Below are 108,696 nucleotides of genomic sequence, written 5' to 3'. Positions count from 1 at the left end.
TTGCTTAATGATTGTGGCTGCATGTGGATGTGCTGCAATACATCCTAACATCTGAACCACCAATACGATCATGTACGACAATGTTCCTGGGTGCTTTACGTGTTCCTACCTCTCACCAAGTGAGGATACGTCCAACTTTGTCGAAAATGATCTTTTTTGTGGTCCAGGTGTTATGGTGCGGGGAGGCATAATGTCACATGGGAATAATCTTTGTACACGGATACTCACCGGTCAACGGTACTGTGAGCCTGTACTCCTTTCCCACATGCTTCTTTCACGGGTACATTCTGCCCTGACTTCAGTTTTATGAATGGCATCAAACTTATAACACTACAACTAATATTATAATTTAGTAAGCTTTTACTCAAATAACAGAAAACCCTGTCTCTATGTTGCCGCGTATAATTGGAAGGAACACATAGCAAATGTGGGGAGGTCTAACCAAAGACTGCGTTTTCTTGGCAGGACACTTAGAAAATGTAACAGATCTACTAAGGAGACTGCCTACACTACGCTTGTCCGTCCTCTTTTAGAATACTGCTGCGGGAGGATAGTCCTGCTAAGAGGAATCAATCAATAGAGTTACTATTTTTACACGATTGGACCGTGTGTTGTGTCTAATGGATAAGTAAATCAAACTATTCAATTCTTTTGCTAAGATATTACTCAGCGGTTGGAAAGAATCGCAGTATGTATAGTTTTATATTGAAGCTAGGACAACTCAGTTCCAAGTTCATGTAGTGGCTTAAAATATGTACTAACGATCGCCAGTCTATTCAGGCAACGAAACAGCGAAGTATTGGAAAAGCAGTTGTATGAATTTTGCCTCCTTTCTTGGTACTGTTTAAGTCGCTTTTTCGAGTGAATATTACTCCACGTAAACACTATTGGTGCAGACACTGAATTATTTGACTAAAAAAAAAAAAAAAGAAAAAAAGCCAGGCGGGACCATTAGAAACGCGCTTTCCATAACCAACCAACTTAAATACTAAAATACTTAGCTACTAAAGCACACACGTTTTATACTGAACATTTCACTTCAAGGAAACCTCTTTCTTACTGGAATATACTTTCAAAAGCTATTACTCCTTGAACTAACTCTGTACAGTCATTTAACAGATTGTAGTAACTTTGCTTCACTCTGACTGAATTTTACGTAAGAAAACTTTTACTATAATACTTTGCAATAGTTAAGAAAACTTTTAAAACAAGAATAGTTTGAATTTATTTTCGTGTGATGTTCTACAGCATGGACGTGTTATTACTCTTACTAAAATATTCGTTACACCTTTTAGTAAAACAAATAAGACAACTTTTCTTTAACTATTGCTCAGGATGAAAATATTTATTAACTCTTTAACTTAATGATGCAAAATTACATTTATATTAACTCTATTCATTTTACACTCGACCATTACTGAGACGTAATTTCATTACTACAGGATTTAATCCCTCACACGTATATCTCATTATTTACACAAAATCAATATAAATGGTGCCTTTTTGCATTAACTTTTCTCTTCATAAGACTGTAAAACAGGATACTCGGATTAATCAAACACCAGGAAGGGCCCCTACATAGGCCGGCCGCGGTGGCCGTGCGGTTCTGGCGCTGCAGTTGGGAACCGCGGGACTGCTACGGTCGCAGGTTCGAATCCTGCCTCGGGCATGGGTGTGTGTGATGTCCTTAGGTTAGTTAGGTTAAGTAGTTCTAAGTTCTAGGGGACTTATGACCTAAGATGTTGAGTCCCATAGTGCTCAGAGCCATTTGAACCATTTTTTGACCCCTACATAGGTGTATGATTAGCATGAAATAACAGGATGGAACAGTTTCTTTTAAGTTCAAGAATGATTATTCACTAATAAAACACAGTTTAAATTAATGGTTCACGCTGTACAAAAGTAAAACATTAAAACAAAAATCCTTGTCTGGTATCTATAGGCTCGAGTGTGGCAAACAGTTATAGCGGCTACTCTGTCCACAGTACGGCCTGCAAGTCGTCGTTCAGTTTTACCTACAGTACCCCAACAACTCGCAGCTATGCCGTGAGCCATTTGCAGTCTTCAACCGGGCCATTTATGTGTAAGTTCGCAGGCAAAGCTTCTCTTGTCCCACAAGAGTGTTGCCTCAATCACTACTGCCTACAGACTGTGTGACTTACTTCTGGTCCCCGCTCTAGGTAGTGCGCCAATTCGCCCTTGTCATCTTTTCCACTCCCCAGAGCCACTTTCGTTTCAAACAAAACCACACTGCCCTTTACATAACGCCTATTTCTTACATTGTTCCTAAGCGTGACCATTTCTTACAATTGTCAAATTTACATCAACAGTGTATATAGACATATTTTTAAATACAAAATGTCGTCGGAAAATTATTTAACATAATAAACAATGTACATAGTATTTTACATACATTACTCACATAGAATACAAAGAACTTCATCCTCCAGTATAACACACTTTAGTTTACATATACAGAAAATATAGCACCAATATGCGAAAATTTTAAAGCAAAAAATTATAAAAAATTTAGATCAACCATAAACAAATAGTGTTTTATACTAAATAGTCGGAGGCTCTCTTGGAACGAGAGGATATTCGGTGAATGGACTTACCTGCCAGTTCTCCCAGTTTAAATCCCTCGATCAAGTGTGGGTTGCGTTGAGGAGACCTACTGCAGCATGTCCGCATGCACCAAGCAGAACCTAGTAGTTGTCCAACATACTAGTGAACTAATGGAACGCCCTGCTCCCAAGATCTCCTTAACAATGTTATGGTCAGCATGGGAGCACGTTGTAGGGCACGCACTGCCGTTTTTAGTGATGACACACCCTAGTAAGTACCATGTCCCGCCTTTTGTAATGTCGAGGGGGCTGCTATGAATCGCAATGACTTTAGCGTAACTACTGTCCTCCAATAAAAGTGTCATTTCTATTCGTCTCATTGTGTATTTATTTCAGTTTCCTTCTACACCATACTGCAGAAGTTCTCTCTATCTATGGTCCAAATTTAATTGAGCCTTGTTACTTGGTAATGAGACATAATGTGGAAGCTGTTTTCGTTCTTATGATTTGCGCTCCAGCGTATGACAGTGATCTGCCACTTAACATGTCGGATGAGTCAAAAACTTTGTTTTCAGAGATGACACAAATGTTATTGTGTAAGACGTGGAACGTAATACAAATGAAGAGTGTAAAATGCGTAACGGAGCACATTACTCCGAGTCTTTATTCTTCACAGTGACGTAAAAGATCTGAGAGTGGGTGTTGCCGAGTAGCCGCGAGAGAGAGTAGTTCTTTTGTCCTACATTCGAGCAGCTGATGTTGAGCGTTGGAGCAGTGGACTGGCTTGGTGTGCGATCCGTACGTTACCCTCACTCCCTATGAAACTAAATAAATAGTATTAAAATTTTATTCGATCTTTTCTAACTCCATATACAGACATTTACTGTTATTACAACAATACTGTTAAAACCTCAGTTCATTACCTTCAGTACTTTCGGAGATATAAAATTGTTACCTAAAACTCATAATAACTTTTCTGTTACTATAAAACAGAGCTAGAGATTGTGATGCACTCACTTATAACCTCATTTAAAACTGTAACCAAAAAGATGCGGCTCATATAAATTGTTTTCTAGAATTTTGTTTGCTCGCGTTACAATAATTGGATGATGTAAAAGTAATCACTTTAAAATAATTATTCAGTTATGGTTTGATGTGTGAGTGTTGTGAAGAGGCTAAGAGAGTGTATGGACCTAAAGTGTGGATATTTTATTTTATCAAAAACTGTGTGAAAGTATTGAAAGTTATCTTGATAAAAATAATGATTGTTATTCAAAAGAATGTTGCTTCCTGTCAATGTAAGCTGTATGTTCAAACATTCGTAATGGCAAGAATTCTGTTTGAATTCAATGCAGCGAATCATTGAACTTTTTAAGTGATAAACTGGCCCTGGAAAAACTCATTGCTCCCTGTTTTATTATTTAATTTTTGCTGTCTGTTGCGCAATGGAAACACTGTAAACCTGCCTTTGTCTCGAAAGCGCTTCGCATTTGCTGACTACAACTAACTATTGAGATGCACTTAGTGCAGTGCGCCCTCTTCGAAAAAAAAAAAAAAGGAAGAAGCATACTTAGGTCGTAGCAAATATTAATACGTAAGAACGATAACACATATTCTGACATGGACTTTGGATGTGGACAGTGAGTTTCGATGCAGCAAAATGTGAATTAAAATTAATAACTGCGACAGTAGTGAAAGTTAACTACAACAGGTCAGGTGGATATGGATTAACATGTAATGGCTACAGCCCTAAATTTAGAAGGTTGATGAAGAAATTTTAATGAACTCCAAAGAACGTGTGGTGGCACTAAAGAGTGAATTGGTCCACTCCACATACACAGAACATCTAATAAAAGAATATCACCCCACACTGGAATAAAAAGAGAAATAGCACTCTTGTACCTTAACAGCAAAGGAAAAAAGTATACTCACTCTACAAGAAGAACTGAAGACATGTGGGGAAAAAAGGGCTAACTCTCAAATATAGAAGCTTAGTGAGATAAGTGATGCCATCTATTGCTGGGAATGGGAACTGTCAAAATTGACATTGGTCTCACCCCTAAGTAATATTGAAGAGTGAGACCAATGTCAATTTTGATAGTTCCCTTTCCCAACAACAGATGGCAACACTTATCTCTAAATATTTACATTTGAAGATTACCTCATTTTTCCGCGCATGTTTTCAATTTTTCATACAGAAGGCAATAAATAAAAATAAAAGTATGTTAAATCATAAAAAAACAATAACTAAAGACAATAACCTCAGTAATTCACAATCTATCTATACATACATAAATTAAAGCCCCTCTTTGCGGTTTCTGTCTGTTCATTAGGGCTTATCTCAGGCACTACTCTGGGGTTTAGATACTATTTTCATTCACAAATATGGTGATCCATGACGAGTGTTTCTGCGTGAAAGTTACTAACGCTGCACCATCCAAGCAGTCTAGCGTTTGATACTTAGTGTTATCTGTGCGAAGCTGGGTAGGATCATATCAATGAAGAGTACTTGTCAGAAAGGCAGTTGCAAAGGCAGTCTGACAAGCAGCGATCTAAATCGATTTGCAGTAAAAATAAAGATTTCTATTTCAGTTACCAATGCTGACTCTCCTTTTGTTATTAATATTAGTGTGGTGGTCGTCATGGTGCACACAGCTCCTCGTGGAGCCCCCATTCAGTAAGTATTTCGTTTGTTCCTCGGTGATTCTAACTTATTTACAGGCTTTGTTATTTCTACACAACTCTGTAACTCTCCAAAAAATTAATAAATTTGGAAAGATATGATAGCTTGTTGTACATTAGCAGCAGGAAGCGATAGTAATCCCACTTTAGCGTCTGTATCATTTGCCATTTGCCTAATTTAAAGCAATAAGCTTAAGACTGAAATTCATCCATTCAATTATTATGTATTCGGTAGATATTTTTCAGTTTTCTGCAGAAAATTTTATGTGGTCTTGAAAGGAATATACTGGGGCGCACTTGTATGTGACACCTATAACAATACCTCCACCAATAGTTAATTAGTTCAAAAATTATCACATTGTGCACTCAAAGTATGATCTTTTTGTTGTGCAACTAAAACGTCTTTAATGTGGCAGGTATTGCTACATCAGTTGATTACTGTCACTGAAGAAAATTAACAATAATATCACTTATCATGTATTTGTAATTCAACGACGATATCGCTCTGGCTTTGGCTCGTAATTAAAAATGTTGTCCATGTAGCATGACTATCGCTGTTGGTGCGAAAGGCACTCAGATGTTAATTACGCCAACTTGAAGAACTTACGAAGACAATCTTTCAGGATTAATTTGATGATTTATGTTTCAAAAGTTCACATTTATTAAATTTTTTATACTTTTGCATGTTCAAAACATTACTTCATCATACAATTTCACAGCCGTTACTGCTCTTAATAAAACTCACTACATTTTTCATTGTCCATAACTCCAACACAAAATCAAGACTGTTCATATTCAACACAAAAACTTGACTACTCAACTTGACTCACAAACCAGCATCAAAGATAACAATACGTACAAAGATATTCACACTAGATATTATATCGATTTTAGCATCTCAAAATATCGACGTACATACATATAAAAATGAAACCAAATTTGAATAGAGTGAAAAATATGAGACATTACGTAGAAAAATATTCATTACTCTACAGTATCGAAAAATAGGGTTAGCAGGTGGTAATGGTTTCGCAAATACAGAACCATTACAGACCGGAGCAAGATAAGAATATAAATAAAATGAAACTAATATACTATAAACGATGAATGTCTCTGATAGGCTCGATAATGTGAATTGCTGACTGCGCGCCATCACAGAGCCAAAGATACTGTACTGCTTTTTTGGAGTAAGGGAGCGCTGGGTGCACAGTTGTAGGTAGCTGTCTCTGAGGGAAAGACGATGTAGTAGGCAATTTTTGTGGTTTACTGTGAGAAGCCATCAAGAGTTAGATTAATTTAGGTATGTCAATACTGTTCAAGTTGGAAGCGGGAGTCTTCAGGCAAATAAGTTAAAGATTTAAATAATTATGATTTTGCCATCACGTTAGTATAGATGAGTTGGTTGATATTTTGTAATTGTTGAGTAACCTCAGAATGTACGTAAACGATTTCGAGAAAAAGACTAGTTAGATATTTCATTTTTGTAAGGCCAGAGAAAATAATTCCATAGAGCCCATTACAGACGTTGCCACATTGCAAACCTCACATACGATTAAAAAACCCATCGTCAATACTGAGCAAAATTTTGCTGAGGAATAATCTATTACCCATATTAAGCACCATAAAAAAAAATAGAGACCACGGACAAACAAGGTGTGATATCTGCAACAGGTAAGTCCCATGCCGTCATTGAAACCAGCAAACAAGGTGTGATATCTGCAACAGGCAAGTCCCATGCCGTCATTGAAACCAGCGATACCGTCGCACCGCACAGCGGCACGCCACAGCTTACTTCAAAGCAATGTAGCGCTACGCCGACCAAAACAAAACTCTGCTCCTCATGCCCACTGCCGTCAAACCTACTTCCTTTTACTCGCAAAGCCAAGCGGATTTAACAGCAGTGCACAGATCCTACGAAATTACTCGCCAAGTTATCAGCAGCAAATCAGCAGACAAACATCCAGAGCTGAATACCACGAGCGCCAAATTGTCAAACAGATTTATTTGAATACATCGATTTCCAAAACTAATCATCTCAAAAATATTTTGCCAAGCCAAACACAGAGCTGGATCACTTATATTGCGCTATGTAAATACGACATAGCAGATTCTGCCATCACATAAATAACTTTTTGTACAATTTTGCTGTGGGCAGCTCGTGGTCTCGCGGTAGCGTTCTCGCTTCCAGAGCACGGGGTCCCGGTTTCGATTCCCGGTGGAGTCAGGGAGTTTCATCTGCCTCGAGATGACTGTGTGTTGTTGTGTCGTCTTCATTATCATCAACATTCTCCCTCGTTACGGTCGAAGGAAGGCAATGGCAAATCACCTCCACTAGGATCTTGCCTAGAACAGTGGTGCGGGTTTCCCACATAGTTCCCCTACGCTCATTCAAGGAGTATGGGACTTCATCATCAAGATTTTGCTTTCCCGGACTGCGACGTTACACACGATTTTGATACTACTAGACTGGATTTGTCTATTTTTTACGTCTTTTGTAGCTATGCAACACCTGAATATATACTGGATATGTACTGAATTTCCATTTCCATCGGATAGCAATAGTCAGAAGTACTGAAATACCAATAAGGTAAGTTCTAGCGCCAAGAATATGGATGCGATTATGAACGAAATTATACCCACGCTTATTTCAACACCAAGAATTTCAGAAGACACTTTTATGGCATTTATTCTACGAACTTGGTATGTAACCAGCCACGTTATTCACGCTATTGACATGCACCAATTTTGATGACATAAATTATTATTTCAGTTCGACATCTTGTATTCTGAAGACATTACACTACTGCTATTAACATATCTTTTCGCCTTTCAGTTTAATATAATATTTATTCGTATTTTTCAGGAACTATGCTAATTGCCAAATTTGTTTTACAGAACTGCGTGTTTATATTGTCAGCTTTTACATATGCTTTCCATTTGAGGGTACATAATAATACGACACAACACAAATTTTTTACCTGATGCATTTCCCATCCTTACATAATTCTCTTGCTTATACAATTCCATTGGTACCTTATTTTTACTTTTCCTTGATCATTCAGCATTTCATTAGGTGGCGACGTGCCCGGTAGGGAGAATCTTGCAGGTCAGTTCTCTTACTGTTAGCCTAGGCCTTGCACATATTCTGTTTTCATACGCATGTGCGTGAAAACAACAACTGAAAGAGACACCATATATTTTGACATGTATCCAGCTGCAAACTGTGACTCAAACATTTTTTTATGTAATAAGTATTTGTGTCCTTTTTGTATATATCATCTATATATCTTATTTTCATTTATTTCTGATGCTATGTTGTCTTTACTGCTACCATGAAATGTGCCTTTTTATGATGCTGTGCTACTTCACTTTTCCATTATTACACACCCTAGACAAGACAGTCTTACTACTGACATTTACGTAATTGTCTAATGTATTACCTTAATTTTTTTGTTAGGTTAGTCACTCTTTGCATTTTATGATGTTGCCATGTATCATTTATCCGCAGTCTTATACTCTAATTTGCTATGTCTCTTGTACTTGATGATGTTACTAATTTACCTGCTTTCACCTATGTAGATTTAAGAAATCAATGTGCCCTGTAACTCATGTCCATTACACATACTCATCCATTTTATATATTTTGCAGAACCTATGTACCAAAGGCTTATTGTATTCAAACAAGACATTACGCTCATAATTAGAAGCACATGAAAGTGCAGGAAATGCACTACATAGAAAGCACGACATGAGAAGCTTATAGGCAATCAAACACCACTGACACTTTTCTCACTGTTTCCTGGCAGGCCTTTTATAAACATTTTCCTCTTAGTGTACTAGATCAATTAGGCAGATTGCCTATAAAGATTGATTAAGAATATTTTTCTCTGCATTGTGTGTTCGGATATTTAATGAGCTGCACCATTTTTTTAAAAATAATGACGGAATATTGATGTTCAATAAGAGTTCATACCATGAGCTGCACTCCAATAATGAGGATTATATTGATATACTGATGTTTTTCTTTATGATATTCTATCATGTTAATATGTATTTTGTATGTGTTGTGTTCATTCTAGGAAAATCTGTCTTACCTTGCGCCAAGTAATTGGAGATGTTTGTGGAAGACTGGCACCGAGACGTTACACCTAAAGAAATTTTTTTTCACCAGTCCTTTAACATTGTTTATGATATTGCCTTCTTATATTGGCATGCATGACTACCTTTTTTCCAGGTTAATAATCACATTTCCAAGTTCCACTATTTCTGCTGTTCATCCTCATGTTTGTATATTTATCTCTTGACTTCTTGTAATATGTTAAATTTATCTAGTCATTAAGCTATATTGCACTTAGTACTCTTGTCTTTATGCTTACATATACTAAAATCGCATTTTTTTCTTTACTTTGGCCATAGCAGTTTTTGACTCAAGACAAATGACGATTGACCTTCAATTATTTTCTTTACAGATAAAGTGCTGCTCTTGTCAATAATTCCCATATCCATTCCTGTAGACATGCGCATTGTTAGAGATATAGGTCATTTAATAGATAGTTTTATGAAGCCCCAACGGTGCTATACAACCTGTAAATATTGTGTCCTTACCCATATGGTACCCCACCATACTTTGAATCTATGATTCTATTTATCTAATTTTATTCACCCCCCCCCCCCCCCCCCCCCCATGAACCATGGACCTTGCCGTTGGTGGGGAGGCTTGCGTGCCTCAGCGATACAGATAGCCGTACCGTAGGTACAACCACAACGGAGGGGTATCTGTTGAGAGGCCAGACAAACGTGTGGTTCCTAAAGAGGGGCAGCAGCCTTTTCAGTAGTTGCAAGGGCAACAGTCTGGATGATTGACTGATCTGGCCTTGTAACAATAACCAAAACGGCCTTGCTGTGCTGGTACTGCGAACGGCTGAAAGCAAGGGGAAACTACGGCCGTAATTTTTCCCGAGGGCATGCAGCTTTACTGTATGATTAAATGATGATGGCGTCCTCTTGGGTAAAATATTCCGGAGGTAAAATAGTCCCCCATTCGGATCTCCGGGCGGGGACTACTCAAGAGGATGTCGTTATCAGGAGAAAGAAAACTGGCGTTCTATGGATCGGAGCGTGGAATGTCAGGTCCCTTAATCGGGCAGGTAGGTTAGAAAATTTGAAAAGGGAAATGGATAGGTTAAAGTTAGATATAGTGGGAATTAGTGAAGTTCGGTGGCAGGAGGGACAAGACTTCTGGTCAGGTGACTACAGGGTTATAAACACAAAGTCAAATAGGGGTAATGCAGGAGTAGGTTTAATAATGAATAGGAAAATAGGAACGCGGGTAAGCTACTACAAACAGCTTAGTGAACGCATTATTGTGGCCAAGATAGATACGAAGCCCACACCTACTACAGTAGTACAAGTTTATATGCCAACTAGCTGTGCAGATGACGAAGAAATTGAAGAAATGTATGATGAAATAAAAGAAATTATTCAGATAGTGAAGGGAGACGAAAATTTAATAGTCATGGGTGACTGGAATTCGAGTGTAGGAAAAGGGAGAGAAGGAAACGTAGTAGGTGAATATGGATTGGGGCTAAGAAATGAAAGAGGAAGCCGCCTGGTAGAATTTTGCACAGAGCACAACTTAATCATAGCTAACACTTGGTTTAAGAATCATGATAGAAGGTTGTATACATGGAAGAAGCCTGGAGATACTAAAAGGTATCAGATAGATTATATAATGGTAAGACAGAGATTTAGGAACCAGGTTTTAAACTGTAAGACATTTCCAGGGGCAGATGTGGACTCTGACCACAATCTATTGGTTATGACCTGTAGATTAAAACTGAAGAAACTGCAAAAAGGTGGGAATTTAAAGAGATGGGACCTGGATAAACTGAAAGAACCAGAGGTTGTACAGAGTTTCAGGGAGAGCATAAGGGAACAATTGACAGGAATGGGGGAAAGAAATACAGTAGAAGAAGAATGGGGAACTTTGAGGGATGAAGTAGTGAAGGCAGCAGAGGATCAAGTACGTAAAAAGACGAGGGCTAGTAGAAATCCTTGGGTAACAGAAGAAATATTGAATTTAATTGATGAAAGGAGAAAATATAAAAATGCAGTAAATGAAGCAGGCAAAAAGGAATACAAACGTCTCAAAAATGAGATCGACAGGAAGTGCGAAATGGCTAAGCAGGGATGGCTAGAGGACAAATGTAAGGATGTAGAGGCTTATCTCACTAGGGGTAAGATAGATACTGCCTACAGGAAAATTAAAGAGACCTTTGGAGATAAGAGAACCACTTGTATGAACATCAAGAGCTCAGATGGAAACCCAGTTCTAAGCAAAGAAGGGAAAGCAGAAAGGTGGAAGGAGTATATAGAGGGTCTATACAAGGGCGATGTACTTGAGGACAATATTATGGAAATGGAAGAGGATGTAGATGAAGATGAAATGGGAGATACGATACTGCGTGAAGAGTTTGACAGAGCACTGAAAGACCTGAGTCGAAACAAGGCCCCCGGAGTAGACAACATTCCATTGGAACTACTGACGGCCTTGGGAGAGCCAGTCCTGACAAAACTCTACCATCTGGTGAGCAAGATGTATGAAACAGGCGAAATACCCTCAGACTTCAAGAAGAATATAATAATTCCAATCCCAAAGAAAGCAGGTGTTGACAGATGTGAGAATTACCGAACAATCAGTTTAATAAGCCACAGCTGCAAAATACTAACACGAATTCTTTACAGACGAATGGAAAAACTAGTAGAAGCCGACCTCGGGGAAGATCAGTTTGGATTCCGTAGAAATACTGGAACACGTGAGGCAATACTGACCTTACGACTTATCTTAGAAGAAAGATTAAGGAAAGGCAAACCTACGTTTCTAGCATTTGTAGACATAGAGAAAGCTTTTGACAATGTTGACTGGAATACTCTCTTTCAAATTCTAAAGGTGGCAGGGGTAAAATACAGGGAGTGAAAGGCTATTTACAATTTGTATAGAAACCAGATGGCAGTTATAAGAGTCGAGGGACATGAAAGGGAAGCAGTGGTTGGGAAGGGAGTAAGACAGGGTTGTAGCCTCTCCCCGATGTTATTCAATCTGTATATTGAGCAAGCAGTAAAGGAAACAAAAGAAAAAATCAGAGTAGTATTAAAATCCATGGAGAAGAAATAAAAACTTTGAGGTTCGCCGATGACATTGTAATTCTGTCAGAGACAGCAAAGGACTTGGAAGAGCAGTTGAACGGAATGGATGGTGTCTTGAAGGGAGGATATAAGATGAACATCAACAAAAGCAAAACGAGGATAATGGAATGTAGTCGAATTAAGTCGGGTGATGTTGAGGGTATTAGATTAGGAAATGAGACTCTTAAAGTAGTAAAGGAGTTTTGCTATTTGAGGAGCAAAATAACTGATGATGGTCGAAGTAGAGAGGATATAAAATGTAGACTGGCAATGGCAAGGAAAGCGTTTCTGAAGAAGAGAAATTTGTTAACATCGAGTATAGATTTAAGTGTCAGGAAGTCTTTTCTGAAAGTATTTGTATGGAGTGTAGCCATGTATGGAAATGAAACATGGACGATAAATAGTTTGGACAAGAAGAGAATAGAAGCTTTCGAAATGTGGTGCTACAGAAGAATGCTGAAGATTAGATGGGTAGATCACATAACTAATGAGGAGGTACTGAATAGGATTGGGGAGAAGAGGAGTTTGTGGCACAACTTGACCAGAAGAAGGGATCGGTTGGTAGGACATGTTCTGAGGCATCAAGGGATCACCAATTTAGTATTGGAGGGCAGCGTGGAGGATAAAAATCGTAGGGGGAGACCAAGAGATGCATACACTAAGCAGATTCAAAAGGATGTAGGTTGCAGTAGGTACTGGGATATGAAGAAGCTTGCACAGGATAGAGTAGCATGGAGAGCTGCATCAAACCAGTCTCAGGACTGAAGACCACAACAACAACAACAATTTTATTCATGCAGGCCATACAGAGCCATACTTTTATGTAATACTTCTATTTATGCACTTCGTTCCTGTAAAAAACCATGTCGATTTAAGTATTCTCTTTATTAATTATTCATAGTCCTCAGAGGGCCATATAAAGTTATAGGTAAAGGGTATTTTATTGTACTCTCTAAGCTTTGATATTTATGCTATGTAAAACTAGGCCACCTTGAGCCAGAAACATGTTTTCTCTCACTTTTGCTATTAAGATAAGCATTTATCTCGTGTAAAACCAGGCCACTGTGAACCTCAAAGAACATTTTGACACTTTTTAGTTATTAAGGCTGAAATTATGTCTTTGTAAAACTGGGCCACTTTGAGCTACAAATATGATGTCTATAACATTTTATAGCTACTAAGATCAGCATTTATGTATGTAGAAAGACCTCATGGCGCCTCTGATTGACTCTTTTTCCATTCTATTTAGTCATTAAGATTTACATGTATTCTAAGTACAAGGTCATCTGGAACCATTCAATTTTTCATTGTCTTGTTACGTTTCTTATGTAATTACAGCACAATATTGCATATACAAGGTCACTGAGAGCCAAAGTATAGTGTTATGAACCAGTGAGGTTCTGCTCATGTTAGGTTGTTCTATGTCTAATTCGCAGCCTGGTGCCACACTTTTTGATGTTGTGTTATTCATAGTTCACTTTCACTTCTGCCTATTCACTCTGATGTAAAGTATTGTTGCTTCATCCAGTCTGCCGGCCGAAGTGGCCGTGTGGTTAAAGGCGCTGCAGTCTGGAACCGCAAGACCGCTACGGTCGCAGGTTCGAATCCTGCCTCGGGCATGGATGTTTGTGATGTCCTTAGGTTAGTTAGGTTTAACTAGTTCTAAGTTCTAGGGGACTAATAACCTCAGCAGTTGAGTCCCATAGTGCTCAGAGCCATTTGAACCATTTTCATCCAGTCTGTAATTTCATTAGGATACTGTTATTATTCCGATCAGATAGATTACTCGAAGTTGACATAGGTAGAAATGGTCATGTTACACTACATTACCTTTGCTACCTTTTGTACCTTCCATTATCCAGTCTCCTATCTCAGTTCATGGCATTGGAGCAATTTACTACTGATATTCATACTTCAACATAGAAACTATATATATTATTTGATCTCAGAAGAATCTCATGAAGCACAGTGATGATGATGGTCATCACTTTACTGATATTATGGTAGTCATCGACTACAGTTGTCAGCAATCTGTTGCTGAGTACCTCTTGTGCCTCTGCACATGTCTTGAATACGATCCATATGGGTCACTATTAGTTGTTGAACCTGCACAAATAAAAGATATGGACTTTATGATAGAGTCACTTCAACATGCCCATAGGCTTCAGCCATGACTCTTCCATTCCCTTGCCCAATCCTGTACCATTATGTTGGTGATTAGGATTGCATACTGATTCTGCTTTACATGATTTATTTACCAGCAACCTTCTTTATGAGACAATTTACTCAGATTATAACCAGATTATTATTTATACTTGTGCATCTAAGTGTTATCAATTTTTTCGAGTTTAATGATGGTATAGAGTTAAATAAATTTACCACACATTTTTGTACAAGGTACTTCCAAATATGCACCAAATTTGTTAAACCCCTCTGGAGGGTTGTCAAAGGAGTATGTGGCCCCATAATAAGATAAGAAAGCCGGCCGAAGTGGCCGTGCGGTTAAAGGCGCTGCAGTCTGGAACCGCAAGACCGCTACGGTCGCAGGTTCGAATCCTGCCTCGGGCATGGATGTTTGTGATGTCCTTAGGTTAGTTAGGTTTAACTAGTTCTAAGTTCTAGGGGACTAATGACCTCAGCAGTTGGGTCCCATGGTGCTCAGAGCCATTTGAACCATTTTTTTAAGATAAGAATATTAATAAATTAAATGAAACTTGTATACTATAAACGATGAATTTCTGTGATAGGCTCGATAATGTGGATCGCTGACCGTGCGCGATCATAGAGCCAAAGATACTGTACTGCTTTGTTGGAGTAAGAGAGCACTGGGCGCACAGTTGTAGGTAGCTGTCTGTGAGGGAAAGACAATGGACTAGGCAATTTTTGTGGTGTGCTGTGTGAAGCAGCCAAGAGATTGATTAATTTAGGTATGTCAATATTGTTGAACGTAGAAGCATAAATCTTCAGGCAAATAAGTTAAAGATTTAAATAATTATGACTTTTTGTTTTGGCAGCGCATTAGTATAGATGAGTTGGCTGATAATTTGTAATTGTTGAGTAACCCAGAATGTACGTAAATGGTTTGGACTAGTTACATATTTCATTTTTGTAATGCTTTTAAGATTTGTTAACAGAGGTTTACATTTATGTTGGATTAATGAAGTTAGATAATACCTGCTGTTTAAATCTCATTGTTTGTGAACCAGTTGTGAGTATTGCAGCTTCAATTGTCAGATGTTTTTGAAAAAACAAACGTAACTTGCAATATACTTTTGCTAAAAAAACTGAGTGTTAGTAAATCACCATAATCAATACTGCCTCCCAGTCCAGGCCATATGTTCTAGTTTATCAGCCAAATGAATTTCATGTGCATTTCACGCTTTATGGACAGTATTACACACTGCTGAGCCCGTAATTAGCATATTCATATTTTTTGTATGTGATATCAAAATATATCGCTTTACTCTGTTGCTGCTCTGGAGGTAAGATAGTTTAATTTATTTGTTAGGTGCACAGGGACCAAAGTTATCAGTTTTGAACAGGGCCAGATGATTCACCGCATAAGGGGATGAATGTATTTTGAACTGACTGTATTTCGTTATTGGTATTGGGAGTTGCATTGCCAAGTCGATTCGTGTATAGTTTTGCTAACAATAACGTAGAGTAAGCACAACACTTGCAGTTGAAAAACGCAACATGACAAGTCGAGTTCGGTATCCATACCACAGATCAGACCTCATTCAACGTAATCGTAAAGTTTATTATATTCACCCTTTCTTTAAAAGAAAGTTACAATTTTTAAAGTCGAAGTGACTTCATCAGCAGCACCGCCATCGTTGTATTTATAGTCATTCAGTCAAACTCAGTATCTGCACACATCAACGAAGAGTACTTGTCATTAAGGCAGGTACAAAGGCAGACTGACAAGCAGCGATCAAAATCGATTTGCAGTAAAAATAAAGATTTCTACTTCAGTTACCAATGCTGACCCTTCTTTTGTTATTAATACAAGTGTGGTGGTCGTGGTGCACGCAACTCCTGGAGCAGTCCCAATTCAGTAAGTATTTCGTTGGCTCCTCTGTGATTCTAACTTATTTACAGGATTTATTATTTCTACACAACTCTATAACTCTCCAACAAATTAATAAATTTGGAAAGATATGATAGCTTATTATACATTAGCAGAATGAAGCGATAGTAAGTCCACTTTAACATTTCTACCTTTTGCTATTATGTCTAATTTGAAGCAAGAAGCTTATGTTTGAAATTCATCCATTCAATTATTATGTATTCGGTATATTTTTTTCAGTTTTCCGCGGAAAATTTTATGTAATCTTTAAAGTGGAAGCGACTTCATCAGCAGCACCGTCATCGTTGTATTCACAGTCATTATTTTATTATATCAAATACTCTGACTGGCAGTGAGCAAATCGAGGACTTTTGAAAAATGTTTCTTCGATGAGAATAGAAGCTAGGATTTTTAGGCAGAGAGTCGGTGTCGTCGAAAGGACGCTTGTCTCTAATGCCTAATGTTTTCCTAATAAAACATTTTAAGAGATCTTTCGATGCCTGTACAAATTTTCCTCTGTGCCATCTGCCATGTTTCAGTGTTTTCAATGGTTTCTGTATTACAAAATTTTCACTGTGTCCTCGCAAATCCTTTCCAAGACATTATCAAATAGTTTTGTTTAAATAAGCATATTCTGTCATGTTTCTAATTCAGTGTGATCGGAATTCCCATCTTCTGTTTAATAACTGCCATGTACTATTTGATTTTTTAGTTTTGCATTCTTCATACCTACATTACGTTTTTCTGTTTGCAATCTTTACGAAATGAGTCCTACTTTTGTCTATGCCGACGTATTTGACAATTACAAGATGCTGTTGTTGTTGCTTAATTTAATCATGTATTGCCAGCCTATTCTTAAAACAAGTTCTCATTTCTAATGAACTTGTTTCTTAGTGCATTTACCTTCACAGCTCAGCCTCTTACTAGTTTAAAGTCATCTGAAATTCTGAAGATGGTGAGGATTGTCACGTCCTGTACAATATCTTGACCGTTGATGACTTTCAGTCAATTTCGTTTCGAGTTATTTTTCGTCCTTGGCAGTCTCATATACTGTTTGTATTTTCTTTGGTCTCCTGGAAGAATGTGTTAAGAACAAACACGTTACTCTTGTCTCAAAATGACACTAATGCATGATTTCTGTCTTTTCTGGTACCATACAATTCTTCTCACTGAAGGATCATTCCTTATTTGTTTCCTACTCACATTAAAATCCCCAGTGTCATCATGTAGAAGGAGGGACAGTTATCATATATTAATGTCAATAAACCTTTGTGCATACCCTGAGAATGTAAGTAGGTTAGTGTGCAAACCTGAATAATCTCTAGGGAATATTTCTTGTTTATTTATAAAGAAGTCTTTTGCAGCCTGTCTAGTATATCCTTGATATCTGTAGTACTGTTTTCAGTTTTCCTGTTTACCACAGAAAGCTACACCACATTTTTCTTTCATCTTTCTTCTGTAATAAAACGTGTATCCTGATTTTAATTCAGCCTGATTTTTGTTTAAGATTGAAATTTTGTTGAACATGCTATATCACATCTGGTCTTGTTTACCCATTCTTCCAACTACATTAACATCTGTCTTCAGAACGTAAAGTTCAGTAGTTTATTATCACCAGATAAAATGTGATAGGTTAAAGTAATCAAGTCTGATCCCAATAATCATCATCAAATGAGATCAATGGTAATGCTGGATTCCTTCTGATTATTAGCTATCAATTTTTTTATTTTATATTTGGAGATAGATTTCTCCTAGGAAGCATACTACCACTTTTTTTACTTAAGATATTTTATTATAAGAATTAAATATTAGTTTATTGTGCACATAATAGATTATATATATAACAATGTGTTATGATCTGGAATGTGGCAGTAAGTTCAGAATATTATTTATGTTCTTAGTAAAATATGGACAGGTGTTGGTTATTTACTTTTTTTTAGTTTACCTTAATCTATGATACAACATTAATAAATGTCACACAAGTACACGCAGATATTACCTTTTCAGAAGTTCTTTTATGGAACATTAGGCGTTATCAATCGATTATATCTGACTGACTGTTCTTGTAATTCATATGAAAGTTGGTCAAGCATTTGTATTACCTGATATCTTTATCCTTTCTGTGAAAGGGTAATATTAAGTTGTAAACAGCTGGTGAAATTTTTGACATTTATGCTATGTTCAAATTGTATCTGTTTTCTTCACATCAAACTCATAAGGAAGTAAACGAACTGTGGGGCTTTTTGTAACCATGCCTAATTTTTTAAATTGTTGCTTACATCAGGTTTGTCAATGGGCACCTCTCATTGCCCTTAAAATGTATTTCTGCACAAAGGAGTGTGTGTGACAGTGGAATTACCTCCTAAAATTATGCCACATTACATTAACATACAGAAGTGTAGAACATATGCCTATTTTTTCATGTGTTTATCACCGAAAGCAACAACAATACATAAAACCAATTTTTTCCTGAATTTAGGCTTTAGGAAGATCTTTATTAACTGAAACAATTCAAGTTCTGATCAGTATGTATTCCCATGAATTTGGTAAATCAGCTTTTCAAATTTCCCTTCCCTGTGTACTGTTGATGTTGATGGTGAAAAGTTCTGCCTTGTTCTGACTTTTCTTCTGTTTTTAATGATAGGACATTTACTGAAAACTAACCTGCAACTTCTCTCAACATTTAATTTATTAGTCAATCTTCTTTGGGCTTGATTATGATGATTAATTCATTAGAAAATATCACTGTTTCTGCTTTTTCAGTGGAAGAGGGAAGGTTATTTATACACACCAAGCACGTAAGTGTTCACATTATTGAACCAATAGTCATTTGGCCCAACTCAGAAGAAGATTATTCATGAAAACTAGTTAATATGGCCTTTTTTTGTAGTATTGAAAACTAAAGTGAACCACTTACTCATTGTACCATGGAGAACTATAAAATTTACATTTCTCTAAAACAATATTGTGATTTATACAGTCGATTGCTTTAGAAAAATAAAAAAAATCAGATTAAATTTTGTTATTCAGATATTTTAATGACGAAGTATTTGGAGGCGTACTTAGCAGAGAGACCCTGCTTAATACAAGTTGTTACCAATTATTAGTCTCATATTTGCAGTTGTGCTTATACATTACGTTCACCAAATGTCTTGAATGGGAATTGGCATATATCCTAATACCCTTCTTAAAGAAAGACCTACTTAAGTTGTCTGGAAAGATTACATTTGAGACAGGTACATTATACATATGAGTGACTCCATCTGTTATGAAAGAGAATAAGCTTTTAATATGTTGCTTCAAATGCAATAAACCTGAAGAGAATTTCTTATTTTAAAAGAGTTAATGCATTTTTCTGTTTTTTTTTTTTTTTTTTGGAAGAAGTTGTAGTAACGCCAAACTGAATGAAAGCTTGTCGCAATTATTCTCATATACAATGACACGTTTTTTCTTTTGAGTTAAATAGGTAACAGGTAAAGTGGTTGCCATATGTGTTATCCTGTAACAGTTGATTATTGTCTTTATTTACTAAACCAATTTGTTTCCCATTTTCTCTCATAACTGTTATCCACATTTTCCTGATTTTGTTTTAAGAAATATTAATTTCCGAAAATTGCAAAAATTTAGAATTTTTTAACCTTTTGGTACTATGGAACGTTATTTCCTGTAGCGTGAAAGCAGTAGCTCATCTGTGTTTATAGTGACCACTTGTACAATATCTTCTTCCTCATACAAGACACTTTAATGCCTTTTTTAATCCAAAACTGCTGATATAGATACAAAGAAATTTACTTATTACAAATTATTAAATTTAGAATGTATATCCACTGCTGTCTGCAGCTCGTGGTCTCGCGGTAGCGTTCTCGCTTCCCGAGAGCGGGGTTTCGGGTTCGATTTCCGGCGGGGATCCGAGGTGACTGGGTGTTGTGTCGCCTTCATCATCATCATTCACCCCCATTACGGTCGGAGGAAGGCAACGGCAAACCACCTCCATTAGGACCTAGTACGGCAGTGCAAGTCCCCTGCGCTCTGTCATGGAGCATGGGACTTCATTTCATTTCATTCATATCCACTACTGTGCATACTTCAGTCCCGCTGAAAATTTGCAGTTTCCTTCCAAAAGTGTCTTTCGTGAAATCATTAAATATTCTATTTTCCTAACGAACGCTTGTATTTTGAGCTTTTGTGTTGTTTGTTGTAGATAACTGTCAATGGTAGTCGTCCAGTAACCCATTTGAAACTAGACAACATTGACTACATATTACTTGCAATAATGTTATCTATATGGGTGCTACAGCTCTGCACAGTTCTTGTTGGGAATTTTAGAACTGACGTTGAATTGTAATTGTTGAGTAATATACCAGGAATTTACTCAGATTACTTCAAAAAGATAATACTGAAAACACCACAAATTATTATTTGCCTCATTTTTTTCCCCATTACGTTATATAAAGTGTAATGACCAGTAGTGAGGTGTTCAGTAACTCCATATGACATGTGTTGTTCTGTGCAAAAACTACCTGTGTCGATATTTTTTAATATATGATTATTTTTCACATATATGACGACTTCTTCTGCCTCCGTATTGGAAAGGATGGAAGATTACTGTTTGACGTGCTGTCGACATCGAGGTTATTAGAGACAAAACATAAGCCCGAATTGTTTCAACGATGTTAAAGGAAATCAGCCGCGCCCTTTACAAAGAGCCGGAATTTGCCTGAACAGATTTAGGGAAATCATGAAAAACCTAAATTAGGATGGCCGCACACTGATCTGAACTATCGTCCTCCCAAATGCGAGTCCAGTGTGATGACCACTGCGCCACCTCGCTCGGGTTCTCCGTATTGCCCCTGCTAGAGAAAGCTACTCATTATAATCCTCAGTCTTTAACATTTCTATTCCTGTGTTTAAATACTACTCAGACAAGCACAAAATATCAGCTAGCAATCATTTTCATACTTCATTCAAGCAAGAATTTAGTGATACATATACTCTACTGGCCATTAAAATTGCTACACCAAGAAGAAATGCAGATAATAAACGGATATTCATTGGACAAATAGATTATACTAGAACTGACATGTGATTAAATTTTCACGCAATTTGGGTGAATAGATCCTGAGAAATCAGTACCCAGAACAAACACCTCTGGCATTGATACGCCTGGACATTGAGTCAAACAGAGCTTGGATGGCGTGTACAGGTACAGCTGCCCGTGCAGCTTCAACACGATACCAGAGTTCATCAAGAGTAGTGACTGGTGTATTGTGACGAGCCAGTTGCTCGGCCACCATTGACCAGACGTTTTCAGAGATCTGGAGAATGTGCTGTCCACGGCATCAGTCGAACATTTTCTGTATCCAGAAAGGCCCGTACAGTACCTGCAAAATGCGGTCATGCATTATCCTGCTGAAATGTAGGGTTTCGCAGGAATCGAAGGAGGGGTGGAGCCACGGGTCGTAACACATCTGAAATGTAACGTCCACTGTTCAAAGTGCCGTCAGTGCGAACAAGAGGTGACCGAGACGTGTAACCAGTGGCACCCCATAGCAATTTTAATGGCCAGTAGTGTAGAAGTGAACAAGGATAGGATTACAGAAGAAATTTATTGGCAGAACTTCTTTATTCTTAGTCTTCACATCATTTCATTGATTTACAGTTTTCCAGGAACGTTCTGAGATACTGTTTTTGTTTCTGGAGGCTATGCGTGCCTCTCGACGACCGTACGAAGTCACAGATACTGGTTCATGAGTGAGACGACCTTGTCGTAGACGAGCTCCTTGGCGTGAATCGCCCACATGTAGTCCAGGTGGCTGAATGAGTCCTCGGCCACGAGGAAGCGGCCTATACAATTGGGCAGCTCCTCGTACAGTCTGTCCACGTCCTGAAAACAGCCACACAGGTCTCATCAGCTGCACACACTTCGTATTTGACCAAAATTTCTATGTTTTCTTACGTTTCTATGACTTACATTGTTAACATATTCTAAGATTATGCGTGCTGTGTACCGTATGTATCATTTTCTTGTCTTCTGACAAAGCTGACATCAGTTCTTTCATTATTTTATCTCATAAATTTCGTATTTAAAAAAATTAAATAAGTTAGCTTAGAATATTATGTACTGGAACTAAAAATTGATTTCTTTCCTGTAGTGAGCTAACCAACCTATTGTTATGGAGGAATACACTTTAACGTAGAATCAGAAATACTATGCGCGCCACTTTCACATCTACATTGCGTCGTCATAACTCAAAATTACGACATGTGTAAGAGGCAAAGGATTCCTGAACCAAACCATGAACATCTGTCCTTTGATGTTATGACATCATTTTAATTTAAATGTTTTCACTTTCGTTACTTAAATTACACAGGTAATAAGTCGTTTGTTTTACAAATTTGTTTGTGTGGCCAGTGTCTGCAGTAGCCATCTAAATATTCGTTTTATAACTTGAGAAGCATTTTTCATGCTGCCTATTTGTTTACGTTCCAGACACGTTCGCTTTTCACATTAGGGTATCTTCAGTGAATTTAATCTGAAATAATATAGTCTTGTTTTCATGTGCGATATTTATATGAGCGGCAAATGAAAACCAAACACCCACCACAACAGCACCATGGAATGGATCCATTCAAACCTAATCACCAAACGAGTTAAGAGATTTATCCCACTGGGAGACAATCAGTTCCTGTTTCATAGAATATATTTGGCCGCTAACGGATCTACAACCACACTCGCTCTTGCGCTTTCGGGTACGACTAAAACCGACGTCCACACATGTGTTTGTTTAGGTCGCCAAAGATGTGAAAACCACACGGTGAAAGATCCAGGCTGTACAGAGGATGCTGCTGTGTTTCCCAACCAAATCGCTCTCGCATTGCTTTCCTGTCAGAAGGAACCCTCCTGTTGGACTATAGCTCCCGCCTGCACACTGCCAATCAAATGAATACTACGCTTCAGCGATGTTGTTGGGAAACAATGTAGCGTCCTCCGTACAGCCAGGATGTCTCACCGTGTGATTTTCACATTTTTGGCGACCTGAAGGAAGACATATGTGGACGTAGGTTTCAGTGGTATGAGGCGTGTAAGAGGGGCGCAGTTGTCTATCCGCGTTCTACCAAAAGAGGAATTCATCGTCTCGTGTCCCAGTGGGCTGAATCTCTTAACAAGTGTGGTGATTACATGGTCACGTTGTGGTGCGTATTCGATTTTCATTTTACTGCCCATTATGCAAAAAGTTCACGTCATAATTTTTACGTTAATTTATTACTACGAGGGTAATCTCAAAAGTAAGGTTCAAAAAATGGCTCTGAGCACTATGGGACTTAACTGCTGAGGTCATCAGTCCCGTAGAACTTAGAACTACTTAAACCTAACTAACTTAAGGACATCACACACATCCATGCCCGAGGCAGGAATCGAACCTGGGACCGAAGCGGTCGCGCGGTTCCAGACTGTAGCGCCTAGAACCGCTCGGCCACCCCGGCCGGCCTCAAAAGTAAGGCCTCCTATGTTTTTATAAGTAAAGAACTCTGTTTGTGTGGCAGTTGGTCACGCTGTTATGAAGAGTGCTTCACACGCTGTGTGTAAACATGCGCACGCCGCGCTGTGGCGCTGTCTTGGCTTGGCAGCCGTTGAGAATGAAGCTCCCTTTGGATGTTACCGCCAAGTGCGCATTGCGCTCAGTTATTCGGTTTTTTTAACGTAAAGGGCACTGCACCGATTGAAATCCATCGCCAATTGACGGAAGTGTATGGTGAGTCGTGCCTGTTCGTAAGTGGTGCAGAGAGTATCAGCTGGTCGGACCGAAATTCACGACGAACAAAGGAGCGGGAGACCGTCAATTTCTGAGGAGACAGTGTTGAAGGTTGAGCAAAGCATGCGTGAAGATCTGCGGATCACCCTGGATGATCTCTGCACTTTGGTTCCTGAGGTTTCCCGAAGCACCACTCACAGAATTTTAACGGAAACATTGAACTACCGGAAGGTGCGCAAGATGGGTGCCACGCATGCTGACTGAGGACCACATGCGGCAACGAGTTCATGCTTCCCGCACATTTTTTCACCCCCTTGCAGCCAAACAGGACAGCTTTCTGGACTCAATTGTCACGGGTGACGAAACCTGGGCATACCACTTTACACCTGAGACCAAGCAACAATAACGCCAGTGGCGACATCCTTCTTCGCCAAAGCCGCGGAAATTCAAACGCAGTCTGCCGGTAAAGTCATGACAACCGTTTTTTTTTTTTTTTTGGATCGGAAAGGGGTATTGTTGGTCGACTTCATGCCCATTGGGACCACAATTAACGCTGACAGGTACTGTGAGACTCTGAAAAAACTCAAACGAACGTTTCAGAACCGGAGCAAAGGAATTTTGAACAAGGGCGTACACATTCTCCATGACAACGTTCGCCTACACATCGCTCGGCAAACCGTTGCTCTCCTGCAACAGTTTCACTGGAACAGAATCACCCACCCACCCTATAGTCCTGACTTGGCACCCAGTGACTATCACCTTTTCCCTAGGTTAAAAGAACATTTGGCCGGAAAGCGATTCAGCTCCGACGACGAGGTGAAAGAAGAGGTTCATAATTTTCTGAACAGCATGGCGGCGAGCTGGTATGACATGGGCATACAAAAATTATCTCAGCGTCTACAAAAATGCATCGACAGAAATAGAGATTATGTCGAAAAATGGCTAAATGTTCAAGCTGTAAACTGATGTAAACCATTGTAGAAATCAACAGGTCTATGTTCTCACAAAAAATAGGAGATCTTACTTGGGATTACCCTCGTATTTATAGTTATTCGTTTTTACTGTCGAAATCTCAAACAGTAAGAAGTTTAGATTGGAGCAAGAAAAAGACATTTCAATTTATGAAGGGAATGTAATTTATTTTATTTTCCTGGGTAAAACTCATTAACATTATTATTGATTTCGGTGACTGTAACACTCAAAGCGCTGCGTTAAAGAGCAAACTGTCCTCGTCAAGGACTGAGACAAGTGTTTTTGGCAGAGAAAGCTGCTATCAACTGACATACGTTACAGCAATAAATTTCAATGAATTTAGTTCCTGGTGGCAGGATTTGTGAAGTTGCGAGTATAACTACGCAGTATATATCCAGAAGGAGGTGACAAATGAAAATTTATACGTAGCCTGTGGTAGGAATCTGACTTTCCTGCTCACTAGGATTTGGTGACTTCAGTCTGCATTTATTTATCAGAGATGTTTGTGACTTGAAAGGTCTCTGGAACTATATAATTTCAATTGATTAATGCACCTTTCTCTGCATGGGTGTTAGACGGGATCCTCCATTTCGTTCGATGCTGAGGTGCTATTCCAAAACCGTTTGAGAATCTCTGCAATGCTGTTCGAGTTTACGGGGTGTACCTAGTGAGCTGAGGCTCGAATGGGAATTTGGATTGAGCAGGGAGGCTTGCTATGGTAGTCCGTGCAATTGTGCAAAGCCACTGTGCCAAGTTGGCGTAGTGGTCTGCCTAATGAACAGCAGACCTGAGTTAGAAAGCCGACCATGGTACAAGTTTATATTGGTGCAAATGGCTCTGAGAACTATGGGACTTAACATCTGAGGTCATCAGTCCCCTAGAACTTAGAACTACTTAAACCTAACATGACACACATCCATGCCCGAGGCAGGATTCGAACCTGCGACCGTAGAAGTCGCGCGGTTCCGGATTGAAGCGCCTAGAACCGCTCGGCTACCGCGGCCGGCTCAAATTTTTATTCATCGCTTTAATATGCATACGTACATCATAGGTGTCTGAGACTTCAATACATCTCCGGAACCATACAGTGTCATTTGATAACTGTGAAATTTATTTCATATTCGACCTGTTGCTGGAAGAAAGTCTTATTGCCTTCCTTGCTGCTCTATGAGTCAAGTAGCACCCTGGCATTTGAACTATGGAGAATAAGAAAAAAGTTGCGTAGTTTATTTGCTCTGTTGGCACCGTATCTGACGAGGACCAGTATTTTTATATCACTGGCGCATGCTCGTTCAAAGAAGGAGACCTATAATTAAGTAAACAGTTTTACAGATCGTGTAACTCAAGATGCCTGTACACTGATACCTCAACGTTCCTAGTTGTGGAAAGGCAAGGAGACAGCTCCAGCACAAGACAAACGTAACAAGCCGTCTTTTTAGGAAGGTTATTCACTATTTGACAGAATCGTATTGCAATGTCGTTGCAGCCACTGAAGACTCATGGAACTGATCAAAGCGCCGCGGTCGTATGTCGTTGTTATATCCGTGTTCGTTAAATAGAGAAGAAGGAAGAACATGCATTTAAAATATTTTGTGCTTCAAACTAGCCTCAACTGGCCCAACACACTTCAGACGATCTTATACTGCCGGTAGAAATATAAAAGAGTTGTTAATAAAGGAAACATATTTACGATATGAGCCAGTGATTATTGTGAATATTGTACGAATAAAACCGTCTAGATCGCTAAATAAAATGTCTTTATTTATTACGAAGTTTCGGTATCTTGTCCTAATTGCATTGTGTGTAAATTATTGCTTTACTTTGGTAAAGTAGTGGATGATCTAGTAAGGGCATGTCTAGTTTGTGATGTCATTTTGTGGTGTCTAGGGGGGTTGTTCTTTCTCTACAATATGTTTTATTGGTTTAAATAACGCCTGGTTGCTGATATTTGTCTGGTCATTTAGCATGTGTTTCATTTGTATTGTTTCTATTTGAATTTGAAAGTTCTCTTATAGGTTTAGGAAGTCTTTATTGTTGCTGCATCCAACTAATTTCACACCCTTTTCTATTGCGTAGGGTGGTGGTTTACTTATCGGATGTGTTCTTAAAGGTTTAGCAAGTCTTTATTGTTGCTGCATCTGACTAATTTCACACCCTTTTCCATTGCATAGGGTGGTGGTTTTCTTATCGGATGTGTTCTGTAAATCTAGAGTTGCTGGTGCCATATTAACGTGCTCTTTTGTGTTTTTCCTCATACCTTATTTCATAAATTCTGACTGTAAATACCAAATTTTTAGTACATATCTGTGCGCTATACCTTTTATAGATATTTCTGTATAGGGTTATTGCTTTGGTAAGCTATTTCTATTTCTTGAGGATGTTTCCAATTCTGCGTCAGTTTGTTTCCGTACGTGAGTGTGTACCAGCTCGTCTGCCGAGTTTTTGTGTTGTTCCCTTGCTATTTAGCGGTGATGATGTCGGTGTGTGTGCTTGTGGTGTATGTTATGGGTCTCTAGATTTGTGTGGTGTTTTGTTATTTTATTTTCATGATTTTCTGAATTTTATTATTGAGTTTTGTTGCTAGAAAGTCTTGTCATCCTTTATTTTCTGCTATCTGAATAGTTATGCCGAGCTTCTTATTACAGTTATGTTTGTCAAGAGGTTCTGTATTTAATCTGTGGATCATATATCTGAAGGCAGATTCTTTTTAGGCCTGTAGGTGGTTACGTGATTGAGATAATATTGGGTCTCTTGTGGTGTTTTTCTGTAAATGTTGAGTGAGCGTTGGTTATTTTTCTTTCTCATGGATACAGCTAGGGAATTTATTTGGCCTTCTTGTTCGGTCTCTAAGGTGAAATTTATGTTTTCGTATAATCCATTTGTTTCTGGATATAATTGTTCTATATTATTTTCTGTTTCATCTACCAATTAGAGAATATCCTCCATGTATCTCCACTAATGGAGTATATTTATTTTCCTGGTAGTATTTTCTGGAGAATTCTTTTTTCCATTTTGTTAATGAAGAAAGGAATAATTTTCATGAGGAGATGGTGGAAAATATCTGATTTACCAAATGATGCAGAAAACATTAGCATTAAAAAACTACAGTGTGATTAGTGAAACTGATTCCTTGACGGTAACGTACGTATATATAAAGATTACTTCTAATTTAAAATATAGCTCTGGCATACAATTACTTAGTAGAACGGTAAAGAAAGGGTGCATCTATAGCTCTGACTGCAAGTCATGTAAACAGATAATTTTACTTGATCTCATATCGACAGTCAAACTAACGGACCAAAATTGATAAAGAGAAAATTGCTAACTATTTGCCATTGCCAAACTCATGATAAATTACACGTGAGGAAGCAATGGAGTGGCAACATTACTTGAAAATCTTCTCACATCTGTAAGCAATCTTTACCAAATGATATTACCAAAATTCAAAATCCCCTGCATTTGTAGATTTGTGTTCTGCAAATTGTTTCCAGACCACTCAGTAGCATGACCAACATCCGACTTCCTTTCTCACTTCTCACTGCATGCTACTGGCAACGAAACTGCTAATGACAACGGAAGATCACATTGCTTGCACTCAGAACCTTTGTGGCGTAACATATCGACCACTGAAGACTTCTCTCTGAAAGACATCCAGAGTAGAGACACGAAGAATGACATATAGAATGAAAAGAGAGCTCACATCACTTTCATTGAATATCGAAATTAAGCTAGAAATCTTACACAGTGAAACAAAATAAAGAGGGTACAAAATGTATACTAGCTATAGCGAGAATGTTTCTAAAAATATTTTTTTGGAATATAACAAAAATTTAAGTGTTAGGAAGTCTGGAAATGAAATGGAGCGTGGAAGGTAAATTGTTGAAACAAAATGAGTATAGTCCGTTTTGAATTATCGTGTTGCATATGGGTAGATCGAATAATTAATAAGAAAGTACTGGTTGGAATTAGGGCAAAAAGGAATTTATAGCACAGTTTGAGCAAAATATGGGTAAACTGACAAGGAACATCCAGAGGCATGAAGAAAACGTCAATTTGGTAAAGAGTGAAACAGAGGAAGGGTGGGGTGTGTGAGAGGGAGAGGAGAGTTAAGATAATAGAGAAACATCAAGGCTTGAATACAGTAAGCAGATTTAAATGGATGTAGGTTGCAGCAGTTATCCAAAAATAGAGTCACCTGGACAGGCTGGACTAGCGTGAAGAACTGCATTAAGTCAGTATTCAGACTGAAAATCGCTTCAACACAAATGATTGAGACAACAGTACATCACCTCCGCTCTAACGTTGCATTAGTGACTCTAAGTAAGACAGGGAAACTTGGCGAGTAGGTGGATACCTTTATAGTATTTTTCAGGTTAGTGTTGTTGATCCAATGCAAACAGGCATCTCTTACCTTGACACCGGCGCACCAATCGTTGTTACTATAGTGCAGCACCACCTTGGCGGTGACCTTGCTCAGATCGTAGTCCGGAGGTGACATGCTGCCGTACTCTAGCGTATTGCCGATCATGCCATGATCGTACTGCCGGAAGTGTCCTGCAAGGAATACCATCTCCGGTAAGAACAAGATAAGGCGCAACACTTTGTGAAAATGGAGATGACCATAGTTTATTTTGATAGTATTTGCAAAGGGGGTAAGCTACTTATTAATACATTTCTTGTCACCTTTTGTTCGTTAAAATAAAAATAGCTGAAATCTTAGATAGATCGAGAAATCGTGGAAAACAGGCCTGGTTGAATGAGTAGCATTCTCGTCTTTTCAACATAGGCCAAGAATCTACCTTTTCAAATGACAGCATTTCAAACGACTTACAACAGCCTTACTGCAAGGAAGAACATCGTGGAAACTGTATTGTTATGAAGAAATGAACGTAATTCCAATCCTGGGAATGACAATGAGTGGCTGGAACCGTAAATGAGTAGAAAAAGCATTTCAAAATTTTGTCTAGAAGAATTATATGCGTAACCACATAGCAACTCAAAACATTGAGAACTTTCCACAAATTATCACGTCATTTAATTTGAAATAATTAAAGGACTTTAGTCATGTAATTTAATGTTTGATTTACTAATTATATTAGATTTATCAAAACTTTAGGACCGTATTTTGTATGTTTAATTACGTTGGATTGAGAAAGGAGAGCCTTTAATAACTTTCCCAGGTACAGGAGTCGCTGTCCTAAAGTTTCAGCTTGATAGCATTAGCCGTTAATTATTTTATTAAAATTCACAAGAAGGCAGCTAATGAGAAGCACTCGTTGCCCAGTTTGAAGGCAGCTACTTCGTTAAACGCTCCCCTCCACTATGCATTGTGGGTGCCACATGAATGCCTTTACAAAGGTCGCTCTCGAGTCCAGGGGGTGGCTACACGCATTGGCGACACCGTCGCCAGAGTTTGTTAGTTATTTACATTTTCCATACATTATTTTGCACGATAGACCTTAATGATGTGGAACGAGTCATTTTACGTTCATATCGAATATTAATTTGTAAATACAGCTACACTCTGAATATTTTTGTGCTTTTTACTTTATACTTTATTACAAAATGAAAAAAAGATTGCTGATGTGAGTTAGTAATTCCTACCCACCACCTTTTATACATTACAGTAGTAGAAAATCTTCTGCAGTATAGAAGTTGTCAATGAGAAACCTTCTCAGTGTATTTTAAAATTTAACTTTGCTGTCTGAAAGACATTTTATGTCACTGGGCAAGTGATCAGAACTTTTTGTTGCAGTATTGTACACCCTTTTTTCTGCTAAAGACAACGTTAATGTGGAATAATGAATTTGTTTCCTTCTAGTATTTTGATTGTGTACGTCATTGATCCTTGTGAACTGCAGTGAATTATTTACTACTGCACTTGTTAATCTTGGAGTGTTCACTGTTTCTATTTTGCTTTTTCAGAGTTCAATATACCTTCTTCCTTGCTTGAACTGTGTTCACTTTTCGACAGACTATGCACTGGGGCATCTTACCACTAAACCTGAGGAGGGAGCGCTGGGGAGTTTCCCTTGTAAAGAAGAGATACACATGGCCGACGCCGATCCGTAAGAATACTAGAAAATGTGCAGCTGGTGGGAGCCGCAGTTGAGCAATCGCCGAGACGTTCCGGTCAAAGGCATGTTGTTGCATTGGGGATTTCAGATTGTAGTTCGAGAAGGATTCTGGATTTGGATTTTAATTTGTATCCCTTCAAAATAGTGGTCGTTCAAGAATTGATCTCAGCAGAATACGCCACCCCCGAAATCTGGGGAAATGCTTGCACAGATTCCTCCAGAGGCAGTTTTCTTTATTAGTGACACATCAGTAGAATTGTGAATAAACAAAATTTTCGCTACTGGGTTGAAAATGACCCCCAAATTAAACTAACGGTGCGGTGTGCAGTATCACGGCGTGATAGGTCCGTACTTGTTTGAGAAAGTCGAGTATAGGTGACGATGACCTCGTCTTGAGCGCCCTATACAGAGACAAATATTTCTATGATGTGTGGTCTCTTTGAAGGGTCCTGTGGGGTGGCTTATGCGGTGGCTTGAGCATTTGTGACTTCTTTCTCTGGGATCCTGAAGGATATGTGTTTAATCGTCGTTCTCACGCTCTACCAGAGTCGATCGTTGAATAAGTGGACCCCATAGAATGTGACATGTATGAACGAGCTGTTAAGAACTTAAGAGATCATATCTAAAAGTGTATTGCTGCCCACGACAGCCTTATTGAGGTCATAATTTTGAACACTGAATGAATATAAAACCATATCAACTACTAACTTCGAAAATAAAAACATCTTTTCCCTATATTCCCCAGTTTCTTTTTTATAACACCTCAGAACTGCTTAATTGGATCCGCCGCACTCTGCAGTACAGATTATTTTACAGTAAAGGGCAATCACGATGTCATTTACAAAACCGTGGGTTATTGTTCTTCGTTCATCTAGAGCTCATCAGGGCAAGTGTTAGTATGAACATGGACAGTGACAAGAAGATCTTTGCTCCTCAAGCACAGTACTCACCACTCCGTATCTCCTGTCCGTAGTGGATGAGCTGTTTGCTGGAAGATCCCGCTGGAGTATGAGCCGTGATCACTGGCAGCATTGTCTGCAACAACAATTGATGGTATCAATGTACTGTTTATGAAAACGTCAGAATACCTTCTGACAGTTTTATTTAGAAAGAAATTACAATGAAATGAATACCCTTAGCTGCATACAGGCGTTGATATAAGTCAACGGGGACGACTGAAAATGTGTGCCCCTACCGGGACTCGAACCCGGGATCTCCTGCTTACATGGCATACGCTCTCTATCCATTTTTTTTTTTGATCGTTGTGTTTAGTCGTTGCGGACGTCACATGAAATCCGGTCAAGTTCGTTTGTTGATCCTTCTAATCAGTTTTTTTTAATTACAGGGGCCAACCAGCTCTCTGACCGAACACGCTGAGCTACCGTGCCGGCATCCATATATATATATGGATATATATGAAGATTGTATCTGTTCTTTCGGACATGTCCGAACCATGTCCAAACAGATACCGTCTTCATATATATATATATATATATATATATATATATATATATATATATATATATGACAATCTGCTTCTTTTCTTTTCAAATTTTAAACGGTTTCGTCCTGTTACATACCTACGCTCGTGTGAAATAATTCATATAATATCAAATCCGTTTAATATCTGACACAAAGCGTTACATCGTTGGCGATGCTGCTACATCCGAACTGTATACATTATTGTATTTAGTTGGCCATTTTTAAACTTGCGGCCAGATCCATTCACCAATCTCTAACACTGCATTCGTAATGAATTCACATTTTCGTAATACTTCGTAAGCAACCGTATCTTGCACGATGAAGCGTGGTACATCGTACGTCTTTCCTGAGTCTATTGGCTCACTTGGTTCAAAAATGGTTCAAATGGCTCTGAGCACTATGGGACTTAACTTCTGAGGTCATCAGTCCCCTAGAACTTAGACTAACTGCTTAAACCCAACTAACCTAAGGACATCACACACATCCATGCCCGAGGCAGGATTCGAACCTACGGCCGTAGCGGTCACGCGGTTCCAAACTGAAGCACTTAGAACCGCGCAGCCACACGGCCGGCATAGTTTTTGTTCCTAGTGTCATACAGTGACAGAAAAAAAAATCAACATCAGAAAATAATTAACCTAGAGTAATGAAATTTAGCGAATATATTTGTTTACATAATATGTTTAAGTGATTAACGTTTCGAATTCACTTGTTAACGTAAGTGTCAGTCAAGTCATTGAAAATTTTAAATGCTGGTGCGTTAATAAGTGGTTTTGAATGTTGAATACAAGCATGCAAACGGCATGCATTGTGTTGTACGGGTGCCAGATGTCAGTTTGTGGGATGGAGTTACATGTTTGTTGCACTTGGTCAGTTAATACAGGGACGGTTTATGCTGTTTGTGGATAACGCTGGAGTTGAGGTCCGATGATGTGCTCGATTAGAGACAGATCTGATGAACGAACAGGCCAAGGAAATATGTCGACACTTGTAGATCCTGTTGGGTTACAGCAGTGTTTTGTAGGCGAGCGACACCCTGTTGAAAAACACACCTGGAGTACTGTTCATGAGTGCCAGCACTACATGTCGAATCACCAGACTGACGTACAAATTTGTAGTAGGGGCGCGTGCGATAACATGAGACTGCTTCTGTTGTTATAAGAAATCGCATCCCCGACCGTAACTCCAATGCCGATCCAGTGAGCAGACAAGTCGGTTTTAGGCCCTCAACGGGTCATCTCTTAATAAACACACGGCCATCACTGGCACCAAGGCAGAACCAGCTGCCATCAGGGAACGCAACAGACCTCCACCCTGCCCTCCGATGAGCTCTCGCTTGACACCACTGAAGTCGCAAATGGCGGTGGTCTGGGGTGTGGAATGCATGCTCCAGGGTGTAGGCTCGGAGCTATCTTTCAAGTAACCGATTTCCAACAGTTCGTTATGTGACTGTGGTGCTAACTGCTGCTTAGATTGCTCCCACAGCCATACACTGAAGACGACGGTCTTCCCCTCGGTAGTGCCACGTGGCCGTCTGGAGCCCTGTCCTCTTGTGACCATACATTCTCGCGACCACCGCTGCCAGCAAACATATACAGCGACTACATTCCTGCCAACTCTTTCTGCAGTATCACAGAAAGAACGTCCAGCTTCTCGTAGCCGTGTAACACGACCTCGTTCAGACTCAGCGAGGTGACGATAATGGCGAATAGAACGCATTCTTGGCTAACGCCAACGCACCAGGTCCAGTCTCAAAGGTAACTAACGCTCACGAGCGTTGCGGCGGGTGTTTCAATCAGATCTCATTTGCATCCTCACAATGGCACTACCAGTGCCACTCTACATCTACATCTACATTTATACTCCGCAAGCCACCCAACGGTGTATGGCGGAGGGCACTTTACGTGCCACTGTCATTACCTCCCTCTCCTGTTCCAGTCGCGTATGGTTCGCGGGAAGAACGACTGCCGGAAAGCCTCCGTGCGCGCTCGAATCTCACTGATTTTACATTCGTGATCTCCTCGGGAGGTATAAGTAGGGGGAAGCAATATATTCGATAACTTATCCAGAAACGCACCCTCTCGAATCCTGGACAGCAAGATACACCGCGATGCAGAGGGTCTCTCTTGCAAAGTCTGCCACTTGAGTTTGCTAAACATCTCCGTAACGCTATCACGCTTACCAAATAACCCTGTGACGAAACGCGCCGCTCTTCTTTGATTCTTCTCTATCTCCTCTGTCAACCCGACCTGGTACGGATCCCACACTGGTGAGCAATACTCAAGTATAGGTCGAACGAGTGTTTTGTAAGCCACCTCCTTTGTTGATGCACTACATTTTCCAAGGACTCTCCCAATGAATCTCAATCTGGCACCCGTCTTACCAACAATTAATTTTATATGATCATTCCACTTCAAATCGTTCCGCACGCATACTCCCAGATATTTTACAGAAGTAACTGCTACCAGTGTTTGTTCCGCTATCATATAATAATATAATAAAGGATCCTTCTTTCTATGTATTCGCAATACATTACATTTATCTATGTTAAGGGTCAGTTGCCACTACCTGCACCAAGTGACTATCCGCTGCAGATCTTCCTGCATTTCGCTGCAATTTTCTAATGCTGCAACTTCTCTGTATACTACAGCATCATCCACGAAAAGCCGCATCGAACTTTCGACACTTTCTACTAGGTCATTTATATATATTGTGAAAAGCAGTGGTCCCATAACACTCCCCTGTGGCACGCCAGAGGTTACTTTAACGTCTGTAGACGTCTCTCCATTGAGAACAACATGCTCTGTTCTGTTTGCTAAAAACTCTTCAATCCAGCCACACAGCTGGCCTGATATTCCGTAGGCTCTTACTTTGATGGCTCATTCAAATTAAGGCATCTGTACTGAACTGTCTTTCATTTATCTCTCTCTTGGTAAACCTGAATTAGGCTCATTTCTATCTTTAGGTTACGAAGTATAAGTGTTATTCCCTCTTCTAAAGCTTTGTGAGGCTTCTGTACATATTGACGTGTGTAGAGTTCATTTTGGCGTCATAGTACTAGTTTGTGTATTCCTTGAGGTGAAGGTTAACGGCCACTTACTTTGTCAGTGCCGCTGGAAGCGGTTTTCTTATGTAAATGTTAGTGTTAAAGGCCGCATAATATGGTGGAACTGTTAGGATTAATACCACTACTTGCTATTTTGGCTGTTTAAATAAGCTTTTTGGGGTCTGATTAGTTCCACCATTAACCATACCACAGCTGCAAAAAAAGCTGTGTCGCTGTTTATTTTCAAAGAATAATTTCATCATTTGCTTCTTTTTGCGTATGCAAAACAATTGTGAGCGCAATTGTTTTGTTTCCGATTTGCTTTAAAATTTAATATGGAGGGTTATTAAAAAAATCATTTCATTCTCTTTAAAATTTTATGTGACCAGTTAAAAATGTCTGTTTTTGATGGGTCCCGTCGCCACTATGGTAATCGATTGTCTAAAGATATTCATATGTACCAGTAATTGCCTGAAATTGCCTATTTGTTGGGTAGTTCACAGTTGTAACAACTTCGGAATTAATTCAAACAGTTACGTATGTCTTGTAACGTCTCTATTGTTAAAGTTTTGAATGGTTAAATCATATTTTGTGAAAAGCTACCACAAAATTTTGATATTTATACGCTGCCTAAAATTGCCTTTTGGGTTTCTGTAAATAAAGTTTGTTAAACTTAATCAAGATTTTACTGGCCCAACACCTTAAACACTCTCCACGCACTCCCTGCCGCTGTATATATTCTGGTATATATGGTTAAATGACGTGTTTGAATAAAAATTCTTTCCAAATTCAGTGATTACAGATAGAAGGGGTCATCTTCATAGCATTACTTTTTGCTGTAACCTAAAGGCATACATGTTATACAACTTTTCGACAGGTTCTTGATGAATGATTATCTGTTGTTTGATTTTTAAATATCTAGCTATGCAAAATTAATTTTTGTTGTGCCTGCAATAAGTAAGTGTGTATGCTATGGCTATTTAGTTAAACATTTGTGCTCAGATCGCATTTCCAATTTGTTTTCTGGGGCATAAATATTCTTATGAATTACATACAGCATAGCTTCGTAGTCAAGGCTTTACCTAACAGTGTAATTGCACTGCAGATAGCTATTAAATTCGATCTGCAATAAACTGATGTAATATTTAGGTCTGATGCTGCCGTTCCTCCTATCTTGCAGTTAGGTATGATGTAGCCATTCCCAAGGTGCATACTGCAAAGTTTTCACGCATTAATACATGACTGACCTCGCTGTCAGAGATAATATGGTTGAGGTCAAGGTGTCACATCAGAACTCACCGTGTTCAACTCAGCCTCATTGTAGCCGCCAAGAAGGAAAATTACGTTGCTGCATATGTCCTGCGTGAAGGCTCCATCTTGGCACATTATATCTCCCACCAGCTGCATCAGCTCACTGTTCGGCAGGAACTCGTTCATGCCTATTAAGCCGGCGAGAAACTGCAATCAGAGAAAGTACAGGTAAGTGATGCTTTTATGGTACTGTCTTTTAAATAGTCACTGTTAATAAATATAAATGAAATATCGGTATAATGCAATTCTAGAATACTCTGTAAAAATGATGTTAGCATAATATTTGTACTGGAATATTTGTGCAGATATTGACTCACTGTGCAAGACACAACTGAAATACATGCAAGTGAGGCTTTTATAGTACTACCTTTTAAACAGTCATTTTTAACAGCCATTAATGAAATATCATTTAATGCAAACGTAGAGTATTCCAGAAAAAAATTATTTTAGAGTAATATCGGTGCTGGAATATTTATGCAAATAATGACCCATTCTGCAGGACACAATGGAAGTTGTAGGTGAAATTTTGAGGTGCCATGGTAGTATGGTAAACTGAGTTTCGTAATAGCTATGAACCACTGACTTTAGGATATATTTTTCATGAACAGAATATTTTACAAATATATCCTCAAGTTAGTATTTCGTAGATGTCAAAGTACACACAACTGAGGCTGACAGCTCGAGTGCTCATTCCATTTAGATTAATTTGTTGCCACTCCCTGTCCATATACCCTCCTATGTATATATAAAGCAGCATGCAAGTATGTGTGTCCTGGATCCAGTCCCAAACTGTTGGATCGATTTCACCAAAATTTCGCACGCAAACAACAAACTGCACGAGTATAAGTACAGGGGGGTTTTTATAGCCTCCTAGCGCCAAAAACGTGGTTTTCTATGGGCAAAAATAAGGTTTTTCAGCCACTGCAACATAGTCTATCCTACATGACAAAGGTGAATAGACGCAGGCTGTCTTATCGACTTGCTTTCCAGAACGGCCTAAATGTCAGGAACAAGAAACAGTTTTCCAGCCAACAGTGTCTATGGCTGCTCTGCACAACAGGCATGTTGTGCTGGAGTAGTATTGGCGTGCTTTATCGACCTGCTTCGCAAGGCAGCCTGCACATTAGGGGGGAAAAAAGGTTTTCAAGGCCCAGAAATGCACGTTTCGCTGCTGTATCGATCTGTTTTGCAGAGCTACACATGCAGATGGGCACAGCTGGAAAGGTTAAGATGCACTGAGGAGAGATGAACAGAGAGAGGAGGCAGGTGGGTATAGATAGGGCGAGAGGGGGGGGGGGGGCAGAAAAGGATGAATAGGGAGAGGAGGAGGGGGAGATGCAGGAGGCAGATGGAAGCAGTAGTGGCGTAGTGGAAAGGTGTGAAAGGAAGAGAGGGAGGAGAAGATAAACAGGGGGAGGAGAATGTGGACAGAGGAAGGAGAAGGAAGATATGGTTCGAGAGAGGAGAGAGGAGGCAGAGGAGATGGAGAAACAGAGGGGGGAGGAGAAGACAGAAAGTGCGGAGAAGGAGATAGATATATAGTTGATGAAGTGGACACAAAGGAGGGAGGAAGAGTAGGAGGTGTGTAATATACAAGTCAAATGCATAAGAGGGCAAGCTGTGAGGTAGAGGCTCATATATACATAAACGTTGAAACCATGGTAAAAGCGTTTTAATAAACCTTCCAATTTTCCACTGAATTACTGTTTCTACAAAAATATTTAACGTAAGTCAATTGTTACAGTAGCTGATCTTGGATCATCTGATTTTACAATAACGGGTCACTCTGCCTATATAAGGGTAATGTATTATGTATTATGAGTGTTTGTAGTAAGGGTCAACTGTTAATCCGTTGCACCAAACGCCGATCTCCTGACTTTCACTATAATTTTCTTGTGTTGGAACCTCCTGCATCCAACAACATCATCGGCAAATAGACTTTTGTAGCTTCTCGTGTTACTCGTTAAATTGAAAATACTGTTTTCTTGATGACACACTTATTTATTCATCCATGTTGACATATATCCTGTTGTTGAAAAGACACTACGTTGAATCTACAGCATTCAATAAATGGCTGCTTTAACTTAAAGTTCAGCTGAACTGACGAATGATTTTTTTTGTCAAAAACTTTTGTTTTTATCAGCTGTTAGTAAAAATACGACCCCTTCATAAGGCATTTTCGAGCTCTGTAAGCAATTGTCGCCCATGATACAGGCACTTTTATTTGCTTTGTTCGCTATCAGGGACAATCGTGGAATACAGATCCACCTCTCGTTATGGGTGTAGATGACAACCCCCATACATGGATCTCTGCTGACCGTTCAGATGTGAAACCCAGGAATCGGTTCTGGATGGGGTGAGGGGGAGGGCAGTTTGTTACTGCCCCCCCCCCCTTTCACCAACTCTCTCTCTCTCTCTCTCTCTCTCTCTCTCTCTCTCACACACACACACACACACACACACACACACACACACACATCCCCAAATTAAAACTTACCATCACTCGAACTTATAAAGTACCACAGACGAACTCCAACTAATAAAGTACCACAGATGACTAGATTTTAATATTAATAACAACAAAATATAATAATAATAATATTAACTTGTTTACATCAACGATAAGTACATTCCATACGCTAACTTCCAAGAAACTACAACTCAAAGAAATGAAACATTTGAAGCAAAAAAAACGGTCCAAAAGTTTGAGAAGTAAATGTGGTACGTAATTGCTTTAAGAATTATATTGACAACGTCATAATTCACGCAATTTCAAATAGAAGTATGCACTCAACATTATGAGTATTTCACTTTGCTCTACGATTGTGAACAAAAATTTGCAAACTGTGGCTGTGCAAGCGCGTAAATGAGGGAAATTCTGTATCTTCCAATAGTTTCCACCTATGCTAGGAAAATTCTTCTTCTTCTTCTTCTTTGAATAAATCTATGCTCGTGTAGATAACAACTGGATGTGGGGCCCCCATATATCTCAATCTTGAGCATCCTCCTTCACTTGCTTGCAACTTCTTCCTCCCTTCACATTTGTTACCATTCCAAACCTTCTTCTTGCTCTCCCTCGTTTTCCTTGTATTTTTCCCTCCATGAATCTTTGTAGTAAACACTTCCTACATAATATGTACTTCATCAAAGATGTTTTCCTCTTCTGTATCATCCTCACGAAGCTCCTCTCCTGCCATACCCCATTCAGCGCATCCTCATCTCTGCACTCTGTTGATCCATTTCTCTTTCTCCATTCTCCTCCATAACGACTTTAAAAATTTTCTAAACATTTTTGTTCTTTCTGTCTGACTATCCATGTTTTAGAACAATGAGACACCAAACATTTGGCTAATTTCTTCCTTAGTGTAATGGTATGCTTCTGGCCAATAGCAAATCTTTCAGTCTTCTGAAAGTCCTCTTTTCCATGCAGATTCTACGTCTCACTTCCTCTGTACAGCTCCTGCTGGAAGTTACTAGACTCCCCAAATACTGAAACGACAGTAACTGTGCTAATACCATTTCATTTACTCACATATTAATCGTGTCGTCTTCTTTTGCAGTTCTCATCACTTTGATCTTTCCAATGTTCAGTTTCATTCCGAACTCTTTACCCACACTTACAATATACTCCATCATTACCTGGAGCTCTTCCTCCGTTTCGGATAGCACAGTCATATCACCAGTGTCCTTATTGGTTTTTATTCTTCCTCCTCCCATTACAAATGCTTTTGATGTTTCCAAGGCCTTTATTAATTAGCTTCTCAGCATATAAACAATCCAGGCACATTAATGTGACCAACGCCTATGTTCGATGTCAACATGCAATAACCGTTCACAGACAGGTGGCAGCACTAGCAAGTCTGCAGATGTGGGAAACAGTGCAGTCGTTTTTGTAAAACGAAAATGGAGCGATTTATCTGACGTCCAAATGGGCATGATCATTGGCTTCCGGGACAAGGGTGGAAGCATTTCCGAGACGGCTACGTTTCTAAACTGTTCGCCTGACGCCGTGGTTAAAGTATACTGTGCATCGCAAAAGACAGTGCTATCTAATGCCGACGCCGGGGATACTACGGTGCACTAAGAGCCATAGCTGACAGGGGTGGATGATGGCTACGGAGATGTGTACGGGCTAATAGACGTGCAACTGTTGAGCAACTGACCGCCCAGATGAACCAAGGGGCTACCAACAGTGTCACCTCAACGACTAACCAGTGAACACTGATGTGTATGGGGCTCTGCAACAGGCACGTTGTTCATGCACCCATGCTAACTGATGTTAATCGGCGACGGAGGCTGGAATTTTCACGCAACTTGACGTCTACTGAGTGGAGACAGGTAGTCTTTCGACGTGAATCACGACTTATACTCCCTCAGACAGATGACTGTTGGCGTGTACAGCCCTGTAAGAGTCGCCTGTGGGGGTCACGTCAGAGAGGGAAGCTTTATGGTCTGGGGACTGTTTTCGTGGGATTCAGTGGGTGATCTCGTCATTCTGGAAGCCACAATAGATCAACAAAAGTATCCGTCTATCCTTGGGGACAATGTTCACCCCTACACGCATTTTGTTTTTCCCTTGGCACAACGGCATTTAAACATCAGAACAATGCATCACGCCACACAGCGCGCAGTGTACGTACATGGTTCAAACAGCACCAGAATGAGTTTACCATACTCCCCTGACCGTCAAACTCGCCGCATTTAAACCCAGTCGGGGATCTGTGGGACCACCTCTATCGGGCCGTTCTTGCAATGGATCCTCAGCCAAGAAACCTAGCGCAGCTGGATACGGTAGTCGAGTTGGCATTGCTCCACATCCTTATTGGTACCTTCCAGAACTTCGTTGACTCTCTTCCTGCATGTCTTGCACGTCTCAAGCTACCACTTTCTTTCTCATATAGAGTTCCTTTATAAACCTTCCATCTTTTCAGTCTATACCAGTATCTTTCAGAATATTTAATGGCATATACCAGTCGATTCTAATTAATTTAATTTGTGATAAGATGTTATGGTATCAAATTGCTTAGGTCATCGGTCCCTAAGGTTACACACTACTTAATCTAAATTAAACTAACTTACGCAATCGACGACACACACACCCATGCCCGGAGGAGGACTCGAACCTCCGACGAGGGGAAGCCCTCGCGGACCGTGACAAGACGCCCTAGACCGGGCAGCCCCAGTCGATTCTGTCAGATGTTTTTTCTCATTCGACAAAATAAACATACATATCTCTGTTGATTTCCAAAAATTTTTGTGCTATCATCCACAGACACCCTACTGCATCTCGGGGCCCTCTTCGTTTTCTAAATCCTAAGAAAACTTCTCCGATGTCCTCCTCTATTTTCCTTTCTGTTCTTCTCAGCACTATTGTGGTCACATTTCATGTAAAATTTATTGTCTATAATTTTTACATTGATGGGGTTGTGTTTCTTTGGTAAGGTAACCGGCCGGCCGAAGTGGCCGTGCGGTTAAAGGCGCTGCAGTCTGGAACCGCAAGACCGCTACGGTCGCAGGTTCGAATCCTGCCTCGGGCATGGATGTTTGTGATGTCCTTAGGTTAGTTAGGTTTAACTAGTTCTAAGTTCTAGGGGACTAATGACCTCAGCAGTTGAGTCCCATAGTGCTCAGAGCCATTTTGGTAAGGTAACCATTATGCCTGTGTTATATATTCTGTTGATCAGATTTGTAATTCTAGTTATTGCATCCTTTCCTAAGGCCTCCAGTACCTCAGACATTATTTGATCAGGGCTCATCGTTTTCATTAGCTTTTGATCCTGGATCAGTTTCTCTACCTCCCATTTATCTATTAAAAGGTGAGTGCTTGCCATTGCCTGGTTGTGTACATTACTGCTATCTTCTGTTAGCCCATCGACTCCTTCCCCATCTCTCTGACCAACCCCTCCTTCACCTCCTATCTGTCCATCTCCTTCAATCCCTCCCCCTCTGTCCACCTCCACCATCCCCTACTCTCAATCCATTTCCTCCTCTTGTCTCTCTCTGTGCATCCCCCTCCCCCTCTCCCTGTTCATCTCCGCCCCTTCGCTTTCTGTGTGGATTTCCTCCTCTTCTCTCTGTCTGCCTCCTCCTCCTCCTTTTCTATGTCTATTTATTCCTCACCTCTGTCTGTTCATCTCCTTCTCCTCCCCCTCTCTCGGCATATCTTTTGCTCCTTCGTCTCTGTCTTTTCTCAGTCCATCTCCTTCTCTCCACCCTCTCTGACCATTTCCCTCCCCTATCTCTGTCCTTATCTTCCTCCTCCTATTTGTTCCTATCTCCTTCCCTCTTGCTGTCTGTCCATCTCCTCCTCCCCCCTTCTCTCTCCACATTACGACACTCAACTCATGGTTGTGGTTCTTACCCCTACAGTACCTCTTTCCCTGATTGTAGCTAACATGTGTAACAAATATGACCGTAAACGTTCCATTTTTTTAACTGTGGCTTTGCCAGCATACGCACATGTAAGATATACAGGGTCACACAGAATAACGTGAATGTTTGAAATGAGTAGTAGCAGCCATGGGCAGGTGGCAGTACTGCAGGTTCGTGACAGCGAGTAAATGGTCCGCCATTTCAGTAATCATGGATCAGTGGAACGGACAACAGCGTGCTTTAGACATAAAAATGGTTGGTAGCGGCACAGAGGGAGTTTCAACGTTTTTGTAATTTAGGACGTCATGATGCCGTTCCATCGAAACAAGGGATAAAATGTTGGATTAGTATCTTTGAAGATACTGGATCTGCCCTCAAGAAGAAACCAACAGGTCGACCAATAAGAATGCGTTCTCCAGCGAACATTGATGTTGTACGCCAGTCTGTCTTACGGAACCCACGGCGTTCAATTCGTAAGCAAGCAGCACTGGTTGGAATGTCCCGGGAGAGTGTTCACAGAATTCTTCCTCTTGATTTAAAATTCATCCGTATAAACTACAGATGGTGCAACAATTAAATGACAATTATCGATTACGATTAGGATTCTGTCAACAAACGATAAGAAAAATAAACAATGACGATGAATTTCGAAACAAGTTGTGGATGTCAGATGAGGCACATTTTCATCTCACAGCTTATGTGAATAAACAAGACTACCGTTAGTGGGCAAACACAAATCCTAATGACGTCCATGAGCAGAGCACCCTTTACACGCTGGTAAAGTGATAGTATGGTGTGGTGTTTCATCACATGGGATTATCGGACAGCAGTTTTACGCAAATGAATGGGGAAACACAATAGCTGTAAATGCCGATCGTTACGTGGAGATGTTACGAACTTTCTTTACACCTGCATTGAATAACTTTCCAAATGTCAAGAAGCCGGGTTTCACCGGGACGGAGCGGCATCATACCCTGGACGGCAGTCAGTGGCATATGTGCGAGAATTGTTTGGCAATCGTGTGGTCTCACCATTCGGTAACATTCCCTGGCCCCCTAGATAGCCAGATTTATCCGTTTGTGATTTTTTCTTTTGGAGCTACCTCAAGAGCAAAGTCTACACGACTCGACCAAGAACCCTAGAGGAGTTAAAACAGAGAATTCGGGACGCAGTTCACAGTATCCCAGCTGAGATGCTGCAGCGGTCAGTGAGGAATCTCAGCAACAGATTTCACGAATGTATTAGTACACGAGGACGCCATCTAAAGGATGTAATTGTTTAAAAATGACAAATGCCATCAATGTTTCGTAAATGGCAAAGTTGTAATGTTTCAATTACTATGAATGCAATTTCTTTCCTTCATCACTTCTAGCTTTATTGTATTGTGGAAACGATCCCTTTTTCTGTGTCACCCTGTATTTCGCGTACATGTAACACATTTTACACCTGTTTGTACACCTATTTCCCCTGTATCTCTGGCGAATTTCGCCCTGCAGTTTCATTTTCACGCAGCGCAGTTTTTTATGACGTTCTGTCTCCTGAACTATATGCTGTACAATGACACAATTTTGTGGGTGCATCCAGTGTTATATGTGACTACTGTTTGCGAAAAGTATTGTGAATAGAGTTCGTAGCAAAGACGTAATCAACAATTAATACACTCCTGGAAATTGAAATAAGAACACCGTGAATTCATTGTTCCAGGAAGGGGAAACTTTATTGACACATTCCTGGGGTCAGATACATCACATGATCACACTGACAGAACCACAGGCACAGAGACACAGGCAACAGAGCATGCACAATGTCGGCACTAGTACAGTGTATATCCACCTTTCGCAGCAATGCAGGCTGCTATTCTCCCATGGAGACGATCGTAGAGATGCTGGATGTAGTCCTGTGGAACGGCTTGCCATGCCATTTCCACCTGGCGCCTCAGTTGGACCAGCGTTCGTGCTGGACGTGCAGACCGCGTGAGACGACGCTTCATCCAGTCCCAAACATGCTCAATGGGGGACAGATCCGGAGATCTTGCTGGCCAGGGTAGTTGACTCACACCTTCTAGAGCACGTTGGGTGGCACGGGATACATGCGGACGTGCATTGTCCTGTTGGAACAGCAAGTTCCCTTGCCGGTCTAGGAATGGTAGAACGATGGGTTCGATGACGGTTTGGATGTACCGTGCACTATTCAGTGTCCCCTCGACGATCACCAGTGGTGTACGGCCAGTGTAGGAGATCGCTCCCCACACCATGATGCCGGGTGTTGGCCCTGTGTGCCTCGGTCGTATGCAGTCCTGATTGTGGCGCTCACCTGCACGGCGCCAAACACGCATACGACCATCATTGGCACCAAGGCAGAAGCGACTCTCATCGCTGAAGACGACACGTCTCCATTCGTCCCTCCATTCACGCCTGTCGCGACACCACTGGAGGCGGGCTGCACGATGTTGGGGCGTGAGCGGAAGACGACCTAACGGTGTGCGGGACCGTAGCCCAGCTTCATGGAGACGGTTGCGAATGGTCCTCGCCGATACCCCAGGAGCAACAGTGTCCCTAATTTGCTGGGAAGTGGCGGTGCGGTCCCCTACGGCACTGCGTAGGATCCTACGGTCTTGGCGTGCATCCGTGCGTCGCTGCGGTCCGGTCCCAGGTCGACGGGCACGTGCACCTTCCGCCGACCACTGGCGACAACATCGATGTACTGTGGAGACCTCACGCCCCACGTGTTGAGCAATTCGGCGGTACGTCCACCCGGCCTCCCGCATGCCCACTATACGCCCTCGCTCAAAGTCCGTCAACTGCACATACGGTTCACGTCCACGCTGTCGCGGCATGCTACCAGTGTTAAAGACTGCGATGGAGCTCCGTATGCCACGGCAAACTGGCTGACACTGACGGCGGCGGTGCACAAATGCTGCGCAGCTAGCGCCATTCGACGGCCAACACCGCGGTTCCTGGTGTGTCCGCTGTGCCGTGCGTGTGATCATTGCTTGTACAGCCCTCTCGCAGTGTCCGGAGCAAGTATGGTGGGTCTGACACACCGGTGTCAATGTGTTCTTTTTTCCATTTCCAGGAGTGTACATTAACACCTCATGCATGATGCGGCAGTGTTTCACGCTCTAAGAGTTTATGATGTCATGCAGAAATATGTGATGTAAAATTATATATTTTTCTTGTTCATCCTCTATCACTAATCCTTCACGATCAGCCATAGAATCACTTATTATTCTTTCTGTTATATTTTTCTTACTGGGGGGTCTTTCGCTTCCTGCCTTGCCTTCCTCAACTTTCCGCGTCATGGCGGTTCCATCTGTGGACTAACGACCTTTTTCGGATTTGTTGTACCGTCAGCACGTGAATGCATCTCATTTCCTAGTTGGAACGTTCCCCGCAGGAGGTCATGCCGTAAGACAATCCATGTGGGCATGGGCTCAGACAAGCAACAGGAGAATATCCTATGTTATAGCTAGTAGTTTTTACAACTTCTTCCCGTTCTCGAGGCCCTCAGATTCCGTGCCACTCTATAGGCTGAAAGTTAACTGAGAAATTTGGGAACTGATCTGCTTACAAATATAAAGACTATTACTAAAACGCTTTTTGGTATGTGTATGTGTGTGTATGTTTTATGCTCTCCTGTCGTCCATATGATCTGTGTTTGAGGAGCGCAGGACTACCAGCCTTAGAACACTCATCAATTTCGCTACCATTGGGAATATGTGTTCCACGATCAGAGAACCAGTAGGAATTTGCTGCGTGTTGTTGCTATGTATCGGTGTACCAGTAGTTAAGTGAAGGCTGCTAATGGTTTTCAGAATTCTTACAACAATTTCATGCGCCTGTAGATTATGATGTCTTCAAATTTTATTGTTTATCCTCTTCTCTGCGCCGTATTGTCGCATCGAATCAGTTTAAAACTGTAAATAGGCAATTCATTGAACAAATTTGATGCATTAAGTACCCTCTGCCCCACACCATAAGGTGGCATGCAGTGTATAATTACGGACGTAGATGTAGATGTGGGATGAAACGAGGCGCTGTAAAAGTGTCCGTCTCAGCTGACCATGAGTGTACTATTCATGCACAAAACAATAAACTGTACGAACGGATGTGAAATTTAACGATTTGTTCGAATGTGGCCCTGCTGGCATCAATGCATGTAGCACAACGTTTGTGCACTGGCTGTCTTTCAGTTTTTAAGAGTTCTAGCACAACACTTATCATACGAATTATGACATTTATTCTTACGTCACAGTGCTATGTTTATTCATTGCCATTTCCTGTTTTCTTTATCTTTCTACCTGGTACTAGTGATCAAGGCAGATTATAAGATCCCTGCCAATCGTAAAGATCGGATCTTCCCAGCAATACCCCAGGGAAAGGGGATTGGAACATGGGATCCCAAAATGGAAATACGTGGTAAGGTATTTCCAGTTGCGGCATTTGTCTTCAGGAAAACTTCTCAAAAACCTCAGTTTGGACTGAAGGATTGGAGATGTTTTTCATTCTTATTTGGCGCAATGTATCGAAATATTTAACGTATGGAAGTCCATTGTTCTCATGGACGCGGCAAGCAGCGATGATATAAATAAGGCTAACGCGTCACCACAGCTTCATCAATAAAGAAAGTTATTTGAAACGACTAGTTTTGGCACAACACTTACGCCATCTTCAGGTCCACTATAAACCAAAAGAGTATTTTCATTTTTCGGCCCATGAATCGTAGAACCCATAAAAGTGGTCAAGGAATGAAAGTGTTGCGCCGTTTGAAATAAATTTCTTTGATGATACGACTGTGGTGTGCCTTTTCTCTAAAAATATTTAAGGCTAGTGTATGCATGCGTCTCTTCTAATGTATCGTGCATAACACAGCTGCTTGATGTATGCCTGAGATAGCATGTGGTCTCAGTGATCGATCAATTACTCATACGTGACTGTAGTATGACGCTACACAGCGAGAGTGAAACGGAATGTTTTCTTATTTTTGTGTTGGCATTGTAACTTTTCCCATCATTTGTGTTATGTTATGTTATGTTAACCGAGGACTTAGAAACGACGGAGGGGCTCCCTTCCCGCCGCAGCCGCAGTGGTCCGCAACCCCACGACGACTACCGCAGTCCACTTCACCCCTCCGCCGCCCCACACCGAACCCAGGGTTATTGTGCGGTTCGGCCCCCTGTGGACCCCCCAGGGAACGTCTCACACCAGACGAGTGTAACCCCAATGTTCGCGTGGTAAAGTAATGGTGGTGTACGCGTACGTGGAGAACTTGTTTGCGCAGCAATCGCCGACATAGTGTAGCTGAGGCGGAATAAGGGGAACCAGCCCGCATTCGCCGAGGCAGATGGAAAACGGTCTAAAAACCATTCACAGACTGGCCGGCTCACCGGACCTCGACACAAATCCGCCGGGCGGATTCGTGCCGGGGAACGGCGCTCATTCCCGCCCGGAAAGCCGTGCGTTAGACCGCACGGCCAACAGGGCGGGCTCCCATCACTTAAGTTTCTTTGATTTTCCTTTAGATAGATGTCTGCTTTTCGTCTGTTAGTGCTTGTCCTTAAGGAACTTAAGAATAATAGCTAATAATAACAACTTGAAGGAAAACATCTACCAATAATCAGTAGCATTCTGTTCAGACTGACAGAAGGATGACTCACCTCCAGTTGGTCGACAAACAGCGATATGAACTGCAGCAACGGACTCGTCATGTGGTTCATGTAGGCGACTGGCGCCAGACTGAACATGACGCGGATCTTGTCGTTGTACTCTGGGTGCAGGGAGGCCATCACATAGAAGGAGGTGGTGCCTTGCGAGTGGCCGGCGTAGAATATGTCTGACTGACCCGTCTGGGCGAGGACGTAGTCGATCATCGCCGGCAGATCGTAGTCGCCCATCTCGTGCCAGCTGCGACACAAAGGAGCCAGTGCTGTGTGTATACACGACTAAATAAGAGTGCAACACGTAGCAAGCATTACTTGCCAGTATGACAGCGCCACCACGGAGACGACATGTAACGGCTGCGTGAAACGTTTTCATTCTTTCACAGAGTTGACACCAAAGCTAAAATAATTTTGTTGTTGTTATACCGGCATATGTCGCACAACAATGCAGTTCAGGTGCCAATTTCATCTGGAGAATTACTCGTAGTTATTACTTCTTCATCTATGAGTGTTTGTTAACGCGTAAACTGTGTAGTTCCGTCGTGGCACGGTGCTCATATTAGACGGACTGGGCAAAAATAAGAAAACACCAAATACGATGTAGGAAAACAGTTGGATTTTAAAACCACTTCCACTCTTATCGGAGTGGTAAACACAGGTCCTGCATGGTTTTCAAGGAGATCTTCTAAAATTCTTCCTGCAAAATAGTGGCCAGTTCCGGTAACGAATAAGTAGGTCGATAGCGATTACGCTATAGGACTAGTATCGAATGACGAATTATTGATAAATAGTTGCCAAGAACAAGAAAGCGTATAAAGGATGCAAACTGTGGATAACTGAAGTCCCGACGTACATGGGGTGTTCAAAAATCTGAGGACTTAAAAACCATAACATATTATCAAGCGTAATACGGTGCGGGAAAACCAACGGTATTCAAAACAGCTTATAGTCCTCTCGGAATGGATACACTACTGCCCATTAAAATTGCTACACCACGAAGATGACGTGCAACAGACGCGAAATTTAACCGACACGAAGAAGATGCTGTGATATGCAAATCGTTAGCTTTTCAGAGCATTCACACAAGGTTTGCGCCAGTGGCGACACCTACAGCGTGCTGACATGAGGAAAGTTTCCAACCGATTTCTCATACAGAAACAGCAAAATGGTTCAAATGGCTCTGAGCACTATGGGACTTAACACCTGATGTCATCAGTCCCCTAGAACTTAGAACTACTCAAACCTAACTAACCTAAGCACATCACACACATCCATGCCCGAGGCAGGATTCGAACCTGCGACCGTAGCGGTCGTGCGGTTCCAGACTGTAGCGCCTAGAACCGCTCGGCCACTCCGGCCGGCCACAAACAGCAGTGGACCGGCGTTGCCTGGTGAAACATTGTTGTGATGCCTCGAGTAACGAGGAGAAATGCGTACCATTACGTTTCCGACTTTGGTAAAGGTCGGATTGTAGCCTATCGCGATTGCGGTTTATCGTATCGCGACATTGCTGCTCGCGTTGGTCGAGATCCAATGACTGTTAGCAGAATATGGAATCGGTGGGTTCAGGAGGGTAATACGGAACGCCGTGCTGGATCCCAACGGCCTCGTATCACTAGCAGTCGAAATGACAGGCATCTTATCCGCATGGCTGTAACGGATCGTGCTGCCACGTCTCGATCCCTGAGTCAACAGATGGGGACTTTTGCAAGACAACAACTATCTGCACGAACAGGTCGACGACGTTTTCAAGCAGCATGGGCTATCAGCTCTGAGACGATGGCTGCGGCTACCCTCGACGCTGCATCACAGACAGGAGCGCCTGCGATGGTGTACTCAAAGACGAACCGGGGTGCACGAATGGCAAAACGTCATGTTTTCGGATGAATCCAGGTTCTGTATACAGCATCATGATGGTCGCATCCGTGTTTGGCGACATCGCGGTGAACGCACATAGGAAGCGTGTATTCGTCATCGCCATACTGGCGTATCACCCGGCGTGATGGTATGGGCTGCCATTGGTTACACGTCTCGGTCACCTCTTGTTCGCATTGACGGCACTTTGAACAGTGGACGTTACATTTCAGATGTGTTGCGACCCGTGGCTCTACCCTTCATTCGATCCCTGCGAAACCCTACATTTCAACAGGATAATGCACTATCGCATGTTGCAGGTCCTGTACGGGCCTTTCTGGATACAGAAAATGTTCGACTGCTGTCCTGGCCAGCACATTCTCCAGCTATCTCACCAACTGAAAACGTCTGGTCAATGGTGGTCGAGCAAGTGGCTCGTCACAATACGCCAGTCACTACCCTTGATGAACTGTCGTATCGTGTTGAAGCTGCATGGGCAGTTGTACCTACGCACGCTATCCAAGCCCTGTTCGAATCAATGCCCAGACATATGAAGGCCGTTATTACGGCCAGAAGTGGTTGTTATGGGTACTGATTTCTCAGGATCTATGCACCCAAATTGCGTGAAAATGTAATCACATGTCAGTTCTAGTAAAATATATTTGTCCAATGAATACCCGTTTATCATCTGCATTTCTTCTTGGTGTAGCAATTTTAATGACCAGTAGTGTAAATACAGGTCCTGCAGAGTTTTTAAAGGGATCTTGTATCATTCTTAGTGCAAGATAGCGGCCAGTTCAAGTAACGATGATGCAGATGGATAGTGATCACGGACCCTTCTCTCCGAAGTAGACCACAAAGGCTCAATAATGTTGGGATCTAGTGGCTGTGTAGGCTAGGGCAGATGCGACAGTTCATCCTGGTCCTCACAAAACCAATCCTGGACGATGGAAGCTGTGTGAACAGGGGCTCTGTCGACTTGAAACACAACATGATCTTCGGAGAACAAACACTGTACTATGGGATGGACCTGATCAGCCAAAATGATGACATAATCCTTGGCAGTGATGCAACCTTGCAGAGAGACAATGGAGATCATCGAATACCACGATATGGCTGCCCAAATCATCACCGAATCCCAGTCATGGTCATTCCTGGGACATAGACTCTACCAGAAGTTGGAAACAGTGTGAAACAACATTCGACCAAATGGGGTTCGTCCTTTGCCCTATAGTACTTGTTTCATGGTTTCGGTACCACGTTTTCTTGGTACGGAGGTTTGCATAAGTGATAAGTTGTTTTGGAATTCTATCTCAGTCCGCCTCCACAGCGTAGCGGTAGCGTTTCCACGCACCACGCAAGGGGCTCGGGTTCGATTCCCGGCAGGGGCTGGGTGTTGTGTATCATCATTGACCCGCAAGTCGCCGAAGTGGCGTCAACTAAAAAGGACTTGCAATACGGCGACCGAACTCCCCCGCATGGGACCTCCCGGCCAACAATGCCATACGATCATTTCATTTTTATTATTGTTTTAGAATTCCATCTCTTCCTCTTATTCCCTGCTTATGGACCTCCCTTCGCGTTGTTTTGATTGTTTTGACGCTGACAGGTTTCGTTACTGCGATCTCGAGTTCTGCAGTGACTTTTGCAGTGTTGTGCACTTATTTTTCGTCACAATCCTCTTCAATGACCGTCTGTTACGAATACTCAAGACTCAGTTACTTCCGTGTTGTGACATCACGAATGATGTTTCTCTGCTTTCCTTGTATGCGGTATGTATGCCTCTTGAAACACCATCCTGGTTACGGAAGTACCCACTATATGAACACCAACAATTTTCCCACCTTCGAATTCACTTAGCTTCAACCTAATGCATTCAAAACTACATAAAACACTGTTTCATCAACTGCGACATAGTCGCGTGTACAAACAGTGATCCAATACTGTCAAATGTTTTTATTACAGTCTTTGATCACAATATCAATTCATTAGGCGATGACCGGTTTCAGTCCGTAATGATCATCCTCAGATCTACAATATACAAATGTATACACCCAGTGAGCAGTGTGTTTTTCAACATAATACAGCAATACGTATCACATCATATACTATCATACAACCAGGGGAATATACAGATAAAATATGGTAAAACGTACCTTTTTTACACCATGTCCTAAAGTGACATATAAATATAATCAGCACAGCATCGTCACATAGATCTAAAATAAGGTGTAGAATAGGCCACATCGTTCTAGGCGCTACGGTCTGGAACCGCGAGTCCGCTACGGTACCAGGTTCCAATCCTGCCGAGGCATGGATGTGTGTGATGTCCTTACGTTATTTAGGTTTGAGTAGTTCTAAGCTCTAGGGGACTGATGACCCCAGATGTTAAGTCCCATAGTGCTCAAGCCATTTGAACCATTTTTTAGGCCACATAGCCCACAGAGTCATTATTGCAAATGGTTACTGAAGTACAGTAGCTAACAGAAATCTGTTTGCCTACATCTTCCCTAGATGTAGTCATCATTTATGCAAAAAAAATCTGATAAAAACACATTAGCTAAAATACATGTAGCAGAGTTTTAAAATTGATAACTATCATAGAAACCAATTGTGATACCGTGGGAGACATATCACGTTGTATGTGAAGCCCTCTAGTGGTTAAGTTCTTACGATCGGTGCGAGCCTACATAACATCCTGTCGGCGGACGCAACAGAGGGCCCTGATCACTGATATGTCTTTTTTCAGCTGTCATATAGACATTATATCTTTCACAGGCAATTTATAGGTTGCTACAGGCAATGTATTACGTATATTAAATGTTGACCGTAAATTCACCAAAAAGGGTCGGTCTTATTCTCTTCATATATTTCCTTTTAACAGATAATTTTATATGGGTAACTGTATTCGTCTTTTAATGTATCATAATTGTTTTCTATGATAATTTTAAAAGTCTGCTACATGTATTTCACCTAGTGTGTTTTTATCAAATTATGTTTTTTGCCTAAATGATGACTACATCCAAGCCCACAGTAGCGACATCTAGGGAGGAAGTAGGCAAACAGATTTCTGGTAGCTACTGTACTTCAGTAGCCAGTTGCAATAATGACTACGAGGACGATGTGGCCTATTCTACACCTTATTTTAGATCTATGCGACGATGCTGTGCTGATTGTATTTATATGTTTTGACGATGCCATTATGGCCTTATCACTTTAGGACATGGTGTAAAAAAGGGACGTTTTACCGTATTTTATCTGTACATTTCCCTGGTTGTATGACAGTATATATTGTGATACGTATTGCTGTATTATGTTGAAAGACACACTGCTCATTGGGTGTATATATTTGTATATTGTAGTTCTGAGGATGGTCATTACGGACTGAAACCGGTCATCGTTTAAATAATTGATGTTGTGACCAAAGACTGGAATAAAAATATAAAACACTCTTCTGACGACGACTGTCACTTGCAATGTATTAAGATCATTGCACAGCTGCCGTTCGTGCTTAAATACAACAGGGCGACCTGCAGGGTTGGCTACCACCTGCATTTATGTTCAAGCAAGCATTTCTCGTTATAGTCACATTTTTGTCCAACCCGCTTATTCCCACAACAACTGGATGGGTAACCGAACAAAATGACATACGACCTCCAAGAGTCATGGACAGTGCTGTTTAAACTAACTTTCGGTCAACAAATGATTACCGGAATTCATACTCGACTGAAATAAATAACCAGCTACAATTTGCCAGTAGTTGCTGCATCTCTCGAAGAAAATTCGTTGCTCTGAAATGTATGCAACCAAAATAAATTCTAACTTCAAGAAGATTTACGAGGAGCCGACTCCTAAGTTTTCAACAGCTAAGAAGGCTTATTTAAAACGTGGACATATTTGCCTTGAAGATGATTCATAGAAGACGTCCCAAAATATCGAGAAGTTGCAAAATATTATGTTAGACTTTGGGGGAATGGACGTCTGTAAAACACCTTTCACCATACTCATATCAGATTAAGGTGTGGCTCTGAGCACTATGGGACTTAACATCTATGGTCATCAGTCCCCTAGAACTTAGAACTACTTAAACCTAACTAACCTAAGGACATCACACAACACCCAGTCATCACGAGGCGGAGAAAATCCCTGACCCCTCCGGGAATCGAAACCGGGAACCCGGGCGCGGGAAGCGAGAACGCTACCGCACGACCACGAGATGCGGACTGATTAAGGTGTATGAAGAAAGAATTAAGTTTGAGGAAACCTTGTGAAAGATGAGTAGTGCCTTGTTGATTAAATTCGGAAGTGAATTTCAGAATTTGGTCCGATATAAAAATACGACAACTGATTCTGCGCTCTAATTTGTTCGAGAAACTAACAAGCAATCCAAACATAGGGAGAAGTCCGGTGCGTTTCTACGAACGAGGCGAAGTCGCGGTCGTCTGATGTTAACATTCCCTTCAGTGTTCTCTGAGGAGAAAAAGTAATTATTCCTATTGATTACATAACCAAGAAATTAAAATAAGGCGAACGCGACTGGTGAATACTCAAGAAGTCTTTTAAAACAGTTGGATAATAAAAGAACGTGAGAAATGCCTGGATTTCAAAAGGAAAAAATATCGAGACATCTAATTTTTTTTGGCAATGTGGAAGCGAAGAGGTATGAAGTACGAATTGTTCGGAATATCTGTTCTGTTCGCTACATTTGGCGCCTTCGAACTTCCACGTGCTAAGAAGGTAGGAAGATCAGTGTTCAACATCCCATCAAGGGGGAGGTGATTGGAGGCGGAAGACTAGTCTGCATTGATGAAGGATGCGGGAGGAAATTGGTCCTCAAATGAATTACCCAGGCATTTATCTTAAGCGATATAAAACTGAAATCTGGATGGCCACAGTCCTCAAGAATGCGATTTCAGTGTCTTAGCACTGTACCAACTCGCTCAGTTATTGCCATGTGTTGTCACATCTACAGAAATTTGTGATTGGAAGCCGTTTTGTGATCATTAGCTACAGAATGTCAGATGTAGGTCAATATACTTACTGGAAAATATTTGGATGAAATGTATTGGCAGAAATGGATTTCATCGAAAAAAAAACATATTTTTGACCTCAAAGCAAGGTATATCATTGCAAAACCGAAAATTTTTCAGTTTTGTAGGAAGGCGAGAGTTTTATGAAACTTGCATAGTTACATAAAAATGAAAAATCATGTAGATGCGACAGAAGAATCGAATAAAATAAATTATATTAGTCGTAGTCAGAAAACTATGTCATACTTCCAGAATAAATTTTTGCAGCGGAGTGTGCGCTGATATGAAACTTTCTGGCAGAGTAAAACTGTGTGCGTGACCGAGCCTCGAACTCGGGACCTTTGCCTTTCGCAGACAAGTGATCTGCCAGGAGAGCTTCTTTAAAGTTAGGAAGACAGGAGACGAGGTTCTGGCAGAATTTAAAGCTGTGAGGACGAGTCGCGAGTCGTGCTTAGTAGTTCAGGTGGTTGAGCACTTGATCGCGACAGGCAAATTTCCCGAGTTCGAGTCTCGGTTCGGCATACAGTTTTAATCTGCCAGGAAGTTTCATTTCATACTTCCTTGTCACTGATTCTGACTTACCGTAAACACTTCATTGTGGCAGTAAGAAGTGTGGACGTCTGGAAATCAGTTAGAGTTGCAAGTAAAAATGCAGTGAAAGCAGCATTTGTTGTAGTGTCTAGTGAGAACATCTCCTCCGTGATTACCACTGGAATCGTTCCTGTACACACAGGACGGCAAGAAGTGGGACTACCCAGGAAACGATTTAGAGTTCTTCACCTGACTACGGAACGAGATTTCATCCAACACCTGATTTAGAAGACGAGAAGAAGTAATAGGCTTTTGGAATGAGATTTTGATATGAAACCTATTGCCATAGTAGATGAAGAATGCTAATTTGTGGACTTCTGGAAATACCAGATTGACATAGCTTTCCAGGGAACAGAAATCGTGTGAAGTGAGATTATTTCCTTCAGCAGTTGTTTTGTAGAAACAAGATTGTTTGTCTCCATCAGACTCTTAATTTATCAGTCGAAATTTGTCTGTGGCAACGGTCATTCGCATACGGACGGATAACAAGTAGCTACAATCATGAAAACTGCCAAAGTCTGCCATTGTTGCAATGGAAAGACATTTTCTTGCACTAATTTGTTCATGAAATTTCTACAGTGACTCTCATCTGCAGAACATGTTCATTCACTAACTTAGGTTACATTATGCAACAGGAAACGCATGTATACCCTATTCTGAAGAAAGGAATGGAGCAACAAATGTATTTTGATATCTAAATGCGGGATTAGCTCTAAAATCCACCAAGAAAAATGAAAAGCTATAGTGCCTTTGGTATTTTTTAAGGTTTACCGCCAGATCCTATAAAGAACACAATGTTCAGCAATCCGTTAGTCCGTTATCGTAACATGAGCCAAATTGCTCATCGAGGTTCAACAACATAGGATTATCTCAAGAAGCAGGTCAATTATTGCCTGAAGTAAAAAAACAAAAATGTTTAAAACAGAAACCGGACGCGGTTAATAAAGCTCTTTGTTGAAAAACTAAGGGCTTTTGGAAGCGACAGGTTTTTTTGTTTTCTACTTTTTTTCCTTTTTTGTTTATTTTTTATTTTTTGTTTATTTTTTGCTTTTCCTTTTTTTCTTTTTTGGTTTTTTATTTTTGTTTTCCCTTTTTTTATTTTTTTTATTTGAACCAACACGTTGTATGAGAAAGTGACGAAATCAAATAAGCATGACAACAAGCAAACATTTAACGTTGGCGTGTACAATAAGCATAAGTCGTTGTGTGAGTAAGTCACAAAACTCCCAAGTACACAAAAATGCGACATGGAGAGTAGCGAGAGCTTAAACTACAATTTAACAATGAAGTGCATAATAAGCATAACTTGTGTGAGTAAATCAGAAAAACTCCACGTACACAAATATGCGAAATGGAGAGTAGTGAAAGCTTAAACTTCGTTTCGTTCTTGCCGTAAACCTTAAACAAAGTTTAACAAAATCAAGTATTTCTTTGTTCACGTATCTAGTGCTTATTATTATTATAGTTACTAACTAGGGCAACCATTACATTAATACATTAACAAACATTACTTCAAGGATGCCATTAATTATTAATTTACACTGCTTTTTCTTTTTATAAGATGCAGGACGTATCAGATATTAAGCTGATAAGAACAGATACTACACTTTTTTTTTAAAAAAAATGGGCTTCCTTCCTCCCCTATAGCCCTACCTTTTCCTCACCAAAAATGCCGCCATCCTCTAGTGTCGAAGCAGCACATAAAGCAAGGTGCTGTTAGTAGCAAGACTTATTGCCAGAAACCGAAAATAAAAGCGGAGGCATAGTCTGCTATGCCTCAGGGGGCGACGACGCACTACTCATAAATACACCTCTCTCTGCAGGTGTGAAGAAAGTGATGAGTTTAGAAACTAAAAAGGAAGAAATAAATAAAGACAGAAATGAAGGCAAATTAAAAACAGGGACGGTAGCACACACAAATGAAAACGAAACTGGCGAGATAATCCCATCACCCATAGAATTAACGAAGTAATAATCCTCTAAGATATATTACGTGTTTTCTAATTTCCCAATAATTTTCCATACAAAGTTCACACAATTCCCATGTTACCAATTGTCATATCATTAGTATCATAGAGTAGTCTACTCTAGTGATGCCCAGAAGGCCAATGTCAAATCTAGGGTATAGGCAAGTCAAGGGTAGTTTGAAAGTCTGAGTGACATAGCTCCAGGGGTAAACTCAGGCAATTCCTGGACGAGGTGCCTTAGTCAACCCGGAACACCTTTTGATAACCATGAACCATTGCAACTTTCAGAAATCTTGCAAAGGTAGTGGCATATTTCCGGTCAGATTCCGCCAGGCGATGCTGGCTCCACAGGTAGTCCATGAAAGAGACAGCATCGGTGAGGGAAAGGTCATAGATCGTGAAAATGGTGTGGCCCAAGAGCCACACCATTGCGTTACGTCGCGTTCGGGGGTTGGTCTGAATATCAGGGGTAAGGAACCAGTCGATTGACACATTGTCTGGTGTCGTCCCACCGATCAGCGCTAATAGCACACGTGCAAGGTCCCACACTTCTGTGACGTGAGGGCATAAGAGACGGTGCTCTCTGGTGTCTACGTCACCACATCGGCCGCAAGCAGCCGAGGGCCGTAGGCGGATGGCCGCCAGGCGATGATTAGTGGGTATTAAATTGTTTACGACACGATACCATAGCGCTGAAACTTCCGTGGGAAGGGCTGGGTTGTTGATATTAGCCCAAGCGTGGTGCCAGATGACCGACGGTCGTCTGTCCTCTAATTTATGTGGTGTGGGCTGGCCTCGAAATGCCTGGTAAAGGCGCTTCGACGTGCGTGCCTTGTCAGTGGCCACTGTTAGGACGTAACTTTGATTGAGGTAATAGTCCTTGACTGTCGTCATCCGGAACGGAATATGTGTCAAACATACTGGTGCACGCTCCGATTGTGGGCGATAACGGTCGAAAAGAACCGCTGTTGTCCCACCTGGGTCTGTTTCACGAAAGTGGCGATACGATGAATCAGGAGGGCCGCACATTTGCGGGGAAAGTCAATGAGTCCAAGGCCACCATCGACCTTTGGCAGTGTACAAGTCTGTGCATCAACTGTGAACAGTGCATGCTGCCACAAAAGCCAATATACTGTTTGTGAGATGGCTCTGCCAGTTTGTTTCGGTAGCGTAAGGAGTTGTGCTACATACCATGCCCGTGATAGGATGTAAGTATTAATCAGTTGGATTCGTTGATGGAGGTCGAGTCGTCGATCAGGGTGGCTCATGCAAAGTCCTCTGATGCGCGTGAGAAGCCGCCTCCACGTGAGTGTTAACATGCGCTGCGGGCAGGCAGTCACCTCGAGGCCCAAGATACGTTGTTCCCCCACAACTCGGTACCATGGGCGTTCGATGGTCATTGATCGTGGTCCCAGCGGGATCAGCACCGTTTTGTTGGAATTTAACATGGCCCGGATGCTCGTTCATAAACGTTGAGAACTCGGCGAACTGAATCGATGTCCCTAGCGTTTGCGACGAACACACCGACATCATCCGCGTATGCCGCACTGCGAAAGGTGACGCCTGGGAGAGCGACACCATCGACCATCCGTCCGATGTCACGCAGCATGGGGTCCAGCGCTAAAGCGAACAAATACACTCCTGGAAATGGAAAAAAGAACACATTGACACCGGTGTGTCAGACCCACCATACTTGCTCCGGACACTGCGAGAGGGCTGTACAAGCAATGATCACACGCACGGCACAGCGGACACACCAGGAACCGCGGTGTTGGCCGTCGAATGGCGCTAGCTGCGCAGCATTTGTGCACCGCCGCCGTCAGTGCCAGCCAGTTTGCCGTGGCATACGGAGCTCCATCGCAGTCTTTAACACTGGTAGCATGCCGCGACAGCGTGGACGTGAACCGTATGTGCAGTTGACGGACTTTGAGCGAGGGCGTATAGTGGGCATGCGGGAGGCCGGATGGACGTACCGCCGAATTGCTCAACACGTGGGGCGTGAGGTCTCCACAGTACATCGATGTTGTCGCCAGTGGTCGGCGGAAGGTGCACGTGCCCGTCGACCTGGGACCGGACCGCAGCGACGCACGGATGCACGCCAAGACCGTAGGATCCTACGCAGTGCCGTAGGGGACCGCACCGCCACTTCCCAGCAAATTAGGGACACTGTTGCTCCTGGGGTATCGGCGAGGACCATTCGCAACCGTCTCCATGAAGCTGGGCTACGGTCCCGCACACCGTTAGGCCGTCTTCCGCTCACGCCCCAACATCGTGCAGCCCGCCTCCAGTGGTGTCGCGACAGGCGTGAATGGAGGGACGAATGGAGACGTGTCGTCTTCAGCGATGAGAGTCGCTTCTGCCTTGGTGCCAATGATGGTCGTATGCGTGTTTGGCGCCGTGCAGGTGAGCGCCACAATCAGGACTGCATACGACCGAGGCACACAGGGCCAACACCCGGCATCATGGTGTGGGGAGCGATCTCCTACACTGGCCGTACACCACTGGTGATCGTCGAGGGGACACTGAATAGTGCACGGTACATCCAAACCGTCATCGAACCCATCGTTCTACCATTCCTAGACCGGCAAGGGAACTTGCTGTCCCAACAGGACAATGCACGTCCGCATGTATCCCGTGCCACCCAACGTGCTCTAGAAGGTGTAAGTCAACTACCCTGGCCAGCAAGATCTCCGGATCTGTCCCCCATTGAGCATGTTTGGGACTGGATGAAGCGTCGTCTCACGCGGTCTGCACGTCCAGCACGAACGCTGGTCCAACTGAGGCGCCAGGTGGAAATGGCATGGCAAGCCGTTCCACAGGACTACATCCAGCATCTCTACGATCGTCTCCATGGGAGAATAGCAGCCTGCATTGCTGCGAAAGGTGGATATACACTGTACTAGTGCCGACATTGTGCATGCTCTGTTGCCTGTGTCTATGTGCCTGTGGTTCTGTCAGTGTGATCATGTGATGTATCTGACCCCAGGAATGTGTCAATAAAGTTTCCCCTTCCTGGGACAATGAATTCACGGTGTTCTTATTTCAATTTCCAGGAGTGTACATTGACAAGGGACACCCTTGTCGAACTGATCGTCTGATGGGAATTGGTCGTGATCTGCAGCCGTTCACAACGATTGTGGAATTTGCTCCATCCAAGAAGTGCCGGATGATTCTTATGAAGCGCTCCCCAAAACCCATCCGCGACATAACGGCCAGCAGGTAAGGGTGGGAGACCCTGTCAAAGGCACCGGCGAAATCTAGGGAGAGAATTGCAGCCGGGGTTCGAGTGTCGGTGGTGAGTAAGACAGCATCACGGCATATAGAAGCGGCGGTGAAGATGGTTCGATTCGAAACGCCCATCACAAGGCTGTTTACGTTTATTTTTGTCACTGAATCACGCTGCGCTGAAAAACCTCAGCTCTTACTGGTTGTGGTGAAATTTTTTTGAAGTGTTTGCGACCTACAAAAAGAACAGATATTAGAAAAGCGACAGTTTTACTTGTTATAGAAATCGGACCTGATGATGAGCTAAAACAATAAAAACACCTTTACAAGATAACTACAGAGGACATTTTCTGTTATTTACGCCAGTTTATGATACTGTTGACTGACTTTGAAAACCTTGATATTCTGTGCATTAAATGCAAAACTGAACATTTTCATAAGTATCAATATATCGGTCACGTGCCTAATTGTACACAAAATACAACTACGGCGGGCAAAAAACACTAAATAATTCCTATCAGACGTGTTACACTGTGAGTATAAATATTACGACAGAATAGCCTTAATGTTTCAATATATGAAATATACACTCCTGGAAATTGAAATAAGAACACCGTGAATTCATTGTCCCAGGAAGGGGAAACTTTATTGACACATTCCTGGGGTCAGATACATCACATGATCACACTGACAGAACCACAGGCACATAGACACAGGCAACAGAGCATGCACAATGTCGGCACTAGTACAGTGTATATCCACCTTTCGCAGCAATGCAGGCTGCTATTCTCCCATGGAGACGATCGTAGAGATGCTGGATGTAGTCCTGTGGAACGGCTTGCCATGCCATTTCCACCTGGCGCCTCAGTTGGACCAGCGTTCGTGCTGGACGTGCAGACCGCGTGAGACGACGCTTCATCCAGTCCCAAACATGCTCAATGGGGGACAGATCCGGAGATCTTGCTGGCCAGGGTAGTTGACTTACACCTTCTAGAGCACGTTGGGTGGCACGGGATACATGCGGACGTGCATTGTCCTGTTGGGACAGCAAGTTCCCTTGCCGGTCTAGGAATGGTAGAACGATGGGTTCGATGACGGTTTGGATGTACCGTGCACTATTCAGTGTCCCCTCGACGATCACCAGTGGTGTACGGCCAGTGTAGGAGATCGCTCCCCACACCATGATGCCGGGTGTTGGCCCTGTGTGCCTCGGTCGTATGCAGTCCTGATTGTGGCGCTCACCTGCACGGCGCCAAACACGCATACGACCATCATTGGCACCAAGGCAGAAGCGACTCTCATCGCTGAAGACGACACGTCTCCATTCGTCCCTCCATTCACACCTGTCGCGACACCACTGGAGGCGGGCTGCACGATGTTGGGGCGTGAGCGGAAGACGGCCTAACGGTGTGCGGGACCGTAGCCCAGCTTCATGGAGACGGTTGCGAATGGTCCTCGCCGATACCCCAGGAGCAACAGTGTCCCTAATTTGCTGGGAAGTGGCGGTGCGGTCCCCTACGGCACTGCGTAGGATCTTACGGTCTTGGCGTGCATCCGTGCGTCGCTGCGGTCCGGTCCCAGGTCGACGGGCACGTGCACCTTCCGCCGACCACTGGCGACAACATCGATGTACTGTGGAGACCTCACGCCCCACGTGTTGAGCAATTCGGCGGTACGTCCACCCGGCCTCCCGCATGCCCACTATACGCCCTCGCTCAAAGTCCGTCAACTGCACATACGGTTCACGTCCACGCTGTCGCGGCATGCTACCAGTGTTAAAGACTGCGATGGAGCTCCGTATGTCACGGCAAACTGGCTGACACTGACGGCGGCGGTGCACAAATGCTGCGCAGCGGTTCCTGGTGTGTCCGCTGTGCCGTGCGTGTGATCATTGCTTGTACAGCCCTCTCGCAGTGTCCGGAGCAAGTATGGTGGGTCTGACACACCGGTGTCAATGTGTTCTTTTTTCCATTTCCAGGAGTGTATTTGGGTAACTATTAATTGTAACTAAAATAAACAAACGACGAAAAACTCATAGTCATGGTAGTAGCCACATGGCATCTGTTTTGTGGAAAAGCTGCACGATATTGTATTGTATGAGATTCCCTATAGTAACCAATTTTTCATAATCACGAACTCTATAATGTTGAGAACGAAGAGATTCTGCAAAACCGACAGTAATGCTGATTTACGAGGGCTGTTGGAAAGTAAGGTCCGATTGATCGCGAAATGAAAACCACAGTGAAAATCAAAAACCATTTTTACTGCCCGCATCTCGTGGTCGTGCGGTAGCGTTCTCGCTTCCCACGCTCGGGTTCCCGGGTTCGATTCCCGGCGGGGTCAGGGATTTTTCTCTGCCTCGTGATGACTGGGTGTTGTGTGACGTCCTTAGGTTAGTTAGGTTTAAGTAGTTCTAAGTTCTAGGGGACTCATGACCATAGATGTTAAGTCCCATAGTGCTCAGAGCCATTTGAACCATTTGAATTTGGTCACCGCTCCGACTTAGACATTTGTCGTGACGTTGTACAGACTTTCCAGTACCCTCGTTATAGAAAGCAGCTGCCCGCGCTTTCCGCCAATCCTCTAAACTGGTCTGCCTTTCGTTGTTTGTGCCAAAATGTGGTCTTCGCAGCCAGCGATTCACACGAGGAGAGATGAACAACGGAGGGAACCAATTAAGGGCTGTATTGTGGATGAACAAAGAGTTCCCATCGGAAATGCTACATGAGCGTCTTCATTGCCCCTGCAGAATGCGGCTGAAAATTGTCTTGAAGAAAGAAACGCACAGTGGGCTATATACCTTCAAGCGAAATCTCTCACCAGATCCACTTAGTTGGCGGGAGACGCTGTTGTTTTACGCATTTCTACGTGATCGCTTTGCGCTCTGACCCAAAGCGAGCGACGTAAAACAATCGACAGTTACACTAAAAACACTGCCCAATACATCTGTGCAAAGTTCCATCGGATTTTCGCAGTGGATACCATTTCGCTCCCAATCGGACCTTACTTTCCGAATACGCCTCGTACAAAGAGAAAATCACTAGAGTTAGACTGCTAAATGCAATGTATGGGTCATTTGTTTCAATGGCACTATGCTTTGATCAATAAGATATATAATTCAAATTAATAGTTATTTTTTTCTTCAAGAGCTAAACTTTCGTGGCAAGATAAAATGTGAAACCTCCCAGTGAATCCAATCACTTTTAGTATGGATTACCTACTGATTATGTTGACGAGCTATAGCTAGACGCTGCCACGCTTACTGTCGGTGCTGCTGTTTGGATCGCATAGAAAATAGAGTAAATGCTGCTACGGCTCACCTGAACTGCCAGAAGCTGGCGTCGTCGGGGTTAATAGTCGTGTGGTTCCTGGAGTAGACGTTTCCTCGTGAATTTCCCATCCACACGTCGAAGCCAGCATCAGCCAGCACGTACGCTGCGGGAGTAGACAAATGTGTTCTACACAGTCAGCTTGCTACTACTATATGGCTGTAAGACTGTGATCTGAGAGATGCACATCTGCTTTTGCTCATAGTACTCCGACAGCAAGATTATAAAGCATTTATGAGACAGTCTGTAACATTTTACTTGTGCCGATGTAATGTTAGAGTAGATTACTATAGCTAAATGAGCCTAATGCTTAACATAACGTCCACGACACATACAGGTGAATCCAGAAGGGCGAATATCTCACGAAATTGCTGCACTAAACCAGTGTAATATAGAGAGTAATTAATATTTTATTGATGATGGTTATGGCAGTGATTTTATATCTGGTTTTATTATTGAAGTTTATGTTGGAGTTATGTTAGTGTTGGTGCTAATATGGATATGGTAGTGCAGTTATTAGAGGGAACGTTGGTACTGGTGATGGGATCGGTGCTGGTTGTGATGTTATGGTGGGAATGTTGGTAGTGATTCTGGTGTTGGAGGTGGACGTTTGTTGATACTGATGAAGGGTTGATGGTGGAGGTGGTGCTGTTGATGACGATTGTGCTAATATAGTTGGTATTAGTGGATTTGATGGTGGTGGTGGTACACGTGTGAATGTGTATAGAACAAGCTTCTAGTACAGTTGTTGACCTTCCTGTTCTGCACAAACTAGATAGAACTCATCATTCCACTTTTTTACATGTTATTTGCAGCATAGTTTTTTCATGACCAGGCCTAGTGTTAATTACAGTCTTCTATGCCTGCGTTTCTGATTTTCAGAGCTCGTAACTGAGCCTTAATGGTTTGTGTTGATGCTTATAGAACTAAAGTTGCCCTTATCTGCCTCAACAAAACTGTGTCGAAATCATCTCTTGCAGTTTGATTAGAACACGGCTGTGGCAAAGTAAACTTCTGCACGGGTGCCAGTATGTTCCACTCTTCGAATATTATAGCATTTCTCCGGAAGAGTCGTCCACTTCTCGCTGGTGTTATGGATGCTTGTTGCTCACATTTTTACCAAATGGACCACTGTAACAGTTCTGAGGCTTCGACACACTTTATGTTAATCTGTTATGGAGATATTGTAATAGCCATGGAATACATCGCCACAAAGGTTCTTACGACTAAGGTAAGAGTGCAGCTGCAACGCCAACAATATTAAGTAAAGATCTGACTAGGCTGTGGAGGCTGAGCAAATGTCCCCAGATTCACAGAAAAGCAGACGTAGTAAGACAGTATACGGAAGGTCTCGTTAACAGAATTATAGAGCGGAACCGTAAAAACAAAGTACGATGTAAAAATGTAAGAAAACAGGGGAAAACAATGAAAGATTTGCGTTAAGAATCATTTTTTTCGAAGGAATACAAATTATGACAGTTTCACGTCATTTTTAACGTCTGATAGAAATAGTGTTGTACATACAAATATAAAAATAAATATAAAACGAAAGTTTAGTTGAAGATGTAAGTTAATATTTCGTCCATGGAGGACTGCATCATGAGGACTACACTGTGGATAAATGGAAACAAAACTATTTTCTGCGTCAATCGTTTATTTTTATCACTATGCGTTTCCGTTGTTCACACGATCATATTGAACTGAAGAACTGTTTAATTACATAGCTGGTGTTAGTGGACAGCACACACACCTTTCCGCAGCAGCAGACGAAGGGCAATACAGGTTATGCTGCTTCTACTGCTAACGACAAAAGAGGGTTTTTAGAAAAGCTACCTTTAAACTTAAAACAAGCATGAATTTGTGACGAAATTACTGTTACAGGGGCAGTACGGTCGTAGAAAGTCTGCATACTTGTATGTATTGTATGTCCTCTCCACTCTACATTATGTTTACACTGTCACATTTACAGATATGCTTGTTTACATTGGACACAAAGATAAGCAAGCAGATGTACAACATGTACAACATCTCTGAAGTGACAGTGTGAACATAACGTACAGTGGAGAGAACTTACAAAAAGTATCAGTATGCAGTCTTTTTTATGACTCTGCTGTCCCTGTAACTGCAATTTGCTATCACAAATTCTTGTTTTGAACTTGAAAAAGACCTTCCTAAAAAAATATCTACAGCAAAAGACACAAAATTACTTACATTATCCGTGGTCTTCTGCTGTGTCCAGGCGTTTGTGCTCTTTACTAACACCAGCTAAGCAACTAAGCAATTCTCTTCTTGGATGGTATTGGTGTGAATCATCGAAAAGAGTAATGGTAAGTAAATAAGTGACCGATGCAGAAAAATGTAAGTACCATGCTTCACTTCCAAGGAGAATGTGCACAGCATTAGGCCACTTATAAAGAGTACGTATTGACATTATTTACACAACGGTAAATAAAATTTCCTCTACTTCACTTCAATAAAATAGATTATCCTCTCTCTCTTCAGTACTTAACGTGCTGGGCGACGAATATTTTGTACGATCGGATGATCATGCAGTTTATACCCCAAAATTACACGATATTTTGTTTTCTTGGTTTATTTAATTATGTTGTACAATACACAGTTACATTGTATTGGTTGGAACTTACATCACGTCGTGGCGATTCCTTCTGATCATCAATCGTCCCTTTGTTTGTTACAAACGGCTTTCCTTGAATTGAAGCTCGGTATTCTTCTTGATGTTTTAATCATGCCTTTCCTTTTTCGACATAAAGCACTGGATACAAAAGATTCACGTCGAAAATCATCGAAATGCAGTAGAGTGTACTACTGCTTGCTGATTGTAGGAAAGGAGCAGTTTGTAACGTTTTGCTTTTGTTGATGTTCATCTTATATCATCCTTTCAAGACACTGTCCATTCCGTTCACCTGCTCTTCCAAGTCCTTTTCTGTCTCTGATAGAATTACAATGTCATCGGCGAACCTCAAAGTTTTTATTTCTTCTCCATGGATTTTAATACCTACTCCGAATTTTTCTTTTGTTTCCTTTACTGCTTGCTCAATATACAGATTGAATAACATCGGGGAGAGGCTACAACCCTGTCTCACTCCCTCCCCAACCACTGCTTCCCTTTCATGTCCCTCGACTCTAATAACTGTCATCTGGTTTCTGTACAAATTGTAAATAGCCTTTCGCTCCCTGTATTTTACCCCTGCCACCTTTAGAATTTGAAAGAGAGTATTCCAGTCAACATTGTCAAAAGCTTTCTCTAAGTCTACAAATGCTAGAAACGTAGGTTTGCCTTTTCTTAATCTTTCTTCTAAGATAAGTCGTAAGGTCAGTATTGCCTTACGTGTTCCAATATTTCTACGGAATCCAAACTGATCTTCCCCGAGGTCGGCTTCTACCAGTTTTTCCATTCGTCTGTAAAGAATTCGCGTTAGTATTTTGCAGCTGTGACTTATTAAACTGTTAGTTCGGTAATTTTCACATTTGTCAACACCTTCTTTCTTTGGGATTGGAATTATTATATTCTTCTTGAAGTCTGAGGGAATTTCGCCTGTCTCATACATCTTGCTCATCAGATGGTAGAGTTTTGTCAGGACTGGCTCTCCCAAGACTGTCAGTAGTCCTAATGGAATGTTGTTACTCCTGGGGCCTTGTTTCGACTCAGGTCTTTCAGTGCTCTGTCAAACTCTTCACGCAGTATCGTATCTCCCATTTCATCTTCATGTACATCCTCTTCCATTTCCATAATATTGTCCTCAAGAACATCGCCCCTGTATAGATCCTCTATATACTCCTTGCACCTTTCTGCTTTCCATTCTTTGCTTCGAACTGGGTTTCCATCTGAGCTCTTGATATTCATACAAGTGGTGTACTTTTCTCCAAAGGTCTCTTTAATTTCCCTGTAGGCAGTGTCTATCTTACACCTAGTGAGATATGCCTCTACATCCTTACATTTGTCCCTGCTTAGCCATTTTGCACTTCCTGTCGATCTCATTTTTGAGACGTTTGTATTCCTTTTTGCCTGCTTCACTTACAGCACTTTTGTATTTTCTCCTTTCATCAATTAAATTCAGTACCTCCTCTGTTGCTCAAGGATTTCTACTAGCCCTCTTTACCTACTTGATCCTCTGCTGCCGTCACTATTTCATTCCTCAAAGCTACCCATTCTTCTTCTACTGTATTTATTTCCCCCATTCCTGTCAATTGTTCCCTGATGCTCTCCCTGAAACTCTGTACAACCTCTGGTTCTTTCAGTTTATCCAGGTCCCATCTCCTTAAATTCCCACCTTTTTGCAGTTTCTTCAGTTTTAATCTACAGTTCATAACCAATAGATTGTTGTCAGAATCCACATCTGCCCCTGGAAATGACTTACAATTTAAAACCTGGTTCCTAAATCTCTGTCTTCCCATTATATAATCTATCTGATACCTTTTAGTATCTCCAGGATTCTTCCAGGTATAGCCGGCCGCGGTGGTCTAGCGGTTCTAGGCGCTCAGTCCGGAACCGCGCGACTGCTACGGTCGCAGGTTCGAATCCTGCCTCGGGCATGGATGTGTGTGATGTCCTTAGGTTAGTTAGGTTTAACTAGTTCTAAGTTCTAGGGGACTAATGACCTCAGAAGTTGAGTCCCATAGTGCTCAGAGCCATTTGAACCATTTGAACCATCTTCCAGGTATACAACCTTCTTTTATGATTCTTGAACCAAGTGTTAGCTATGATTAAGTCATCCTCTGTGCAAAATTCTACCAGGCGGCTTCCTCTTTCATTTCTTAGCCCCAATCCATATTCACCTACTACGTTTCCTTCTCTTCCTTTTCCTACTGTCGAATTCCAGTCAACCATGACTATTAAATTTTCGTCTCCCCTCACTACCTGAATAATTTCTTTTATCTCATCATACATTTGATCAATTTCTTCATCATCTGCAGAGCTAGTTGGCATATAAACTTGTACTACTGTTGTAGGCGTGGTCTTCGTGTCTATCTTGGGCACAATCATGCGTTCTCTATGCTGTTTGTAGTAGATTACCCGCACTCCTATTTTTTATTCATTATTGAACCTACTCCTGCATTAGCCCTATTTGATTTTGTGTTTATAACCCTGTATTCACCTGACCAAAAGTCTTGTTCCTCCTGCCACCGAACATCACTAAATCCCACTATATCTAACTTTAACGTATTCATTTCCCTTTTTAAATTTTCTAACCTACCTGCGCGATTAAGGGATTTGACATTCCACGCCTCCTGAGTAGTTCCCGCCCGGAGATCCGAATGGGGGACTATTTGACCTCCGGAATATTTTACCCGAGTGGACGCCATCATCATTTAATCATACAGTAAACTGCATGCCCTCGGGAAAAATTACGGCTGTAGTTTCCCCTTGCTTTCAGCCGTTCGCAGTACCACAACAGCAAGGCGATTTTGGTTAGTGTTACAGGGCCAGATCAGTCAATCATCCAGACTGTTGCCCCTGCAACTACTGAAAAGGCTGCTGCCCCTCTTCAGGAACCACACGTTTGTCTGGCCTCTCAACAGATACCCCTCCGTTGTGGTTGCACCTACGGTACGGCCATCTGTATCGCTGAGGCACGCAAGCCTCCCGCCAACGGCAAGGTCCATGGTTGACGGGCGGGCGTGGGGGGGGGGGGGGGGGGTGGCAGGGGGGGGGGGAAATTTAGGATAAAGCCTTTAGCCTATTTTAGTTGAAGTTAAAAGCTCTTCTCTTTAGGCCTGAAGTCGTAAAATTGTTTTCTGCGTGGTGTGTAACCTTTAGCCGAGTTTTAATCTCTCTTAAGTTAAAAATTGAAAATCCTTGTCTTGCCCTTAAGTCGTAAGTTTGAACTTCTTTAGTACGAGGCCTTCAGCAGAGTTTTATACGAAATATTTTAAGGATAGGGCATTCAGCCTTTTCAGATTGAAAGCTCTTCTTCCTAGGCCTTAAGCCATTACATTGCTTTGTTGATATGCGGTCTTCAGCCGATTTTTCAGCCTACTTAGATTAAAAATTGAAAATCTTTGTCTCGGTCTTAAGTCGTAACACTGTTCTTGATTAGTGTGGGGCCTTCAGCCGAGTTCTATGGGAAAACTTTAAGCTAAGGCTTTCAGTCTATTTGTACTGAAGATAAAAATTTTTTTTCTGACTAAGTGAAACCTCCAGAAGAACTCCTGTACCTCAGTTCCATGCTTAGGCCTTGTGCCTTGGATTTTCGATATGGCCTTCAGCCGATCTAAATTAAATCAAAGGAGGTCTTTAGTTAAAACCTTGAGAGTTTGTGATTCTTGCTTGTGTGATATGTGTTTTAACAAATGAAGTTTATATGTTGAGTGCAACTGACAGTAACTTATTTTGGCCCCTTTCCACAAATGTAATCTCATCCGTTCTGTCCTGCTAGCCCAGGGATTTCAATAACAAATAACTGGCTATAAAGAAGGGGAATTATTCGCTTCAGACTTTTGCGAAACGCAGTTAAACAGTCAGCAATATGTTTTTGATCCGAGAGGATCAGGATATGTTGGACATACTGATAAACCATCACTTTCCCGACGATGAAGAGAGGCTGAAAGCGTATTTCATATTTATTCGTCATCAGTTTACGTCGTTTTTGAACCACATGGAAGAACAGGCTACTAACAAGTAATTTAAGCAAAATGAAATTCTGTTAGCTTAGTCAACCGTTTACACTTAAAAAATCATATTTTGTCCTTCTTTTGTTTATTCCTTATTAATTGTTTTTATTAGCATCATTTATCACTTCTGCTGGTAATATTTTCAAGTATACATTTTTATAACCCATTTTTCTAACATATTATAAGACAGCATTGTCATCAAATTAGAAATATAGTATTATTGTCAATATCTAGGTAAGTTATTACATTTTTACTATCAGCATTACTACAAATGACGACGTCTCAATTGACCAAGTCCCATGTACAGGTATGTACAGACACAACGTCAGTTAACGGTTCATCTTCCTCCGCAATGAAATGTACTTTTAGCTTTTTAGCAAACCTGGTAACTGTTTTGCATACGAACTTTACCTGAATTACAGCAATTACCTTAACAGAACGCAGCGTACAACCTATTAGACTCGACCAGAAACGCACTAGCAGCAAAAAACTCTTGCTGCTGGCAAAATCTGGCTCAAATCTAGTGGAAGTGTCCTGAAGTACGAGGAGTTTTATCTAGTACTTCGAACCAATCTCAAGTTAGTAGCCATGGCACATTCAGCTTTTACAGGACAAATACGAACGTATCCGATTTTGTCGCTCTCAGCGTTTCCCATTTCGCCTACAATTTCTGAAATACGTACCGATCTTGGGAAGTTGAACGATTTCAGTTCCCATCGCTATCCGGTCAGGATACCAAACGTACTTGCTGCAACTTGGCCAACATTATCATTGTTTCTTCAACATTCTGCACATACGCCAGTCAGAGGTGAGCCGATGGTCACCGCCACTTACCGAAGCCCTTGCCAGGACCCATGATGACCCAATCTGCGGAGCTGGCGAGCAGTCCGTGCATGACCAGGATGGGGAAGCCGGAGCCCCCACTCGCCTTGGGGCTGGACGGCACGCGGAACATGCGCAGGATGTAGCCGTCCGCCGTCGTCACGAAGTGCTCTTCCACCGGGTAGCCGTACTTCCTCAGGAGCTGCGCCTGCACACAGGCAAGTTACAGGTAGTTCATACTCGTATGACTTTCTGTGCTATGCCGCTATGCGCCGTTCAGCGTTCTATGCAACGTTGCAGTCAGGCCTATCAGTGAACTGGAACAGTAAGTTTCGTTCTCAAATTTCTGACTGCAGACAACACAATGACATTAAGCATATGCGGAATAATTAAAAACGCGACAGAGAACAAGAAAAAGTTGTAGTTCTTTGAGTAAGTGAACATTAGATAGTCAGGAATATTGTAAGCAAAGTGGTCAGCTGCCATACCTGCTTAAATGTGCGTAATAGCATAACAGTCCAGTGGTTCCAAGCCTGGGGGTAATTACCCCCTGAGGGGTAAGATGAAATTTTCTGAGGGGTTAAAGCTAAACGATTCGAGTCTGTTTCGGGCGCGAAACTAAATCATTTTCACAAAATCATTACTGTTATCAGAATTTTGTAAGACTCTAATACTGATTCTATAAGTTATTAATACTTTTTCTCAGTTAGTAGCATTAATGTGATGGATGTTACAAGTCCCTCACATAGTCCACCCAGTAAACAGATATGTTGTGCAATGCCCCTACATCGCTGAAGATAAAGTGAGACATATACACAACAAATTCTAAGTATCTAACGAAAATGATCTTCTCCAAGTTGTAGGTAGTACAAAGCAGTAACTACGTAAGGGCTACCACACCGCTGTACTCATTATTATTATTATTATTACTATTACTATTACCGGCTGTGGTCAGACGCAAAGCATTAGCATCCTGAAGTATTCCAATTTCTACCAGTTCAGAAGTAAGAAGCGCAGCAATCAAGTGATTCACGAACGGTTATCATAGAGCACATTTAAACTTGGTTGGTTTTAAATGGGATTGCAATGGGCAGGTGAAGCAAGTGCCACAATGGAGAAGAGCTATGCAGGAAAAGTATGTTTTGCGACAACTGTCTACCATCGCTGTCGATAGTTAGCTTTCTTATCTGAGAAGGAGTTGTGAGTAGCACTAGCTATGCACCACGAATTCCTTCGTCATTAGTTCTAACACACACACACACACACACACACACACACACACACACACACACACAATCTAAATGTCATTAATCTTTCATCATTTTAAAAATAAATGTGTTCCAAGAAAAGTATTTCGTTCTACAGTTTAAGTTAGGTGCTTAAGTTGGTGATAATGTATCTGTTTGTGTGTGTGTGTGTGTGTGTGTGTGTGTGTGTGTGTGTGGGAGGGTGGGTGGGTGGGTGGGAAGCGGGGGAAGTCAACAGACGAAGGGGGGGAAGGGGGAAGAGTGAGGGTACTACTAAGGTCTAAGTAAGGTTGGGAGCCACTGCTATAGTCCGATTAAAGGTATTTGTTATTGGACGTCCGTCACTTGCCGCTACAGCGTTGCCACATCGGCGGCTGGCAACCGCTTGGTTATTCTTGTTTTTGGGATGTACGGGCGCTCGACGGCGAGGTTATCAGCACCTTACAAATATTAAAAGGAACATATATGGGTAAAGGGCTGGAAACGTTGGCAAACTCACTCACTCTCTCACTCCTGCTTCACTCGTGTTGATCCGGACAATCGATCCATATCACAAGCCGCAGAAAAAAGGAGATATACTGAAAGGTGCTACAGATGAAAACAGAAGTAAAACAACAGAGTAGCTAAAACAACGGCAGAGGGACGTAGGGGTATGGATTGTCGGACTAAAAAAACATGGGTGAGCCAATTTTCGGAAGCAAGTTGGACGGATCCCAAAACATTAAAACTCTAACCACATTCGTTTCAGTATCAGAATAGAGGGCAGATCTGCCGGCAAATTTGCAGCTACGCGCTGACACTAACACAGTCTAGTAAAATGTGGCGCACAGTGATCGGTACGCCGCAAGCACCACACATTGGAGGGTCCTCTCACCGGTCAGGAAGCTATGCGCTCAGACGACTGTGGCGTATGCGAGGACGAGTTAGGACCTCATCCAGTCTTCGCGGCTGAAAGGAGCTACGCCATGACGGCGTAGTGCGCTTTAATAGACGTAGCTTATTATGTGTCACTTCTAGCCACTCGTCTTCCCATCGACGCATGACTCTGTACCTCAACAGAAAAGTGATAGCATGCGGGGGATGGCACACTGAAATAACTGAGGATCACGACACGCCTCCTTGCTTGCTACGTCCGGCGGTTCATTCCCCGCAACAACAGCTTGGTTATGAGGGACACATAAAAGGGTGATAATTACTGAACGCCGAGCGGTCTAGGGCGTCTTGTCACACTTCGCGCGACTCCACCTGTTGGAGGTTCGAGTCTTCGCTCCGGCATGTGTGTGTGTGTGTGTGTGTGTGTGTTGTCCTTAGCGTAAGTTAAATTAAGTTAGATCAAGTAGTGTGTAAGCTTAGGGACCGGTGACCTCAGTAGTTTGGTCCCATAAGCCCTTACCACAAATTTCCAATTATTGAACTATATGAAATAAAATCGTCATAACTTCTGAACGGTACTCGCAGGGACATTCAAACTGCAATGTTGGCCGCGGGGAGTGGTGGGATTTAGTATGGTTTGGTTTAGCAACGAAGCCCACTTTTATTTGGATGGGTTGCAGTAAGCAAAACTGGAGAATTTGGGGGACTGAGAATCAGCACTTCGCGATCGAGAAGTCTCTTCACCCTCGGCGGATGACTGTGTGGTGTGCAATGTCCAGTCACGGAAAAATAGGTGCGATACTCCTTGATGACGCTGTGACTACCGAACGGTACATGACGGTTTTGGAAGACGATTTCATCGCGATGCTGTGACTACCGAACGGTACATGACGGTTTTGGAAGACGATTTCATCGCCATTATCCAAAGTGACCCTTATTTCGATAATATGTGGTTCATGTAAGACGGAGCTCGATCCCATCGAACGAGGAGAGTGTTTGATGTCTTGAAGGAGCACTTTGGGGACTGCATTCTGACTCTGGAGTACCCTGAGGCCACTGGCTTGGGCCTCGACTGGCCGCCATATTCTGCGGATTTGAACACATGCGACTGCTTTTTGTGGGGCCTTATTAAAGACCAGGTGTACAGCAATAACCCCAAAACCATTGCTGAGGTGAAAACAGCCATTCAGGAGGTCATCGACAGCATCGATGTTCCGACACTTGAGCGCACCGTGCAGAATTTCGTTATTCGTCAGCGCCACATCATCGACAATGATGGCGGGCATATCGAACATGTCATAACCTAAATCCGAATATCTTTAGTGACGTTTACATGTTGAATAAAGTATGTGCACGCCGTAGTTTGTAAATAATTTACGTTTTTTTCATGTAGGTCAATAACTATCACACTGTAAACATGGTAGGTCACTTGACCAATGCTGATACTTAACATGTAATGTGGAGCAATGTTGGAAGCGGCTTCCGAGACGTATGACGGGAACGCGAGGTGCTTTGTCGGCGCTGATTTTACGTGACCAATGAGTGAGCTGCGGCAGGCGACGCGTTTTGTGGCTCTGATTTTAAACTCGTGTCCTAACCTACCCACAGCCTCGTGATGTGCATTGTATCCGAGAAAACTGAGGCCAACAACCTGCGGCAGAACTATTAATCACACTCCCTTTGTTCACGGTGATTAAAGCTATCCTTCACGAGGAAACTCAAGGCGGAAAATTTCAATTTGACTACTAAAAGTAAAATGTAATTTTCGGCTTCCACTGGTTATCTGAAACTATCCTCAACTGGCTACACGAGCTGCCACTTTACCAACCGATATGCTTTCCTGCTGACAGGTTATAGGCGATACGTGCATATTACGAACGAATAAATAATGATAGGAATAAAAAGTAAGAACAAATAAAAAAGTCAATATGATTATGGAAATGACACGACGAACTATGAGAAATAAAAAATGCACTTAAACTATTTTGTTAAATAGAAATGAAAATACAAGTCATTTTGATAAGATCTAGAAATATAATATTTCAAAGCATATAACGAGATCTGAAACCACGATCTCTTACACGTCAGGAATGCATCTTATACTCTACACTATGTCTCCATCATACGTTATATGCTTATATTTACTATTTTTCAGGACCAGTCGCAACGATGATTTCCTGTATTAAAAAATGTCAGCCTCATGTACGACGCTTATCTAACGTTGTCCGATCTCTGTGATGATAATAATTGTATACGGGCGAAAGGAAACGTTAGTGTTTGGTTAGTGCTGTGTATGAAAGGTATGTATTTCGTTAGCACCGTTGCGTGTGTGTGTTATCATGTCTGATGAAATGAGAAATAAAAGGGGCAATCCCAGGAATCGGGATTCACCATTCCAAACACTTCAAGAAGCAAAGCCGGACAAGAAACTGACAGTGAACTGCCGCAGTTTGATAATGGTGAACGGTTCCATCGTGACATTGAACACTCTGACTGAAGGAAATCAACTCCAAAAGCATTTTTAAGCGTCAACAGAGAAGTAATTTTAATCAGACTATAGATATGAAAAGTGTTCCTCTTGCTGTGTGTCAGAAAAGAGTCTGGACTCCTTGTTACAGTTCTGTAGAAAGTCGTGGAGAACTGTCCAACGACCAGTAGTTCTGTCAACTAGCCAATTTACTCAGACGAAACATTAGCGTGTCTGATAAGGTAACAATGATATTTCAATCGGAAACGTAATTTTAAAAGAAAAACAAGGATGAGATCCTGGAATGCGATTGTTGACCCAAAAGTAATGGGAACTATTCAGTTGCAGCTTTCACATTTTATAATATCTTTACAAAATTGCATCAACTTTATCGTTGTTTTTGAAGTTCTTCGCTTAACTATTGAGCTCCAGAATTATATAATTTTTTCGCTAGTAATGTTTAGTGACAGCTGTAGTAGAAAGACCTTTATTTTAAGAGTAACATTGACCATCACAGGTCTTTTTAGCATTCCATGAAGTCTGAAAGTATGTGATGTTCCAAGAGATATTTACTAAACTCAATAAATAATCAGACTTCTAAGGAATGTAGAGCAACTTACTTTGTACAACTCGAGAAGCTCATATTGTAATATATTAGCTTAAAGGACTTCGGCAGTTAGATCGAGAAAAAACGACGCAAAGCGTGGAGTGATGCATTGAAACCAGTTCACAGTAACAAGTACAGAAAGCTTTTGATCACAGTAAGGCAAACGCTCTCTCAGTCGTTTGCGCTTAAGTCTTACAACTTCGTGACTACACATAGTTTGTATGTGAAACTCCATACTCGCTAGCCTAAAACGTAGGATAGAAATACCGAATGTATACGAGCGCTAACCACAGAAGTCCATTCAGAAGGCCTCACAGAAATTGCATATCGCTCGTAGGACAGTACACAGGGAGCTTCAAAAGCATCTTCAACTCTTTTACGTTTAGCTTCTGTCACTGCAAGTCATTAAACCAGATAAATAAATAATGTTCGCATCTGTTCATCGAATCCACATGATGTACGTGACCATGCAGAACGTGCTGTAAACACTGTGTGCAATGTGCCTGGTGAGTGATGGATCCATCTCTACTTTACTTTTCGTGTCCGGAAACCAGGCCACACTCTTTCAGCCCAGTATAGGGCCACGCCCAGGGCTTCTTTCTTGTCCAGCCATAAATCGTCGGGGTTGTACCTGTGAGGGCAGTTTGGGCAGGCAAGCAGGAGCTCCATATCCTGCACAGCGCAACAGTCACACTTATTATCCGTGGTTCCAACAGCCCACCTAATCGTATTTGTCTTCACTGGGGCCATTCCTGTCCTTATTCGGTTCAGTGTCCTCCATGTCTTCCAGTTTGTGCTGAATCCGCTGGGCACTTCCTGTGCGGGTGGGTAATCAGCTGCTGCTTCCTCTATTGTGATGGACCCATCAGAAACTTACGTTTCGCAGAGAAGACAGTTATTGCTACAAAACATATTGGCATTCTGAGGGCTGATCTGGTACCAAAATTAGGTGACGGGTAACATGATTTTGTTGATTAATTTCTTTTTTTACATTTTGCACTCGGCAAACTACTTTTCCGGTCACTATCGCAGGACAATTGCATCTGATAATATTTCATTAGAGCGGAATGTAGAAATTAGTTGGCAGTCAGGTACAATGTCTGCAGTGAGACCCAGATAACCAGCAAATTTGCAAAGTAATACAAATTCTTAACTTCCGATGCCCTTGATCTTAAAATATTAGGCTTCCCCATCTGAGGGTGTGCTAATGACAGGGTTTCCTAAGATCCTGGTAAAGTTATCGACAACCTGGTCGCTGAAATCAGCAGTACAACTATCTCTGACAAAGAAAACGTCTCATATGAAAGGAGTTAGAATACAGAGTACATGACACAAGTTCCACATGAGGTACACATATTGATGTGAACTGAACTGGCGCGTTAGATCACGAATTAGAATTCATTCGTAAACAAAAAAAGTCACCTAAAGCATTTACAGTCTGTAGTTAACTTACGATTCTTTTTATCCCTTTTACGACCCTGACACGTTGAGTCACAGAATATACTTGTTATTAGGCTTGCTGAAATATGCATCGATAATTGTTGTTGTTAATTGCTCGCCCGTTGTTTAGAAATTGTTTGCATTAATAATCTGGAGCAACTTAATCTATTGTTTACTCTACCGTTATGCACCCCTTGCACAGAACTACTACTCTTCGCAAAATGGGTACAAATGATTTACGTTGTTTGAAAGTTGATATGTTTTATTCACATTTCTCCCTGAACAAATCCAAGGAGAGCTTTTCAGATGTCGGTAATAATGAACTGCACTGTTTACAACAGCACTCGTTGATACAAACTTTGCTTCGCGACGTATACGAGATGCCCACTCACACGTCCGAGCATACAGACTCTCAGTACTGATTCTGCGCCTACGTCTGCATGATTGCTCTGAAATTCACGCTTAAGTGCTTGGCAAAGGGTTCCTAAAACCACTTTCATACTATTTCTGTACCGTTCCAATCTCGAACATGCAAATGCGATAAGTGGACCCCTACATCTTATGGTACGCGTTCTGATTTCTCTTATTTTATCACGATGTTCATTTCTCGCTATGTAGATGGGCAACACAATATTTTGGCTTTCGGAGGAGAAAGTTCGTGACTGAAATTTAATGAAAATCTCTCGCCGCAACAAGAAAAAGCATTGTTTCAATGATTGAACCCCTTCCCTCATCATATCTACAGCTGTCTCCCACTGATTTCAAGACAATAGAAAACGAGCCGTCTTTCTGTGAAGTTTTTTGATACTCTGCGTCAACAACATCTGGTAAGGACTTCATACAGCGTAACAGTACTCCAAAAGAGGACGAATGAGCGTAATGTAGGTTACATCTTCTACACATTCTGTCAACAAACCACAGTTTTTGGTTAGCCTTCTCTCAACATTTTCTATAGGATGGTTCAGATTTAAACTGTTCTATATGGTAATTCTTAGATATTTAATTGAATCGACAGCCTTTAAAATTCTGTGATTAATTGTACAACCGAAAGTTAATGGAATTGTTTTAATACTGGTATGGACGACCTCACGCTTTCTTTTGTTCAGGGTCAATCGATTATTTTGAACCATACACATATCTTGTCTAAATTATTTTGTAGTTCGTTTTGATCTGCTGATGACCCAACGAGACCATAAAATACGAGGTTATCTGTAAATTTGAGGCCTGCTCAGATGGCTTCATTGTTTATAGAGATTAAGAACGGCAGAGAGCTTATAAGGCTTCCTTTGGGAACTCGGTTTTAGTTCGGTTTTACTAGATGACTTCCCTTCAATTACTACTTTATTACAGGAAATCGAAAATCTAATCGCACTACCGGCCGACGCAATGCGTCATGGGCACGCAATTTCATTAGAAGCCACATGTAAGAAACAGTGCCAAAAACCTTCTAGAAATGTAGAAATATGAAGAAACCTCATATCCTCTTTCGAAAACACTAATAATAATAATAATAATAATAACAATAATGTCATTTGGCATATCGGGTGTGAATAAAGACCCAATCATAGAATGAGATTTTCACTCTGCAAGCGGAGTGTGCGCTGATATGAAACTTGCTGGCAGATTAAATTGTGTGCCGGACTGAGACTCGAACTCGGGACCTTTACCTTTCGCTGGCAAGTGCTCTAACCATCTGAGCTACCCAAGCACGACTCACGACCTGCCCTCACAGCTTTACTTCTGCCAGTATCTCGTCTCCTACCTTCCAAACTTTACAGAAGCTCTCCTACGAACCTTGCAAAAGTAGCACTCCTGAAAGAAAGGATATTGTGGAGACATGGCTTAGCCACAGCTTGTGGGATGTTTCAGAATGAGATTTTCACTCTGCAGCGGAGTGTTCGCTTATATGAAACTTCCTGGCATATTAAATTGTGTGCCGGACTGAAAAGGCAAAGGCAAAGGTCCCGAGTTTGAGTCTCGGTCCGGCACACAGTTTTAATCTGACAAGAAGTTTCAAGAGCCAATCATGCTTCGCAAGAACATTGTTTTCTGGACCCGCGCTGGTTATGTTTCAATAGATCGTTTCCTTCGAAGTATTTCATAATACTGGAACTCAATATAAGTTCTAAAATCCTGATACACATTGATGTCCATGATATGAGTCTACAATTCACCAGGTTTCTTCTATTTTCTTTCTTGTGTGCTGATGTGTCCTCTACAACTTTGTAGCTATTAGGTACTAGCACGGATCTTTTGTAGAGCGAGCAGTTTTGCGTATGATTGCTAAAATGGAGCTGTTTGATGAACGCACTCTGAAAGGAACCCAATTGATAGACTATCTGGATCGGTAAGTTTGTCTTTATTAAGTGATTTAACCTTATTTGCTGCACTAAGGACATCTACTTCCAAATTACTTACGTTGCAGGCTGTTCTTGATTCTAAGTCTGGATATATACTGAATATTCCTTGGTAACAGGATTTCCAAAAACCATTTTTGGTAACTCTGTTCGATAACATTACCTTTGCTGTATAACGTATCATTTACGATTTTGTACTTCCTTTCTGTACTACTGTGTTGCTTTATCTCTGTTTTGTAGTCGTGCTCTCCATGGCAGTTATATAATAAACAACATTATTGTTCTTTCTGTACTACTCTGTTGCTTTATCTCTGTTTTGTAGTCGTGCCGTCCATGGCAGTTATATTAAGAGATGAATACGACGTTTTGCTATAATTCTTAGCCACTTTCTGCTTTCAGACTGCAGATGCTGAAAAAGCTCACTTTTCCCTCATTTGTCACGGCTCTTTGCAATTCTGATCGCTGGTGCGATTATGATCCGGATTCGCACTTCTTACGCTATCTGAAACAACTGCTTTCCAGTTGAGGCACTGTAATTGTCTTGTGCATATATAAATAGAGTAAAAGAAATTTCCTAGTATCTGCATTAGTGATTTAACAGACTACCATTGAGATATTTAAACTGAAAAGCCACAAACATTTCGGCAAGTCTCTTTCAATTTATGTATTTTTAATAATGTGACTGGAGAGGCGTTGAGTTAGTGTAATGAGATTTATACGATTACAGTGGTTACACGAGCTGATTTAATTTCCTCTGTTTAACGTTCTCTAATCTAACATGGTACTGGGTACATCAGTTTGCTTTTATAGGCGAGTTTCGGAAGTGAGAAGTGCTGTTAATGAGACGGGTGACTTGTTGCAAGGCTCAGCGAATCGATCCGCGGGGAGCCGAGTGAGCGCACCCTTTGACAGTACTGTAGGGGTGGAGAGCTACAGGTAAAACGACCTTACCTAGTCAGGGAGAAAGCTCCTTTGCAAAGCAGTGAGCTGGCTATTGTGCAGTTATAGTATGGGCCTGCTCTGGATGGCTTGGACGAAAAAGATTCTTTCTGATGGATGGGAATCTGTCAATGTGTGGTAGGCACAAGGATCATGTTAAGAGAAATGTTTCAGCTGATAAACATCTCCTAGCTTTCCAAAAAACATGGCAAAACAGTTCTGATCTACTAAAGATTCATTTGTTGCTGCGAAGTCAGCGACTAGCCTCGTGGACAGTTTTTTAGCATTTCTCAGGGCCTCACGAGGCTAGGCTATGGTTGTGAGAGCAGCAATCGGTGTGATAGAAGTGGCATCAGGAGAATATAAGTGCGGGAAGCTGTTTAGAGAAGAGGAGAGGAAATTCAGTTCATTGACATGTTGATGTTACGCATTTTCTGGCGGGTTGCAGTAACTTTTGATAGCACTGGTGGTCGCTTTTTTGACGGCAGGTGAAAAAGAGCAAGTAACTTTTTACGGACTTGAAAAGTAAGCACATCGCAGAGATTGGAGGTGAACAGGCCGGCCGCTGTGACCGAGCGGTTCCAGGTGCTTCAGTCCGGAACCACGCTGCTGCTGTGGTCGCAGGTTCGAATCCTGCCTCGGGCATGAATGTGTGTGATGTCCTTAGCTTAGTTAGGTTTAAGTAGTTCTAAGTCTAGGGGACTGATGACCTCTGAAGTTAAGTCCCATAGTGATCAGAGCCATTTGAACCAGTTTTGAAGAATTCATGGTAGTGACGTGTGGTGCCTGCACTCTGTTCGTATCCAGTCAGGCTGCGATACATTTCACAGAGTCAGACGGGACATTAATAAGCAACTCCACTACAATGAATAAATTTGCCAACTGGTAGTCTCAGTTTTGCAATTCTCATCAGAAAATATGTCAATGAGTCCCAAGTGTGTGCCTGTTTCACAATTAATTCTGAATCAGATAAATCCGTTTACACACACAGGGTTTTACAAAATCAGAGCACTGAATGCCTTTTACCTTGATTAAATGTGAGAGAATTAAAATAATAAAGTTTATAACATGTGATGCATTAAGTTTCTGTCTGGTGTGGGTCAGTCTTCCTTCGAAATTTACTGATCTTTTCTGTAAGTGACAGGACCTACACTTCGGAGGAGAATTTTTGCCAAAGACTAACTTTAATTTTACTTGTACTAATTACAAAAATTATATTCATTAAAGAATATTTCCACTAGACAGGACAAACATTACTACGTTATACAGTGAAGGCATTGACTGTGTCTTCGCGCTGTTATACTAGACTAGAACCTTTTTCGATACTGTACCGGACTTCGAGATTTGAAACTACATGCAACTTTGCCTGGCTAATATTTGTGTTACACATTTTGTTCTCAGGAAAACATTTCATAAAGATGCTTTAGTGATACAGAATGTTTCCTGACACTTGGTTGGCACTTACTCTGAAAAACTGATAACAATTATAAAAATGTCCATTGTTTCAGTTTATAACTTGACATTAATGTGTGATTGTGTTCTCTGTATTTGAGTTCTGAAAAGTAGCTGACTTTCCAGTGTTATAGGCTCCAACTTAATACGATTCAATTTTTCGAATTTGTTCGAAGGAGTGGGTGGAACTGATGCAGTGGTAAACTTATGTTTGTATCATCTTTGGATTTCTTCACGAAGAAATATGCTATGAAATTTTCACTTCGTAGTTCAACAAGTTTCTTCAAATATCTGGTTTCTATTACTCGCCACCATCAATTACATGCCTGCTTTGGAAATGAGATCACTAAGAATTACACTCCTGGAAATGGAAAAAAGAACACATTGACACCGGTGTGTCAGACCCACCATACTTGCTCCGGACACTGCGAGAGGGCTGTACAAGCAATGATCACACGCACGGCACAGCGGACACACCAGGAACCGCGGTGTTGGCCGTCGAATGGCGCTAGCTGCGCAGCATTTGTGCACCGCCGCCGTCAGTGTCAGCCAGTTTGCCGTGGCATACGGAGCTCCATCGCAGTCTTTAACACTGGTAGCATGCCGCGACAGCGTGGACGTAAACCGTATGTGCAGTTGACGGACTTTGAGCGAGGGCGTATAGTGGGCATGCGGGAGGCCGGGTGGACGTACCGCCGAATTGCTCAACACGTGGGGCGTGAGGTCTCCACAGTACATCGATGTTGTCGCCAGTGGTCGGCGGAAGGTGCACGTGCCCGTCGACCTGGGACCGGACCGCAGCGACGCACGGATGCACGCCAAGACCGTAGGATCCTACGCAGTGCCGTAGGGGACCGCACCGCCACTTCCCAGCAAATTAGGGACACTGTTGCTCCTGGGGTATCGGCGAGGACCATTCGCAACCGTCTCCATGAAGCTGGGCTACGGTCCCGAACACCGTTAGGCCGTCTTCCGCTCACGCCCCAACATCGTGCAGCCCGCCTCCAGTGGTGTCGCGACAGGCGTGAATGGAGGGACGAATGGAGACGTGTCGTCTTCAGCGATGAGAGTCGCTTCTGCCTTGGTGCCAATGATGGTCGTATGCGTGTTTGGCGCCGTGCAGGTGAGCGCCACAATCAGGACTGCATACGACCGAGGCACACAGGGCCAACACCCGGCATCATGGTGTGGGGAGCGATCTCCTACACTGGCCGTACACCACTGGTGATCGTCGAGGGGACGCTGAATAGAGTACGGTACATCCAAACCGTCATCGAACCCATCGTTCTACCATTCCTAGACCGGCAAGGGAACTTGCTGTTCCAACAGGACAATGCACGTCCGCATGTATCCCGTGCCACCCAACGTGCTCTAGAAGGTGTAAGTCAACTACCCTGGCCAGCAAGATCTCCGGATCTGTCCCCCATTGAGCATGTTTGGGACTGGATGAAGCGTCGTCTCACGCGGTCTGCACGTCCAGCACGAACGCTGGTCCAACTGAGGCGCCAGGTGGAAATGGCATGGCAAGCCGTTCCACAGGACTACATCCAGCATCTCTACGATCGTCTCCATGGGAGAATAGCAGCCTGCATTGCTGCGAAAGGTGGATATACACTGTACTAGTGCCGACATTGTGCATGCTCTGTTGCCTGTGTCTATGTGCCTGTGGTTCTGTCAGTGTGATCATGTGATGTATCTGACCCCAGGAATGTGTCAATAAAGTTTCCCCTTCCTGGGACAATGAATTCACGGTGTTCTTATTTCAATTTCCAGGAGTGTATTTTAAAATGAGGTACGTGTTACCTCGCAGTGAGGTATGAGCGCAGTCAACTAAAAACGCATAATATTTTGATAAAACAATAAATAAAATAAAACAATTTTCAAGTTCCGGTTGTTGCACGTATCTTTCATCTACAGAACTGAAAATCTGATTATGTCAGTTGTAGAACTACGTAAATATGAGATAATTAATTAACTTTCTATTTGATTGCCACTATTAAGGACACAAATGAGAGCAAATAAAAGCATTGAATTACTATTTACCTGTTTTCGTAGTATGATTAACAGTTTTATTTTTTTGATGTTGCTGAGCAACACTCTTACAATATTTGTTAAATGAACACACCGTCATTTGACTGTATTGTCAATACAGTCAAATGGCGGTGTGTTCCTTAAAAAAAAAGTAACAGTTTATATATTCCAGAATGAGATTTTCACTTTGCAGCGGAGTGTGCAGTAATATGAAATTTCCTGGCAAATTAAAACTGTGTGCCGGACCGAGACTCGAATTCGGGACCTTGCCTTTCGCGGGCAAGTGCTCTACCAACTTTTTTTCCTTGTTCGTTATGGTTCGTTGTATTCCGTCGCAGCGGATGTCACATGACATCTGTTGACGTTCGTTGTTGATCTTATCACTCAGTTTTTTTATTGCAGAGGCCAGGCAGGCCTCTGACCGAACACGCTGAGCTACCGTGCCGGCACCAACTGAGCTACCTAAGCACGACTCACGCCCTGTCCTCAAAGCTTTACTTCTGCCAGTCCCTCGTCTCCTACCTTCCAACCTTTACAGAAGTTCTCCTGCGTACCTAGCAGAAGCAGCACTCCTGAAAGAAAGGATATTGCGGAGACACGGCTTGGCCATAGCCTGGGGGATGTTTCCAGAATGAGATTTTCACTCTGCAGCGGAATGTGCGCTGATATTGTTAAATGGAACCGTGAAGTCTTCTAAATGTCCATAAAATAATTTATTTTGGCATATATATATATATATATATATATATATATATATATATATATATATATATATATATATATATATATATATATATATGTGTGTGTGTGTGTGTGTGAAATCTTATGGGACAGTCCCTAAGCTTACTCACTACTTAGCCTAAATTATCCCAAGGACAAACACACACCCATACCCGAGGGAGGACTCGAACCTCTGCCGGGACCAGCAATTAATATAAATATTCACAACAATTTTTTCGAAACATTAACCACCAGATTCAGGTATGACAATTATCGACAAATAATCTATAAACCCTAGTTACATACATACCGAAGATTATGAAAAAAATGGTGTAAAATGTGAAAATAAGGCATGCCGTCAATAAGGTCTTGTCGTCATATGCTAAAAGAGACTCTAATGCGGTATTTGGGGCCTACATTCTACAATATCTGAAGCTAAACACAGGTTGTAATCTTGGAAGCGTTGAGCATTCTACACAGTGCAATTTAAAAACTTTGCCACGTTCCTAGATATGAGTAGTCGTCGTAGGTCAGTAGAAGGTCGACCATGTGTAATCACTCGATGATAAGAGCGATATCTGGCCTTATCCGAACCATATCCGCACGGTAAACAACTGAGCGCCTACAACGGTCTCAGCAGTTGCAGCGTCCCGTTAAACTGTGTATCGAGGGCTCATAGCAGATGGCCTGTATAGCAGATGTCCAGTAGTATGGGTTCTGTTTGCGGCTGTATGTAGATAGATTCGTTCATCGTGGAGTCAACATAGTTCCAAAACGATACTCTTTGACTTTTGGCTAGAGGGAAGGTGGCAGCCAGTGCAGTCGTAGAAACATCTTTGAAAGAGATTAACTTGATCGTGGTGATGGGGTGCTGATCTGGTGAAGCATCACGATGATTATAGGGGTAGTGTAAATGACGCGACGTATAAAGATCAGTTATTTTCACAAAATCTGACGCTGCAGTTGGCCTAGCCCTGCTCTACATGTACGATAATTGTCTAGTAGATAAATTTTACGCCTGTGAAACTATTCTTCACTTGGATTAAAAAAATGGCTCTGAGCACTATGGGACTTAACAGCTATGGTCATCAGTCCCCTAGAACTTAGAACTACTTAAACCTAACTAACCTAAGGACATCACACAACACCCAGTCATCACGAGGCAGAGAACACTTGGATTGCTCGGCGAATCCTCCGGACCTTAATGCTATCACGTATGTCTGAAATGCAATTGTGAGGCGCAACGCAGTTTCGCAGACGTCACTAAAGACCCTCCAGACTTCCATTAATTTCGTACTAAGGAATGTAATAGGCATTCAGTAATCTTGCTGAACCATGTCATCAATCGAGAACATGCCACATCACTGCCAGTGATGCAACCTGCATACAGCGATGGACAAATACTTTGCGGGTCCCGCACCACATGCTCTGACTGTTACCTACCCTTGTAATTGGCAACGCTGGTGTGAACGCCAGAAGTACCTACAACTACTATTTCTGACTCTCTACAGAAAAATTTATGTGCTGTGGAGAACTATCATTGTCCTTTGTTAACGCAACATGTATATTTTAAACAACTTTTTCTTCAGTCGCTTTCTTGTCTTTCTGTCGGTATTTTCGGTACAAATTTTGGAGTTGATTTGAAACTAATTTCCCGATGAGATAGAGACTTGAAATTTTAAACATAGCCCAGAACTGGCTGAAAATGCAATTTTAACTCGCTTTATTGACTGTTTTATTGGTAGGGATGGTGGTGGTGAAAAGGGTTGGTAACACCTGAGCCGGCCGGAGTGGCCGAGCGGTTCTAGGCGCTGCAGTCTGGAACCGCGTGACCGCTACGGTCGCAGGTTCGAATCCTGCCTCGGGAATGGATGTGTGTGATGTCCTTAGGTTAGTTAGGTTTAAGTAGTTCTCACAAGTGCCAACAGACCTTAGCAGACCCATACGATCACCCATCCACGTGCTAGACAAGAACAACAGCACTGAACTTCGGTGATCTGACGGGAACTGGTGTTAGCACTACAGCAAGGCAGTTGAGAAATAAAAAAAATATAATCTCATCAAAATGTTTAAAAACGACTGAGAAATTTCACACATTTAAGACTAAAGAGCGGAAAATAATTATTTAAATAAAAATAAATTTTTAATGTAATACAGTTTTTGATTGGACTTAAAAGTGTAAAATAATTACTCCTAGCCCCATACAGACAGTTCTGAAAATTTTTGATTGTGAAATTTTAATAGCTATAAAACTATTTGTAAGATTTAGAACGAAAAATATGGGGTGCAAGCAGTAGATAAGAGGTGAACTGTTCAAGCTTCAGTTGTGTATTACATGTGCCCCACGTTTTTCGCTATAATTCTTGCAAGCAATTTCATAACTATTAAAAATTCACAGTCACTAATTTTCAGAAGTGTCTGTATGGTGTTAGAAATCTGTATGGGGCTAGCAGAAATGATTTTGTACATTTTAATCCGATTTAAAAACGTATTATATTAAAACAGATTTTTATTTAAATAATGATTTTACTTTATACCGCTCGAAATGAACACTGCAGCGATTAAACTCCTTCACTGTACCTAAACTAACACTAAAATCAACGCTAAGTCTTCTACGCACACTCCAAAACACGTGCTACAGACAAACGCATCAGAATGACGCTTCTGGCTGGGGCGTCACGCGGCATGCTGCCCTTTTCCGCTGCATATCGCCGACCACCAACACTTACTTGCACACCACTATAACAGCTGCTATCCTTGTTACTTTCTTTAATGAGGTGCAACGACTCACGTCAGCTGACGCTGGTAATTGCAACTGTCTTTTACTTTACTGTTCAATCTGGAAAATGAACTAAATTGATCGAAACTAGTCGTCACTTTTGTTCGTTAAATAATGAAACAAGGTCAGTGGTTACTTCCGAGACAAATACTGTCATTTGTCCTGTTACTTTGTTTTAAAAATATGTCTTTAGTCTCAAAAATGTCGTAAGTAAATCTTTCAGCCATTATTTATTGATTGCGCTTTAGCCTGTTCTGTCACCCTTTCGGTGTCCTTTTAATCTTGCTTTAAATTTTAGGTACTAGTGTATTTCAGTGGCTACACTAGCTACGATAGTTAAGCTCGAAATTTCGTTTGCGTCTGACCACCCTAAGATTTGATTTTAATTACGTGCAGCATAGAATCCAATAACTAATTACGTCGGGAACGTTACCACAGACTGTATTTCGTGTAATGTAGGAGGTACTCTGTAATGTTATGTGAGCCTCATTGCCCTTTTTTTTTAAACTAATTTGTGCTTGATTTTATTCTGAGAAGCTCAGTAAGTATGTAAATGCCGTAAATGTAAATTTGATTCAAAAAATACTTGAAGTGAAGTGAAGTCCAGCTGGACAGCAACAAACTCCTTAGCGCGCAATCCCCCCAACGATAGTAGTTGTGAATCTTTGAGTATGGACTCCAAAAGAAAAAAGACAATTGATTTATTAAAAAACAGAGGACTGTTAAACTGTATCTCGTGGAAAGAGGACGTGTTGCTAGGCCGTCGCTCAGAACGTATTCATAAATTTAATGAAAATTGCTATTTCAGTGATAAAACCGAGTAAAGTATGTGTAGTAGTTGCCAGACATTGATGTATACAAATTTTCTGTAAGTGAAGAATAGAAATACCTTGTTTTTTGGAAAAGGAGGTGACAGTGTACAAAGTTCACTAAAATACAGGAAAGGAAAAATACGTTCTCTATGGTTTTCATTCAATAAGTAACAACCTCTCATAGTTTCTTAATTGCAGTAACTGAATTATGTTCTTGTATAACAGTATGGTGCTGAACTCCACTGACCAATTTTGATGCAGCAGGACGTGTAGTTTGAAGGAAGTTTGTGTGCTAAGCAATCTCCTTTTCTCACGAAATGCAGATTGCTGTTTATCTTATTTACTTACAACAGTGGTCCTTTGGGTATGAAAAGCTACGAAAACTTGGGCTCAAAGCTACGCGCAATACGACCAAGTAACTAACAGCCGCGTATTTTAAATCTGAAAGAACAATAACTTCCTCCAAATTATAATACGTCACCAACTGGTGCAGAAGCTGATCATTCAAGGAGGCGGCAACCAAAATTCAGGTACCAGTTACGACTTAAAGTGAAAATCTTAATAAAAAGTCAGTCTCTCCCTCTCCAAACACATATATAAATATTTATATTATTAAGATAAAAGTCATTTTATAACTCTTGATACTGGACTTGGAAAGAACTACATTTTGTTGGAAAACTAAAAGAGTGTATAGTGCTGTGTCTCTAGAAGATCTCAACAGTTTAACTTTAATGGCCATAGTGTTTCAGAAAGTCTTGTTTGCTGACAACGGTGACCATAGTATCAAAAATAAACAACAAAAAGACACCACCTCATTTCACCACATTATTCGGCAGCCAAATCTGCCAAGCAGTGTGCTGCATTTTTACAAAATAAGTTATACGGAAGTTATACATATGTTACATTTTTTGTATAGAAGAATACCTGCTGTTAACTACTGACAATGCCGAAATGTTACAGAGTTTGTGCGATATAGTGTGAAATTAGATCTTACGCAAACACTTTATTGTGGCTCTTAATTGAAGGAAACAAATATAGCTGAAAACGTTATGCTTAAGAATAATCAGTTTGAAAAGACGTGAATACTTCGATCTAAAAAGGGCCCATCAGACCCGCTAACCTCAGATTTTGATGAGTCTTACGTATGTTGTAGAGTGACGTGTCGGACGAGTACGGCTAGCGGATTTTCATGTGACAGCCCCCAGCTTCCGAGATAAACGATATTGAAGTTTTATGCCCACCTTCTATACTCGTAACGTTGCAGGCGGTAAGGTTTCTAGGCACCACGCTGACGGTGGGTTCAAACGTTTCCCGTGTTCCTCCATATTTTATGAATTTCATTGGTCAGAATGTCATTAAACAGTAAACGTCACGCAAAATTATTCAAAATCAGTTATATTTGCCGCAGTAATTTTATTAATAAATCAATTATTAAAGACATTTTTCCTGACATGTGTATTCCGTTTATGGTTGGTAGTTAAAATTCCGAATGTTTGGATAGGTTCAAAGGTTTCTCAACGGTGGATGAGGTGTTAGCAGTTGCGAAAGCATTTCAGACACAAACGAAAGTATTCATCCATAATTTTAATCTCGATTACGTAATTAATATCGATCAAACCGGCTGGCAGTACAAATCGACATACATCACAGTAGTGGAAATCAGTATAAAGGAAAGAATTTTACGAAAGTAATTTACAATATCTGAAACAATGTGTATCGGATTTGCTATGAAAGTAGTAGATACGTATAAGGCATAAACAGTCATGACGGAATTATATAGTTTCTTTCATAACACGACTAACAAAATAATAGATTTGGATTTTCTGTATGTAAATTGGTATAGAGGCACTTAGTGAACTGTTGTACAGGGTGGGGCAAATGAAAGTCGTCCAGACGAGTGCACACAATTGGTTGTGAATGTATGCATATAACTACATACTGTGACGCGCACACAACGTGTAGGCCTACACCCAGCACGTGATGCTCACCGGTTAAGGACGCAGGTGGGCTGTGTGTGTCAGTGGAGCAGTGCAAAGGGTACGATGGCACTCACAACGGAGCAGTGAGCGTTCGTTGTGGACAACGTCGCGGAAACGGTATGGTCAGTTGTTTGCTGAGAAATTTAGAGGTGCCAAAATGCCAGGAAAGAGTGCCATGCAGAGCTTAGTCCGACAATGGTGTCCGACATTATCTGTTTTGAACATGTAAAAAAAAAAAAAAAAAATACCGAAGCGTGCCCGTACACCAGAAAATTTGGCTGCAGTTCACTAGTAAATGCTTCAGTGTCATACCAAATCAACACGACGCCTTTGGCAAGAGGCCGGCATATCACGTCGATCATGCACACGTGTACTCCGTTTGGACCTGCACAAGATTCCCCATCGAGTGTCTGTTGTTCATGCACTAAAACCAGTAGATGCTTCTCAGCTCCTCCAGTTTTGTGAGTAGCTGTTTACTGAGATAACAATGAATGGCTTGGACATGGATCCGTTCATTATGTCTGATGAAACCTGGTTTCACCTCAGTAGTTATGTCAACTCATAGAATCACAGTTCTGGGCAGTTGAGAATCCACATAACTTCCACGGAACGCCATTGCATGATCAAAAAGTTGGGGTTTGATGTGCAGCATCTGCACGCCGTTTTGCTGGTCCCATCTGTCCTCACCATAAGCTGACTTCAGCGCGTTACATTGCCAACGTTTTGAAACTATATTTGCCAGCATTGACGGAAGAGTAAGACACCACAGTTACTTCCAAGAGGATGGACAACTGCCCATACATCCGGCCGAACCTTGGAGCAGATTTACACAATCTTTACGCCTGACAAAGTAGTTAGCAGAGGTGAGACTGGTCGCTGCCCTAGCCGACCACACAGGTCACCTGATCTGTCAGCGTGCAAATACTTTGTGTGGAGAGCCCTCAAGACTAAGGTGTATCGCAACAACCCTCATAGTCTTCAAGAAGTGCAGCTGAACATTTCGGATAAGACTGCAACAATTTCAGCAGTACAACTTCGATCCGCCTTCAGTAACTTGCTGTGCACTACCTAAAAATGCCAAGAGATCAATGCTGGTCCCTTTCAACATCTGCTATAATCAGGTTAGCACTGTATTTCTTTCCTCTGCTGTGTTTCTTTGTATGCTGGAACTCTGTTCTCCGGGTCACTTTTATCTGCTCCAGCCTGTATTATTGCATTGTTTGTACTTTTTCCAACCTCCGTTCTTCCTTATCACCTCAAAAATTCTCTTTGGCATTGATTTCGGTGGGAGTTGTCGTTCTTGCAGTGAAATTGTCGCCCACTCTTCTCCCATCGCTTTTTTCATCTCAAACACAGCCTCAAATTGCCTTCTATTGTAGTAAACGCGCCTTGGCAGTATTCCCCGAAGGCTTATCACGGGATTCAAATCCGGGCTACGTGCAGGCCAAGGCAATGCACCGATATTTTTATCTTAAAACTAATTTTTTAGTTGTTGCAGAAACATGCACAGATGCATTATCTTCTTCAAACATCAGGCTTTCATCCCCTAGGTCCTCACGTATTGTAATCAGTTCTGCCTCTAGCTTCTCAGTACACATCTGAGAGTTCATTATGGTGTTCAGTCAGACAATGCGTGCTTTATCTTTAACGCAGAAGGCTGCCAAAATCGTAACTATTCCGCCACCAAAATTTCTGCTCATTCTTACCTGCTGCTCCGTTCTCATATCAAACCAATAATATTGAAATCCATGTAGCCCATCTAAAGTAAGCTTCTTCTCGTCACTGAAGATCACTTTATCCCATTTGAAGTCCATGACATATGTTTTTCAGCAAACTCCAATCCTCCCTGTTTATCTTGTTAGAGCAGGTTTCTGTAGTCGTTTCTTGACTGCGTCTCGATGGTGTAGAACTATATAATTAAAGGTGACATATAGCTTTGCGTTGGCCATTCAATTGTTAAGATGAAAGCAGCCAACTTTGGTCTTCGCTGGATTTGGTATTAATCTCCTCTTCTTGGAGTATTCGTGTATTGTACTTAGATCTGCAGAGAGCATCGCTTCACCAGCTTCAGCATTTTCTGCTGAGTGGCGAAATCAAGATCGTACGCATAAATGAACTTCCTCTGTTTCAGGGAGATTAGGGAACAGGTTTCTGCTGTCGTGTCTTGAATGCTAGATATCTGACAAGTGACAAAATTTGTCGTACCTGTCTGGAAATCACTGGTAACTGTAAAACAGCAACAAGTTGAAAGGAGTAACGCGTTGTGTTCCTTACTTTGCCCAAAAGTAACCATTTCCTTGCATCAGATAACTTTCTACTTTGCCCATATTTTCCGTTCTACCCACATCAAGCGCCCAATATAACGATATTATCAGTCAGTGTACTTGAATTGTTCAAGATTTTGGCGATTTGACGATTAAAGAATCCCATTTCGTTGTACGCTCCGATTTTTACTTTTTCGTCACATGATAACAGTGTTCCGCGTAGCATTGTCAAAATCGTGGTTTAAGTACACAACACGCCCTGTCACTAACGATGTCTACTTCCTATCTGTAGTACAGGCATGTATGCACACACTAACACCGCAGAGCCGTCTGCCTTAATAGCTAGTTCCACCCTCTACCACTTGATTCGTTGATGTCTTGTTATAGCCTGTACTACGACATCAAATGCGATACCGTTTGATGGAATTTTTCTGTATACTGGATCTCATACTATTGCATGCACACTGTGCCTAAGTGTTCCAACAGACAACGTAATTTTCCTACAAATATCTCTGCCTTTACACTGATTTCCACTACTGTAGATATCTTGTGGAACAATGAACAAAATCTAATTCGAACACAATTAGTCATTTCTTCACAGCACAGTATACTATAACTGCGTCAGGAAAGGTGCAAGAACTATCCGGGGAATTTGGTAGTACTATAACAGAAAAGGATTGTCGGCTTGACTCATAAATTAAAGAAATGTATTTCTGACCTTCACGAAATCAGGGAAATATATGAAAGTGCTACATGCGAAACTTTTAATCTGTCATTCTTCCATAAAGGGGGCAAAAAAAGTAAATTTGCATTACTGATTCATGGGGAGGGCAGACTGATTAGATGTTTTACGATCAAATCTTTGTAAATGAAAGGCAAGCGAGCAAGCTGGATCGTAAAAATTATCTCACCCAAATGTACTCTACTTTGCCCATCCTGCGAAGTTAGCTTTACAGTCAAATTAAAATGTTCACGAAAAAAATTCAAAATGCTGCCGACTTCCTGAAGATAAGTAGAGAAGAGAGAAGATTCCATAAAAATTTATTCTGCATCAATTTAGTACACCATCTTTCACAGGAATGTTCAGATACACGTCGTTCGCATTGAAGTTTTTAAATTTAAACAAACTGTGCTTTCTGACATCGCTTCTGAAAAATCTGAGTGCCTGCAAGGCAATAGATTTCCCTGAAGTGCATGGTGCTCTAAGAATTTATGTTTCGGTTGCTTTTGCGACAAATAACATCAGGAGTTCTGTTCTAGTACAGTACCTTTCACAGGAATGTTCAGATACACGTCGTTCGCATTGAAGTTTTTAAATTTAAACAAACTGTGTTTTCTGACATCGCTTCTGAAAAATCTGAGTGCCTGCAAGGCAATAGATTTCCCTGAAGTGCATGGTGCTCTAAGAATTTATGTTTCGGTTGCTTTTGCGACAAATAACATCAGGAGTTCTGTTCTAGTACAGCAAGTGATAGCTAGTAAAACTATTATGAAATTTAGTCTGTAACAAACTGAATAGACATCCATACACTATGTGATCAAAAGTATTCGGACACGCCCAAAAACATACATTTTTCATATTAGATGTATTGTGTTGCCACCTACTGCCAGGTACTCCATATCAGCGACCTCAGTAATCATTAGACATCGTGACGGAGCAGAATGGGGTGCTCCTCGGGACTCACGGACTTCGAACGTGGTCAGGTGACTGGATGTCACTTGCGTCATTCATCTGTACGCCAGATTTCCACATTCCTAAACATCCCTAGGTCCACTGTTTCTGATGTGATAGTCAAGTGGAAACGTGAAGGGACACGTACAGCTCAAAAGCGTACAGGCCGACCTCGTCTGTTGACTGATAGAGACCGCCGACAGTTGAAGAGCGTCATAACGTGCAATAGGCAGACATCTATCCAGACCATCACACAGGAGTTCCAAACTGCATCAGGATCCACTGCAAGTACTGTGACAGTTAGGCAGGAGGTGAGAAAACTTGCATTTCATGGTCGAACGGCTGCTTATAAGCCACACATCACGCCGATAAATGCCAAACGACGCCTCGCTTCGGGTAAGGTGTGTAAACACTGGACGATTGAACAGTGGAAAAAGTTGTGTGAAGTGACGAATCACGGTACACAACGTGGCGATCCGATGGCAGTGTGTAGGTATAGCGAATGCCAGGTGAACGTCATCTGCCAGCGTGTGTTGTGCCAACAGTAAAATTCGGAGGTGGTGGTGTTATGGTGTGGTGGTGTTTTTCATGGAGGGGGCTTGCACCCCTTGTTGTTTTGCGTGGCTTTATCACAGCATAGGTATACATTGATGTTTTAAGCACCTTCTTGCTTCCCAATATTGTAAAGCAATTCGGGGATGGCAATTGCATCTTTCAACACGGTCGAGCACCTGTTCATAATGCACGGATTGTGGCGGAGTGGTTACAAGACAATAACATCCCCATAATGGACTGACCTGCGCAGAGTCCTGACCTGAATCACATAGAACACCTTTGGAATGTTTTGGAACGTCGACTTAGTGCCAGGCCTCACCGACCGGCATCGATACCTCTCCTCAGTGCAGCGCTCCGTGAAGAATGGGCTGCCATTCCCCAAGAAACCTTCCAGCACCTGATTGAACGTACACCTACGAGAGTGGAAGCTGTCATCAACGCTAAGGGTGGGCCAACATCATACTGAATTCCAGCATTACCTATGGAGGGCGCCACGAACTGGTAAGTCATTTTCAGCCAGGTGTCCGGATACTTTTGATCAGATAATGTAGAAAGTTAGCTGTAATAATTTATTTATTAATGGAATTACTAGGGTGAAAATGACTATTTTTGAATAATTTTGCATGACATATATTATTTGATAATACTCTTTTCGGGAAATTGAAAAAAAAAAGTACAGTGGCTTGGTTTGAACCCATTCCACCAACGTGGCAGGCAGGCATGGATCTTAGCCCAGACTCTACACTCGGTCGGTCGAAACGTATTTAATACTACTGGTATAGGAGGAACGCATAGAACTTCGGTTTTCTCGGAAACTAGGGCCATCGCATGAAAAGCAGCTAGGCAGGTACTCTGTAGAGGTTCCTCTAAAACATTCTTTAAACTCACCAAAATCTGTGATAAACAGGTCTGATAGTCACTTTGTAAGAGACGTGAAGATATCATTCTTTAGATTTCAAGAAGTAAGTAGTTCGTAATGCGAGAAATGACGGCGCAGATTATCACTATTTCATCATCATCTACGTAATCAGTCACACTTATCACAACCGTTAGTCCTTGACGCTTTGCTCCGATAAACCACAGCATATCGCCTAATTACGTCATCTTTGGAAATCCACATCTTATCTATGATGTGCAACAGCTTCAGTGCAGCGTTTGAAACTTCACTTGGTAGTATACTAACATAGCATAGTGCAAATCACAAGTTTTCTGAACCACCCGCTTATTTTACCTTACGGTGACAAGCAACAGTTTGTAATTAACAGCATCAACAGTTCATGTCTCACTGCCGTAAGTAAAAACTGGAAGTACACACTAATTGCAAGCTTTATTTTTCCAGACACAGTGAAAGCGTAGTTTTGGAAATTTTATTTAGTTTATCAAGACAATCCAGGTCGTTGTCTCTTTTTAGTTTGTCCTTTATAAGGATTCGAAAGATGACTTCAGAACTGCTGAGAATCGTTTTGACGACGTACAACTTTCAGGTTCGCCGATGACATTGTAATTTTGTCAGAGACAGCAAAGGACTTGGAAGAGCAGTTGAACGGAATGGACAGTGTCTTGAAAGGTGGATATAAGATGAACATCAACAAAAGCAAAACGAGAATAATGGAATGTAGTCGAATTATGTCTGGTGATGCTGAGGGAATTAGATTAGGAAATGAGACACTTAAAGTAGGAAAGGAGTTTTGCTATTTGGGGAGCAAAATAAATGATGATGGTCGAAGTAGAGAGGATATAAAATGTAGACTGGCAATGGCAAGGAAATCGTTTCTGAAGAAGAGAAATTTGTTAACATCGAGAATAGATTTAAGTGTCAGGAAGTCGTTTCTGAAAGTATTTGTATGGAGTGTAGCCATGTATGGAAGTGAAACGTGGATGATAAATAGTTTGGACAAGAAGAGAATAGAAGCTTTCGAAATGTGGTGCTACAGAAGAATGCTGAAGATTAGATGGGTATATCACATACCTAATGAGGAGGTATTGAATAGGATTGGGGAGAAGAGGAGTTTGTGGCACAACTTGACAAGAAGAAGGGATCGGGTGGTAGGACATGTTCTGAGGCATCAAGGGATCACCAATTTAGTATTGGAGGGCAGCGTGGAGACCAAGTGGTGAATACACTAAGCAGATTCAGAAGGATGTAGGTTGCAGAAGGTACTGGGAGATGAAGAAGCTTGCACAGGATAGAGTAGCATGGAGAGCTGCATCAAACCAGTCTCGGGACTGAAGACCAGAACAACAACAACGTCCGTTCCTGATTCCACTTTCAGTTCTGCTTTTCTCGCTTTGCTGAGAATCAAATGGAAACAGTAGCAATGACGTGTGCATTATTTAGCATAATGCCATTCATTCAGTGCACAGTTACTCTAGAGCTATTAATAAAGATTTTATTAAAGTACACTGTGCAGTCACATTAATGTGATAACCTGTCAAAAGGCTGTATATCACTTATTGCAGCGTGAACTGCTGCGAGACGTGCTGGAAGAGAGTCAGTGAGGTTCTGGAAGGTACCGACAGTGATTTGGAGCAATGCCGACTCCAGTGCTGTGGCCAGCGGTTGAGGATCAATCGCACGAAGTACCCGATCGCGGTGGTCACACTGATTCTCAATTAACTTTAAATCCGGGGGATTTTGTGGCCGGAGGATTACGATAAACTTGTCTTGGTCCTCTCCGAACCACCCTGTGGTAGATGCTATCGTGAACTTGGTCCCAAAAGATAGAGGCATTCTTGTGTTGATCCATTATGCCTTCCAGATTAACGAAATTACCCAAGGAATGCTATGAAAACATTCCCCAGACCATGACACTCTCTCCTCGGGCCTGGAACCTTTGCTTTCAGACGTTTCACACCATCCAAGCCAACATCTGTCTGCTGGAGCACAAAACGTGATTCGCGCTATTCGTTCACGAGACTCAGAGGGCCATAGACACGGATTCCCAGGTAGATGCCGTATTTCTTGACTTCCGCAAGGCGTTCGATAAAGTTCCCCACAGTCGTTTAATGAACAAAGTAAGAGCATATGGATTATCAGAGCAACTTTGTGATTGGATTGAAGAGTTCCTAGATAACAGAACGCAGCATGTCATTCTCAATGGAGAGAAGTCTTTCGAAGTAAGTGTGATTTCAGGTGTGCCGCAGGAGAGTGTCGTAGGATCGTTGCTATTCACAATATACGTAAATGACCTTGTGGGTAACATTGGAAGTTCACTGAGGCTTTTTGCGGATGATGCTGTAGTATGCCGAGAGGTTGTAACAATGGAAAATTGTACTGAAATGCAGGAGGATCTCCAACGAATTGACGCATGGTGCAGGGAATGGCAATTGAATCTCAATGTAGACAAGTGTAATGTGCTGCGAATACATAGAAAGAAAGATCCTTTATCATTTAGCTACAATGTAGCAGGTCATCAACTGGAAGCAGTTAATTCCATAAATTCTCTGGGAGTAGGCATTAGGAGTGATTTAAAATGGAATGATTAAATAAAGTTGATCGTCGGTAAAGCAGATACCGAACTGAGATTCATTGGAAGAATCCTAAGGAAATGCAATCCGAAAACAAAGGAAGTAGGTTACAAAAAAATGTGTGTGAAATCTTATGGGACTTAACTGCTAAGGTCATCAGTCCCTAAGCTTACACACTACTTAACCTAAATTATACTAAGGACAAACACACGCACCCATGCCCGAGGGAGGACTCGAACCTCCGCCGGGACCAGCCGCACAATCCATGACTGCAGCGCCATAGACCGCTCGGCTAATCCCGCGCGGCCAAGTAGGTTACAGTACCCTTGTTCGCCCACTGCTTGAATATTGCTCACCAGTGTGGGATCTGTACCAGATAGGGTTGATAGAAGAGATAGAGAAGATCCAACGGAGAGCAGCGCGCTTAGTTACAGGATCATTTAGTAATCGCGAAAGCGTTACGGAGATGATAGATAAACTCCAGTGGAAGACTCTGCAGGAGAGACGCTCTGTAGCTCGGTACGGGCTTTTGTTGAATTTTCGAGAAAAGACCTTCACCGAGGAGTCAAGCAATATATTCCTCCCTCCTACGTATATCTCGCGAAGAGACCATGAGGATAAAATCAGAGAGATTAGAGCCCACACAGAGGCAGACCGAAAATCTTTCTTTCCACGAACAATAGGAGACTGGAATAGAAGGGAGAACCGGTAGAGGTACTTAAAGTACCCTCCGACACACACCGTCAGGTGGCTTGCGGAGTATGGATGTAGATGTAGATGTAGATGTCGCCACTCAGTGGATCTCAAGTTGCGGTAGTGGTATGTGAAATTTCCACTGCTAGTGCTCCCACCAGCTATCTGTGGGAGGTTATAGCACATTGGGTTCGAACATATACGGCGGTCTCATTAATGTGACTGGACTATGTAACACATTGTGCGAAAGTAGTGGGCTCCTTAATGGTCATGTGAACGAGACATTCAACAAAATATGAATGAACAGCAACACATTATTAACATTATTCAATGTAGCATGTTTTGATGGGTAGCGAAACTTGTTTTTTTTTTTTTGGTTGCTGTATTCCTTATGATAAAAAACAATCATGAGCACGACTGAATAAAAGAGGATCAGTAACGTTAGGAAAGAGATAGGAAATCTGTACTTGCCTGAAGCCAAATATCGTACATGTGGAGAAGTCTGGAAGGGACCTCTATCCAACAGAAGTCGAGAAATGGTTGCGAATCGTGGACTTACTGTGTCCAAGTCTTCGTCCTCGTTATGGGCGAGAGGTACACCCGCAGCGGGTGCCGCCGTGGTTGCGCCGATCACCACCAGCAGCAGCACCAGCGCCTGAGGAAGAGCTCCGCCGGCCATCGTCGCTATCTAGTGAGTGCCTGCACCAGCTCAAGGCGTTCCCCCATTAAATACCCATCGTCTTATCTCACGCTGCATCACGAGTCTATACTATTTAGATTTACATTTATCTCGTCACATATGCACAGAGAATGATTCACATCACAGTTTCGAAACCTCGTGGGGAAAAACTATCTTTCATGAACTGCTCCGATACAAGGAGATAAACATGAAAGGAACACGTTTAATGGTTTGATAAGGAAGAAAGAGATGTAAACACTTCATATTATTGCAAAGTTCGACGTGAAAATCTTTATGCTTTTTAAATTAGCACTTTAATTTTTTCGTTTTAACTGATATGTCGGCTCTTTAGCAGAACGTGCACTTGCAGTGATCGCCTTGAGAGATCTAAATTACGTTGGATACCGGTAGTAGGACAATCAGCCTCATTTCACATGCAGCCACAGTGATGTTAAGAATAATTAATAAAAGACTTGAAAAAGTAATGGAGGAGAATCTTGGCGAGGAGCAGTTTGGCTTTAGACGGAATACGGTCACCAGAGATGCAATAGGGCTCCTACGAATCTTGGGAGAAAGGTTTATTGAAAAAGGAAGAGACCTATATATGTGCTTCATCGATCTAGAAAAGGCATTTGACAATGTGGTTTGGGACAAGCTGGCAACTATAATGAGGGGAAAGAGAGTGGACTGGAAAACCAGAAGACTTATAAACTCATTATATCTTAATCAAAAAGTTTCAGTTAAAGTGAGAGGAGAAAGTACAAACTGGATCAGACTAGGAAAAGGAGTAAGACAAGGATGCTGTTTATCACCTACTCTTTCAACCTCTACTTGGAAAATATGATTGACCAATGCTCATTAGATGACAAAGGAGCAGAAATTGGAGGAAGAAGAGTAGGGTGTTTGAGATTTGCTGATGACATGGTCCTTCTAGCCACAGGGGAAAAATAATTACAGGATTTGGTGGACACCATTGCAACTAACGGAAAAAAATATGGAATAAAAATTAAGACAGATAAAACAAAAGTATTGGCACTAGGAGGAAATAAGGAAATAAAAATTATGCTGAATGGAGAAATACTAGAACAGGTACAAAATTTTAAGCATCTTGGAAGCAGGATAGACACCGACTGGAAGTGCAGCACAGAAATTAAAACAAGGATAGCAATGGCAAAAGAGGCGCTTTATAAGAAAAGGAGAATTTTCTGCAGCGGTCTGGACAGAGAACTCAGAAAGAGACTCATAAAATATCTTGTGTTTTCTATATGGCGCTGAAACATGGACTATGAGGAAAAAAGACAGAGAAAGGCTGGAGGCTTTTGAGATCTGGACATGGCGGAAGATGGAAAGAATAAGTTGGATGGACAGAGTAAAAAATGAAGAGGTACTGAGAAGAGTGGGAGAGAAAAGACAGTTACTAGATGTAATAAAGAGAAGAAAAAGAAACTGAATTGGGCATATATTAAGAAAGAATGACGGACTGATAAAAACAGTTTTAGAGGGTTATGTAGAAGTGAAAAGGAAGCGAGGAAGGAAGAGATTCCAGATACTGGATGACATGATGGACGGTACAACATACAGCAGCCTTCAGAAGGAAGCAATGGATCGCAGAAAATGAACAGGCAAAGGACCTGGTAATATAGCAGATAACTGATAGTGATGACCGGTAGCAGAGTCAACATATACGAAGGAGGTAGTTTAGAAAACCCTTTTTCAACCGAATCATGAGTATTGCTAGTTAGTCTTGGACCCATACTATAAAGGACTGATACAGGAAGTATTGGAAGCCAGACACTATATAACACTGCCGAAAAAATCACGCAAAACGTATTTTCCTTTCTCTTTCTTCCTTCTCTCTCTACCTCTCCCTGCCTCCTTTTTATTTCACCTCCTGCTCCTCACCCGTTACGCCCACTTCACTATTTGTTCCACTAATTCTCAATCACTGTTCAATCATATTTCCCCTCCCCCCACCCCGTCTACACCCATCCCCTCTCCCACTACTCAACATTTAGATCTTCAACTTCATTACTACACCTTCATTTCTCTTACACACAAAAAAATACATAGTAAAACCATTAAACAGCATACCACTAAAATGACGAATCGCAGAGGAAGAGAAAAGTTTTGGAACAAGCGGAAAACTAGCAAAAATGGTTCAAATGGCTCTGAGCACTATGCGACTTAACTTCTGAGGTCATCAGTCGCCTAGAACATAGAACTAATTAAACCTAACTAACCTAAGGACATCACACAGATCCATGCCCGAGGCAGGATTCGAACCTGCGACCGTAGCGGTCGCTCGGCTCCAGACTGTAGCGCCTAGAACCGCACGGCCTCTCCGGCCGGCGGAAAACTAGCAGTTGGCATTGGTACTTCAACATGCTGTGTCCCACATCAAGAAATTGATAGTTCTTCAAAGCAATGTGGCTTTAATCCAGAATCAACAGTGCGAAACGGAGGAATACCTCTAAAGCGTGCAAGCAGATGACGTCCCTCATGAGCGAAAACGTGACATAATACACCGTAAGTAAAATCAAAATATTTTGTAAAAAACTGTTTCCCGATTTAGAAACTAAGGCAAAAAAATAAAGACTCGGACTTAGGTCGCCATCGTCAAACGACAATCCACCATCCGACCAATGCTGGTACAACGGACTCATCCAACAAGTAACACGTCCGCCAGAAGAACAGACATTTAGAGGATATTGAGGGCAACACTGCAGTCTGTTCTCATCGTGGCCACCCTGGACAGTTTGTGCGTTACTGCACAGAAAGAAGTCGACTATTACGCTGCAAAGTGTCAACCATCAGAGCAGTCCTATTGACGCCAGTCAATTGCAGGCGATTATAGTTAACTTGTGGTCTCAAGATCATCGTCGTACACTGGACTCAACGATCGCAAGGCCGAAACGACAATGGATGCAACTGTTCCCGTTTCAGCTGGACGATGCAGAGGATGACTATGCAAAACTTCTCATCACCAGGACTGAAGAAATAGGACAGCTGGCTCGCTTGCTGACCGTAGACACTCAGGAGAAGGAACTGACAGCGTTTCAGTACCAAGAACCAATCAGTGACATACAGACCGGGAGGTCAGGCCTGGTTTTTTACACCTGTGCGGGAAGTAGGGCTAATGGAAAAGTTGATGAAGCGCTGCTTTGGGTCGTACCATATCCTTTTATCTCTACATCTACATACATACTCGGCAAGTCACCTTATGGCATAAGGTTCCGGGCACCACGTACCACTACTAATCGTTTCCTTTCCTATTCCACTCGCAAATGTAGCGAGGGAAAATCGACTGTCTTTAGGTCTCCGCATGAGCCATAATTTTTCGTATGTTATGTTCGTCGTCTTTACCTTGGTGACAGCACGATATTTCTGTTTCAAATGCCGTTTCGTTAAATTTTCTCAGTTGTGTTCCTCTTAAAGAACGTCGCTTTCCTTCCAGGGATTCCCATTTCAGTTCCCGAAACACCTCCGTAATACTTGCGCGTTGTTCGAACGTATCGGTAACAAATATAGGAGCCCATCTCTGAATTGCTTCATGTCTTCCTTTCATCCGACTTGGTGCCAATCTCAAACACTCGAGCAGTACTCACGAATGGGTCGCACCAGCGTCCTATATGCGAACTCCTTAACAGATGAACCTCACCTTCCCAAAATTCTCCCAATAAACCGAAGTCGACCATTCGCCTTCCCAACATGCTCGTTTCATTTCATATCGCTTTTAAACGTTACGCCTAGATATTTAAACAACGAGACTGTGACAAGGAGGACACTACTAATGCTGTGTCCGAACATCGCGGATTTGTTTTTCCTGCTCGTCTGCGTTAACTTACATTTTTTTGCATTTAGAGCTAACTGCCATTCAACACACGAACTAGGAATTTTGTCTAAGTCATCTTGCATCCCCCTACAATCACCCAAGCTCGACAACTTCCCGTACACCACAGCAGCATCAGCAAATAACCGCAGATAACTGCCCACCCTGTCCGCCAGATCATTTGTGTATATAGGAAATAATAACAGTCCTATCATAAAATTCCTAGGGCACTCCTGATGATACCCTTGTCTCTGATGAACACTCGCCGTCGAGAACAACGTACAGAGTTTTATTACTTATGAAGACTTCTAGCACTCAGTATCTGTGAACCTATCCCATCTGGTCGTACTTTCTTTAACAGCCTCCAATGAGGCACCGTTTCAAACGCTTCCCGAAAATCTAGAAATATACAGGGTGATTTTTTACTAACATTTAAAAAGCACAGAAGTGACGTAGATGAAGCTGAATCAAGTAATTTAATGTAAGACACACGGGGTCGCAAACGGCGGCAAATACCCCAAAACTGGAGACAAATGCTGAACACGTGACCCTCAGCGGGTGCGAACCTCGCTGCACGTGCAGCCGTTGGGTTTGTCGATCCTACTTTCGCTGGGAGGGGACAATGCTACACATAGTTTCTCTAAGCTACTCTCTTTTCGTAAATGTAAATCGCTTCAAGGTAGTATTGTATTATCATTACTGCGAGAACTATTATATCACACCGAATAATACAAGAACGAAAACGCACTAGTCTAGCGGAGCTATGTGCGGTTCTGCCTCCACCGGCGAGGGTCAGATCTTCCAACTACTGAATGTGTGCCTAGGTACTTCAACTGGTGACGTCACATGTTCAAGATTTGTCATCCACTTTTCGGGTATTTCCCGTCATTTGCGACCCCTTTTGCCTTATACTAAATTCCTTGTCTCAGAGTCATTTACATTTCTTCAGCGGTTTTTAAACGTTAATAAGAATCGTTCTGTATGATATGAACGTAGATCTCCATCGGTGGTTGGTTGGTTGGGTTGGGTTGGTTGGTTGGTTTGGGGTATAAAGAGAGCAAACTAGAGGGTAATCGGTCCCTTTCTCCATATGCAAACAAGGCTCAGATTAAAATAATTCCCAGAAGGAGTCGGGAAAAGGAAAAGGGCGGAAAACTAACGGGGAAACACACGGTTAGAGAAAATGAAAAAAGTTAACCAAACGGGGAAAACGTACACTAAAATGAAAAGTAGTGGAAGGTATTAAAATAATATAGCTGATTGCCGAGGTTCTCTGATCACAAGAATAAAAAAGGATGAGCCAGCTACTCTGCAACACACTAAAATCTCCAGCTTAAAAGAGAAGGCGAAATGAATACAAGCAGGGACAAGAAGAACACCAAGAAAAAAAAACAGCAAAGAAAAAGTGAGGTAGAGTTAAAATGGAGGGAGGCTGAGGGCCTGGGAGAGAAGGCCAGACACACAACCTTAGACTGTGTGATAAAAACCCCATTTACGAATAAAACGTAAAAAAAAACAAATATTTATATAGTATTGGTTAAAAACAGTCTTGGTTGCAATTTTATTTTTTTTAATTTTCAACGACGCGTTTCGTCTTATTTAGGCACCTTGAGGTTATCTACATAGAAAACAGAGAACAAATACATCTATTTAAGAATCGCGATCGCGTTGTGTTATCCAAGTGTTTTCTATGCAGATGACCTCAAGATGACTAAATCAGTCGAAACGCGTCGTTGAAAACATAAATAAATAAAAAAATAAAAAAAATTGCAACCAAGACTGTTTTTAACCAATACTGTTAAGCACTGGTTTGCTGTATGCCACATATGGATTTGAAGAATTTCTAAATATTATATCAACCATTGAGGTATTCTTACCCAACACCAGAGGCAGGGTGCTGGGAAGATTAAAAGTCCTCCGCAGAGCGCCTAAAATTGGGCATTCCAATAAGATGTGGACTGTGGTGTCACTGCCAGACACCACACTTGCTAGGTGGTAGCTTAAATCGGCCGCGGTCCATTAGTACATGTCGGACCCGCGTGTCGCCACTGTGTGATCGCAGACCGAGCGCCACCACACGGCAGGTCTCGAGAGACGTACGAGAACTCGCCCCAGTTGTACGACGACGTTGCTAGCGACTATACGGACAAAGCCATTTCTCTCATTTGCCGAGAGACAGTTAGAATAGCCTTCAGCTAAGTTAATGACTACGACTTAGCAAGGCGCCATTAGCCTTAAATAGCTTGTATATAAAGAGTCACTTGTATCGCCACAATCTCCAGATGTCTCATCAAGAACGATGTATACAAGGATGTATTAAAAGTTAAGTATATTCCAAAGATACGTATTTTCTTTATCACATTCATTAAGTCTCCTGTTTCAGACCTCACTCCATCCTTCGTGAGTTAGCGCGTGCATCTTGGCCGCCTCTTGCAATTAGTGTGCGTAGTGTTGGCAAGTCTGCCGACACTACATGGACGACAGTCATATGGGAGCCACAGCGACACTTAGGAGCATCCTCGCGATGGAGGAGGTGACCAGGTGTTAGCCAAGTATGGCCGATGTGAAGCTGGCAAAGGACAACGGAGTCCCTGCGAGTGGCTTGTATGGCTGACCGCAGTGAGGTCTCTTTGATAATACGTAGTTTATTTGATGTACTGAGGGTGCGCCAGTCAGCGGAAGACCGATTGGAATCAGTCTCCAGTAGGCAGTCTTCAGAGTTGGTTTACTGGTGGCCTGTTTGTCCAGGCGGGCACCAAGCTCATTGCACGGAATCCCGACATGTCCTGGGGTCCAAATGAGTCACAGAACGGCCACTGTTGCCGAGGGCGTAAAGAGATTACTGGATAATAAGTACCAGAGGATGGCGAGGGAAGCAATGGTCGAGAGCTTGTAGGCTCCTTAAGGAGTCAGTTCGCAGGATATCGTGCAAGAAAAGGGCAAGCTGTTTCGCTTGAGTGATGCTTTCTAAATCCACGTTGATTTGTGGGACCGTAGCGGTCGCGCGGTTCCAGAGTGTAGCGTCTAGAACCGCTCGGCCACTCCGGCCAGCTATTATATAAGACGCTAGAATATGTTCAAGAAATCTACAGCATACCAAGTTAATGATATGGATCCACTCATTTACCTTCCTTGAAGACAGGAATCACCAGCGCTTTTTTCTATTCGCTTGAGACTTTTAGCTGGGCGAAAGATTCGAGACAGTTGAG

General features: G+C 41.8%; 1 protein-coding gene and 1 pseudogene across 1 annotated transcript; both read right to left on the bottom strand.

Annotated features, from left to right (window-relative positions):
- Positions 1-22,104: 22,104 nt before the first annotated feature.
- Positions 22,105-101,695, bottom strand: LOC126199278 (lipase 3-like). Its single transcript, XM_049936086.1, has 8 exons — positions 101,539-101,695; positions 72,637-72,832; positions 65,161-65,275; positions 49,171-49,417; positions 37,131-37,289; positions 32,254-32,338; positions 29,638-29,780; positions 22,105-22,384 (listed from the first exon to the last, which is right to left on the bottom strand). Exons 1-8 carry the CDS (start codon positions 101,656-101,658, stop codon positions 22,232-22,234), a joined length of 1,218 nt encoding a protein of 405 aa, XP_049792043.1. The 5' UTR covers positions 101,659-101,695; the 3' UTR covers positions 22,105-22,231.
- Positions 58,162-58,278, bottom strand: LOC126199974 (U2 spliceosomal RNA; annotated as a pseudogene).
- Positions 101,696-108,696: the final 7,001 nt, after the last annotated feature.

This window comes from Schistocerca nitens, chromosome 8 (genome assembly GCF_023898315.1).
Source record: "Schistocerca nitens isolate TAMUIC-IGC-003100 chromosome 8, iqSchNite1.1, whole genome shotgun sequence".
NCBI lineage: Eukaryota > Metazoa > Arthropoda > Insecta > Orthoptera > Acrididae > Schistocerca > Schistocerca nitens.
This window is presented reverse-complemented; position numbering and strand designations above follow the sequence as displayed.

Excerpts from the sequence above, each read along its gene's own strand:
- LOC126199278 (XM_049936086.1), bottom strand. The coding sequence starts at position 101,658 with ATGGCCGGCGGAGCTCTTCCTCAGGCGCTGGTGCTGCTGCTGGTGGTG. Across the intron at positions 72,833-101,538 it reads AGGACGAAGACTTGGACACA|GCGCAGCTCCTGAGGAAGTA; the intron begins GTAAGTCCACGA and ends GCCTGTGTGCAG. Across the intron at positions 29,781-32,253 it reads CGGACAGGAGATACGGAGTG|GACACTTCCGGCAGTACGAT; the intron begins GTGAGTACTGTG and ends TATTCCTTGCAG.